Source organism: Amblyomma maculatum, chromosome 11 (genome assembly GCF_055883805.1).
Source record: "Amblyomma maculatum isolate TAMU_Amacu chromosome 11, ASM5588380v1, whole genome shotgun sequence".
Taxonomy (NCBI): domain Eukaryota; kingdom Metazoa; phylum Arthropoda; class Arachnida; order Ixodida; family Ixodidae; genus Amblyomma; species Amblyomma maculatum.
This window is the reverse complement of record NC_139354.1, coordinates 27604446-27724662: the sequence shown is the minus strand read 5'-3', so window position 1 is coordinate 27724662 and position 120217 is coordinate 27604446. Positions and strand designations below refer to the sequence as shown.

General features: G+C 44.7%; 4 protein-coding genes and 1 non-coding gene across 7 annotated transcripts; 1 reads left to right on the top strand and 4 right to left on the bottom strand.

Moving 5' to 3' along the window:
• Positions 1–1630: 1630 nt before the first annotated feature.
• On the bottom strand, positions 1631–44868 carry whd (carnitine O-palmitoyltransferase whd). 2 transcript variants are annotated; one of them, XM_084584069.1, is made up of 11 exons: positions 44588–44868; positions 41653–42112; positions 30286–30515; positions 21558–21845; positions 16075–16404; positions 14723–14932; positions 14105–14189; positions 9173–9336; positions 8081–8269; positions 5775–6081; positions 1631–2254 (listed from the first exon to the last, which is right to left on the bottom strand). In XM_084584069.1, exons 2-11 carry the CDS (start codon positions 42091–42093, stop codon positions 2189–2191), a joined length of 2310 nt encoding a protein of 769 aa, XP_084440195.1. In that variant the 5' UTR covers positions 42094–42112; positions 44588–44868; the 3' UTR covers positions 1631–2188. The 2 variants fall into 2 exon arrangements, with proteins under 2 accessions (XP_084440195.1, XP_084440196.1); XM_084584070.1 differs by lacking the exon at positions 44588–44868 and adding an exon at positions 43867–44535.
• A 989-nt stretch (positions 44869–45857) lies between these two features.
• On the bottom strand, positions 45858–66670 carry ArfGAP3 (ADP-ribosylation factor GTPase activating protein 3). Of its 2 annotated transcripts, XM_084584512.1 has the most exons (10): positions 66520–66670; positions 63802–63993; positions 60318–60449; positions 57680–57949; positions 55687–55872; positions 53188–53510; positions 51547–51667; positions 49352–49567; positions 46143–46163; positions 45858–46023 (listed from the first exon to the last, which is right to left on the bottom strand). In XM_084584512.1, the coding sequence occupies exons 1-9, from the start codon at positions 66592–66594 to the stop codon at positions 46155–46157; spliced, it is 1524 nt and encodes a 507-aa protein (XP_084440638.1). In that variant the 5' UTR covers positions 66595–66670; the 3' UTR covers positions 45858–46023; positions 46143–46154. The 2 variants fall into 2 exon arrangements, with proteins under 2 accessions (XP_084440638.1, XP_084440637.1); XM_084584511.1 differs by lacking the exon at positions 46143–46163.
• Positions 66671–67600: 930 nt separating this feature from the next.
• On the bottom strand, positions 67601–70797 carry LOC146173239 (uncharacterized). Its single transcript, XM_084583531.1, has 3 exons — positions 70569–70797; positions 70080–70243; positions 67601–68584 (listed from the first exon to the last, which is right to left on the bottom strand). Exons 1-3 carry the CDS (start codon positions 70667–70669, stop codon positions 68163–68165), a joined length of 687 nt encoding a protein of 228 aa, XP_084439657.1. The 5' UTR covers positions 70670–70797; the 3' UTR covers positions 67601–68162.
• An 8596-nt stretch (positions 70798–79393) lies between these two features.
• Positions 79394–114216, bottom strand: LOC146173237 (venom metalloproteinase BumaMPs1-like). The gene is made up of 13 exons (XM_084583309.1): positions 114099–114216; positions 112293–112468; positions 112122–112214; positions 107085–107208; positions 106907–106930; positions 106307–106443; positions 101444–101521; positions 101245–101369; positions 98457–98603; positions 94362–94541; positions 84799–84943; positions 84582–84695; positions 79394–79476 (listed from the first exon to the last, which is right to left on the bottom strand). Exons 1-13 carry the CDS (start codon positions 114211–114213, stop codon positions 79450–79452), a joined length of 1485 nt encoding a protein of 494 aa, XP_084439435.1. The 5' UTR covers positions 114214–114216; the 3' UTR covers positions 79394–79449.
• On the top strand, positions 86689–86761 carry TRNAS-CGA (transfer RNA serine (anticodon CGA)). The gene has a single exon. It is a non-coding gene; the product is annotated as a tRNA-Ser (tRNA).
• Positions 114217–120217: the final 6001 nt, after the last annotated feature.

The window sequence follows — 120217 nt, the reverse complement described above, 5'->3', positions numbered from 1 at the left end:
ATCTAAAGGTGTCAAAGTGGAAAGAGGATGGCTACGTCCACCTGGGGATCTTTAACGTGCACTGACATCGCACAGCACACGGATGCCTCTCAGTTTCGTCTCCATCAAAACGCAGCAGCCGTACAGAAAGGCGCTGCTAATGAATTCTTGCTGAAGCAAGTTCTCATCTAAACTACCACTGTTGCCACAGTGAGGCAAACATAGTAGTTAAAAGGCCTAGCAGCAAATTGACCCACTTTTGAGCCCAGCTATATCCATGACACACTAAAGCAAGGACTTTTTTGTTATGGGCATATTGCCCACTTCCAGTAAGCCTTTACATTAATTTACGCTCTATTATCAATTCAAATGGGCATTTTAATTGTTTGCAGTAACTTGCACACACTGGAACATATGGATGCTTAGAAAAATATTGCAACATCCAGTTACATTTTTTAACATGCAGCAGAAGTTGAGAGGAAACACTATTTACAGTAGGAAATGAGTGGGAACCCGTTCCATAAATCTCTGTTACTGATTTTATTAGTATGCATTCAGAATCACTACCATTTGCTTGGCACATGTGGTTTCCTACCTCCGCAATTTACAGAAATCTTGCCTTTCTTATCACATATTGCTTTACGCTATGCACAGGATGCATTTTGCACGCTTATTGATCCAGACCTTCCCAAGGCAAACAATATTTGCCAAAAATTCTCATGCAACAAAAAATCGCACTTAAAAAAACCTAGAATAAATTTTGAAAAATTAGGCTACAAAATGTCACAAACTTTACATCTTTCTTGCACAATCTGTGCGCTACTGATTGAGCAAATTTAGTAATGTCACCAAAATGTTCTGCTCATGCAGTAGAGTTCACATCACATTTTAGAGTACAGTGTGCATGCTTAAGTAAACTTCTCTGTACCAAAATGTACTGCTACGACAAATATCAAAAGCACACCTAGACGTGTACTTTTTTTTGTGCATTTCATGGAGGAAGTACGGTTTTCAGGGGTTATGTGCTTACCTATAAGTGGAATTTGCATGCACGCGAGCTGACAAAAATAGAGCAAGCTATTGCCCTGCGATTTTTTTCACAAGCTGTCTCATTGAAATAGCCAGATATGGTATGTGCATGCTAGTTGTAGGCATCTAGTATGCTTATTCTCACAAATATACAAAGTTCCGTCACTTCCGACAGAAAAGCATGTCGTTTACTTATGTGCTCGTACATCCTAATTTTCACTAGGTAATAGAAGACATTTATAAAATATGGTATAATTGTGCTAGCATGCCCAGCTTGGAACTAAAGGATCATGGGTTTGAATCCTGCATGAAATCTATAACTTTTGACATTTCTCTTTAAGAGAAATAAAATTAGTTTATACAGATAAATAATCTCAGACATGAGCAGATTTTCCATTTCCCTAACATGTTTTAATCACTTGTTCTACATAGACATTATGAGGTGTTCGAAATTCCTGCAAAAAGTTGTCACTGTGATGTCACGACCTTGTCGACTATAATCAGGACTTTCGCAACACTACACCGGACGCTGATGACACAATGAGTTTTCCTTAAAGCACTTTAAGAAAAACTGGAAGCCTATAGTGTGGTGCCGAGGTGACAAAGTGAGGCAGACACGTAGTGAAGCTCTTGTTGCATCTGTTTATTTTTTGTACCCCGTGGTCTTACAACAAAATGTATACTCCCACCTGTAAATAAAAACACTGCTTCGAAAGGACACGCATGCCACAACAAACCAACAACGTATTGCTCTGCATTCGCCCCTGATGTTGGAAAGGCTGGCACCCGGCTTTCTTGGGGTGCGGGGGACGAGAGAAAACCCGAACTTTGTTGGCAGTGAGATCCACACATGCCTATTCGCCGCACTCTCTTGTTGCACACTGTCCACACAACCATGCTGCACACAAAGCAAGCGCACGTTTCAGAACTCGGCTCCTGGTTTGTAGCAGCTTTTGTCAGTTGCTCTTCCTAAACACTTGCATGCGCTTCCTGTTTTTCTTTTTTTTTCTTTTAGTAAAACTCGCGAGTTAAAAAGGGTTGCTGCAGGCTAACAAGCGTCTGCCGCAGTTGCATTGATAGGGCTGGAGGGAAAACTGGGGGGTCATGGACACCATCCTAGGCAAAGGCAGAGTCCCCCCTCACTGGGCTTGGTTGGCTCCTGTGCTGTGCGTCTGCGCTGTCACTCGAAAAGGGCTCTCATGTCCTTCAGTGACTGCTCGATGTGCTTCGCAAATCGCAGTGAATCCTGCGCAACAAAAAAAATGAAACAAAAAAGGTGTCAAGTCTTTCGTGTTTGCCAAAAGACGTCAAAAAAAAGCTACGCTAGTACTATGGCACAGAAGAGATCCCAGATGGCTGCATATAATCATTCACAGTGTTCTACGAACACTTTAAGGAGCACAAAGACTGACATTTGAAACCTGTTTTATACGCTTTTGCCTCTAGCTATGCCAAATAAGAAAATGCAGGGTCCAAGAAGAATTGGCATTACTTAATTCCCAATATCTACGAAGCCTCTGCAGGTTATAGTTCCACACGGGCAAGTTTTTAAACAAAACAGGTCAGTTCACAAACAAACATGACGTCAAGTAACAGCCATCAGCAAACAGTATTACCTCAATGTAGCTTCAAGCACATACGAGTTTCTTTGATTTTATCCTTGAGTTCTTCAGCCCTTCTGTCAAGCCCACATGTCGAAACATTGGCTCGACTTGCGAACTGAGGCTCCCACTCTACCTTTGTTCAGTGCCTCTTTCATACTGGGTAGCCATCTTCTTTCTCTCATTCTACCCTTAATCCTTTGTGTTGCGATGGGTCAAATTTAATCCATTTTTCACGTTGGCTTTGCCTGCAGGCAAGCACTGGGTAAATCTTAATCCAGACATGGTGCTACCACCTCATGATTGAAAAGTAAGTTTTTCCTTATAGTTTCCAGAGACATAAGATTAATGCAACAAGGTCATGAGTACTTGAGTCGGGACTGCTCAGTATTGCATGTGCGAATTTTTGCCTGATTGCCATCATCTACGTTTTTTGAAATCAATATCTCTAGGTACCCCAAAAATTGCTAGGTATCTCTAGGTACCCCAAAAATTGCTCTTGGAGTGCCAGCGGTTATTCCAGCAGGGAGAATAAAATGTTTCAGGTCACAGCCTAGGCCCAAAGCAGCATCCTCCAAGCAGCTAGTCAATAAAAATGTGCCACTGATGCATCGCTATTTAGAAAGATGCACACGTCAACTCGGAGGCGAAATGCACCTTATTCCACTCCATGCCCAACAGTACTTAGCAACTATTATTAGGAGAAACTAATGGTTTCGATATGCAATGAAGGCACACAGATTTAGGGAGGACTAAGAGAACACTTTATTCGCAATATGCATTTTTTCACGTTTTCGTGTATAGTGGCTGGGCTCGTTTTTCTCCTGTATGTTTACAGCAACCATGGCACTCAGGGGACAGTAAAACCTTGATTATGTTTTCTTAAAAAATGTGGAAGCAAACATATTATCCGGGAAAATGTATGGAAACTTGTGTATGTGAGCTGACCGATTTTGAAAGATTTAACTGTAGAATGCGGTACAGAGGGATTTAGAATTCAGGCTTTCACTGCATAGAAGCGTAGATTAGCATATAGACATCAAATATGAACAGCTCCTTTTTTAGCTCTCGCGGAATTCAGTCCATATTTGCATTAAGCGTGGAAGAGATTTGGTAACAAATTCAGTTCACAGAAGGCAATGACGAGCTGAAATCGCTCCCTTGGTTGCTTCCAGATGCTTCGCCCCCTTACACCGACGACACGTGGAAAAGCCACAGCACTGGATTACAGTCGCCATGGTTTTTCTCATGCTGCATCCCTCAAGACCTGGCTCACTCATATGCAAGCGAATAGTTGTAGTTATCAAATGGTTTACCGTTACGCCCTACGTGGTATTCACATGGGGGATTCTGGCGAGGATGGATGTTGAAAGGAGGTGCACGGCGTCACGGGCTGGGCAAATTCGGTTCTTCTCCCGAACTCGCAAAATCACACGAGCGACAGAGAGTCGCTGAGAATGGAGACGTAGACTGGGCAGCCATTTCTGGCTGCCAGCATTTCTTTGACACTCAAGGAGACAATAAAAACCGCAATTTGAACAAAAAAAAACAACACGCAGAATAAAATAAACAAACTCGTCCGTAAGCGAAGGAACCGAAAGAAGAAGGGTCAAAAACGAGGTTCGTTTGTAAGGAAAGGAACCCGCAGAAGAAGCGTCGAGGGTGGGAAAGCTGTTGTCTGCTGACTGCCATGCATTTTTTTCTCTCTCGGGCATACTGGGATCATTCGTGCCAGCCGGCTGAGATGTACCCCTGCCGCCGAGACGTCTGTGGAGCAAGACCGGAAGCTGCGACTCCAGGAATTCTCTTGAAGGCGTGACGTCAGCACAGCCATCCTCGCTTAGAGAGGGATTTCAGCACCAGTGTGAATGCCACTTGAAATAACCGCATAGAAACAAACCCCGTTTCCCCTAATGAAGTCGTGTTTCCACAGGAACGGGTGCCTCGCATGTTGGCTCATTGGCTTTCTTTGATGGCGTTGGCTTTCGACCCTTTGCATCTCAGACTCGCAGGAAAGCAAAAGTGGTAGGTGAGCCCTGCTGATCAGTTTTTCATATCACGAGTGCTCGTTAGTACATGGCCGGCTGTTCGCGAATTGAGTTATGCAACCACAACTGGTCAAGGTTTCGAATGTAGTAACTGGGAAATCGTTTTATCTAGGAACATATTAACCGGCAGCACAATAGTGTAACTCTACGGGAGATGTTCTAGTGCCTCCGATTTTGAGCGCATGAAGCCATAAGTCGCATGAAGCAGACTCGCAGGAAAGCAAAAGTGGTAGGTGAGCCCTGCTGATCAGTTTTTCATATCACGAGTGCTCGTTAGTACATGGCCGGCTGTTCGTGAATTGAGTTATGCAACCACAACTGGTCAAGGTTTCGAATGTAGTAACTGGGAAATCGTTTTATCTAGGAACATATTAACCGGCAGCACAATAGTGTAACTCTACGGGAGATGTTCTAGTGCCTCCGATTTTGAGCGCATGAAGCCATAAGTCGCATGAAGCCATAAGTCGCGTGAACCGTATACAATCAACGAGGTTCTACTGTATTTGGGCCCCTTAAATGAGCCGCAAGGTTACAAACTGCGCTAAAGGCATTTTTTTTGCTCTTTGTAATTCACCGGGTCACAATTCCTACACAATTTCCATTCAAAACTATAGTACCTCACATGAGGTCACTGCCTTCATTTTTTTTCCTATGTATTCACCCTGGCTGGATTTTGTCATGCTGAAACTTGACGTTACTGTCACTAAGCATTTCTACGGCAGATGTTTATGCCTAACAGAGCGAATCTTGGTAGGCAACAATGGCATGCATATAGGAACGAAATCGTTGCACCGCAAAAACGACTGCAAAGCACTCTTGTTCAGTAACTGTGTTGTTGCGTTCACACTTTCTCAACTAACGACTAGCATATGCTATCATATGCCGATCGCGGCACTGCGCCATCCATGAGCACTGCGCCAACACCCATGCCGCTAGCATCAGTGTCAAATTCGATGCGAACAGAAGGGCAAAAGTAATACGGAATATACCACCCTTCTGCATTCCTTAAAAGGATGACCTCCATACTGCAGTCGGCGTGTTATTTGCTAGGAAACTAATCTAGTATCATATCAAGTACGATGCACCAACTGGCAGGTGCACGGCATCTGGTGCTTACAGTCTCTGGAGAAGAGCGCTTGCTGGAAACGTGGAAGAAGAGGTGGTCCTCTCCCGCGATGAGGTACGAAACGCCGTAGCCATCGTCAGCCACTGGACCAAAGCCACCACCCGCCGAGATGAAATCTGGGAACTTGCTCAGGTCCAACAGGCTGGTCTGGTTGTGTGGAGTCTGGCTCGTGGACAGGCGCCATGGCTCACTGAGGACCTCGCGGAGGAACGGAGAGTCCACCTCCAGGTACTTGGAGACCACGTAGAGGCAGAAGAGGTGCCGGTCAATGCCCTTGCCACACATGGCATCCTGGTACCTGCAAACACACCATATTTAAGTGACTGTAAGTTGATTCAAATGCAAGTCGACCCCACAAAATCAAATTACAAGAAAAAAAAAGCATACCGGTAGATCCTTTCCATAACTAAAATTTATCACTTCACTGGAAAACTCAGTCCCACTTCACATATTTTGGTGGTATACAATGCAAGCTTGGCTTCCAGCTCTGGCTAGCGTGCCGACTGCGGTCCGCGGAAGCCCCTTCGCTTGGGCATCACCGATAAAAATCATGCCTCGCTGCCGCTGCTACTCCCGCATAACCCGTTTAAAAGCTTCGAACTTGCGGCCCAAGCTGCGGCTGTTTCTTTCTTCGGCATAATCGATAGCCTCCCTTTTGAATGCTGCAGTGAACGAGCGCTAAATACTTTTCAGATGTGGAGAGCTTGTCAAGAAGCTCGTGGCCACAATTAAGTCAAATTTGCCAACTCCAAACGATCGGTGTCAGCTCTGCCATCAGACACTACCCGGAAGTGCCACAGTGTCACGTGGCCAGACGCGCCCGACGTGCGAAAAAGCGCGTCTCTCCATGATTGAAATTACAGCCGTTCCATCAACTATCAATGCTCTCGCAGGCACGCTGTGCGCAGTAAAAGTAAAGTATGAAAAATATTACCCGGAAAGTGCACATAACTGAATTCTGCTTAGAGCTGTAGAGTAAAAAATTTTGCAAATTCAAATGGCACCGTCTAGTCCACCTTTCCACAGAATGCATCCCGGTACTTCTTCCCACTCCAAGAGTGACCCACAAATCTGCCAGTGTTTCAGTCAAATTTTAGTGGGCATTTTGACCAGCAGGAACGTTTCGAATGCTTAGGACGACCTTTCACATACTTCAAGAACCCCTTTCACAAAAAGCTAAAAATTTCATGACTTAAACATTTGCATTCAGCAACTCTGTTTGCCTCTCGCTTTTGCTTGGTTTTACACACACGTGGTGATGTCCCTTATCTTGAGACACAGCTTTAATTAGGGCTTTTTGTACTTCCTGTGCTCACATTGGAATCTGCAATGTTACCAGTGTCATGAAAGAGACCCTACGGCAAGCTTGGGATAATTTACTGCACCACAGGCCATCTATTAGGCTCAACTTTGTAATGTTGGCTCATGCAATGATGTTAGAATTAGCGGTATGCAAATATTTGAAATTTCAAATGTCATTTCCTGTATTAACTTTACTTTATTCGACAGCAACCTGACAGCTCCACCTGGTTTCAAGAAGGTCCATCCTATATATAATAAGGTGTGGAAATTTGGGCGAGTTGGAAAGCATTCGAGTTGGAAAGCAACTTTTTCCTGACAAGCAAGCGAAAACTATGGAGACTAAACACGCTCTTGTCTTCCTATGCAACACAGTGTAGTCCCTGCTTCATTTATTAGGTTTATCTTAAAACGTAATGTATAGTCAACATTCATTATTAAACCCATGTTTTTTTAACACAACTGACAACAATCATTCAAAGTTGAGTCAAGGAAGGCAAGTCTAACTAACAGTTTCTTCAGGTGCACTGAGCTTCTCCTGAGGCAGAACAGAGTTACCATGGAGATAGCAAAGCACTAGGAGTTACCCGGTCGTGCAGTGAAACCATTTAGCCGAACGGCACAATTACGGATGTTCTACCCCGGTAGCCTTTTTTTCATTGTCAAGAGAAGCTGTCGCCAAACATAACAACACTGATTCCAATGCCTGTAGAAAACCTTTTGTACAGCGATCGTTGCGCAAAACTGTCATGGCTGCAGATGCTGTTCCACCGTCATGGCTGCAGATGCCATTCCACCATCATGGCTGCAGATGCCATTCCACCATCATGGCTGCAGATGCCATTCCACCATCATGGCTGCAGATGCAATCCCACAGTCATGGCCGCAGATGCCATTCCAATGTCATGGCTGAGAATGCCGCTCCACCATCATGGCTGCAGATGCAGCTCCACTAGAGGTGTGCCCAACATGATCTCCTCTGAAGAGGAGGACCTCACCCTTTCTGGTGCTGCCGGCAGGCAGTGCCGAGCTTCTCCTTCTTCTCTTGCACCGTCGCGGTCGGGTCCTGCATGGCCAGCACCCAGGCCCGAGACTCGCACGTCACTGGCCGCACAGTCTCTGTCCGGCCCTCCCGGAAGAGCCGCGTCATGGACGCCTCGTACGTCAGGCTGAAGCGCCCAGCATCTCTGCGTGCAGAGAGAGAAAAAAAAAATGTACTTCCGTTGCAGGTGCGGCCTACATGCAACAATTTCGTGCGAGACCAGTTTCAAATTTTAATTCTCATCATTTGTGAATGCCGTTTTTGAGGGGCCCCCGTCTTTACCTTTGAAAACTGCAAAAAGGAGCAAACCTTCATCACACGTCTGGTGTCAAAAATGGGATTAGACTTGGTCTTGCTACGATGCAATGAAGCTTTACATCTTGTGAAGTAACTACAATGGCTGTGAGAGAAGCTGTTAGTACATGAGCACATCAGGAAATGAAACGGTGCTAGTGCATCCCAGATGGTTCTTCCAAAGCTCATTCAGCTGTAGTCACAAGGTTACAAAGTACAAGGAAAGATTCGGTGTAAAAGTAACGCACACACAAGAAAAGTTCATTGTTTTATTTTACATAAACAATGAAACATTTACTCATTATGAAGAGGAAAGAACACATATGAAACCACGAACAGAATTGGCTGCCACCAAGGCTTATAAAGTAAGCTTTAAAATGCACAGATAAGTACATTTTATTTACGGCAGCGACCAGGTGAGAGAACAAGAAAAAAAAACAACACTCCAAAACGTGAACTATCTGGTGATGGCAACCAACAAGTGAACTGGGTAAAATGATTAAATCTAGAAAAAGGATTGTTACTGCTCATGCCCTGACAACTATAACTAAGCATTTGTTAAAACTCTCCAGTAACACATTCTCCACACTTGGAACTCCTGCACCTGCTTTCAGCGCCTCACGGTATGCACTAAAAAAATAAAAGGAGTTCTAATCCAGGCAAGAAAGGCAACCATTCTTACTAAACTACTTTGTCCTGCAATTTCATATGGACAATGCTTGCAAACAAACAAAAGTATAGAACAGTGTGCTACCTATAGTAGGCGAGTTGCAGGGCCATCTGGAGGTAGGCGTCGGGGCTACATCGACACTTCTTCATGAAGCCCTTGCCATAGGAGGTATGTGTCAGCAGGTGGAGGTCAACGTCCTCCAAGAGGGCTTGCGCAGCCAGCAGGCTTTCCTCAATCTTCTCAATCAGCTGTGTATCAGGTCAACAGTAGTGCCACCGTGATTTCATTAGCCAACATTTCTTTCAAAGCTAACGATCCAGCACTGAATGACACATTCCAGCAGAAATTTCAGTTAATTGGCCAACCTGCCCAGCAAGGCATAGTGAAAGGCAAACATCTGGTAACTAACTGTGGTAAGCATCATTTAAAAATCATTACCATATAGTACCTGAACACTACAACGCATTACAGGGGCACCACAGAGAAGGGCTCTGGTGTCGGGACTCTGCTAGTCCATAATGCATACTCAATGAGCACAAGCATATTGAAATTATATAATTAAGAGGAAAGAAAAAGCGCAGTAATCGTGTAATTCTTGATGGCCACTTCAACTGCGCCATAAGGGAAGGGTCAGAGCAAAAAGAAAGAGAGGAAGGCACCGCAATGGAGGGCTCTTTATTAATTCTGACCATCTGGGAATCATTAGCATGTAATGACACATAGAATTTTGTCTTTATTTTGTCTCATTTAAGTGCTCTCTTTCTGCTAAAATGCAACAGTCGTATCTTGATACAGAACTTGCACCCTTCAAAAATCAGTTTTGGAGCCACACCCACCACACAGGGGCACCATACACATGCGGTGTGGTGGCCAGAAACGATAGATTTATCAAAACGATCAAATCTATTGGATCAGCCAAATCTACTGAATCGAGACGACCGATCAAGTGAACGAAAACATTTGTGCCACTAAAGATGAAGTACTACTCCAGACTAGCACCCCGATAGAGTATGTTAGTGTGTTCATGAAAGCACTGTTGAAAATAAAAAATTGTAGAGATTAAAATATTCTTGAACCAAAGTTTCACAAGCGTTAGCCATCAGCCGCAGCCACAGTCGCTGCTGTCACTGATCTTGGCTGGCTTCCACGCCTCGCCTCGTAAGCTTCCCGGCCAGATTTTACATATTGAACAAAATTTTTATTATTCTAGAGCCCTGGCGCCACTAAGGCGGATCTTTCTATCTTCATTCAGCCCCTCCTGCCCCGCTTCCCTTGTGGAGCAATTCAGGTGTCCATCCAGAAGTGTGACAGATATTGCGCCTTTCCTTTGCACCACACTAAGAACAGCGTTCCTATGGAGACTTCCTGGATCATTGTTGGCATATGAAGATTCGTGGGAGGTATAAATTGGGATACCAAAGGCCCTTGGTGCAAAACCCTAGCGTATACTAAGCTCCGACAACTAATAATTTTGTGCTCTGTAACACGCTCAATCGATTGATACCACTCTGAACCTTCTGCGTTACACAGCTGGTTCGCAAATTTTTATACGAATGGTAGTGCTAAGTGGTCTGACCGGAATGGATCACAAACAAATATATATATATATACCGGGTGTCCCAACTAACTTGAACCAAGGGATACAAAATAATACATTTGAGGTAGGTCAGTAAAACCAATTGCATTCAACTGCCAGCTTCCTTGCGCACTACAGGCGATTTTTTGTTCTGCAATTATTTAATTAGCTAATTATGTTAATTTTTCTAATTGATTAAATATCGACTTTAGACCAATAGGGTGAATTGGAAACTTGTAGAGCACCTTCAGAAACCCCCATTCCATTAATTGCGATAAAGAAAGTCTCACTTGTATCTTTTTTTCTGGGCTCAAAAGAAAGCCCGCGAAATACAAATAATACCACGTGACTAGCGCATTTGTGCGCCGCGATTGTGGTGCTCTCAGTCGTGGTTTGAGCGAACAAAATTAGCTGCGGCCGTGTCTCCTTTGCCTCGTTAAAGCGGCAGGCTGATATGCCTGCGATGGCTTCTTCGCCCGCGTCAGACAGCCGGCCCACGTGACGGTGCAGTAGCAGCGAGAGCGGCGAGCCGACACCACCGGGATTCTAACAAACTCTCCTTCTCTCCCATCAGCGAACTTTACGGCAAACGGATGAGCGATAAGGTATCAGCCACTGAATGTGCGCATACAGGCTTGGGTAAAGGGGCGAGATGACATCTGACTCGACTAAAATTAGCGCTGCACCTTCATTTGCCGGTTCTTTATCGTCATCCGCCTGTCGTGATGCAGGCTGCTGCGGTGCACAGGCCTGGCCAAGATCGCGGTGACGACGGGCGATCTCGAGCTCGCTCCAACCATCGCCAACATTTCTGCCTGCCGCTGCAACGGGACCATCGGGTCACGGCCGCAGCTGATTTTGTTCGCTCAAACCACGACTGAGACCACCACGATCGCTGCGCTCAAATGCGCAAGTCACGTGGTATTATTTGTATTTCGCGGGCTTTCTTTTGAGCCCGGAAAAAAAGATACACGTGAGACTTTCTTTATCGCAATTAATGGAATGGGGGTTTCTGAAGGTGCTCTACAACTTTCCAATTCACATTTTTGGTCTAAGGTGAATATTTATTAAATTAGAAAAATTAACATAATTAGCCAATTAACTAATTGCAAAACAAAAAATTGCCTGTAGTGCGCAAGCAGGCTGGTAGTTGTATGCAGCTGGTTTCACTGACCTACCTCAAATATATTATTTTGTAACCCTTGGTTCAAGTTAGCTGGGACACCCGGTATATATATATCTCTCAGAATGAAAGTAGAGATTTGTATTGTGGCACCCAAGTGCCGCTGATGTATCAGAATAACTCCACCTTGAGTGTTGCGAGCAGTAGAGCTAAACCTCTAAATAATTACAAAAGCTTGGCATGAAAATCATGATTGCAGGGGTGGGAGCCGGCTCAAGCGTTTTGGAGCAGCTTTGGAGCAACAAAAACAAGTTCGGGAGCATTCAAATTATGTTTTAGAGCATGTTTCCAAGGTCAAAAATTTACAGTAATTATGATTTTCTCTTCCTAACATACAAAACATTTATTTCCTTTTTATTACAGCATTCAATGATTTGATGACGATGCACATTTCTCTGACAAGGCAAAACAAAGACAAAATATGTATGTAGGCTGAAAATAACACAAATGACCTGCGAAACAATTTGGAACAGACTAGCAATAAATAGAATGCTTGCTTCTGAACTTCGCAACTAAACATTCAGATTGACTGAAAGGTTTAGACTGCTTTAACTTGATAGATTCAAAAGGGGAAGTCAACTCTCCACAACCGATGCGCTCATACACCGCCATTAGTCTGGAGCTCACATCATTGAGCAGTACATATCTGCTATCTTGTGCATATCCTTTTTGATCCTATGCCTCTGCTGACAGATTACTGAGCACTGGTCAGTAGTGCCTTCAGCGAGGTTAGGAGACACTGAAGAGCAGTCTTTTCCTCCTTCAGGTTCTTTACTTCACTACCTTCTGCCTGTGGTGCCTCATGTCTTGCTTGAACAATGCTGGAGCTTCCTTTTTTTTCAATGCATCGGCAAAATAGGCCTTGTATGGCTTTCCAACACTCTTGAGAACATTTCTAGTGATTGGCACCTTCGTGGCATCATCTCTATGATGCTTAAAGTATGCATTTGCTTGACATGTGCTTGACAAGCTTGTTATTAGCAAAGAGGCTCAGTGATGAAGTACTTGCTTGTTTTCACAGCAGAAGCATTAGAACAACTTGTGCAGTACTTTGTAGCCGAACAAGGTTCTTAACAGCTCATGGTAGATTGAAGTCTCTACTTCCCTCACTTCTCTCACCACAGACAAATCGAAAGCATACAGATGGCGCTATATCAAGTGGACTGATACTTTTTTCGCCATTAATTCCCTCCAACTGCTCGTGGCTCACCTTAAATTTACTTGCAAAAAAACATTTACTATGCTCCATTCTTTTCTGAAGTATAAAATGTTTATTTGTATCAGGCCCAGTGCAAGAAGCGTTATGTCTATACCACTGGTGTGCTACCATTGCTCTGAGTATGGCGGCTCCTATACACAGTATGCACAACTCATGACACGCAACCGCCTTACTGTACTTCTCAAAATTGCCTAAATGAATTATACAAGATTGCATTTTTGTAGGCAATACAACTGCCCACTGTGTTGCAACAGCGCTTGTTCTGCTAAATTTGGTGTCAATACTCTTAGGCAGCTGATTTGGAGCAGTTTTGGAGCAATATTGTGCTTTGGAGCAGGAAAGGCAGTTTGGCGCACAATGGAGCAAATTGAGCAGCACTTCCACCCCTGTGATTGACTGAGTGTCAAGAAAGCCCAACCTAATGTGAGAGCAATGCCAAAATGAGAAATGGAAAGTCTAAGAGATAAAAAAAAATTTACAGCTTGGTTAGCCAAATGCAAAGTATGTTCACTAGTTTGTTACACTTTGTTTTTGAGGTCAGGCTCCAGGCAAAAGTCCGCAAAATCGATGATAGGCAACATTAATAGTAACTCGTCGTAAAACTTGAGGCACACCTTGACAGAGCAGTGCAATAGTGGCGTGTTCTACACCCACTGCGTGTGTATGGAAGTTGATGGATATCAACATGCAATGCACAGTGAGAGAGCGGCAATTAACCACATGGGGTGATTGGTTGTGGTGATGGCCTAGCACTCTCATGCAGAAGTCAGCTAAACTGGTCTGTTCGTGCCACTCCGGGCTTGAAACCGAGGCTAAGTGTAGTTTTGCCAACTTAATTTCCCTCTGTGGACCTAGCTGGCTTGAGACAAACACGCAAATAATTGCTTATCACAGAACTGACAGCCCTCGTGCAAAATGTTTTCTTTAACAACGGCTGGCTCACATTTTCTGCACGCTCCGTCTCCTGTCTGCCTCGGCTTAAGAGCCAACACTGAAGCATCACTACAGGCAGAACAGAGCGCCAAAACCAGCACTCACATCTTCGGTCAGGTCCCACCGTAGCCGTATGGGAGCAGGCAGCTCTAGACTGGAGTGGCCCCGGGTGTTCCCACTCTCGTCGTACCTGTAGGATTGCGGCCATGTATATGTACAGCGACCACAGGAAAGCTCGCGATACCCCTCCCATTAAAGTCCCTGCATGAACTTAGAGCCTTCAAACAGGGCTGAGTACATGCATGTGCTGTCAGGAAGAGATTTAAGCACTACAGAAGGTGCACTTAATACATTCATGACTCATTATTGCGGAAACGTCTCGAAATGTCTCTAAGTTCTGCACATTTGCGCAAATACTTTTGGAAATGTCCCATCGCTTTTGCTTTGCGTACGCAATCAGTGGTGGTAGCAAAAATGGCCTGGTTTAACCAGGCACTGATTGCTTGGTAACGCACATTTTCCGCAGTCCACGACCTAATATGACTTGGGTCTTCCCCTTCACTGGCCCTACAAAGCTTGCTTAAAGATACAGAACCACGATAAAATTAACATGAGGTCCTTGCAGCTAATAACACAAAACTAGCAAGGCCGTATGGCATGGCATCTTCCAACACTGTTTTACTCAAGCATTTTAATCGCAAGGTTTTTCAAGGAAGCACTTACTTGAGGATGAAGAAGTCCTGGGCCAAGACAAATTCCCAGAAGTGACCCATGATAGGAGCATCAGCCCAAGAGTGCTCTGCATTGAAGCCTACCCTTCCGTTGCTGCCCACAATGAGATTGAAGGACTTGTCAAACCATCGGTCATAACCCTTGCCGTGGAGCAGGGCACGGGCGTAGCGGTTCAGCTCACTCTGATCCTTTGGGTCATACCTGCAAAGCAGAGAGTCAAGCCCAGTTGGCCACGTGCCTTACCTGAAGGCGAATGTGCATGCGTGAACCACAAGTGACTGAACACAGTTAATGGACGCCTGCACATGCGCAAAGAGAGAACAATTTAAGATGCCCGAGTCGTAATTCACAACTCCTACACAGAGGACCAGGTAATGCAGATCACAGTCACTTTCCGTTATGGCTGCTTTAGACGCCAGAGTTACCCAGCTCCAGCAGCTATGCCCACAGCAGTGGATCACAAAACTAGGTCCCAGGAAGCCCTGGGGACTCCACGGTGTGTGTCTTAGGGAAGGTGGGTACTTGAACACCTTGAGGGCGCCTTTGTCCCCCCCTTGCCTCTCACCACTTTATTTTGGCACTAATCCCGCTGTGACTGTCCACTCCTTTCTATGTGAATGTCTGGCAGGAAGGCACGGGAAGCCAGGACACGCTCAATTCCTGAGCACCTTCCGAAAGCCATTGGTCTTCCCCAAAGCTTTTAGAAGGAGGATGGAAAACTGCTCTATAAGTATCTTCGACAGGATACAAGCATGTCGGTAATAACAAAAAATTCAGGGGAGCACTTGTCACCTCTCATGCAGCAAAGCAAAAGCCTTTTGGCCGCCATGCTGCGATCTTTGGAATGCCCCGATTCCTTGAGAGAGAGAGGAGGAGAGGTTCTCACTCTCTCAACCTCTAGAGAGAAAGGGGATAGAGTAGAGAGTCTCTCCCCCTATCTCTACTCTCTCTAGAGAGAGGGAATGAGGGGAGGATGACAGGGAGGAAAGGGGAGGAGAGGAGGCAGATGGGAAGGGAGGGGAGAGATAATCTCTCTTTCATCACTGACTATCATTGTCTATCATTAAATATAACTATCGGTTGCTATATACCAGAGCCCCACCATATCCCGCGGAATGTCGCGGACACACCTCACGCACACTTTCTGTGAACGCCACTCGAGCTGCTAAAGGCTTTTGCCTTAAAAAAAAATCTCATCCCTGGTTCCACTGGGAAAGCTCGTCTCAAATATGCCCCAGCTGTTTGTCAAGCAGCAGTATTCTGCTAACTTGCATGCTGTGACTTATAGCTAACACATTTTCACTGCTTCCTTTCAAATTCCCTGCTACTATTTTGTAACGCACCGGTACTCGTCTTCGTCGAGCACAAGCACAAAGGCGGCTTTCTCGATGGTGTCCAGCGAGATGCGGTTGAGGCCCTTGTGGAAATGAACGTCGCGCAGGTGCGCCCACTGGGTCCGTTCGCCGGCAGTCAGAGCCCCGAGGTGGGCCTCACCGGGCAGCGGCTCGCCCGTGTGGTCGAGGATGCGCTGGATTTGCCTCTGCAGGTCACAGGGCTGCAAAAGCCGGTGCTTGTGGTACACAGGCAGCTTGAAGAAACGGCCCCGGTGGTAGACCGCCACATGCTGAGAGTCTTGGTAGTGGACCAGCCGGTCTGTCTCCACACCTGGCACTCTGCATGCATGCGCAGGCGCCAACCAAGGTCAGGGCAAACAAGGCACCCCAGGGAGCCGCGACAACTGGCAGAAGCGTAAAAACACACAACACGAAACAGGAACACAAAGCTACCTGCCATCGTATCATATAACTAGTACTTATATGGAGCTATAAATGACACGCGACCATGCATGTCTTTTTCCATGCCCTGTAACCATGTGCAAAAATCAAATCGATGTGTAAACGAAGAAAAAAGTATACTATACTTATATTTAAGAAGTTACTACAGGTAGAACTGCATAATCTCTCCGTGGCCAGAGTGAATGTGGCAGCTGCATCTGGTAAGGTCAAGTTCCCAGCAGCTTTGATCACAACGCCAGTTTTGTTGGTGCCGATTACATTTGGCGTCTCATACGGTGCATGCATAATTATTGCTCACAATGTTGGCTCAGAGTTGACAAGGCTATGATGCAAACTTTAAGTTGCATGCCACTTGTATGCTCTAGAGAATCGAAATTGTACAGCTGGAGAGACAGTTCAATACGAGCAAAAAGATATCTAGGCCAGGTAATGACCTTCCAGAGTACTAAGGCACATGGAGCCGAGAGAAAAATGCAGCCTGCGGGAAGACGGCACACTCACTCGAGCTCGAGGATAATTTTCGCATGGCAGCTGCTGCATACATGTATGAAATCTCGTTACAAGAGACATGGTTACAAGAGACACTCTGTTATAAGAGACACTTTAAAATGGTTTGGTTGGTTTCCCTATGTTTGCCATGCTAACAACATTGCATACAAGAGGTATTTACTATTTTGTTACTAAGGAAAACTTCTGCACGTGCCCAAGGTAACTTCTTCACCGTTTACAAGAGACACAATTAACCCAGGTACGCTCATGCAATGCAGCTGACTTGTACCAACTCATATGTGTGGCAGTTTAGATTTCCTTATCTAAATTCTGTTTCATATCAGTGTCCTTTTTTGTTGCAATATGTCAGGAACTGAGAAGGAGTGCCTCCTCTTGACTGGGAAGTCAAGATGTCCCTGTTTCAGTCACGCAAGAATGTGATGACAGAGGCTGAAATAATACGGCCATTTTGACTTCCCAGTCGATAGGAGGCGCTCCTTCCTGACATATTGCAACAAAAAAGGACACTGATATGGAACAGAATTTAGTTCAGGGAATTGAAACTGCTGCACATACGAGTTAGTAAGAATTTTGGTTACAAGAGACCTTGGTTACAAGAGATCTTTTACGGGTCCCTTGAGTGTCTCTTGTAACAATGTTTTACTGTATTTTCTTTGCATTTTCTAATGAAGACATCCTCAGCTCCCTTTCATAGTGTTTACCCAAATGAACAGAGGTGTGCAGCTCATCCTATAAAATGCAGTAAGTGGAAAGCAACACTGCTTAAATCAACTGTGGCACTTTTTCGAGGGCACTGCATATCTGAACAAAGTTTTAGTGCAGGTTTGCCTCTCTGTTACAATCGGTCCCCTCTAATTATGAAGCCACGAGGCATTTTGTTGAGAAAATATGTCTTAATGTTGGCCTTTATTATTATTACTTTTCAATACAGCTGAGGCAATTTCTAGAGGAAACCCTGTATTTACATCGCAAACATTGCCACCATGCTGGTTCCCGAAGGTCCTGAAATGCGTTTTCTTTATTTTTCAACATATCCTGTTGAAAGATAGAATGCTAATTTCAAATATGCATTTGGATTTAAAATATCTCCTCAGGAAGGGAAGATATGGCAAAATAACATCAGTTTCTTACGAGCAATTGTGGTTTTTTTCTCATCAAAAAAAGACATCTTTTTTTGGAACATGCACCTATTTCAAAAGGCCCACCACACACGCTAAAGCTAAATAAATTCATATAATGTAATTTTCTTGATCATAAATAAATACATATCAAAGTCAGAAAGAAAACGTATGGGACAGCAATTAGCCGAAATTTAGTCCAATTGCTAATATATCAATTAAGAAAAAGAAAAGCTTTAGGATATGCGGTGGACCTTTTGAAATGTCTGCATGCTCGTAAATGTGGTCTTTCTCAACAAGAAATTACCATAATGGCCCGTAAGAAACGATCTGATTAGGTCAGTTATTTCGCCATATACAGTGGAATCCCGCCGTTGCCGAGAATTTACAGACAACTTGAGCAAAAAAAAAATAAATTATTTCTAGAAGTCCATAAGCTTTCTCTGCTTGTGTTTTAAAAAAGAAAAGCTTTAGGATATGCGGTGGACCTTTTGAAATGTCTGCATGCTCGTAAATGCGGTCTTTCTCAACAAGGAATTACCATAATGGCCCGTAAGAAACGATCTGATTAGGTCAGTTATTTCGCCATATACAGTGGAATCCCGCTGTCGTGGAATTTCGTTGCCGAGAATTTACAGACAACTTGAGCAAAAAAAAAAAAAATAAATTATTTCTAGAAGTCCATAAGCTTTCTCCGCTTATGTTTCCCTGCCAGCAGCGGCATTCCGCGACTCTCATACTCTGTTAAGAGAGCCATTGCACCGCCGTCATCGTGAGAGCCCAGAAACTTCCTAATAACATCAAAGGCATCCATCACCTGCGACGAGGTTACCAAGGCAGGTGAATCCTGAGCGGAGTCGTCTTCAGCATCGGACGGCAGCTCTTCCGGCTTGCCAACACTCTTTATGATGTCCTCATCACTTAGCTCTTCGTAGACAAGCACATCCGCGCCAGCGTTGAGAAAATCGTCTAGCTCGATATCGCCACAAATGTTTCCTGCATCCTAGAGGGATTTCCAGGCCGTACTGATTCCCGGAGTCGACGATGATGGAGCGTCATCTTCCGCGGCTGTAGCTGTGCTGGTCGCCTCCTCGTCAACAAACCCGGCGTGCTGGAAGCAGTTGTAGATCAAGGTGGATTGGGTCACATTCCACGCAGCAGCCATCATCTAAGAGCCATGAATAGGTCCACCTTTGTCTCCCTGCCAGTTCAGAGGTTCGAGAGAATCCACTGAATCAGCCTCTCCCGATAAGCGCACTTCACACTTCAGATGATGCCTTGATCTAGCGGCTAAATAAATGATCGAAGTGCAATTCAGTGGGAAAAATCGCACTTTGACGCTTGAGAGTGACATCATCAATGCAGTAGGCAGAACAATTGTTCAAGAGCAAATAAACTTTTTGGTTCTGCCAGCTCATGTCGCGGTCAAATGTCGTAAGCCAGTCCGCAAATATGGCACGGGTCATCCAAGACCGCCTGTTAGCGACATAATTGAAGCAGCACGGTTTGGCACTTTGGGGAACAAATGGGGAACGCTTGTCCGATCCAGCCATATGCACAGCAGTATAGTCACCTTTTTCTTGCTGTGCTTGCCACCCTGGCAACGCTGCCCTTTAAAACCTAGCGTCCTCGCTGGCAGCATTTCATAAAAGAGGCCCATCTCGTCCGTGTTGAATATGTCGGACTGCGTGTAGCCGCTCATAATGTCAGCCACGTTGTCTACCACCTATTCCAATGCACCGCCAGTGTCCGCGGAACTTGTTTCACCGCACAAAACTTTTCCCATGATGCCCACGATGTTGTGCCTCGCTTTGAAGCGATTGAGCCAACCTGCGCTTAAAGTCATCCAGGCCTAGCAAACAGGCATAATTGAGGGCCTTCTGCTCAACAATGCTTCCGCTAAGCGGGATGTTCTTGGCTTGCGTTTCCACAAACCAGGCATAGACAGCCTTATCAAGCTCCTCGTATGTTGGCTGCATCCCCTTCTTGTGTTGAGCTGAAGTGCCCGACGCAAGTGCCTTGCCGATGCTTTCTGTTACATGTACGTGAAAACTCGCGCGAACGCGACGGCAGCAGCACCGCGAACAGAAATGCATGTGTCGCTTGGCTCGTTGCTCGGATCTGCCGAAATAAAAAATTTCGCTCGTTCGCCCGGAAGTAAGCGTACGTCACTGCCGCTCATTTCGCATGCTTTCTTTATTTTGCTGAGTTGCATTGTGCATTGCATGGTTAGATGGCATCCTCGAGGCATTGCAGATGAAGCTATGTGATGTTAAGAAGATAGTGAGAGACCGGAAAGCGTGGCGTGACATGGTCCGTAGGGTCACGAAGAGTCGGACACGACTGAACGCCTGAACTGAACTGATTGTGCATTACTGCGTAAATTTTTCGCTTTGTACGAACAATGGTGAATGGCCAAGGATTCAAAGAACGTCCAATCGCAACCGAAACAAAAAAACAAGGGGTCACGTGACTACTCTTACAGTGCAAGTTAACACAGATTCGATACGGTTTGTTGTAAATACATTTTAATTAGCCAAGTTGTTGCAAAAGAACTTTAATTCTTACTCGCTAGAAGCAAGCCCCACAAATGAAAGTGTTGAAGTGATGGACTATGTTGAAACAACGCAACTGTGCGCTACTCCAGGCTAGCAAATGCAGCGTTGGCATTGTTGTGTCTAGCTAATGGCAGCTGTGACGTTGAGCAAACGTTTTCTCAGCTAAGATACCTTCAGAGACCAGACAGGTCTCGGATGAAACCAAAAACATTGCGCATGCAGGTGATTATGTATGTTAATAAGTGCGTATAAAACGTCGATGACAAGCTCACGTGAATAAAATGTTTCTTGTCCAAAAACTGACCATTGCACATCACTGAGAGTAATAATTACCACACAAACGCCAACTTGTGAAATACTTTCTTGACAGCAACCAAAAACATAACCCTAATGGTTAACTACCGATTAGGAGAAATCGAATAAATCATTAGCTTGTAAATTCAACCTGATAAAACTAATTTCGCAGTGTTTCAAAGAAAAACCAGATTTCTCCCCTATTATCAAGTCGAAAAATAACGCCCGACTTTTACAATATAAAACCCGAAAACGAATAACCCTACTTATATATTCGTGCACTGCAAACATTTCATGAATGGATTCACTAATAGCAGTCGCTATCTTATACATCGCAGACTGATGTTTTAAAAAAGCAGCAAAAAGACTGCTTAGTAGAACATTTATTTGGGCAAGTTGGTATAGGTTCATGATTAAAAAAAAAAAAATGTGCACGAAGGACTAGGGACCAGAAGAAAGGTAGACACAGGATGAGTGCCCTTCCTTTCTTTTGTGCGCTGTTTTTTACCAGCCATAAAAGCACCGCTTTGTGGCAAAAAAAGGCCCTCACCGGGTGGTGTTGAACTGGCGCTCGTACTGGCGGGAGCAGAGTGGCACCATGCCTTGCACCATGATGGGGCTCATCTGCTGGGTGTCAATGCCCCGGCGGAAGAGCAGCGAAGCATAAACCAGGTTGGCCGCACGCGCGGCCTGGTTCGAGCTTGTCTTCACCATGACGGCGTCGATGGCGTAGAAGTTGGAGTTGACCATGATGGGGCTGCGGCCCCGTAGGTACACGTACTCCTCCCACCAGTCGGACACATAGTTGGCCGACCACCAGGACTTCAGCCACAGATAGCTGCAATCGAAGAGGGATGACATAAGGACAGTGCGATGCTATTACACGGAGCCAATAGCTGCAGTTCTTAGAGAGTAAGCTATAACCGGCAAGACTCAACACTGGAAGAAAGTAGACAAATATAGTGGGTGCTTTATTCATCAGTTCGAATCCAGGGCTGTAGACAATAGCACACATCACCAGCGGGTGCTGTATCTGCACCGAGTTTGCTGCATGCCTCATGCATTTTGTTTGGCTTCTCTGCAGAAAAAAAAAAAGAACAATATATTTTTGTGTGTGTGTTGCATAGCTTTATAGGAGACTTTCTTTTTGAAAAACAGATATGGCATCATCTTGTATATGGCTATGGCTTCCCACCAGACTGTTAGTTCAAATCATAACTATTAGAAATTTTTATTAATTAAAACTGAGTATGCATCGAGAAAATATTTTCTTAGAATTTCAACTGGATTTATTTCAGCAATTTTTGAAAAAGCTTGATGAAGCCCTCCATTTTTGGCATGAGAACACACCATTGCACCACCTTGGCAGTGTGGATCCAAGGGGAATCACATGTGCAACTCTCGGGCTTTGCAATGCGTCTCAAGCAGTTTAGTTTCATGTCAGTGGCTTTGAGGCCTTAAATCAGAGTCAATTCTTGAGTTTGAGGCCCTAAATCACAGTCATTAAATTTACTTTTTCGACAACAAAAGATCTCACTGTGTCAATGAGATTTTGCAGGATGACACAGTGGGTTTAGAACAGGTGCAGCTATTCTGCAGCCACCCTTAAGCTCATATATTGCCACTTATTGACAACACGGAAGCCGTGATGTCAACAGTTAGAGGTTAGCTGTCACACCACCACTAAACCTCTGTGAAAAGAAAATTCCTACGTCAAGCTAATAGATTACTGCCGGCAGAGGCGGCTCCATTTGACTGCTCCCTTAACTATTTTAGACCAAGTGAGTAGGTAGTGATGACAGTATCAGTCGCTTAATCTGTGGGAGTTGCTTCAGCCAGCTCCTTTGACGTCGGCTACTGCTTATATGAGCAGTTTAGCGGCAACTCCATGAGCACAATCCTGCTCCCTGAACTGCTCGCTGGACGCATAACAGTGCATATCCTCTCTCAACTAACCATAATGCTTGCCACTTCTCATCTTTTGGATTCAAACTGGTGCACAGCATCAAGCCCAGTTGCATGTGTTTGGCCCTGAGGCACTAAAAATTCCTGTAGTAGCATAACATAGAGTTACTATGATAAAATACATTCACAATGTGCAAGGCAGGACTTGCTAACACGAAATATATACCCAAACCAATGCAACTTGTGCCTTTTAAAACAGAAGGAATCATGTGACCACGTTGAGATCAGCTCCAGTGCCATTAACTCCAGTGGTGAAGCTTGCGCCCATTACTCCGGACCACGAAACAGCAAATAAAGTAGAACATCTTGCGATTACAACTCTCATGGGCACTGAAAATTTATATGTGCTGTCGGAAAATTATATCCCAAACATAAACCAAATGGTCGCGAATAAAACATACTTGGCACTTTAGTTTTATCACAAGCACTTTGAAACAATATGTCACTTAGCCCTCAAGTTTTTGTTTGTCAGTGTCCAGAGTAAGCTTCCTGAAATTCGTAGAATCAAATGGTCGTTTCTCCACTTCTCTCTCCGCACCCAGAAGGGCATCTCAAACTTGGCGCCCTGCCAAATACGACGACAGCGAGGCATGCCATGGCCCATGCTGTGCAGAAACCCCGGGGGCAGCACTCGTGGCGAACAGGCAGCGCCACGAGTGAGCGCCGGAACATTTTCATAGTGACCCGCGCGACCACCTGGGCAGGGCTCGCGCGCTTGATAAAAGGCGGCCTGCGCAGCGAAATGGTGGCAGTTTCAGCCAGCTAGAGCGACGTAGTGAAGCGCAAATAATGTGAGAGCCACACAACACAAGACTAAGTGACAGGGACGAGCCCTGGCCGCCCGCAGGGTGTTTATTTCTAGGCTGGAAGCATGCGAAACGGAAGACGACAGGAGAAGCACGCGCAGTTGGAAAAGGCCGAACAAAAAACAAAAAGGGTGGGCAGGTGGGGGGTGTAAGAAACACTGTAAAAATGTAAAATAAAATAAAAAGACATTTTTGGCAAACACCTCTCCTCCCAAGCCTCCCAAGTGTGGCACAGCTTCACAAAGGCCAACCTAGAACGCCCCAAGCTGGGGTGGCTGAGAAAAAAAAAAAAGAAAGCTGCGGGGAATTGAGCGGCGGAGAAGGATGGGACAAGTATGAAAAAGGGATAAGAATGAATGAAGCTGGAGTCGAAAAAAAGACACCCCCCCCCCCCCCCCCCCAACAAAAAAACTAAAGCAACAAGCCTGAAAACTCGAGAGAATGCGATTACCGGGGCCTGAAAGTGCCGCAGGCACTTACATTAAGCAGACGGCTTTTGAAAAGCTTTAGCTGTTTTCTGGTGAGGCGGTTGCCACTTTTCTAGACGATAAAAGAAAGGATGGCAGATGGCACGCGGTTGCTGATACAGCGACACAGCTATGAGAATGGGAACTCCCTATGAGAATGGAAACAGCACAGCAAGCGATCTCCAGTTTCTAATACACATGCATGTCTTCCTCTCTGTCACTTGTCAGAATTGTAGCAAGTCTAATTTTCTCTTTCGTTGAAACAACGACCTGCCTCAAATCCCGACTTGAATGCTAGTTTTCTTTCTTTCTTTAACGATCCTTATTTGCCTCTTTAACAGTAGTTTTAGGTCCTCTGCCACAAAATTAAGTTTTGACAGGGGAGGGTAACACGTGGCAGCCAGCCGCTCAACCACTTGCTTGGAGCAGGATGGCGTGTAATGAATGCAAGATGTTTTTTGTTTTGTACTTATTTTTTACTATAGTCTCGATTGAGCGGTACGGCATGATAAACAGCTCATCATTCGAGGTTCAACAGCTCAGTACACATCGAAATGTCATTAACACAACTAAATGAATAAAGTGTATGGAATGGCAGACAGGGGCTTTATGAATCACATCTACAGAGGAGGGCGAAGCGGACAGCTGGTACTTCGACGTCAGATAGGGAAGTTTTTTTTTTATATTTTCGTATGGTTTGCATTACATTCCAGGAAGACAAGGCGCTCATCTACGTAGCTGAAAGTTTTAACGAATACTTGGGGAAATGATTAAAGTGGGTCAGACATCGGCCAATCATCCGATGTAGGTTGTCAAGGCTTTTGGCAGCTTCCCGTGTTTCCTATGTTGCGTAAAATGTATTTATGACATTAAGTTTCATTTCAGCTTATTTTAGCCTTTTTTCCTAACAGTTCGTTATTCTCACATTCTTTCTCCACCCTTTCCCCAGGCTGGGGGACGAACAAAGGAAACCGCCCAAGAAGAGAAGGAAAGTAGCGGCATAAGCATAGAAGGAACGGAACAGAGGAAACAGGAAAGGAACGAGCTGAGAGGGAGAAAAAAATAATGAAAGCAAGAAAGGAAAAAAAAAAAAGAAGTTGACAAGCCAAATTCGCGAAACTAAATGCGAGACATAGTAAATGCGCAATTAAAACGCTCCATTCCCATTGATTACTCTCTGCATTGTACTGGTGCTCATGCAAGCCATCGTAGACAGGGAAATATAAACCACAGGACAGCTTAAATAAAACTTATGCAATGAACAACTGCATCCACGAGCGCAGCCCACCGGGCGCGCACGGCGGTCCCAGTAGACGTGCATTCCATTTATTGGGAATATAGGCACCATGCAGATAGCGCTGATGCCTATGAGTTGCCCAATTTCTTTCATTTTTTTTTCTTTTGCAGGTTGAGAAAGGATGCTAATGCAGGTTCAGGTAGCGTGTCCTCTTTCAGGAAAAATGCTTTGTGGAAAATCTGGATGCGGCAAACTCAGGCATGATTGCCAGCTCACCGTTCGTTGGACGGCAGCGATCCAAACTTAGCGTCGCTTCGCTTCGCGAGGCTTATTCGGAGACGTGAAAAATATTTTATTAGGCCAGTGAAAATGTGTGCAACAGCAGCAACCCAGGGACTGCAACCTAGCAATACATTTCTGACCATAGAATGCCGCGAATACAAAGAACGAATGGCGAATGCGCCCCGTGCACAGCAGATCCGCCGCGTCTCCGCTGCATGGCCGGGCGCACGGGTCACTACGAAACTGTTCTTCCCACCGCGAGGGGCGCGCGCGTCGCGCCGCGAGTTACTCCTGCACGGTACCTGCTCCCTTTTCAGAGAGTTTTAGCTTACCATGATCCGCGATCCGCTACCGTGATCCGCCACCGCGCGTTTCACTGCGCATGCCCAGACCCCCTCGACGCCGATAGATGGCGCCACATACTCGATGTCGGCATACTGACCTGCCGCGTCGGGGCCAATCAGCTTGTGCACCCCGCCCACGCGCGGTAGAGGATCACGGTTGCGGATCGCGGATCACGGCAAGCTAAATCTCTCTATTCATCTACCTCCCGCGCAGGCGCCGCGGTGCTTTGCTTCTCGGCGGATGTTGACATCGCAAAATCGGATAAGGCCGTCACAAAGCAACGAAAGCGATGATCAATGCAATCGCAAGGGCAACTGTCGGGGGCTAACTGAGATCGAAGATGGTAGAAAAGCGCAACTTCGCACCACTCGCGTGCACGCGGTGAGCGGCAAAACGAAACGATCGATCCGCTGCTGTGGCTGCGGTTTCGGTTTCCGGCGCGAAAATCGCGAACTGCAGAGCTCAACTTTGGCGAGTCATGTAGACGGCTTCGGCGCGCAGTTCAAAATAGGTAGAACCGATTGCATCGCAGAGGAACTGCATGGTGCCGCGGCCCGTAGCGTCCACCGCATCCATGTCGCGCCGCGGCATGGTATTCTATCTTGCGAACGTTCACCAGCCGGAAGACAACGCAGTTCGTGGAAATGTGTACAGAGTTATATACCCATGAGTGGTCTGCCCTCGATAGGCCGAAACTGCCTTTGACCTCGCAAATGCGGCGTCGGATTAGTCAGTAATTCCCCGTCCCCAATTCGCGCGTTCATTTTCAAACCACCGATTAGCTGAGATCTCAAAATGGATGCTCAAAACGGTAAAACCGTAACTGGCAATTTGACTCAAGTTAATAAACATTCGTGCTACGCCCTTAGTCCCGCCAAAACGTTCATACAAGGCCGCCGAAAGCTCGCGGCCAATTCGAACTGGCTCCCGCTGTAACGCACTTTTGAGGTGTGCCCTGCTCCAGAAGCTATCTTTCACGTAAGCAGTCTTCTGGTCTCAACAACACGCACTGCATGCCAGGCATGTTGACGATTTTAAAGTATCGCCGTTAGCCCGCGGCAGATATGGGCCGCCGCCCGCGCACATCAGCCGCCGGCCCAGCCGCACGTATTTTAAAGCGACGATCGTCTTGCCGGAGAGATTTTTTTTTTTTCTTTTTTTTCCTTCTTTGAAGGCGTCTTGCCAAACCAACACGTACGCTTCCCAGCTTCCGTCCGCGTCCTTCAGAGCGCCGCAACTCGCGAATTATCACCCAGTGCGACGCCGCATGCAAAAAGTTGCAGCACTATTGCTCCCAAACGTGAAATAAGCCGTGGCGAGTCGGTGACTACTATTAGTTACGTTCCTGTCATTCTCGACGGCGTACATGAATAAGCAGTTGACGTCAGCTGCGAAAACTCGCAGCTATAGCGGAGTTTTGCCTTAACAGGACAGGCAGCTTTTTTTTTCTTTTTTTTTTTTCAGAGAGTGGGGCGGGGGGGGGGGGGGGGGGGGGCTACATTTTATAATTTTGTGACATTAATGAAAGGTACGTTTTTAAAGTCCGGCTCGACGTCATGGTCTTACCTCAAAATACAGCTATCTACATGCAAGGTTGCAGGCCACTTTAACACACACGCAAACAAAATAAATAATAAATAAAATCGATTCTGCATTTCGAATCTGTGAATTTCTTTTCCAACAGACCGAAACCTTGAGCACTACACAAAATCTTCTGTGACAAAATTTTAAACTACATAAATTACGCGGCCTTTGTGGTTCAATTCTGCCACATGCTCAACTGTACCAACACGTACAATGGAAAGCATATGAGGCCTTCCCACATTCAGTATACATTCACGCACGATGAAACTGCCCACCTGTATATGTCATAACTGTCATAAAAATTTCCCTTGTCATAACTGCTTGGATAAATTTTTGAGGCAAACCTTGATTTCTTGGAAACATACCAGCCTTGCGCACTTCTTATAGACCTTAAATTGCACAAATATGCAGGTTCCTCAATTGGGGCTTAGGTTTAATGTTTCGATCCTCAAAAGAGCTTCAAACAGCAAACAAGCAGTCTCTCTACATCAACTGTCTAAAACAAACTTTTTCCGACTTCTACATTTTTAAATTTTCTTCCCTTGAGTTATGTGCAAGGTATAACAATTAAATGAAAATCGGGGAAGTGCTGTCTCCAAAAAAAAAAAAAAAAAGAACATGGTAATTAAGAGATGCTCAAAGTACGTGCAACGTACACATCATTTGAACACGTCAACACGATATGACGGCATATAAAATTTACTTATAATGCGATCACCAGCATAAAATTGAAGTTAAAAAAAACTGCCTCTGTGTTCCTGCGACAAGGTCTAACTAAAACAGGAACCCGTCTTAAAAACTGGTCGGTGCATTTGAGCCACTGCGCTGCAGTGCATCAGGAAAAAAAAAAAAAAAAAAAGGAAGAAAGAAAGAAAAACTCAAAATTTAAAATCTATGTTTAGCAAAGCCAGAGCTCAAATGTTCAGATGACATGCAGTCGAAGTTATGCCAATTTGATTTAAAATTCTTTGTTTAATTGTAAATTTTTCATACCTCGGCACTTCAAATGACGGAAAACATAATTGTCGATTATCTTGCCATTAAGCATTTATGAAAGACGAGCGGCCTGCCGCCAAGTGCGGTCAAAGCCAATGCCACGGCATTGATGCAGGCTCATGGCCTCCGAGATCAAACGCGCGCGCAAGTGATCTCGGAGGCCATGGCCGGCTGCGCCAAATGCTACAAGCTGCCGTCAGATGGCGCCACGAGTACCATCGTGGCCACAGATTGTGGCTCGCCAACGCAAACACTGCCGTTTCATTTACGACGCTTTAGTGGTTCGTAAATCAAAAAGACCACCGTAACCTTGACTCGCTTCCTGTCGCGCTCGGCGCGCACGTGATAAAGCGCGTGGAGCGAGCGCACATCGCGAAAGCCGTGATCGCGGAGGGCCGCGTTTTACGAAACGCGACTTACGCAACGGCGTCCGCGTGCGCGTGCAACGTTGCGCGGTGTACTAGAAGAAGATAACAATGCACTTAAAAGATCCCCAGGTGATCGAAAATTTCCAGAACCTATCACTACGGCACCTCTTTCTCTCCATCTTTTTTCAGTCCCATCTTCCTCCCTTCCATTACGCCGTGGTTAAGGCGTCCACCGAAAAAAAAAAAAAAAAGCGTGACAAATACAGCGCCTTTTCGTCCCAATTTACAGGCACGCGCGCACTGGACACATTTCGCACCGGCGCGGCAGATGGAGCAGCAGCGCGGCGCGCTACGTCGTAGTAAAGTATACCGCGGTCTGCTCGGCCGCTGTGTGGTGCGCCTGCCAACCGCTTTGGTTAGCTTGATGTGCGTGATAAAAGAAAATCCTGGATGACCTCCGTCAAGGTCGATGTTTTCGTTTTCTTCTGTTTGTTGCAAAGAATTCCCAAGGAAGTACACAAATGCGCGGGATGCTAGCTAACTGAAATCAAATGAAAAGTTACGTCTCAACAAAACAATAAATAAATAAATAACAAACGAAAAAAAAAAATCGGGGAGGGGACATAAACGGGTATCAATGAAACTTTCGGAAAATAATTAACATTTTTCATGGGTGTATGGCACCATGAAAAAAGGCGCACTCCCATATAAAAATTACGCACGACAATCCCATTTATTCACATGGCCGCTCGCGGAACTGAACCAGGGCAACGTCTCCCACGCGCGTTTGCTTCCTACAGGTGCCAGACAAATTTCCACAGTTTCCCAGAAGCCGCCTTGTGAAACAATTCGTTTACAAACTGGACATGTGATGACCCTGTGTATGGCTAGTGCAATGGACTAGCATATCAAATAATGGGCAATCACTCCTTTTAAAGAAGTTCGCTACATCGCGAATTTCGTTAAATTAAAATTCATGATATCGAGCTTTAAATTACAAGCAGTTTTCACCCGCAGGCTAACCTATGGCTCAACAAAGCGAGCGACAACATGCTTCAACAGAATTAGGAGGCAGAAAATTTATGTAGTAGAGATCAGCATTTGATTAACGAAGTATATAGCCTGCACTACGTATTAGGCACAGGGAAGGAGGGGCAAAAGAGGACCGCAATTACTGACTTAAAAGACTCCATTACAACTAGAACAGGAAAGCAAGCAGCAAACTCACCGCTGCAACTTGACTGCGATGCCATGGCGGAACTCAGCTGCCAATGTCTCCATGCGCTGGTAGTTTGCATCGTCCAGCAGTGGCCTCACCGATTTGAGGTAGCGCTGCATGGTGTCATCGAGTGACGGCAGCGGCAACTTGGGCAGAGTCGACTGGTAACTAAACAGCAGCGGATCGCGGCCTTTGAGCAACTTGACAGCGCCAAACCACAGTTTTGTCCGTAGAGATATCTGGCAGAGAATGAGAGGTCGACGGGAGTTTACATGAACTGGCATACATGCGCGGAAGAGAAGAATATGCACTGAAGGCTAAGCTAGATAAGACCAAACACACTAACACACACATGATCTGACTAATAAAGGCAGCTGCATGCAACTAGAGTCATCACCTGACACAAGCACGTTTGTCATTGATCTGTGCACTCCCACTAATATGGCACATCATCGGTTGACCCTGTTTTTAACACCTAGCTGCTTCACGAGGTTGCCTACTTTTAGACGACGTCCAAACCATACATGAAAGCAATCACCTACAAACGGGTGTTTTGTCTCATCTATTAACACACATACGTGCCAAACTGGCAGGTCAACCTTCGAGACGCACACAGTGGAGGGTCAAAAGGAAGTAGACATTTGACTTTTTGTGTGGTCGAGTGCATAGGTGGTCAAAGATGTGGATTAGCAATGGGTGTTGAATAAATCGGTAAGAAAAATCAGTGTTCATCTTGGATATGCAGGGTTATCACGATCCTTGACAGTACAGGAGTGCCGGCCATCATGATGGGCAATGACAAGCATTTCGGGATTGAGAGGTTCCAAGCTTGACAAAACAAAAATATGGCCAGTTATCCCCAAAAGCATTCAAAACTGGAACACTGAGCTGCTCTGTTTGTTCACAGGATTATCACAAAGGCCTGCCCTCTGTCTGAGCTCATGTTGAGGCGAAATGGCTGGGCTGCAGCAACCAAGTACCACATAGGCTGACTCTAGGCAGGGAGAGACCCCTAGGCTTTATCAGACCAATCATACATAGCCTGAGATGCAGTGGATCTCATGGGCCTACAACACACTAGTACATGTACAGTTGAGGAGATGCAAAGAACAGCAACTTCCTGTGGTAGTGAATTCGACAGGGATGGCTGTCTCAAACAGTTCAAACGGATTTATTGAAATAACCTAAAAAAGATGTTCAAGGTATGCTTCACAAAAAAGAATACATTTTCCTGGTTTCCCTAAATGGTTTCAGTAGAAAAAATATAAATGCAAAGAACAGTGCATGAAATGGGCTGGAACCTTAGTTTCATGATTTTGAAAGAAAAGGCGTTCACTACAGTCAACAACAGTCCTTTCATTTCCTTCACCTCCCAATAAGGTACCTTCTTTTCTTCCTTCAAATGTTTCGTCATTGTTTCACACACCAGAAGTGATTTGAGCATAGTTCAGGAGTGCATGAACATCGATCTAACTGCATAAATATATATAAGGAGCTTGGCACATATGCAAAATACGCAGTAGAAGTGTAATTCAGATTCTGTACTAGTACACACCACTTTTTCTCTATGCAGCCCACTTTGGCATAGCTTGCAGCCTCTGGAACAGGGGCTGTACCATACAGATAAACTCAGAGAAGCTTGCTTCCAACCTCTAAGGTTCTAACTACTAAGAAGCAAACAAAAAACAAATGGTGGCCATTTAGGCATACAAATTCAGAGCTCTATTCAATGGCTAGGTAGATGCAATAGCAACTTTTGAAGTCATTAAAAAAACTAGAATAGGTGGTTGGTTGGTTTGTGGGGTTTAACGTCCCAAAGCAACTCAGGCTATGAGAGACGCCGTAGTGGAGGACTCCGGAAATTTCGACCACCTGGGGTTCTTTAACGTGCACTGACATCGCACAGCACACGGACGCCTTGCTTTTCGCCTCCACCGAAAAGCTGCCGCCGAGGCCGGGATTCGATCCCGCGTCCTTGGGAACAGTAGTCGAGCGTCGTAACCACTGCGCCACCCCGGCAATAGCTAAAGTGCAATATAAGAATTGCAAAATGTGCCAAGAGGCACAGAAAAATGCAGAATCTTGAGCAATCTAAAACATCTGTTGGTTTTTCAAATGCACACCTGCCCCAGATCCAGCCCCCTTAGTTGAATTTCAATCCAGTCTCAGTCACTACTGTATTACAACTGCATGTACAGGTGCCCAAAGAAGTTTACAGAATTCAAAAATTAGAACTAAAATTAATTTCTCAGAGATCAAAGCATACAGTCTGGACCTGAATAATCCATCCCTGAATGCCTTGCAAAGAATTTTGGATGTTTATTTTTTTCCATGTTCCGAAAACATTTGTAGGCACTTGTAAACCACATGGTGTTTATGTTTTTAATGCTAGAGTCCTGTTACATTGACAAAATCTGATTTCTTGTATGTGACATAAGCGATGTATAATGGTGCTCTCAAATTAAAACTTGCGTCTTTCATAGCCTGAGTTGCCTTGGGACGTTAAACCCCACAAACCAAACCAACCAAATTAAAATTTATTTTCCTTTAAAAAAATAAAAAGCCAAGTGGCCTGACAATGTCTTGCACCTATAGCAGTGGCAGCAATGCACAATATACAGAAAAAATAATGAACTGATTACAATATTCAGACAATGCAAGAGAACATGTGTGGTGAAAGAAAGCAACTGTACACAACACATAAAAAGAACGCAAGTAAGGAAAATACGTAGGAACAAGTGAATGAGGCCCCGCCGGGGTGGTGCAGTGGTAAGACGCCCGACTACTTTGCCGGAGTTCCCGGGATCGAGTCCCGGCCTCGGCGGCTGCGTTTCGATGGAGGCGAAACGATGCGGCGTCCGTGTGCTGTGCGATGTCAGCGCACGTTAAAGATCCCCAGGTGGTCGAAATTACTCCGTAGCCCTCCACTACGGCCCCCTTTCTCTCTATCCACTTTCACCCCCACCTTCATCCCTTCCCTTACGGCGCGGTTCAGGTGTCCACAGAGCAAGTGTGACAGATACTGCGCCTTTCCCTTCCTATAAACCAACCAACCAACAAGTGAATGAGCGTTTGATTTAGAGCACAATACAGACAAAATACTGGGCAGCAAATTAATGTCTAAACAGTGATACCCCCCCCCCCCCCCCTTATATATGATTACCAAGAAGGTAAACCGACAGTAAACAGTAATGACAAATATATAGTGAAGGGTGGCCAAACAAAGGAATTGTTATGAAGGTCAGTATGTATCAAACACCTCAATTTCTTTTTTTCTTAAAGCATTTAAAATGGATAAATTGTCTTAAAACAAAACACCTTCAGAATGACCAGCACCTGACACTGCAAACTTAACCATAGTTTGTAGAGATCCTTGGAACTATAGTTTACTTTGTGGAAGAGGTATCTCATATATAGATGGTACCTCTGGGTATGCCATTTAATTAATCTAGATTTTCACAATTATCTCTCATAGATAGTGCAAAGCTAAATAATGAAGAGGACCAAAGCAGAAAAAACAAAAAGAAAAATGTGGACCTATGCAAGTGATGAACCAGGCAAACTAGTCATGCAAAGGTGGCCAACGAGAAAAACGATCAAGCAACTACAGATAAAAGCAGCAAGGCAAATGAACCAAGCAAAAACTGGTACTATAGTGCAGAGTCTAACTGACAGGGCCAATTTTCCTCACACCTAAACCACAAATTTCTACGAATGAACGGTCATGGTACAGCTCAGCTGCAGACCCTGCGCAGTTTAAAAGCTTCCTCATGAGTTTCCTCGTGGGCAGAAACGAGAAGCGAGAGTGCGATAGCGCAGTTCAACAGTTTTCCATAACCTTGGCAAGTACTCGGAACAAGTTTTCGGCGTCTAACTTCAGCAACTGCTCCAAAAACACATACATTAGCGGATTATTGTACTTACACATAATTCATCATAAAAAATGCATGCATGGTGAAGCAATGCTTGTGTTATCAAGATATTTACAGAATTCCCAACGCCAGTCTTTGTACCCAAAAGAAATACCTGGAACTTCCCATAAACTGCTTCAGTCACATGAGGTGTAATTAAGCAGTTAAAGTTTTCTTTCCTTCCGAAGAAATCAAGACGCTTATTGAAGCAGCAATATACACAATTTGCAGCATTTGCTCCTGCAAGAATGTTGAATTACCTGTCCACCCTTAGCTGCGTGCTATTTCAAGCTACACCATACTTCTGATTCTCTAGCTGCTGCCTTGTGTCCCATCCCACACCACATGGGCAGGCCATTAGGGGTGAAAAATTCAAATATTTGCATTACACGCAACATTAGAACATTTACTTTATTTTTTCTCCTTTATATCCACAGAGTACGCTGAAAGTAAACTTTTTTTTCCGGTAATGGCGAAAGTGATTGCTGAAATAAAGTTCACTACAAAAAAGTAAACAAATAAGCAAACAAAAAAAAAACATTATGATCCATGATCCAAGAAACTGACGACCTCTAATGATCTCATTAGCGATGGACCCAAATGAGCACCACTCCCATCCAGGGCTCCATTCAGACTACGAACTTCATATAATAGCACCCCTTTCAGCTAGCGGACATTTGTCCCAGCGTATTCATAGCTTAAGCAATCCAGCTGCCTGCTTAAACAGTACAAAGCAGGGCTCAAAACAAGACTCTAAACAGCTGCCGCTCACAAAGCTGCTCGGAGAAGAGCGGGAAAGAGGGGAGAGAGAGAGAGAAACTGCTCGGGGGAGAGATCACTCATCCATAACAAATGACACTGCCCCAGACAATGAAGACACACACAGGACTACTAACAACCCAGTGGCTCCATTGTTTTTTCCTCACTGAGAGCTGTCTTCGCCTCTGCACAGAATACCTCACGTACCAGTGAAGGTGAAAAAAAAAAAAAAATATATATATATATATATATTTAAGAAGGAAAACATGTGCTCCTCTAGGACGCACGTGGAGGGCAGCAAGCTCCTTCCGGGAGCAATTACGAAAGGCAACAGGAAAAGGTATCGCACTTCCTCCTTTTGCTTGCCAGCCAGTAGGGCGTTCGATTCAATTCCTGCTTACCTCTACCTCAAGCCTCTACCTTCATCACATCCATCCAGCTGCCCCTACTGCGAGAAACGAGGAAACATTTGCAAGGGCCCTGGAGAAGAAGGGGGAGCCGTTTTTCATGCAACACAGACATGTGCCTCATTTGATTGCGACAGCAACAGCGGTGGAGCACGAGCACTGGGAAACAGCCAGCATCCCTCTGATACTACTAGGAAGAAGAGACGATAAATACCAAAAAAAGAAAAATAGAGGTGGAGAGAGAGAAAAGAAACGCTGTCTGGACCAGCGAAAGTGAACAAAAAGAAAGAGACTGCTGGGGATGTTTCTTGCAGTCGCACGAAGCAAGGTCTGTGCAAGATACAGTGACCTTGATAGACTCCAAGGCTGCTCTCGCTCGGTTGGCACGCAGTCTGAGTATGTCACAATGGCCCCAAGGTGTCGATACGCAATGCCCCACTAGCACGAGATAAGATCAAAGAAAGGACGACTCCTATGTTAGGGGTTTTTTTTTTATTTTTTTCTTTGTGCCCTCGATGAATACACTGGATGTCTCGGGTGTCCCTAGGCAAAGGCCTCACAAAAGTGATAGCTCACCAATAATACATAAGAAAACAGGGGCTATTGCTAATGCATTCAACAGAGTCTCCGTTATTTTCTGGTCTACACATCAGAACGCTACTGCCTCATGTACCGAATAATAAGTGACAAAGGCTTATACGAGCCAAAAATGATGAAGCAGATCCAGAAAGGGCAATCAACTCCAGCACTTTTTTTTTTTTGCGCGCAACGCAATAAAAATCTTTCAAGCTTTGCACAGGTATCGGGAAGAAAAATATGATATGATCTAATAATTACCTCAAAAGCTTTTCTTTTTCTCTGGTGACCATGCAGTGAGTATTGCCACTGCTTCCGGCTGTTTCGCTGAAGCAGTTTCATAGAGGCATTCGCACTTTACCAGAAGCATTGACTGGGTATGCTTCATAAAAATTTATAACAATGATGAGATGACAGGAATGATAAAGACTTGTTGTTGAATGGCTAAGGGGCATACAGTTCAGTGAACCTTATTTTCGACAGGTAATGCTGCAGTTGACAAAGTTATCGAAGTTATATGCCCTTTTAGTACTTTGAAAACATGGCGGCCGCATTTGCAGCTTGCTTATGGTTTTCAAAACACATCAAGGTGAGCAAGACTGAGAGCAATCATTGTTCAGCACAAAGCTCTGGTCTTTCTCAGTGGACTGAATTTGAGATTCTGTCCTAAGTATGGTAATGAAACATTAAACGTGTTCACACGTTTCGAAACATGCCTGTGATAAAAGTCGTTGAATGAGGTAACTGACAATTTGTATTCTGCACAATTCTGCAAAAAGAATGTGCAAGAACGAACAGTTTTTTTTAAGTTTCTGTTGTATGCAAGTTAACAGAAGGCTGCAAGCTAGGTAAAGCAAGTAGGTGTTGGTACCGGCAGAGTAAAAAAGTGGAATTTACTTTGAAAATTCTTCCAGCATCATGACTTTCAAATATGAGAAACTTTGAGAGACTCGATAAACTAACACATACTGACAAAAAGAACTCCACATGGGCTGAATCCTCAAGACGTGCAAAACCTAAATTTAAGTATATGCAAATCAAATACCAAGCAACAAATCAAAACACCATGCAGAAACAATGAGTGAGGTACTAATTAGTTCAACCTTGCTCTTGCAGCCCATTCAAATAACACTAACGCCAATTACGAAACTCGCAATGCACTTGTCCGGCTTTCAGTTTCACGCATGCTGTTACAGAACATCCACGAAATTGTAGCAGCCTGAAAGAAGCTTTTTTTCAAACCCGGATCACGTGGCATACAGACAAGAAGCTCTTATATTAGCTGTATTCGCGTGCGCACTCGTGTCTCTTGGCACATCCGGCTGCCTGCTGCGTTGTTGCTGGCAGAGCAAAGACTGTGCTCACAGCTGTACTACAGCTGCTCAGTTGGGATTGACGCTAAGCAGGTACAATGTGCATCATGAAACGGAGCACACGCACCAAAAACAGCAAAAGACAAGCAAGACACAACAGCCCGAGGACATTTCTCTGTCACCACAATTCTTTGTACAGCAGCCTTTGCGAACAGTAGAGCGATTCAGACATATAAGCTGGGTGACGTGCAAACTTACGACCTGTATGTGATTTTCGATAAGCTTAAGCATAAGCAGAGATTGCGATCCCTCCCTTCAGTCTCCCTTTCCTGGCAACAGTGAAACAGTGTTTAAGGTGAAAGTCTTTTTAGCTCACGAGTGGTGTAGACGGGGAGTGTCTGCCAAAAATATGAGCGCACAAACTTCATGATCTGATATGTGCAGAGTAAATGATTAAATATAGTTAGTTAATCGATAATACAAGATTATACAGTTATAGTTAATGATGAAGACAAACCTCTAACGGTAAAGGTAGTGATGGTATTTAATGATAGAGAAAGTCATAATGATACCAGTGATAGTGATAGTACACAGATAGTGATAATGATGATAGTGATAGAGATCCAGAGTGACAGTAATGGCAGTATGATAGGAATAGGGATAGAGATGAGAGTGATAGCGATGATAATAGTGCTGACAGTGATAGTGGAGAGAGTGACAGTGATGAATGCTATCACTCGCATCAAAGAGAAGAGCAGAAAAGGTGAAGAAAGGCCTTCGGATTTTCAGGGACAGAACACTGGCCAAAATTATGTCATGAGATTAGGGTGGAGATGAAAAGATCTTGCCTCATATAGTACAGATCAAGCACTACAATACCAAAGAAAAGAGGATTTACAATTTTAATTTGCCATTGAAAATTGCATAAAGACAACCAAGGCACTATCTAGCGGAGAAACCCTATACTTTCAGTGTAGTACTCCACGTGACTATGCCAACAAAATATCCGATTTTCGTAACTGCATATTGTTCTTTTTTCTTCTAGGAGTGCTAGTCATATTTCATTATATTTTGCGCTCTCTCCACTGCGCCCTTAAATAAAAACCATCCTCCTTTTGAACCACGAGAGGTATGCTTTCAGGTTTTGCCACTAGATGGCGCTACAGTGTTTGCGCTTCCGTGCCTTGATAGTGCCTACTAAAACTTTCGTCGACGAGTCCTACGTTATTGTGCCGTAACAGCATTGAGTGTGAAACTAAAAAGGGCGCCACTCTACACAAAAAAATGTCTGATTACTGTCTGGCAAGCGAAAGTTATATTTTTTTTTCAGTATGTCTTTTTTGTTGACCACCAGCCGTCATCGCGGTCGCTGCTCATGGTTTCCAGTATCGGACTACATAAAAATGAACACGTGCATTGATCGAAAAATTCTCGGTAAATTTTTCTACACCGTTCCTAACAAAACTGTTGAATCGAACATTTTAGACATCAATCTTCCCACTGCGGCAAAAAAAACATCGAGACCTAAATTCCAGTGTTCTGTCCAATTTTTTTTTTCTAGCATTCTAGAGCAGTCAAGGAACTTCAATGTGACTAAATATGAAAAACCGAGACAGAAAATTCATTACAGAAAGACTTTAGAGAACAGCTTATAAAAAAAAGATCACAGGTCAGTAAAAGAAACGTGTTTGTTCATAAATGATGTCACCCTTTTCTGTAACCAATATGCAATGACCTGAAAACATATGCACCAAAGATAACTCAATCATATGCTATAGCATCTGCCACTAAATATAGGCACATAAACTGACACTGACTGGTAATGAAATCTGGCATTGCAAACGAAGTTTCAGACATTTTAACAGCACGAAATTGTCATACAATTAATTTGAATCTAATGCACTAGCCCCACCATCCCTAAAGCATCCTGAAAACCATTCCAACAAATATGGTTCTTTCTGTTTTTTCTTTTTCACTCACTGCGTGAGCAGTATGATGCAGTTTGGTCATACAGCATCTTAAAACCATTTCTTGTGGGTCTCACATTTTATTTTATTAAATTATGTAATCTCAGAAGAGAGGCACTGTGATACCGGTGCTGAATAGGGAAGTTACAAGTGACAGCAAAAGCAAGCACAGGTAGAATTTGAGGAAATGCATCAGTTGTACAGGTCTGTTTCATCACTGTTTGAGCAAACACTTCGAAAGGTTCCTAAATATACTAGGAATTTCAAGATATGAAAAAGTAAAAGTAGTTCATCAAATAACTAATTAATCAGTGCTTATAGGAAATTTTAAACCAAGGACAAAACAATGCCATATCACCTATTTAAAGCTCTGCAACACTAGGAAATCCAGTGTTTCTCTTCGGCAAAAATTACAAGTAGATTGACCATGCCCTGGATAGCTTTTTTTGCTCTCTAGCAGCTTAGAGTGCTGTCATTTTGAAAAAGAAAAAAAAAAAAAAAACTGAAAGAGTCAATAAAACTTCCTTTTGCCAATACAAAATGCAGATCGCATGCATTGGTGGCTCACTTCTGCTTTCTGTTAGCTATGGAAGCATGGCAGGGTTGCCCTCTAGCAAGTCAAAAACTAGCAAAGAAAAAGAGAACCCCGCCATGCTGACGGAAAAATGAGTTAAGCACGCCACAGCGAACGCACCTAGCACTTCATGCACAACCAGCCAGCCATACAGCTGAATTCAAAGCAGGCAGAGTTGTGCGTCCTATTTCGACACAGGTGTTGTCCCTGTGGGAACAGCATTTAGTACAAGTGTGGAAAAAAAAAAATAAAAAGGCCAACAAGAATGACGCACGGAATAGGACAGCAGGAGAGAAAAAAGAAAAAGTAATGGCACGGTAAGGGACGTCATTTTGTAGCGGAGCGCAGAGGGGGACAATAAATATTGAAGGAAGTAAATGAGTCATCACAATACACTACTGCATGCCCAGATCACCCATCCTCTTATATTTCCTCTCTTGTGCTGCTTTGTTTTATTCAAAAAAAGAAAACAATAACATTTCACTAGAGCTTGATGGTTTGGATTGAACAATCCCGTGAGCCTTCACACACCTGAAACTAATGCCCTTCCTCTTCTTTTTTTCTAACATTTTCACACAAAATAGAAATTAACATCCCAGCAAGAAGACGCACAAACAATTCTGCTAGAGGAGTACCAAATAAGACTAGTAAGCCTGTCTTGGTGCTACAGACACTTGTTTTTTATTGAAAGTGATAACAAGAAAGCCAGAGGACGTGCTGTGATAAAGTACATTTACTGCCTAGCCACAAAAACAAATCTATAATGCAGTGTTCAGTGAAGTTTGGTAAGGTTAAGCCTTGTTGCCACGCAGGCATATTTAGCTGCCACCTCATTTGCTGAAGCACAGAACCCTCGTGTGCCCACTGCTCACTAGTGATGAAAAGATTATACATGGTACATGAGAGTTAAGTTCATTGGATATATAGACTCGGGCAGTGAGCAAGCTTAAACCCACACAGTACACTATGTAGCCTACTATAATTGCTATGCTTATTTTTGACCTAGCACAATTATTTGAAAATTTGTGTGAAGTTTAAAGCACAGAATATAACAAGAGAGTGATTTTACTACCAGCAAGTCACTCAGCTCAAAAAGAACACCAAGTTTCCTAAATGCCTAGGATGCCTATATTGCTCGTGACTTTTAAAAGTTTGTGTATGCCGTTGTAATGACCAGATATATTAAGAAAAAATTTCTGAAATCCTAAAAGTACACTGATTCTAGCCCATACCGCACAGAAATTCAAACAAACGATAAGACTCATTGGGGAAAGTCTATGCCACACAGTTAAAGCTATCTATAATTAAATTCATTTTTACCATCTAGAAATCATAGAATTGTGTCAAGTACACGGGCGTATAAGATAAATAGACAGCAAAAATTCAAAATCATTGTTATCGGTTGACACACACACACACAACCTTTGATTCTTATTCCAGGAAGGTCACTGTTTGCAGGTTTGCAGTGAGGAATCCAAAAAACAGAACTCCTGTGTCTCTAGCAGGTGATGCTGTGACTGCTTTGAGAAATACTTGGGAGGATTCAATTCGTACAATGCTACAAAGGATTCATATTTTTTTGGAAGAAGAAACTAGCCACTGGCATCTAAATGCTTAGCCTGCACTGAACATGACATGATACCGTTAATCAAACGTCCTGGTTATTCCTAATAAACCCTCAGTCTAGCCAGCATCAAGTGCCGTAAAAACCCTCCCCTAATTCGAGCTACATGTGGTCTTTAATAACCTATCACATGCGTTTCTTCTTTTCTTCCCTCACATGTGTATCAACTGAACCCGAACTTCGATAAGCATGCACATCCGCACAAACCACACAGCTCAAAAGGGTGACACAATAAAACAACGTACCTTGCTGCCACTTCCCCTGCTCTCATACATCCATCCCTTGTAGAGGAACAGCCCCTTGAGGGCATATCGCTGTGCCAAGCTCCACAGAACCCACAGCACCACGCTGGTCACGCCACTAGCCGCCAACCGCGGAAGCAGGGCAGTCGATGCGCCCGCTGCAGTCTTTTGGCTGGAGATCACAGACGCCAGCCGCAGTGTGAATCCACCATCGCGTTCGAGCAGTGAGAACCCCGTCACGATAGAGAGCAAGAGGTAGAGGCTCCGGTAAGAGGACGGGTACACGCCGTTGTACAGGTTGGTCAGAAAGCGAGCGACGCGCTTTTTCCACGACCGCAAGCCACTCTGCCACACAAGCAGCAACACTTCACGATCATAGTTGATGTTGACACCTTCGTGGGTCACGGTGAAGCTGAAGGCCACAGCCTGATGAGCTTCCGCCATGGTGGCTGTGGTCCTCCGGCTGCAAAGAAGCAAACAATCGACAAATATATCAGTTGATCGCCACAAAAGCCTAGCAACCCAGACAGCACATTTTGTTGGTCCAATATTGGCAACATGATGTCAATGTCCGGCCCACCATGTGGCCATTGCATTGCCAACATAGTGCCAATATTTGGCTGATGATTTGTGCCATTTTGGGAAGCATCAGTCTACTCATTTGGTCCGCTGCGACTCGCACCAACACAAGTCTAAGCTGATGCGAGTTCAGCAAGTGAATCCAAGTCCCTAAAAACCAGAGTAAAGTTGATGAGCAAGGCCAGTAGAGCCTGCGCCCACACAAGTATGAACGAACCCGAGTTCAAGAAAATCCATGTGTATACAGGCAGTCCACGTTTACCCCAGAATCATAGAGTAGTATCTTCCGTGAAAACACTGAGCTCCGGTGAGTCTGTGTGACTCCACAAACGATTGCAGCCAAGCCATACATCGAAATGAAAGCTGTAACGAGTGTTACAAAGTTGTGCTTGTGCGTCATTTTAGAGTGGTGCGAAGAATGGGACAGCTGACAAAAACAATACCTGTGTCGTCTGCTTTTCCTGTCCTTTGTGCCAATCATCAGTCAAAAGAGGGCTTCACTCTAATATTAAATTCCTACGTGGTAGCAAAAGAATAAACATGCTGTCGCACTCTGTCATGCAAAGAATGAAACGAATGGGCAGTAAATATTGGCCGTAAATATAACATTCGAGAATATGATAAATACATTAAGTTGGCATTTTTCATGGAAAGAAAAGGCTACTTGTGAGAAAATTCACCTCATTTCGATATGCTGAGAAAAACCTATAAGATAAACTATAAACCATATTGGTTTGTTTATCAGTGCCAAGGCATTAAAAATCTATACTTGTACGGTGGCAATCTACAAACGAAAAGATCACAGAACTACAAATAAAGGTCACATTGTGCAGTACTTTCACTGGTTTTCCTCATGCATGCAATGTTTTCCGCCTGAAAACAAAAAACAAGTGCCACATGTAGTCCATTCACATAAAGAAAAGCTATAGCATATATATGGCATCCATGCAGCAATATCACAACTGTGCAAACACTACCTGGGCAGAGGTATCATACTGAAACCTTGATGAGACAGCCAATGTTGTTGACACTACATGACCAAACTAAAGCCACACACAACGCCAAGCGCACACACTGCACACAAGGCCGAAAACCAACAGAACGGTTTCCAGAGGTCAATGCTGCAGAGAACGCATTCTACGGCTTCTGTTCGAATCAGGCAAGCAAAAACTAATTGTTCGCCATGTCCACAAACTTTCAGCTTCGCGCGCTTGGGAGAGGGAGGACAACACGTGGTACTCCTTTGACCAACGTCAAGTGCACGTCACTGTGCCCGTGAGCCGCGAACCGTCGGCACCACGGAACATCACGGCGGCCAGACGAAAACAAGACTTCGGGAAATTAAACGTCCCCCCTTCTCATCAATACTCGGCTCGCTGCCTAGTAATAACAGGTGCTTTATCTCCATCTCTTTCCTCCTATCGGACAACCGTCCGGCTCATTCCTCAAGTTCTTTCAAAGCGCAGAAAACTGCGCGGCTGCGCTTGAGTCGGCTCTGCTGGACGAGCATTGACCGTGAAATGGAACCGGCCATAGCGTGCGGAAGGTTGACACGTTTGGTCTCCGACGAACATCAACGAAGTGTGGGAAAAAAAAAATAAACCCGAACAAAAGGAGAGGATTGATGACCCAACGCACCTTTAGCTCCCCAGAGCAGCAGGAAGCGATCACTACACACAGGTAGACACGGCGGCGGCCTGCTGTAGTAGCGACGCACGCCAAGGAAACGCGACCAGAGAAGCAAAAAGGCAATGCGGCCTTGTAAGCGGCAGCGAGGAGGACAACTGACGGGTTTTCCTCGGCAGCGAGGGGAAAATAAACAAGAAGATAGACGAGAGGGCTGCCCGAGCTAGCGACCTACTCCCCTCGCCGAAACGACGGCGCGATTGCGCCCGCGATAGTGGCCGGCGCTTACGTCCATTGCTTACGTAGATGAACGCCCTCCGCCCTCGCCGTTCACGAGTCAAGGTAGAGAGACCCCTCGGAGGAGGCAGAGACAATGCAATGAGGGTGACGGGAACGGTCGTTCCAAAGAGCACGAGTACCACGCACACGTCATGCAGGTTGTTATTAAGCGCGCGTTCGGGGCCAACTCCACTTTTGCACCCCTACATGTAGACGAGGTCGCTAGCTTGCCCGGGAACGTAATTGATCTGCTCGGTTTACGACACCCGACGTTTTTCTCCAGATTCCAAGTCGATGATCCCGTGAGAAAATAGTAGAGCGCTTTCTGGGGAAAGTAGACGGGACGCGATGGAAGCAGGTGAGAGAATGACCATCCGTGAGAGCCGCGGAGCAGCACACGCAGCACATACCGACGTGATCCTCGGGAGAAGTGCGGCGGCAAAGCCCAACTTACGGGACGAACAGCTGGAGTAGCGCGCGCTGGCCGGAACGCCGACGTCGTCAAGAGACGGTGACGGTCGATCGTGTTCGGCACTGCACAGCGCTCGCCGAACTGAACGTAGCACCTGGGCGCGGGATGCGCTGTCCAAGCACGCTGCTGCGACACATGCACCGCTGCAGCCGCCGCCGTTAGCACACGCAAGAGCTGGCTCGTTGCGCGGCGCAAAGCAAACACAAGGCACCCGGAAATAAGCACACATGCGTCGTTGCCTCGCCAGCGCCAAAGCTGACAACGCTATGGGGCGCCACAACACAAGTGACCTCCACAACGAACCCTTTCCGTGCCGCTGCGCGCGGTATACGGTGACAGCTAAGATTTATGTTCCTCAATCACCATTCGTTCGCCGCGACTTTATGGCAACGCGCTGATGCATCGCGAAGTATTTGCGTCTGCCGTTTACTTTAGCGATCAACCATTAAATGATGCGAAGGCGGGAACATTTAAATTAGTGTTACAGCAATTGATAATACGGGACGCAGCAAATATGACAGAAAAGTTAAGATCGAAATTTAAATTGGTCTGCAAATGAATGTTTTTTTATTGCCAAATTGGAGTTGACCTTGACTAACCCAACTAAACTATGTCAACCAGACACGTTCGCAACCTGCGATATTTACAAGTGATGTAGTGAAATACACGTGCAGTTTCTGGCCAAAACCTTTGATCTCGCTGGCAACCACTTCGGGGCTGCCGACTGAGCTCGCAGACTCGTAATCGCGACCTGCTCATATCGCACCCGGAACCTGCCAGACAAATCACAAAAGACGGTGCTGCGTTGCGCTGAGTCCTGCCTCCCTTGCATACATCCCGGATGCGCGCAATCTTATCGAAGTGACGTCGTCTGCACGAGACAAGCAGGAGCGGACTTTGATGTTTCCTTCTCACTACCTCTACGCGCAGCATAAGCGCACTTGATTAGGTCCGGCTAGGCTGGTGAAAAATTATATATTACCAGGAAAACAAGGTCAGGACTAAGGTGCATGGCCCCCTGACATTTCACTAAATATGGCTTTATTAAGCTATATAGAACGATGGCCACCTGCGTGTTCCTTTAAATTATAACAATTTGCGCACATCATATAGCCTTACCTTCTTTGTGCAAGTGGTATCTGTCCTTGAGCCAAAAATGTTTAGAAAAGCCATTACAAGTTCCTTTCCTTTGAAATCTGTTTATGTCTTGTCATCACAGTCACGTTTGCATAAAAAGATCGCAGTCACGTGGTTAGAAACCTACAAACGGCATGTTTATTTTGCATTTTTCAAAACGGGTCTTCAAAAGACGAGCCACCAGGAGATGACATGACCGCCAGAGAACCATCTTGAAACTTCATCAAAAGAAAAAAAAAAAAAAAATGTCCCAAGGCCGCTTTTCAATAGCCATAACGATCCTGAAAAAGACAAGACAAGTCCATTAGCATTTTGCAAGGGAGAAAATGAGAAGCAGCATGTCACGTGCAAACACTTCTGTTCCAAGCAAGTGAAAGTTCAAGGAAGAGGCTCTCCTTACCATGAGCAAGCTTCACTTTCTCTGTTAGTGATGTGCAGAGGAAAAGTAAGAAACAAGGCAAGCTTGTTAGTAAGTGATTCACGGGTGTGCAAAACAAACAAGTGCAAAGAGTCAGAACAATTGATAGGTAGTTAGTTGCAAGTGGTTTTTCCAAAACTCCACATCCATAAGTTACCACCTTCCTCTGCAGACTTGCTTTTAAGTCATTTTGAACTCCCTTTTGAGCACATATTAAACCCATTTTTAAGTATCCTTTAAAATTGAGTTCCTAATATACACTATTTTAGGACACTAGAGACAAATGACTGTAGATAAAAAAGCTATGTGCCTGCCGAAAAATACCAAATTATGATTCCTTACAAGGATTGCTTTTACTTTCAAAATTCTCATTCGATACAGGATAGTTCAGAAACAGAAAGCCATGCACTCAGATGCAGTGTGCAAAGTTTGGAAAGACTTTCGACAGCTGAAAATTCCTCACGGAATGCACGTCACATTGACAGGGCCAAGAAAAATAAAGAAACAGGCATTACTATTTCAATGCTGTAGCTGTCATAAGGCAATAGAGATAAAGTGGATAATGTTGCAATTATCTGAGGACAGCCAGCCCTTCCAGCTTCCACAAACATGCACACACACATACTTAATAATAACCTTATGTATGCTGCTACATAAGTGGGGTGTAACATCCCCAAGCAACTTGGGCTAAGAGGAACGCAATGGAGGACGGCTCCAAATTTGTTTAGGTCACCTGGGGGATCTTTAACATGCACTGACATCATGCAGAACACAGGCACATAAAGCACACTGAAATGCGGCATCTGCAGCCGGGTTCGGAACAAAGTACTTCGACTCAGTAGCCAGGAGCCCTAACCAATGAGCCATTGTGATGCGCGACTACTGCCATCTCCAAGATGCAGCAAAACTAAACATTTGTGCACCTGATTATTGGCTGACCATGTTTTGACACATAGTCATTTACTTGTTCTTTCTAAGCTCAGCGACAACGTGCTACTACAGTATGTGCTTTTTGTTAGTGTAGCCGTCCAGCGTAAGGTGCCCATTCAGACTTGTCAAAGACTAAGAAGGGTCTTCGGAACACACCGGACTGAGGCTGCAAGGCCGAATGAGCACTGAGACTCAACATCATGTGTCCAAAATATTTTCCAAGGAAGTGAGCTTCTTATGACTCAGCTTCCTCAGCAGCTCAGCTCTTATCTTCACTCAAAACACTCAAAAGCAGATAGTTGTCACCAGACTTCGACAAAACGACCAGTCTTGTAACCACCAGAGCAGCCTTACGCCACCAAATGCCCTAACCCTGCGACAAAGTGCTACTACAGTATGTGCTTTTTGTTAGTGTAGCCATCCAGCGTAAGGTGCCCATTCAGACTTGTCAAAGACTAAGAAGGGTCTTCGGAACACACCGGACTGAGGCTGCAAGGCCGAATGAGCACTGAGACTCAACATCATGTGTCCAAAATATTTTCCAAGGAAGTGAGCTTCTTATGCCTCAGCTTCCTCAGCAGCTCAGCTCTTATCTTCACTCAAAAGCAGATAGTTGTCACCAGACTTTGACAAAACGACCAGTCTTGTAACCACCAGAGCAGCCTTACCCCACCAAATGCCCTAACCCCACCTCTCCAGTTCACAAGTTTTTTTCATAGGAGTGCACAATCAATTGTCATATAACAAAACCGGTGTTTTCCTTTAACATACTGTATTGTCTCACATAATTTGCGTGCATTTTTTTTTTTTTTCAAACTGGGGGTTTTAAAAGCGGGGTTAGCAAATTACGCGCAGCTTGCACGACTGTGTCACAAAAACTCTGCAAAGGTGATGAAATGAAGTACATATCGCCGATGAATACCCCCCCCCCCCCCCCCCTTTCCCCAAAAAAGTGCTGCCCCTATTCCCCACTCTTTGTGATGTACTTCCTGGCAGGACGGCATGCTGGCTTGTGCACAGCCCAAAGCAATAAACATGTGACAATACAATCATAACGCCAGCAATCGGGGGCAAATGGAGAGAAAAAGATGTAAAACCTGTGCCGTTGCTAGCGGCTTTGCTGTCAAGCCGAAATCGGTTCAGTGGTATCGGATTTCGGCGTTATTGGCTCTTGCAACCATCTGTCCAGGAAACTGAAAGATCCTTTGAGATGGCAGGGTGACATGGGATTTGAACCCTCCAGGACCCAAGGAGTCAGATTACTACCTCTAGGCCAAATGGGCACATCTGCATGGCTTGGTTAGAGTAGGACACGTGTGTGTATATATATATATATATATACACACATATATATATATACATGTGTGTGTGTGTGTGTGTGTGTGTGTGTGTGTGTGTGTGTGTGTGTGTGTGTGTGTGTGTGTGTGTGTGTGTGTGTGTGTGTGTGTGTGTGTGTGTGTGTGTGTGTGTGTGTGTGTGTGTGTGTGTGTGTGTGTGTGTGTGTGTGTGTGTGTGTGTGTGTGTGTGTGTGTGTGTGTGTGTGTGTGTGTGTGTGTGTGTGTGTTCTTTTACACACTAGTGCGGTTCCTCAGAATGTGAGATATACTACCTCTAGGCCAAACGGGCACATCTGTATGGTTTGGTTACAGTGGAACTCTCTATATATATAGAGGTTGTTTTTCACACACTAGTGCGCTTCCTCCGAATGTGTTTGGCACTTGATATGCATATGCATATGCCTACAGTATACAGTTAGCTGCAAAATGAGAAAACTTTACTCCAGTACCTCTCTAGGTAGCAGGTTATTGTTCCACGTTGGACAATGCAGAGTAGTAGTATTGCCACAATGTTTTTACTGGCACCGCTATGTGGCGAGCTTGGGAGACTGGCACGCGCTCGTCTTCTTCGCTCGCGGTGCTCGTTCGCCAGTCAGTTAGCCAACCATGCCTTCTTTTGCCGGTGCTTTTGCGTAGGTGTAAGTAAACCTGCCTGTCCAGTTCTACTGGCTTCTGTGACATTTTTGGTGGAGGTAGCCAAAGGTGGTAAATTTCAGAACCCACCAGAAAATGCCATCTATTCACAAAGCTTCCATGTAAGCTGTACAGGATATTTCTATAAACTTTTACACCAGCCTTCACTAGTGTTGCAAAAGTCAATACAGCTCCTAGCAGAGAGTACATATTTTACACCCATGCACAAAGCAGCAAGAGAGTGACATATGGGGTAACACAGAACTGCCCATGGTGGCATGCCAGACTCACCTGGAGGGAGCTCATGACGCCGTTTGCAAGAGAGGAAAGGCGTGAGGCCACCTTGGTCACACCGTCCCGAACTCCTTCACGAATCTCATACAGGTTGGGTCCTGACAAGTTGCTCGAGTGCGCCACATTGCTCGAACCAGGTCCACCGCCAAAGTAGTCGGCGCTCGAGATGGATGATGAGCCTTCAAAGCGAGCGAGCTGGGTCCTCTTTTCAAACTGTGCCGACAGAAATGGGAGCAACGGCATTTGGGGGGTAATATAGAGCGCCTCTCCTGGTTTTACATGCGCAACTTGAGATTTGCTCGTATTAAAGAAACAAAACGTCAACCAAAACATCCGATGGGATTATGGTTGAAATGAAAAGATCTTGCCTCATATATAATACAGATTGAGCATTACGATATCCAAGAAATGGATATTTATAATAAAAAATTGCACCAGAACGAGTGAAGTGGTCTCTTGCGGCGAAACACTGCAATTATCGCAGTAGTAACCCACGTGACCACATCTCGGGGAAAACGTCTCTGGTTTTCGTAATTGCAATGTTCCCTATTCTTTGGATAGTGCTCACCTTGTCTTATTATATTTCGCGCTCTCTTCGGTGTGCCCGTCAGCAAAAACCAGCCTCCTTTCATATCGCCAGTTCTTTTAACATTTGTCACTAGATTGCGCCACAGTGATTTGAATTTGTTAGATGTAGCTGCGACTATTACGCACCAAAACTTCCACCAATGAGGCGTATGTTCCTGCACCGCAGTAGCCTTGAGTGCAGAAACTAAAACGAACGCTACTCTGTACTGAAAAAATGTCTAATTACTGTCTGGCGGGTGAGATCTACAGTGCGTTGCACAATTAGAGGCGCGATGCAGAATGCTTCTCCCAGCTAAAACGTAGAATCCTCGAAGTTTGAATTTTGCACAGAAATGGCATTTTGTCACTAGTATTTTTTAATACCAAATTTGTTTGGGGTACTTGCCTGATTCAATCAAAAGAGGTCAGATGTTACCATCGTATGCGGCGGCGATGACGTCAGACGAGCCGCTGCCCCAGCGATGGTACTGGTGGCGCCACCTCATGTTGCTTACAACTACTCAAACCTTCTGCCAAAAACGTTTGTCCCCTCTTTTCCTGTTATAGGGTTGTTATAAGCAGCAGAGGACACTGAATCCTGGGTATGCGGAGGAGTGCGGGACATATACTGGGATCGATACCCCGCACCTCCACCAAAATATGTCACGGACAACAGGGCTAGACGTGACTAAGACGACGGGACGAAGCTGTACCAGCAGGCAAAGTTCGACGCACAGCACGCGAGTCAACTTCAGTGTCCTCTTCTTCCAGGCGCATGCAAGAACATGGGGACACCAGGTGGCAGTATTAAAAAATACTAGCGACAAAATGCCATTTCTGTGCAAAATTTAAACTTCGAGGATTCCACTGTTTAGCTGGAAGAAGCATTCTACATCGCCCCTCTAATTGTGCAATACGCTATATATTAGCTTTTGGTACATAACTTTTGTCGACACGTAATCGTCACCGCGATCACTACTCATGGCTTTCAGAATTGGACTACATAAAAAGTGGCACGTGCCCTGATCGAAAAATTCTCTGTAAAATGTTTCTACACAATTTCTGACCAAACCTCTACGGAATTGACAGCTCGAGATGGGGACTTTGCACTGTATCGAAAAAAATTGGACGGCTAAAGTGCACCGTTCTGTCCCTTTAAGATCCACACATGCGAGGACTTACTTGGGCTAATCCAAGCTCATGCAGACAACATCCACGTTTCGACTCACTGGGACACATATATACTGGCTTACTTGGATTTGTTGACTTGCATTAGTACTGCACTGACCCCCTGACTAACCCAGTGGGCTCAGCAAAGCACAAGACACAATAGGTGAGCCCAATGCAACATGATGTAAAAGCAATTTTCACTCTGCAGCTGGTATTCATTATACAAACTACATAACAGTGTTGAGTAGGCATGCTATGTTGGCAGCATGCGTTCTAACTTTAAACACGTAACAGCTATAATAGCGGTCTATGAAGACTATTTTTCATACTGTGTAAGGGCAGGAATGCCACTTCACTGTGAGAGCAAATGTGATCACGCAGAGCTACTAAAATGTAAAGGCAATAACTAAAAGGAGAAATTGAGTATCGAGATTGAAGAAACAGTGGGGCCTTACGTCAGAGTCCCTGGAGCCTTGAAAGAACTGATCGGATGAGATTGCCTTGGCATTGCCAAACTTCTTGCGAGCTTCGTCTGTGGTTGGTCCCTGCTGAACCACATGCCGGCTGCGACCAGAACTGCGAGAGAAAACAAAATGAAGCACAGCTTTACGCCCGAGTAGTGACAGAGAAAGCTTGTAGAATGTCACCTAACGACAACGAATTCACAAAAAAAGAATAGAATGAACCCAAAACACAAGCACATAAGCCGCGTTGTCTTTTCAACATGCGACTGCCAGCTATAATCTGAATGCTTTTTGTATTGCGCTTGCTGCCTGCAAAGAAGTGCCCAAAGTTGTTACATAGTTGCAGTAGTTTCAGAAAACCAAGGAGTGCCGAGCCAAGGGCCAATGTTGGCCAAAAAAGAAAAAAGAGAGCCTGTAACTTACCATCATGCAGAAAGGTCTATGCCCTAAACAGCAGAATGTTGCTAGTATGCTCCTGTAGTACAACTTCCTGGTTTATAAGCTGGTATGGTATGGTACTGCATGTGATTTTCAACATCCCATCATCATCATCATCATCATCAGCCTGACTATACCCACAGCAGGGCAAAGGCCTCTCCCATATTTCTCCACTTAAACCAGTTCTGTGCTAGCTGCATCCACTTGACCCCTGCGAACTTCTTAACCTCATCCGCCCACCTAACTTTCTGCCGCCCCCTGCTACGCTTTCGTTCCCTTGGAATTCAATTTGTTACCCTAAGCGACCATCAGCTATCCTCTCTTCGCACTACATGTCCTGCCCATGTCCATTTCTTCTTCTTAATTTCCACTAGAATGTCAGTAACTTGAGTTATTTCTCTGACCCACTCTGCACGCTTCCTATCTCTTAATGTTACCCCTACCATTTTTCGTTCCATAGCCCTCTGGGTTGTCCTCAACTTAAGTGGAACTCTCTTGGTTAGCCTCCACGTTTCAGCCCCATAGGTCAGTACAGGTAAGATGCAACTGTTATATACTTTCCTCTTTAGCGATACCGGTAAGCTGCTAGTCATAATCTGCGAGTGCTTGCCCTGACATCGCACAGCACACGGACGCCACTCCATTTCTGTTTCGCCTCCAACGAAACGCAGCCGCCGAGGCCGGGATTCGATCCCGCTTCCTGAAGTTTCATTCAATTTAGTGACAATTTGCAAATGCAATAGTTTACAAGCATTTGAAAAATTCTTCAGGCGTTGTGCTAATGAGCACTGACAAGCACTTTTACAAGCAGCAAAAAGGAAGTGCGTACAATTGTCTTTCCACTTCATTCCAGAGTCCCTCTTTCTTTGTTTTTTTCAACCTTAATGCATAGGATACGTTTTCCCAGGTAACATTTTTCTTTCCTCCCCACCGAAAAGGAACTGCAGGTGGACAGAACAAGAACAAAGCACTAAATGACCATGAAAGGAGGCCTTCCAACCAATAACATCAACCTATTGTGATAACTTTGCACTTCCAAATGCCATGAGCTTTAAAGCGCTGCTAGCAAATGCCCACCACTTGGTGCAAGGTAAGTGACCATGACACCATGATAAAAGGCCAATGCCGATGGAGGCATTAAACAATTAATTTGCGAGTTGTACCCAACCACAGGGGAGTGCAGGTAATGCTCACCTGTCATCTCTGTCCGAGTTAGAAGTCAAGACTGTGTCCCAGGTAGAGGACGACGGTGCTGGGGTTGGCCTTGAAGATGGTCCATCATCGTACAGACTGTCTCCCGCACTGCTGCCATAGCCTCCTCCCCGCGAACCACCCGAAGAAAAGAAGCCCGTGCCACTCAAGAAGTCGTGGCTTGGCCGGTCTCCGCCAGCCGCCTGCGGAGTCTCTTGTGTGATGGTACGCATGTCTGCCAGGGCAGAGTGGGAAACTGTGGCGCGGCCGCTACCGCCCAGGCCCATGCCTAGTCGCTCAAGCTGTTGTGCCTTGCGAGGATCAACCTGGGTTGGAAGAGAACAGCGAGCTTAGCAGCTGTGTCGCTAACGACACTGTGTCGCAAGCTGCACAGTAATCTCCACGTGGTGTAACGTTGCACTACACTAGGCCACCATTTTATACCGGTGCACCTACTCTCACAACGCGCCCAGACATGCTGTGCTGCCGGCTCTCCATGACATCACCAATGCTAGGGACACGCCATTGTGGTGCACGGTTGCTAGGAACGCCGTGGCAACGTCGCAGAGGTGTCACCACATACCTCTCTCTATTTATGTTTTTGCTTGCTCCTCCTCGCCCTCTTTTGCTCTACTCATATTTTCTTTCAATTAATTGAAACGCGTTAATCACTTTTGACCGATCTCTCACCATTTATTAGCACTGTTTCATTGCGATGACGAAACACACGTCGTCTTCCAGTTGCGTGGTGTCTGTTTGGACATCGACATTAGCTCGCTCAGCTATTTCGACGTCCAATTGGCTTTTTTGGCTATAATTAGCTAATGACTCCACTTAAAACATACGATTTTCCAAAGAGATTCTTTGATCCTCTTTCGCATACAATTCTTTTTCAACTCTTTTCATGAAAAGTTCACCACAATTGCGATGACAAATACTGAAAACAAGCACCTTTGAACATAGGCACTTAATACTTACACGTAATAAGTGAAAAGCGAACAAGTTATGATCTAGGCTGCTTGTAAAATATAAAGGCAACAGCGAAGACTTTCTGCCTCTTTCAAAGTCTGAAAAAAAAAAAAGCAAAAGGCAATTATAACCCCAGTGCTATCATATGTGCTAATGTAAGAGTCAACTACCCATTTTGGTAACTGGTAACCAATAGTTCGGGCCAAAAAGAAGTACCCAAAAGAATTGTTTTAGGTGTGCATAATTCTTCTCAATTGATAATGATGCAAACCCCAAAATTGGACCCTGGTAACAAATTATTCAGAAAAGAAATAATAAAAGCCAGCTGTGCATAATTCTTCTCGCATGGTACGGTCTGCTGACAGCGAGTGATAACTGCCCGAGACACTCTGCACAACCAACGAATGCATTGGCCTGTGCTGTTGGAACTGCGAATGCGCGGTGCTTGTGGACTCCTCACACGTCTTGCGCGCTCAGCGTCCAAGTCAGAAGAGACAAAACAACGCTGCAACAACCCCCTGTAGCGCAAAAGACCAACTGGCGTGCACCCCCAGCTACTGGCGAGTTTCCTTGCTGCGACACACGCCGTCCATCCAGTCTGGACACCAGCAGAATCACAGTAGCACGTCAGTCACAGTTATGAGGTGCTGGTCCTCCATATTAACCTAGATCACTCAGCGTTCCTCAACACGTGTCGACATTGCACAGCACACGGCCATTTTTGTAATTTTGCCTACGGCCTCCATGACCTCCGAATCCAGAGCTAAATGCAAGCACCAAATAAACTGCTGCAAAAGGGCGAGCGTCACAGTTTCATAAAAGGCTTAACCTTGTAAGCAGTTTGCCAGTGCAAAACGAAGTCACTTACGCTGATTTCCGCTTATCCCTCGACAGAGAAGAATGCGAAAAAAATAGGCCCATTGAAGGCCACCTCACACTGATGACCATGGGCTGCACGGTTGAAATGCCACTTCAAACTGCTCGCTGATTCGTCACTGATGTCAGCTGAGCGCTAGACCTATGACGCTAAAGGCACGCGAGTGTCATGTCACACATGAATTGTGTGTTTGAAGGGTTTTGCCAGGGTTTCACTAATTCGTCGTAAAAGCATGGATGTTGCTGAATAATAAGGGGGACATGTAAATGAGGCTCCTCTGCAGTTGAAAAAATGCTAAGGAAAAATGATGGCCTTGTGTAAGAGCCACACCCCGACAGAAACCACAAGAAAAAAAGTGCGACCCTTAAGTAAGTATTATATGATAAATCCTTGTCACACCCGAGTAAAGATTTGATGTTTCAGCACTAATAAAAGTATACTTATCACCTTTGAATGCTCTCATGAATATAGACTAGAAATTTTGTAGCTGTATGTCCCAAGTTCTTCCTCTGGGATCTATAACTCCGTGCACCACACAGCGGCTCCCCGTGCTTTTAAAAAAATTCAGCAAAATCTTACAACACATACTTTGTAATATACAGATACAGCGAAATGAAAGTTTAAATAAAAATTAGAAATCATTTGTTATGACTTACCTGCTTGTTGCGGATGTCCTTGTCCAGGTCTCTATACGCCAGTCGCATTGAGGCCAGCTGCCTCGCGGCCTCTTCAGAGTCCACAGATGAAGCTGCTTGCTTGGCACTGGCTTGACTTGCAATGGCCGCACGCATCTCATCGGCCTTCTGAGCCTCCCGCTCAATGTCTTGAAAGTTGGCGCTCACCTGCAAGAGCGCAACGCAGACCACACGCTTACTTCAAAATAAACAAAAGGAAAGAGGACAAAAAAGGACACAGGGAACATGACTCCCCTCTGAACAAAGACTTGCACCAACAATGGGGTAATTTGGGAGAGATGCAGATGCATAAAAAAAGAGCCAAGTGAAAGACCTAATACAATGCTTGTCTTTCACATTTAGTATATGAAAAATAAAAAAACATGACAGAAATTTTGATATTCATTAGCTACATTTCACCAAGGAAAGCAGCCTCTGTTCGCAAAAGAAAACTTTACTATGGTGGGGTACAAGCTCAGTTTTAAAATCAGTTGAAGCACAGCAATGAAAAACAAATTAATGCAGCTAGCTGCAAATGCACAAGAGTATGCGGCATGTTTGTGGAAGTTTGTGCGTGCTTTTTTGTGTGCGAGGGCACACTGACCTCCTATGTAATAATAGCACAGTGGTTGGCTCGTTTGGATGCATTACACATCATGTTGAGCAACACATGAACTTTCAGTTCCTGCAATCCTCCAGTATAAAGAAAGAAAATGACAACTTTGAGAGCACTGCAGAAATGCAAAAACATGTGTTTTGGTCGCTATTTAGTAGCTCCTAGAATGTCATGACAGCAATTTTGAGAGTCATGCCTAGATGCTAGTTATGGTCATGACTGACTTGCAAAAGTCATGGATGCCATAGTCATGCACATTCAATCTCCAATCCGATTGGCTCATGAGAAGTGACTGTAACTCATGAGTAAACTATAATGACTCACACAACATGACATTTGTACTAAACCACTTGTCATTACATACACATTCATGACTACCAGTCTTATCTCAATGTGATGTCATATCACATTTTACTTTTTTCTTCCATGTTTTAAGGCGAAAGCTTTTCCTGGCTGATGGTCAATGTCGCATGTGCAAGATATGTTTGCGAGATGTGTTCTCCTTGTCCAGCGTTCCTGCCATCCGCAGTCCCAGACTTGAATACATGCCAAGGAAGCAACAGGAACGACAGTGTACCATCCAAACTCACACTTGCCGGAGAAAGTGTGACAGATACTGCACCTTTTCTTTCCTGTAAACCAATTATAATTATATATAGCACTGCAACAAACATGTGGTAAGGAAAAGAAATTTCCACCGTGCGGCACAAGCCCCAGCCTTGCTAGCAAAAGTTCCACAAGGGACGCGCGAAATACCGTGTGCAGCAGCGTCGCTCAGGCTTTCGCATTTCTCCAGTGCAGATTCTGCAGTGCTCCCTGAATTTTTCTGCGGACATGTTTTCACAAAAATAGCCAAGTAAGGCGTTTGCCTTAACAAGGGAGCTAAAATTAATAAGGCCACACCCGAAATTTACACCCGCGCCGTAACAGGCAGCAGCCAGCGTCGGCCACAGTACACTAATGACCATGCTTAATGAGCAGCACTGAAGAATCGGATAATGCACACATCTGAACTACAACTTCTTTAGTTTAGACACTAGCAAAGTACCCCAGAGTTTCCTCGCTCAAGAAAAAAAAAAAAAAATGTGGGTTTAAACCTGTCGAGCCATGGGTTGGGATCAAAAGGAACTGTTCAGCAAAGCTCAGAAGCTGCAGGGCTCTAGTACTGTGACGTAGCAACTGACCTCGCAGAACAAGAACAGCCTGCTGCTTACCCCTGAAAGCCAATGACAAAAAAAAAAAAAAATGGCAACATTACAGCTGGCTAGCTTTGGCACACACAGGGAGCTTCAACTGCAACACCATGGCTATTTGCACATTGTTCATATCTCGTATGGGCAACGGCTCAAAATCACGCACCTTCTGTGCTCCCAGACCCTTGCCCGGCTTGCGCTGCGGCTTTTTGGCTGAAGAAGAAGACGAAGACGCGGTCAATGCACTGCCGGCAAGGGAGGGCGTCACTTGGATGGGCTCCGCAGGCGGTGGATGAAAGAGGGCGGCACTTGGCTCGCACAGCGGAGCGTCACTGGCTGTCTGCTGTGCTGCCAGGGCTTCTTCGTGGGCTCGGAAGAAGTCGTCCTCCTTGCTATCGGGGCTCCCCACAGGGCTCTCATGATGGTCCATCAAGGGCTGCACGATCGCACATACATTTTCGGTCTTTTATTTGAAAAACGCTACTACCCTCTTTTTGAGGCTGTCACTGGTTCAGGGGTAACGAAATGGTCGTTTTATAGCAACGAAAACGATCCAAAAGTACAAAGAATAAAAGAATAAGCACAGAGTGACAATTATCTGCAACATTTTAAAAGCTGAATTAGAAACCTTGCAAAATATAATATGTGTGCAGCATTGTGCAGAAAAAGCCAGGTTATGGTGGTTCATTTGAACAGCTGTGAGAGGTTAGAAAGAAAACTGCTCAGAGATTCAAAATTTACAAAATTATCGGGCAACATGTTCCATTCTCTGATAATATGCACAAAAAAAGAAAAAGCAAAAGTTCCTTGAATGTTTCAACCTGGTGCTTGCGGTAGTGTAAAAGTGCCATGTCACAGAAAAGCCAGTGTCATCGTGTACGCTAATGAAGAGCTGTGTCATTAGAAAGGAAATTCTCGGTCTGAACAGCTGGGGTTAAGGTGAAGCTTGGACGTCCCCCCAATTTTAGTTGAAGCTACTAAGTAAAGCATGAAATCTATATTTAGCACACCAATTACGATAAAAGAAAAACAAGTTTTAGGTGCGAGATTCGGATGTGGCAACTAATAATGGTGAGACTAGCTTTGTTTAAGAATTCAGTTGGCGAGTCATTACACCAATAATTATTCAAAAAAACCTAACTGCTCTTTACTGAAGACTCTTTAGCTATGCACTGCTGTATGTACGGAAACCAGCACAGGCTGCTGTACTCAAAAATAAAATGGGCATGAGAACAGTACACCAGTAAACAGTTTTGAACGGTCACGACTTGTGTTATTCTGGCATCACTGGAATGAAATATAATGCTAATACACCTAATCTCAAACAGATGATGATCACTTGGGTTTCAATGTTATAACCTTTAAGTAATACCACACGTGATGCGCACTTCGTGTAAGCCGCTAACAACAAATCAAGCCCGCTTGCGCTGATCATGTCCTAGCGGCAAAGAAGCTACTTTTACCGAAAAAGAAGCTTTGCTAAAAATTAAAAAAAAAAAAAAAAAGAGATGGGCTGACAGAGGCCACAGAGTCTAGGCTGCGATGCCATTTGCTTCAAAATAGTGATGACCGAGTCCTTTTCAGTATGGGCGTCACAAGCTCGATTCAAGCTGCGGGAAGATATTTATATGCGATTTTCCATAGGTCCATAAGTTGGGCTACATGCGCAAGCACAGGTCCGGCAGTCCCATTCTAAAAGCCTGCCATGCTGGTCACTTTTTCTGGTGCCTGCTGCGATTCCCGACACTATCTATATTGCTGCCAGAAAAATGCCAACATAACCAGAAAGTGCTACAAAAGTTTTACTTGCAACGAAAGTTGGATGGAACTGCATTCAGCGCACAGTTTGATCCTTCTTAAACCGACACGTACCGGACAGCAGTTTTTCTCTTTTACATGAGAGGTCTCCTATAAGTGGGGTCAACTGCCTTCATTATTTACAGATGTGCTCCTGCTCTGACACTGGCACCCAATACAAGAGAAGTCATGAAGCATGTTCCTCTTGTTTTTAACTGCAGATATAGCAGTCTGATTAATTTTGTTGGATTGATGCATGACGTTCCAGAGATCTGTTCATGACTTCCAGTTGCACACATGCTGCTAAGGCTATTTAAAAAAAAAAAAAAGAAAAGAAAGCAACCTTGGCATTTGGTGGCACACAGTCCCAAGTAAGTAGACAACATTCAGATGAAGTGCCAAAAGTGCTTCTGAGGCTTGATTTGTCACCAGGCAGCACTCCATATTGTTTTCCGTTTCTCGTATTGTTTTCATGCGCTGGTTGCCACGTACCACTTTACCAAGCCCTTCAGCAGGATGAAAATTTCGCAAGCACCCTTCCACAGTATTTTACAAACCCATTTTCAACAAACGGAGCAGATTTCGTTATATCGAGTGTATTGCCTTACCTGTTCTATTTTGGGTTTTATCCAATTTCGGCTTCTGTTCTATGGATTGTGCCTGTAGTTTTGTCTTTGCCTAGAGCCCTAGACTTTACTATTGGCTTGTCCGGTTACGCGAACAAAGCATGCATATAGACGGCCCTAAAACAAACTTCTTTTTTTCGACACGGATGCTTCAAGCATGACTCTCGGCTCCCCTTTTCCACGGCCGGCTCAGCCGACACAACAGATTTGTTACTTTAACTCACTTAACTGAAAGTCTCGATTTCTGGGATCCACTTTTTGGTCCTGTCAACTTCAAGTATACCCCTTAATTCAAACTCTGCACGAATCGAACAGATCCCCTTCAAGAGCCATTGTTGAGAGTCGAATGTAATGTTGAAAGCATTGCGGATAAGCACTCACATTGGTCCCATAGATGCGCATTGCTGTGGCTGCCTGCTGGTGGATCTTCTCCCGGTACAGCTGTGCTGCACGGCTGTTGTACTTTTGCTGCGCATCCGTGCTCGTGCAACTGTGCTGCTGGAAGAACGACACCTGCACGCACGCAATAAGAAGTGGTCAGGGTGGAACATGTGCACGTGCTATGAATTTTTTTTTCCCTTACCATTTTTTTTTTCTTTTTTTTTAAGCGCCATTCGGGGCACTGTGTGCCGCTTGCTTTTTATTGTGCTTAATCTGTGTGTGTACCATTGTGCTTTAATCTGTGTCGCGTATTTCTTTTTCTTAATGATTTCCGCGTCATACTATTTTGTTTGTTCATATATTAATTACCTCTGTATTTTTTGCCTGTTTCCTTACATTTTATGTATATATTGCACTGTATAGATTTTATGTCCCCCTTACACAATGCCTAATGGGCCTGTAAGGTATTTTCAAATAAATAAATAAATAAACAGCAGTGCACAAAAGCAAATAAAGACGCAGCAATGCATGAAGGCAAATGAAGACGTAGCAATGCACGATGGCGAATGAAGACGAAGCAATGCACAAAGGCGAATGAAGACGTAGCAATGCACACAAGCAAATGAAGATGCAGCAATGCACAAAGGTGACACAGCAATGAAGGCCAGAATCCAACGCAAGTGGCTTGGGAGTGCCGTGCCAAACTATGCTACTATCATCCGCAGCAAATTACCCTTCCAGCTGGTACAGCTGGTACCGGCGACTGGAGCAAGTAGACTATAAAGGACTGCACACTTTGCAAGGGACGGCTGATTATCTGGTGTTGTCAACGTACCAACAATTATGGTTCTCCTCTCTATGGCATGTCAGTTTGCCTTTTAACAAAACTCACAATTCGCTGAAAAAATAATTTTCTGCCTCGATGAGCCAAATCCGGGAATAAAGTCTGCGTTTCGATGGAGGCGAAACGAAGAGGCATCTGTGTGCTGTGCGATGCCAGCGCACGTTAAAGATCCCCAGGTGGTCGAAATTACTCCATAGCCCTCCTACTACGGCTCCTCTTTCTCTCTATCCACTTTTACTCCCACCTTCCTCCCTTCCCTTACGGCGTGGTTCAGGTGTCTGCAGAAACAACTGCGACAGATACTACCCCTTTCCCTTCCTGTGAACCAATTATTATTATTAGGGAACGGAATAAAAGCTGCTATTTACGATGACAGTAAATTTTTCACCTATGATAACTTATTTGACAAAGACAGCCGGTATAGCAGATGACAGCATAAAAATGTTCCCAACCACTGTAACACCTGCTGGTTCGTTAGCTGGTAAAGTAAAGAAACATATTGCAGCCACAGATGTGGAACCAAAGCCCTTTATGAACTACCTTTTAAACCTTCAAAAAGTGAAAAAAAAAAAATAAAAAGATCATAATAATAATCTAGTAGAAGCAAGGTAAAAGCCCACTACAGGTTTGGAGAAAGTGCAGTACAGTCGTGCCTCATTTGTATGACCCCCGTTAATATGAACGACTTGAATTATGGACTGTTCTTCTGGGAACCAAGCTTTTTCCATGCATTTACATCTCGTTAATATGGAAACACGATGTTCGGACAATGGACAAGGAGAAAATGCACAAATACCATTAGGATCTATGTATTTTTGTCGTGTCGATATGGACAGTCATGAAAACCAAATCTTTACACTGCTTCAATGATAATTTCTCTTCTAGATTTTGTTGACAGACACCACATGAATGTAGTGCCAATGACTGACTGATTGCCCTTTTCACTTATGGTTTCATATTTTACGCTGCGAAGTTGTGCAGTCGATGCACGTTACGATTTTTTTGTGTTGCATGAATTCACTTGAACAAAACTCTGACAGCAGCTTGCGCCTTGTAGAAAGTAGGATTCAGTAACTTTCAGCCGACTAAATGCTGATATGTAGCAGGGGTGTGTGGGAGATGAAAAGTAGAAGTGAAGTAAATTATTAATGAAACGTCATCGAGAACAATACGCAAGTGCATCACAATACTTTCAATTGCATTGAATTTGATGTATAACAATCACTCGGCTAATGTTCTTGTAGCTCCTAATGCCAACTTCGCTGGGCTACATTATGCTCTAAAGTAGACATTATCCTTAGTATTTTAGTTGTTTTTTTCAGAAAAAAAAACTCATTTGTTATTACAGACGTCTTGCTTTATGGGCGGTTTTGTGTGGAAACCGTATTAACGAGCCACAACTATATCATCAACTACGACCAAGGTGCAGTAAGCAAAGAGGTCATTCTCAGCAGCCTGCAGATCACACCTGTAGCATATACTAAATCTCAGAAAAAGAAAATAAATTTTCTTCCATGGAAAGCCAGCTCTGGTTTTCATCAGCGATTGAATGAAGACTCCTGGGCTGTTATACATGGACATGTGGAACCTGTCATACTTTTTTTTCCCAATTTGACAGCATTTCTAAGCTTTGTCAAAAGGTGTCCTAAAACCCTGATGCCGGCCCTTCTCTTGCATTTCTTGAAATTGTGCATGGATTCTGCTCAACCAAGACGGCACCCTTAATGTCGATGAAAATAACACGCCGCCAAAGGGCAATCTTGTGCAATATGTTCGTGAACCCTGTGACTGAAACGAGAACGGGAGATATGGCACCATGTTGTACAATTGATCGGCTAAGAGCCAAGAAAATTTGCAGGACACATTTGGCTTAAAAAAAGTGGAAGGCAAAACTACGCTACGGCACTTCTGAACAGATGCAGTTTGAGGGCCACCTCCCTCCGCCAAAAAATCAAAATATTTGCATAAAGATTACAGATAAAAGAAGTCAGTTATTTAGGCATGGATGACCTCTCCGTGTTTAAAAAGTTCGCCTTTGATGAGCTGCTACAGATACCATTTACATACAGCTTCAAAATTTGATGGTATATGATACTCAAAAAATGTTATTTCATGGCGTTCAGAATGCATTACTCGATACTTAACAGTGCATTTTGTAATCTGTGTGATCACTGTTTTTACACGGCTTTTCCAAGAAGTATGTGCAGGCAGCAATAAAATTGCCTTTTTTTTTTTTTTGCTAACAATGCACTTTAAAAACGTTTGGCTTTGGACGTACCATGGGCTTTATTTTTTTGCTATCTGCTAACATTCACGTGCCCACCCTCAGCTTCAAAGGGTTCCAATAAATGGTCGCCGAATGAAGTTAGCTGCAAGCATGACATACAGCACAAGACTGAAACAAATGCTTCATTTATTTTAGACTGCCTGATTTGGCTGCTAAGAACTCGTTTCTTCACAGCTTCTATTTTGCCTGCACTTGTAAGCCGAAAATTTACATTTGCGGCATCAATCCTTGTCACCTTGCTCGTGGTCCGGTCCAGATGACCCGAATTAACCACCCACTATTTTCCCGTCAAGTTCCATGCATGCACACTAAAGCCGTGGCGCTCTAATTAGAGAGGTTGGTTGGTGGTGTACCGCATTGGCGTTGCCGCCCACTTGCATGGAGCGGAGCTGCAGCCAGGTCCAGCTAGTGTCCAACTGGGTGGAGCGCACAAAGGAGAGGTGCACACCCAGAGACCGGTGAACGGCCGAGCAGTCCATGCAGATGAACACCCCATAGGTGACGCTGGACCAGGTCGGGTTCTTGGCGCCACAGTCAAAGCACACCTGCAAACAAAGCACAACACTAAGTGGTCTTCCCCAGTCACAGTTTCCCAGCAATAGCTGTGTCATGAAGGTTTCCCAATGCTTACAATATCAGAGCTACAGTAGTACATGTGAGGAGTGCCTAAGGTGATGATTTATTCATAGCAGGGAACACGAAGAAACTGCACACAAGACACTGCACCAGAATGCTATTCTACATCGCATGCTTCACTTTTTTTATTTTTTCAAAGGCATGGTACTCTCAGAACCAAACCTGCTGTTAACCAAAATGCAATGACATTATTACCCCGAGGACATATGTGCTGCCTGTGGAGTCAGAGTGGAAAGCATGGAAGAAACAGTGTTGAGGTGCCCAAAACTTTGGCCTGCCCTTGCAGAAGAAAAAGTGGCTGATATAGAGGGGGTGCTAGTATTTGCCCAGGAATACAGATAGATTAGAAATGTGCTGGTATAACAAAGGGGAGGCTGAGAGAATGGTGGAATTAGGCAAGGAAGCGGCAAAATTCTGGAAAAGACCAGCAGATTAAATATGGTAAGGGGAGGTGAGGTTAGTGTTAAAAAAAAAGGGAAAAGGGAGATTTTAGGGTAAACAGTGCAAGCTGCCACCAGATACAAAAGGTAGGGACAGTAACATCCACCCGTCCGTCATGTGGCCACCACCCGACGAACGGGGAACAAAGCACAGCTCGCTGCAAGTCACATCTGGTAGCCAACGAGAATGCGCTACATCTGGTTATAAGACAAAGAGGGAGGCTTGTGAGCATAGCCTTGTAAGAAGGAAAGAGTTCAAAGCTAGTGCTCTAACTTCTACACTCTGGTGAGGGGGGAGAGCTTAATAGATGAATACCTGCTATAAGCAGTCTATGGTTATCAACTTAATACAGTGCTCACAACCTGTACTTTGAAGGAGCTCGCTTCTGGTAATGCAAGTTTTCTCGAAAAACAATAAAAAATTAGAAGACAGAATTCAGGATATAGGTCTGTCACCACTGTTCCGAAACAATTAGTGTTTACCGTTCACATGTCACTGTTTATACTGCCCGCCCTCGACCTGCTTAGCAAACTATGCGCTGTACACTGGCAAAGCAAATAAATGTTTCAAGTCATGGCATAAGTATATACTCTTAAATATCACTCCATATAAGTTATAGCTGAAAGAGGCAGATGTCATGGTTATCAGTGACTAATGCTGCGAGCAATTTTTAGACAATATACAGTTAGCATGGAGTGAGCTGCTGCTGACCGCCACCTGTTGCTTCCATCGAAGAATTAAGGTCAGCCCTAAGAAGAACAACAAAGAAAAACCACCGAAAACTACTCAGACAAGCACCTGTGGATCATTTCTACTAATCCCTACTTACCAACTGTAAAAGGAAACTACTTACAGTTGCTGACTTAACTGCATGCTCTCAGTTTGCTGTCATGCTATGAATATGTGTGGGGCAACGTGAATGTGCACGTCTTCAGAGCTGTGACCTCATCGTCAACTTTATCAAGTTTCAAAATCTCTGTTGAAACAGCTAAGTAAAAAAAAAAAAAAGAAAAAGAAAATGCTGATACTGGTGGCTGTATTTACACCTCAATAAAAACAAGCTAACTGCAGCAATTCCAAGCAATCACACCATCTTCGAGCTGTAATCTTGTTGATCGCGTGTGCCCTATAGCAACCAAAAAGATCGCGCAGTGCTTCAAAGTAAACTCGGATAACCGTGCCACCAAAAGTCCCTTCGTCAAAAACACTTCATTTCACGCTCCTTCGTCAAAAACGCTTAGTTATTTCATTTATCAGCGCTAAACTCACGGTTAACTGTTAAATGCCTTTTTTTTTTTTTTCTATCTGTCTTCAAGATCACAGACAACGTTGCGCATTCAATACTGCTAACCTCCTACAGTACCAACTCAGAAATGCTTCCTCTATTCAAGCAACACACTGACGCAGTAGTTTCTTTTGAATAACAAGCGAGAAAGCCTGACACTCAAATAAAACGAGCCACCAATGAGAGCTAGGACCTTCAGCGAAAAGGAAGTAGCCGCACAAGGTGCGGGTAAGGTGCGGGTACACCCAAATTTTGACTCGAAATTCCTGCAAGCGATAGCTGCATGGCACTTCTATGTAATTTGAGGCGCCATACATTGCAGTTGAGAGAGAAGCAGGATGAACCGCCGCCGGCTCTGCGCCAGATGATGACACAGATACTAAACTCAACCTTTGCGGGATAAGCATATGGTGACCAAGCGACACTTCGCACGACTTTGCACCCTACGAAACCGCGTTGCGGATAACGCTTTTCAATCAAACACTGAAACGCAGTCTTAGAAGACAGGTAGACGGCGCGACGTGAAGGAACGCCACAGCGGTGACTGTGCGACGTGTTCTTCCGAAGTTCAGGCACAGATGACACTCGGGCGAGCCGAGACCGCAACCTGGGCGGCGCGAAGCCCCGACATCGATGGCGGCTCACGTAGCTGCTCTAATACAAACCTCGCCGGACACGCTAAAGCACCTGTTCAGTGTACTTTACTCACCTTGTTCGCTGGTATTGACCGGAGTCGTTTAAAAATCGTCGTAATATCAGATTTGCTCGGTACCTGATCTGCCATGTTGGCCTATTGCGCGTGGTGGCCAGACAAGTCGAACAGGAACCCGTCGAGTTCAGCAGGAGGGGTGACAGGTTATTTTGCTTGTTTGTTCGTTCGCCACGCAACTTGCTGGAGCACTGCGCACATGCAATCGTCTCATCTCAATTTCTTGCGAGAGACACGGCAGCAACGGTTATGTGAAGCGCAATCGGTCCATTAAAACCTGTGATTTTGCGTACGTCTTTCCTTTGCTCCCTTCCAACCATCGCACCGCTAAACAAACCGAAACCAAGTGAAAAATATAAAAGAAAGGAAATAAACCTATTCTAGCTACCTTCCTTGTAGAGCCTAACAGGCTGTTGCAATTAAATAAGTGCGAGAAAGAAACGGACGTATCTAGTATAGGAACAATAGCAGGAATGTTTCCACAGATGATGACATGGCCGATGACGATGCACGCGCGCGAAACAATTTTTGCGTCGCGTTCGATACGCGGAAGGTGGTAAATTTCCAGTGGAAAGCTGTTCTCAGTGGCTTAGAAAATACGCAACTCGATAATTTTCACAACGTTTCGGAAGCTCCATGATTTCCATAAAACAGCTCAGCCTTTTTTCATTCCCTTACCAAATTTTGAAAGCACACGACATCTTTCTGTGATAATTTCCATTTTCTGCAGAGGCCGGGTATTCTGACGAAACAACGCTTTATATTTAAATTATAGACTTTCACCTAATAGGCAATGTCTACTTGTGTTTAAGTCTAGGCATGTAATGATACCACTGCTACAAGAAGGCTCAATCTCTTCTCGGCGAGTTTACAAAATTATGCCAATAGAACAACAGCTTAGCTACAGTACGGTACACATACAATCAATCATTACCTATCATGTATCAGTGTGTGTAGTAAGTGCAACAACTAACTGTACTGTGCAATGCACCAACAAATGACCGCTTTTTTTCTACCCTATATTACACTCACCCACACACATGGGCTTCAGACCCACCTTAAAAAAAATCATTCAATTTATTCATTCATTCATCATATATGTGACCAATCAAACACACCATTTATTGTATCTACAAAAGGAAACAGTTTACACCATGAATTTGTAACACATTAATTAGCACAAATAACTTGTGTCTCATCTATTTTAAGAACAATCATTCTAACACACAAATATGTACATAGTGTAAAATCAAACAAAACATACTTTCAGTGAAACTGGTCACCATTTGCTAATATAATGATAATATAAAACCGCTCCATATATATGTAAACGGCATATAAGTGTAAAGCCTAAATGATAGCCTGAACCATAATTATTGAGTAAACAGTATCTGATGCTTAAACTTAGTTTAATTGCTTTTTGACGTACTTCTTTGGTTCGAACATGCAACATATTATCTCCGCTGTCTCAAAAAATGTGAGAACTTAATTTCAAATGGCAGGCTATCAAAATAATGTAACCTAAATAGACCTAAACTGACAAATTTACCATGTAAACAACACGGCAGTTATATGTGACAGTATCAGGTGCACCTTTACAATGTCCACCAGGATAATGAGTCCAACAAACAAAGGCTGCTCAGTTATGACAAAAGGCCATCGAGAAGCCTCCTGACCGTACAAGATGTATATCGCTCCTCACCCAGTTCCTTAAACACTTGCTTCACGATGTCCTCATAGACGACTGGTAGAGGTGCAAGACACTTTACACGGGGGTCATCACAGCTCCCCGAGACAAATTCCTCCAAGGGTATAGAGTCCTTATTTGTGTTACACTGTTCACAGCTCTCGGAGTGGTTGACAATCACATCAAGGCATTCATTCCAGTCGTCCACCACAAATTCAAACTTGTCACAGAGATCCACTAGCACTTCATTTGCAACCTTGGCATTCACGGCACTGCACTCATGCAAGACGTTCCTCCTTAGGCGCTGAACATCTTCAAACTCATTCAAGCTCAGTCCATAGTGAACTTGCATGAAACTCAGCATCTGTAGGCAGCGCTCTGCAAGAACAGTGATAAGTGGCAGGTTCTTTTATTCATTTATTATGTTTATTATCATGGAACGAACTTGCTAAGACGTTACACCAAGTGAGCGAGAAGCATGTGTGTTGTTACAAAACCATTACAAAGCACACAATCCCCAAACAAAAGCAATAGTATACAACAAATAGAAAATAGAAACAGGTATACATGCTGCAGATTACATGCAAAATAAGGCTTACAACACAAACATAGCTGTGTGTTCCACGTGTTCAGCGGAATCCTCCCTTTGTTCCCAAAACAGAAGACAACTGCAGTTAGCACCTCTTTCAGAACATTCCAATGCCAGAAAAAAATAACCTGTAGAGCTTTCCTAAGACTTCGCTGTTAAACAATACTTGATATAAGAAAACTGGGGCCTTGATGCACAAACAGAACTAACTAGGATGAAAAGCAATACAAACGCTAAGTGAGTTTGAATAAAAGCAAAATGTCTATGCTGTCTGTGCAGAGCACATTCACCACAGTTTAGTAATTGCCAACATCACATTAAAGGACCTGTCTATACCGCAGATTTATCGCAGAAACTGGTGCAGTGATGCCCACTGCAAATGCATAGCTATCTCATGATATGTTTGCAAGTGTCACTGTATCTGGCCTAAATTTTAAAATCCAGATGGGAAACCAGAACATTATACGAACTTAAGATGCGGCAATGAACAAAAGGGAGTGTAGTTTAAATCAAAACTTCTTTAACAACTGTCAAAGTAATAAAAAATTTGTTGTGGTTCAGCTCTGGTGAGCCCTAGTTGAATTGCGAAAGCAATGGCGGAAGCTTCTTTTACCTACAAGATTATTTCCTTATCACGGCTTATCAGTGTAAGGTGCTACATTATTGGGGACACTTAAGCTCATCCTCTAAGGGTATGACGCGAGAGCGTAAGCTACCAGCCCACATATAAAGTCCCGCTTCAAGCAAGCCGTATGGACGTGCCTGCGGGTCGTAGGAGTAACGAGAATGCAAACGGTTCTGCCAGGCTAATTCTGATATCACCCTCCTATATGAAAGGAGCGACCCGAGTTGGCAGCTTCTGCCTGTGGCATAGGGGTAACAAGAAATCAAATGTCATGGCAGGCTGATTTTTTATGAGGAGACCGTAGCTATGCCTCTACGCCTCTACAAGGCGTAGCTGCAGCCACCAGAGGTCTCACTTTGGCTGTCGTAGTATTGCTTTCACAATAAAATTTACTAGTCCCAGGCAAGCACTTTGTGAGCACCTAACAAATACACATTTATGCACCTAATATGACAATCGTTATGGCACAAAAAACAGTATCATATATTCCAATTATTGAAGAACCCTTCGGACAAATAAAAAAGAAATAATTGAACCTTTGTGCACAGGGAAATGAACAAAAATCCACAATACAAGAAACTATACGCATCGACCAGGCACAATAGTAGAGTTCAGGAAGAAAAGTTATCAGTATTGCCTTGCAACAGGGTGCAGCTTACCATCTCCCTTGTCATATCTCCGTGCTATGATGCCAGTGAACATGCACACCTGAAACCTTTGAATTTCCAGGCACTTCTCAGTCGGCAGCAACCGAACTGGCACCTTGTTCTGTCTGCCATCTTGAACAGTGGCAATGTATTGGTCTTCGTCAAATCCCACCACACTGCAAGATGTTCAGGTAATGAGTCATTCTAGTGAACTTCTCCCTGATGATTCACGCATATACGTTTTCTAATAGGAAATAAGTAGCGTACTATGCGACAATAATGGTATCATCTTTGAACAACGTTCACCCAGGCGGTCCTGCACGCAGCGGCGCGAAAGAAGGAAACATAACTCTGCTACATCCATGTACACCCTGCTCCTGACCCAGACGCGCGATGTCATGCACGACTATCCAACCATTAAATTAATACTGCATGCCAAGGATGAAAATATCAAAGAAAAAGCTCGGAGGGTATCGAGCCTGAAGCTAATCATTGTCTTACCATCCTACAAACTTGACGTATCTTCCTAATTCGCCGTGAAGCACGTCTTCAGCCTCGACAAGGTTCATCACTTCAACACAGACAAAAAGGCGCCAATGCATATCAAGAGCAGCGGACCGAAAATAACGCAGGAACCGAATCACGGGGAGCACACGCAGCACAAGCGGCACTAGTTTCACACATTTCGATGCACAGACCGCACACGTAGATCCACTGACTGTCACTGACTTCTCCGCTTTTCCCGCTCAACTTCCCAAAAGGAAGTGACGTGAATCCCTTTTACTTGAACGCTTTAGCTTTAGGGCCATTTTTCTAGTCTACAACAACTACACGAATGTAACAACCATTAAAATTACTGAATATTTTTACATTTTTGTTCCTGGTGTCGTTTAAAAAAAAATGGCACGCTTATCATTACTTTGGCAGAGGACGCCACCGACTAAAAGGCGCCTGATTCGAACTGATTAAAGTTGCTATTTTTTAGAACGTGTATGTGAATGTCCGTGCATCCTTGTGTGGACCCCACACTGGTCATCACCTGTTACGTTGCAACTAATATATCGACAAATCCTGCATTGCGATCATTATCATCATCATCAGGGATGCCCTCTCGCAAGACCGACTGAAATACAGACCTGCACAGATAGCACTGCTCCAGCGCGCACCTTCTAGTTCATAGCCTTCGCCGCTAGGGAACGAACACTACGGGTAACCTGGCGATACTGTAAACCTGTTAATAAGAAGGGTCTATTAGTTCTGTCATTTTTCTTCGTCGTTATAGTTTATTTATCTGTCCACGCTGTAATGCACAAGCACCTGTTCTGCGCATGTGCAGCGAGTAACTGCAGTGCCGTCGCACAAAGCGGAATCGCGGTATGTCTTCTGGCGACAGAAAAACATTATAAAAATAAACACTGTCCGCTAAAATACAAAAAGGCAAAATTTTAGAAGTATAACTTGGGCAAAGATCTTTTTTTTTTTTAATTTGGGTACAGTTTGTTTATATTAATTTGTGATTTGATGATGATGAAAATGACAGACGAACAGGTCAACCGAGCGCCCTCAACGACGAGAAAGGTAACGAAAGTTGGCGCACGAGGTCCCATAGGACCCTGTTTTTTGTGCAGGTCTGTATTTCAGTCGGTCTTGCCCTCTCGCCCCGCTGTTGTTCATGCTGCTGCTGAGCGATCTTGAGGGTGAATTGGAAAGGTGTGGCGAGGGTTTTGACCAGTTTTGACTTGTCATACATGGATAGTGGCCGGGTAGTGCAACAGGTCCTACCGGGCCTGCTGTACGCAGACGACATTGTGCTCATGGCGGGCTCAGAGGCAGGACTGCAAAAGTTGTTAGATATCTGCTCAGCGCATGCGGAGCAGTTGGGTCTACAGTTCAGCACGAGGAAGAGTGCAGTACTGTGCTGGTCTCATGTCAGGACGGCTGTGGAACCAAGACTACTGCTACAATGGCGCGAAGTCCCGTGGGCTTCAACCTACAGGTGCCTTAGGATAGACCTCATGACGCAGCGTGCCTACCTGGTAGACTACGAGAGCAGCCTCCGTGCGAAGGCGGTGCGCAGCCAGAATGTCTTCAGAGTCAAGGCGTTGTGGTCGTTCATTAGAATGGAGGTCCTGCGCACCATGTGGAAGGCGGTGATGTTGCCAGGTCTGACATATGCAAATGCAGTGTTGTGTACCACGTCCTCGACGAGGGCATTTATGGAGCGAAGACAGAGAGAGGTGGGAAGACAGGCACTGGGAGCCCATCGTTCATCCCCCAACGAGGCAGTGCAGGGTGATGTTGGGTGGTCTTCCTTCGAGGCCCAGTATGCAGTGGCCAAGATTAGTTTTGAAATGCATTCGTGGACTCTGGGGGCGGACCGCTTGGTTCATCGAGTACAACGTTGCCTTTTGTACCGTGGAGTATGCACACGCTGGAAGAGGAGGGTACGTGCACTGAGTGCAAAGTATGAGGTACCACTGCCAACCGCGACAAACACTAAAGACACCTGCTGGACTACTTCGAAGGTGCGTGAACACGTGGCAGCGGCGGAGACCAAGCGGGGGCGAACTGGTGCAGCGGCCAAGCCGGCTCTTGGTATGTACTCCACGCACAAGAGGGACATCACTCAGGAGCGGTTCTATGACAACTCCTTGCGGAGCTCCCTGCTTTTGAGGCCCGTGCGGGGGTGCTGCGCACGAAGAAATGGCACGTGCGGATCGAGGGCAAGGACAGCGCGGATGTCTTGTGTGCGGTGTGCGGGCGGGAGACAGAGACGATCGAACATATTGTGTTGACTTGCCAAGTGCTCGTGCCATGTCAGCCTAGCGGGTCAACTTTGCCGCAGGTGCTGGGGTTCACATCTGGACAGCCGCAAGGAGACGCTGCGGTGGACAGTGATGTGACACAGCGGGATGAGAGGGCTGTGGCTGTGGAGGCAACCAAACGACGCCTTGAGAACTGGATAAGGTGTGTCGGAGTTCCCGGGTTCGATCCCGACCGCGGCGGCTGCGTTTCGATGGAGGCGAAACAAAGTGGCGTCCGTGTGCTGTGCAATGTCAGCGCACGCTAAAAATCCCCAGGTGACGACCTCGGCGGCTGCGTTTCGATGGAGGCGAAACGAAGAGGCGTCCGTGTGCTGTGCGATGTCAGCGCATGTTAAAGATCCCCAGGTGGTCGAAATTACTCCGTAGCCCTCCACTACGGCTCCTCTTTCTCTCTTTCCACTTTCACTCCCACCTTCCTCCCTTCCTTTACGGCGCTGTTCAGGTGTCCACAGCACGTGTGACAGATACTGCGCCTTTCCTTTCCTCTGAACCAATTATTATTATTATTATTATTATTAAATTACTCCGTAGCACTTCACTACGACTCCCCTTTCTCTTCCCACTTTCACTCTCACCTCCATCCCTTCCCTTAAGGCGCGGTTCAGGTGTCCACAGAGCAAGTGTGACAGATACTGCGCCTTTCCCTTCCAGTGAAGCAATAATAACTGGATAAGGCATACTAGATAAATAGTGTTGGTGGCGGTGCGCCATGGTGGGACAGACTCTGTCACAGTAGGAAATTAACTTGGCTAGGACCTTTCTGGTCCACCTGGTAAAAAAGAGAAGCCTGAGTACCAATCCAATCCAATCCAATATATACCAACTGCAGGACGAAGGCCTCTCCCATATTCCTCATATTAATCCAGTCCTGTGCTTAGCTTCATCCACATGATCCCTGCGGTCCACTTGATCCCTGCATTTCGATGTGATACACTAAAGGCGCGTTACGTCCCAGGCAGTGATGGAATCTCAACGCAATGGCATAGATGGCGTAGACAAGTAGATGCGCCTTTCGAAGCTCCTGCATGAGTGATACCACTGTGAGCGGGTTACTTTGACCTGTAAAATCTGCATCAAGATTCCTGGCCTTGAAACAGAAAGTGCGGCGCTATAACACGACTTACCTACCTTGCTGCTATCTGCAGACTATAACAGCAGCTCCTCCAGTAATTCAGTGCACAACTGTACAGATATGGAGACCATGCATCTTTGCGATATGAGACCTGCTCAAGGCAGTATAAGTGTAAGTAGAGATTTTCGTCTCTGAGGGACCCCTTCGAGCGACCACTGAAAGCATACGTATTTTAAGCGGCTCCGTCTCAGGGAACCTACCGTGCACGCACTAGAGATAGACGTACGTACCTCCAACCTCATCGAGAGCATATATCTACTTCGACTCACCGCCAACGACCAGCTGGACCCCCCTAGACGCCAGCTGTTGCTGCCGACCGACGGCCTGTCGTACAATATGCATGCATTTGCAGCTGAGATGCGTATCATTGGCATTGCACTGATAGCTATGGAAGTGGAAGTTCGGGGCGAAGACCTCGACCCGAGAACGTTCAAACCTACAGAGAGGACCCCGTATGGTACTACTCGAGTACAACGGTGGAGAACCAAGCCCTGGAACGGCGGCTGTACCTTATCAAGCAGCCTCTGCTTTAGTTTAGCCTACCGCGTACGCCGTCGGTGCGATGACCAGTGCTGCCGCTGCAACTTTCAAGCCGTTATACCGCGCACAACCACAGATACGCACAATACGCGTGACACATGGAGTCGCACGTCGCACTGCGAAGCAAATAACTTCACTCCCTTCCCGCACTTACAGGTTGTCGATGGATGGATGAATTATGAGCGACCCCTTTGAAACGGTGTGGCGGTAGTTTCCACCATGCTCGGTTTTGTTTCTTGTGTGTCTTGAAATTTGCTATTAATCGTAAGCTATCCATCAAGTGGTAGACGAAGCGGACTAGAAAACATACTCGAGCCGCGCGGAACCCGAGCGCGTGAGCTCTGTGATCCACGTTGCAATAGAGCCTTATCTATTAGGGTGAACACGTCCGTCCGTCAGTAAAGATTTAGTTTGATGACGTCATCAGTGGTGTAGTATGTCGTGCCTTGAAATTAATAATGATGCCATGAATGGTGTAATATATAGTACCTTGATTTGATGACGCCATCAGCGGTGTAGTTTGTCACGTCATCAGCGGTGTAGTATATCGTGCCACGGCCGCTCGATGGAAGCGCCGTGATCGTGCTTTGAAATGAATGATGACGTCCTCAGTGGTTTAGTATGTCGTACCTTGAAATTGATATGATGAAGTCATCAGGGGGGTAGTATGTCGCACCTTGAAATAAATGACGTCATCTGTGGTGTAGTGTGTCGTGCCTTGAAATTAACGATGGCGTTATAAGTGGTGTAGTATGTCGTACGTTGAAATAAATGTCGTCATAACAAGAGCTGACGTCATGGTGGTGTCACATCGGGTCACGACTGGTCATGACGTCACATGGCGATTCATGCATTGAGCACACAGGACGTGATGCTCAGATTAGTCACCAGTGGTGTAGTATGCCGTACCCTGAAATAAATGACGTCATAACCGGAACTGACGTCACGATGGCTTTACATATGGTCACGACTGGTCATGACGTCACAACGCGATTCATGCACTGAGCACACAGGGCGTGATGCAGATTAAAACACGATATCTTGGAAGCATAGTCAAACGATTCTGAAGTGATCTTGGGGCTAGACTCGACAAAGGCGTTCGACAACGTCAAGCACGAGGCTATACTCCAGGGCTTAATTAACATAGGTGTAGGCAAGAAAACCTACAATTACATAAAATACTTTCTGTCGGACAGGAGCGTCCTCATAAAGTTCCAAGACATCGAATCCCCCGCAGTGGAGTTAGGGAGCAAGGGCACGCCGCAATGCTCTGTTCTATCGCCTTTCCTCTTCAATGCGGCCATGAGAGAAAATTAAAGGTCTAAAACCAGAGGAACGGCGAGAGCATAGAAGAGCGCTTGCAGCAGGCAGCGGACACGGCAGTTGGCTACGACGCTAATAGGGGCCTCTCGTACTCACCGCGAAAATCGGAACCATTCGTCTACAATCCTAAATCACTTAAGAGAAACATAGACTCAAAATTCGATGTTAAAGTGGAAGGTAAAACCGTTCCTAAAGTAGAGCAAATCAGGATCCTGGGATTTTTTTATCCAGGAAAACGGACACAATGATGGCGTCATAAAAAAGCTAGACGACTACGCGTCGAAAGTTCGAGCTATCTTTAGAAGATCTCCCTTGGGGGCAGGCCTTAAAAAGAGAAGCCTACTCAAATTAGTACAGGCTTACGTCTTTAACCGAGTGTGCTACGCCACACCCTTCCTAAATCTTAGAGCGAATGAAAAGAGGACATTACACTCTGTCATCCGAAGATCTGTCAAGAGAGCCCTAGGACTCCCGATGTGCACCTCTACGGAGAAACTCGTCCACATGGCATGCATAATACCTGGGAAAAATACGCGAGGCAATTCGCATGTCTCAGCTATAGAGACTTAGCAGCACCATACAGGCAGAGCCATCTTGCAGATGGCAGACTTGCAGACTGAGGCTGCACCGTAAAAATAAACTCCCCTAAATGCAAGGACAAAATAGTGCAGTCACCACTCCCGAGGAATATGCATCCGGGGCATAATACCGAGAGGAGAAATAAGAGAGCCGAAGTGTTTACGAAACGCTTTGGAAAAATGGATCCCGAAGAGGTCGCCTATACATGAACGCGGCTATAGTTGGATACAGGTCAAGAAAAAAGCGGCAAACAGCCTTCAAAGGAGCCCCTCCAACACAGTGGCATCGCTCCAAATGTGTGACGTCGCGGCACACATGGGAAAAGAAAAAAGAAATAGAAAAAAATATTCTTCCGCGCGTCTCGCGAGTTTTAGAATAAAGGGACCCAACTGGTTAGGGGAGTAGGGTAATAGCGGAGCGGCAATGCGCACACGCGGAGGGCTGTGATGAATAGGCATAGCGTAATAGTGGCCGGTGCTAGACCGCATGTCCAGATTAATTACCGCACCCCTCACCTGTTCATCGCAGCCCTTCGCGCGGGCGCATTGTCGCCTTGCTATTACCCTATTCCCCTAACCAGATGGGTCCCCTTATTCTAAAGCTCCCTTATGGCAGCCAGCGGTGTCACCTCGCAGGGCTCTGTGGCGGAAAAGAGATGCAGTGAAGCGCAGAACAACGAAGCAATTTCTTGAAAACTCGTTTTACCTGTTTTACTCAGCATAATGAGCAAATGACTATAGTATCGATCCAATTGAGTAAAGCTATGTATTTTTGCTGGAACTCGCGAAGCATTTAGGAACTATTTGCCAGCACGGACTCACTCGAAGAAACCGCGTTCCAAGCGCTACTCGTAGGTGCAAGGCGGTCGGCGGTGACGTCATGGTATAGCTCGGCAGCAATGCCTTGTCAGATGGAAGGGAGGATGCACCTGGTACAGTCTTCCTGTGACGGTACAGACCTCAACCTGCGACCATCATCATCCTACGACAACCCCAGGCAAGGCCTCCCGCACCACAGGGGGGGGGGGGGGGGGGTATTTCGGGGAGCGGGCTTTTCCCAGCCAAGGGGCTCATGCAAGCTCAGCAGCTATTGGTTAGAGGGGGTCCTTTGATAGCTGGATGCCGCTTCTTTCAGGCGCTGCGGTTGCCTCAGTATAGTCAACGGACTATAGGAGCCGCCAAGTCGGCAGCCACTATTTGCAGCCCCAACTTAGAGATGGCCGAAGAAGTTACTATAGCGCTCGCTTACGTTGGAACGGAAGCAAAATTTGTAGTCAGTGATAGTAAAACTGCTATCTGGAATTTCATGAAAGGCAGAATCTCACTGAAATCTCACCTTATTTTTTCGGAAAATGTCATTACCGGTCACGAACAAGGCTTTGAGTACGACCCCTACACGAAGCGCCATAGTGCCGTATAGCACACATTAGAGCTACTTTGCCCCCGAAAGAAAGAATGAGCCAGTCGAAAGTGAAAACAATGTAAATGGACTTCTTTTTTCTTTTTTTTTTTTTTACAGCAGTTAAGGGTGTGGTTCACAAACAATTCGTACCGCAAAGACACGCAATCAACGATCTCTACTACATGGATGTGCTCGAGAGATTGAGAAAAAGTGTCCACATATAGTACGCAAGGAGACTGCCGATACCTGCGAGTTGCACCACGACAACTTTCCCAGCCACAATTATCTGCGTGTACGGGAATGCCCGGCCGAGCACAACTTAGCGACGCTGCCCCAGCCTCCCTATAGTCCTGACCTGGCTCCGACAGACTTCCGCTGGTTCCCAACAATCAAGAGTACCTTGAAAGAAGTTCATTCTGCAACATCGAAGCGGTTCAAACCGCCGTCACAAAGGGTCTAATCGAAGTTCCGGTCGACGCCTTCCAGCATGCGTATAGAGTGCATGGCAAAGTCGCTGGCGAAAATGTGTAGATGTCAAAGGGGACTACTTAAAATAACTATAAACGTTTGTAACCATGCCTTGAACAATGTTTTTTTCATACCCATTAAATTGCATTATTTTCCGGGCACACTCTGCACATACAAAGCCTGACCTCAACCTAGCCGTATGAACGCGTGTCTGCGTGGGCAAGGTGTAACGCGCCTGTAACGGTATCAATGGTCCCAGAGGGTTTTATTCCAATATCTCAAAGAAGCTGACCGAGCTTGTAGTTCCTGTCAAATCGGCCATATCATGTGGTCTCATGACATTGGTCGATAGCCTGTCGAGTAATGAGTGCCCATGTTATATCGCCTCCCAGCACCACCTGCGAGGGTCATGCGCGGGATTTTCCTGTCATAAGGAAGGATTTTCTAGGAAACGTGTGATTTTCTACCCTGTGCCCAAGTCCGTTTCATGAATGTCCACGCTTTCACTGCGGCGAGCAGCGTTGTCCAGCTGAAGTTCAGTGCGCGTAGCATCCCTATTCCCTACACTCGCATCGGTGGCTGAACGGGAGTCGTTGCGCAAGCGCTGACCTCGAAAGGGTTTAAACTCCATGTTTACGGACTTTCGTGGGAATACGAAACTGTAGGTTGGGCGCTTTCCTAATCTTCCCAAAACAGCGTCGCTGTTTACCCGGAAGAGAATCATTTGTGAAATAAATCTTTGTTAAAAGTTGGCGCTTTTTGTCTTCTTCCTCAACAAGTTTTTTTTTTTTACTTTTTTTTTTCACCACCATCAAAGAAATTCAGACAGCCCTAGAAGTTCGAGTGGCTGGCTTTGACGAGTCATCTGGCGCACACCCGCCTGACTCGCGCCAAAGACAAACCTATACGGTGCGGAAAGCAAGAATGCATGTTCGAACGGTCTCAGCTTGAAACCGTTTTACCTCTTCGTATGCCATTTTTTCCATGCACATGTTCTCCCCTTGGTTGTTCTCTTGCTTGAGCGGAAATCGATAATTAACAAATCCACAAGAAAAGAGGGATTGGACAAAGAAAAGGGTTTTATTGCGAAACGTATAATATATATTGAACAGCTTCAACTGCATACTCCGTTTGTGCAGTTCTGTAAAAGAACAAAACAGCAAAGGAATCATCAATGCAAGAATCGATGAATAAACAGTTAAGATCGAATGGCGTTCAAGAAAAGATACGTAGTGTATTTGTTTCAACTTCTCCTCAAGAGTCTTAGCTTGTAGTTGGCAAATAAGTAGAGGACAAGCAATTCAAAAGCCATCTGCAGCAAGTAAGTGTTCAAGAACAGCCTACTTGAATGAATACATTCGACCCGAGAGGTGCCCAATGCCTGTGTATATATTACTCCTCAGCTCATCGCAAGTTTTGCGGTCAAACGCCGACCTTTACCAAGTGGTATGGGTTTAACAAGGTAGCTATGTAAAGCCCCGTAAAGAAAACCAATGTGGGCGGATTGGGAGGTGGTTTTGTACAGATACGACCTGGCGCCCCAAAGAACCTTGGTTGCTAGAGCTCAGGCAATGTGTTCAACCAACGGAATCCGGGACTGAAGACCCGGCCAACTCCGACCCTAATCCTTAGACTGTTTTCATTTAATAAATGTCTACTAGTACTATACTACTACAGACTGTCCCGATAAATGTATTGGACTAGTGGACTCCGTATCTGTTGCTGTTGAGATCATGACCACGAAATCAAACAGCCTCCTTCGCCAATGGAAGCACTGCGAAAGGATATACTACACAACAATATTAGTACACAGTAAATATATATCGAATAAGTATGAATTTGATGCATCGATGTAGCGGACGTGTAGGACGTGTTCTTCGAGGCTACCACAGTTGGCCTTTACCAAGAAAAGATCGTCGCAGCGTGGTTCCAGCACATATCATTATCAGACATTAAGACGATGTAGCTGAGTGAGATGTGAATAGTTTATGGTTAGGTAATGATTTACGGGCTTTGTCAGTGTCAAAGCACCCCAGGCTATCAGGAACGCCGGAGGGTTCTGAATTATATCTGTCCACATGGCGTTTTTAACGGTTTGCATACCGTGAGAAAGACGTGTCTTTTTTCACGTTGTTCTGTTGCTATTTTTGGCCGAAAACAATCTGTCATAGAGCACAGTACATCAAAATAAATTCGCTCTTATCTGAATATTCTGAACTAATTCATACAAAGAGTGTGCCGTCTTTTAATCGCGACACAATGCAGTACTGCTTCGTAACATTCAATATATCCCCAGATTCTGCCACGGCAGACATTAGGGTTATTGCTATTTATTGTAAAAAACGCACCCAATTGGTTTTTTATGGCAGTGTTAATTCTTCATTAGTCGTTGTGAGCGCAGAACAGGCTTCAGAAGCAAGGTTTTCTTACGTATCAGAAGCTTCGACCATTTCTATCATGTTCCTAAATGTATCTTACAATATTCCGCAGTTAACTGCCGCACATTTATATACAAACGCGGAGCCCGCTGTTTTGTTAGGGCCATCTTATATATCCCCCCCCCCCCCCCCCCCCCCCCCCCCCCCCAGTGCAAGCTAAAAAAAACTACACAAAATCAACTTTTTGCTACGAATCGGAAGCTTATGTCATTCCCATCTATATGTGCACAGCAGTGGTTTACAAAATCCCATAGTTGCCGTATAATCAACAGTGACGTCTGAGAAAGCTTGACTGGGATAATATGTACTTTAAGTAAAAATATTAAGCTCTAATGTCATAGTTTACCTACAAAATTCAGAATTTGAGTAAATTTGGCAAGTGTGCATGACCACATGTTTACAAGGCGAAAAAAATAAGGATATATATATATATATATATATATATATATATATATATATATATATAGGTGTACGCTTCATTTAAAGAAACATTTTATTGGACTCAACGTTTCGACGGGAACAGCGCTGACTATCAACTGCATGATTTATTGAAAGAACGCGAATATATACAAAAATGCTCTGACAACCAAGTGCGCATGTTCGCAGATAAAACATTTCACTTTAACCAGTTTCGTCAAGATATGAGAATTCTCGGGGATGAATGATAACAGATGGGGTGCTTACGCATGTGTCAGAATTCTTGTGAATGAGATAGGCCTCTTTTAATTCTCGTGTTAGTTTCTCTCTGTGTTTGTACAACACTGTAGTTTCTTTGAACAGAAGCTGGCCTGTGTGTGTGTGTGTGTGTGTGTGTGTGTGTGTGTGTGTGTGTGTGTGTGTGTGTGTGTGTGTGTGTGTGTGTGTGTGTGTGTGTGTGTGTGTGTGTGTGTGTGTGTGTGTGTGTGTGTGTGTGTGTGTGTGTGTGCCTGTGCGTGTGTGTGTACGTGTGTGTGTGTGTGTGTGTGTGTGTGTGTGTGCGCGTGCGTGCGTGCGTGCGTGCACTTTGCTTGTATTTCATAAACCTCTTAAGATGTTATATGTTATATGTGGTTTTATAGCACATAAGCAACAGTGGCTATCATGCGCCAAACACAAGGTTAGATGATCTGTCAGATGTTTAGGGTTATGATACTTATATTTGATTTAAAACATTGGCTTTCTTCAGAAATGTACAAACAATAGAAAAATTGACGAGTGCTTGTTTCTCCTAAAAGTAATGCAGGGTGAAATGGAATATGTTCCTTGTAAAATACAGTAAAATATTTTTTCCTGTATTCTTCAAGTTGTGAGCATGAGATTAAAATATGATTAACTGTAAGCTCCTGTGCACACATTTCACACACAGGTTCTTCGTTAGTCGGAAGTTATGGGTGATGTGTGGGTGACCTCTTAAAGGTATCGCTAATTTTACAGGAAATGCATCAAGTTGCAAAAAGCTTTGAGATTACTGCGGCACCCGCATATGGGGGAATGCGTAAATATTCTTTGTGGAAGAAAGAAGAGACACGGAAAAAGAAAAGAGGCTTCCGGTGTGTAGCGTCACACTATGACGTAACACTCCTTGAAGGTTTGGTACCACGTGACTTCTCTTGGACGTCGGCACTACCCCCTTGGATATTTCGACATCTGATTGAGTTAATTGGCTCTAGTTATTGCACTGATTACTCCACATGCACCAAATTTTTCCCAGGCGAGATTTTTTCATCCTCTATCTAGAGCGACCATTCGTTTTCTTATCACTCGTTTCGTTCGAACCACGTTCGAATGTAATCCTGCCGACAATCTTCTGGTGACACGACCTTGAAAACATGCTCCCTTAATGCTTACGCATTAAAAAATTATCTGCTACCTCATAGAGCAGGTTTCTTGGAGGTGTTTCAAAATATTTTTAAAATATATTAATTAAAGAACGCTGGAATGTGCAAACACGTCTATTACCGTCAATTTTGACATTTGAATTCACGTTACCCTTATGCAGGCACGCTCACAACAGGCATGAAAGCGCAGGTTCTGCACAAAACGCCGGTGAACTCTGATGCGCTCAACGGGAGGCTGACTGTGTTCGATACAACGCTCGGTCGCCCGCAATCAAAGCTTTCGCTCCACGTTCTGTTTAGCAGCGTTGAAGCCCTCTGATTGTTTTGTAATGGCGTGAGGTGTAGTCCAGAGGGAGGGAAAAGTTGTCTGGAGTGGTTTGGCGAGAAGACGAAATAAAACTTGGGTCGCGTCTAGATCGAGGTTGTCGTTTTGTTCGCAGTTCTACTTAATTTTGTATGGACGAAAACTAGAAGGTAATTTAAAAGTAATTGCATTACTCAGAAGAAGAAATTGTAAGGCAGTGTCACTAAAGCTCAGGGGCTTTTAGTGTCACGACTTTTTTATGAGAAGTAATTATTAACGTAATTTAATTACATTTTCGAAATTTTCACCAAAGTAATTAGAGATGTAATTTAATTCCTCTTTAAAAAAGTAAGTTTGCCATGCATGATCTGTAGGGACAGCGGGACCAATCTTGGCCACTTATTGTATGCAAATTGCGAAAATCAGTGCTGCGAACATCGCTATTAGACCAGGTGACTAAAAACTTAGTACAGCATTAGCGGGCAGAAAGCAATGCTGCCTGGTGGATACCATTTGATGTTTTAAGCCACTTTGGTATGCATTTTGAAAAGATTTAGCGCAGTATTGACACCACCGCGAGGCTCACTGCTACTTCTTGCTTTCAAAAAAATTATTCGGACGGGCAAGAAAACGCAAAACCTACACGTATCTTGCAAGAGGGTTCCCATAATAAGAGTTTTGCATGCCAAGAAAAGGTGTGCATTGTGTTCTTGTCGCTGAATAAAATTCAGCGCTTTATATCACAATTGCAAATTATTTCAAAAATGAATGATGAATTTAAGTGAAATAGAGTTTGACTTCTTGGTCATGTATATAACTGACAGCGTAACAAGTCGGAAAGTTAATTGGCAGCATTGAAAAGTGCGCAACATGTGTGGAACACCTGGGACACATGCTTAATGGACACGGTACTGAAAGAGTAAAGGTGCATTGATGTTTTTTGCAGTGCCTCCTTCATTTGAATTGCTGTATTTGAGCATTTTGACTTTTTGTACCTATGTTTAGACCATGAACGATTGTTATCTTTATGTGTTACCTCCCCCCCCCCCCCTTATGTAATACCCCACCCGGGGCCTTTAAGGGTATAATAAATGATGATGATGATGATGATGATGATGATGTAACACAGTTCACACACGCGTTGCGTTTAGCCTCCGACAAAATGGGGGCTCCGTGGCCGAGGTCGTTATCTGCGTAGTCGAGCGCCAGTGATGTCAGATAGTGTACTTCTAATCAAGCGTGAAGCTGTCTTCGAAAAGTGAATATTATTTGCCCTGAAAGGAATTCAACTTAGAACTGTCCAATTCAGAAGAAAACTTACCTGTTCCATACTTTTTAGCTTGCAAATACAGGTTTCTCTATAAGCATAAGATTTTAAGCACGTCACTTAAGCGTGGTTACTAGTTTAAACAGAAGCTATCCCATGCAAGAAAGAAGGTATGTAAAATATAAAGCAAAATACAAACGAGGGTTCCGGGAAAGCTTCAAAGCGCCACCCATATATAGTTTCGGCAAGATGACTTATGTTGCTCAGACGAAGGCGAGTCCACACGTCGAAAGGTTGGCATTGCACACTGAAACTTCTTCGCAACTCTTGTTCATTTTGATTTGCTCTCTACAAAACAACTTCAGTTAGACTGCCACTGGCCTTAGTTGTTCAGAACGCTGCTTGCCCTCAATGCCTTACCTTGCCGTGGCCGCAAGACATGCCGTCTAAAGCATCGTATTTTTTGAAGTGAGTAAATCCTTTGTTTTTGGTTTCGTATCGACATACTATCTTGCAGCTCGTGTCGGCTGTCGTCTGCAAGAAGAAAATGAATGTATATGCGCACGTATTAAAATGTGGCTAAATTTCATTTGCAGCTGCCATAGCTGAAATGTTTGAAAGTGAAATTAAATCCCACCGCTGTACTAGAAGCCACTTCCAGGTTTGGCTGCTGCTTCGCGCAATAATCGCGTATCGTCAACCGATGTCCCGGTAAGGTGTTAAGGTTTGGGATAACTTGTGTAACGTTGAACGTCTCTTCCAGACAGCTGGCAGACACCGCACTGCAACAGATTAGAAAGATTATTGCAAAAAGCCGCGAAAAGCTCGCCATTTAATGCCATTCGTTGTATTGAACATTCGATTAGCTCTCGTCAGTACATGGCAGTGGTGGCGAAAAATCGCTGCCTTGCGCACCGGTGGCGAAACTGAAAAGCCTGTGAAGACACTCCAACCACTCATTTTTTTTTTGTCTTTTTTTTTTTTTTTTTGACTGGGTGGTAGACTAACGCGTAATATCTGGCAGATGGTTTTCTGAAGTTGGCTCTTTAATTTTTTTCCTAATCTGGGATTCGGCGATCCGCCGGTACGAAGGGGAAGGGCGTATTGACATCAACATTAGTCCACGGTAGAAAATTTATTTTCGTAAGGACCACACCTCTTTATTATGACCCCAAAGCTCTGGTAAGAAGCGCCAGTTACAAGCGGAAGTCACATATCAAAATACAAAGTAAAGATGCCTCTCACATCACTGTCTTCTCACCTAGTATCGCTAACGTACCCCTGCCATCTTTGTATATTTTGTTTGTATTGCGGCATCATGTCTTTGATATAAAGAAGTATTCTTTGGAAAGGAACGCAGGACTGCCGAAGAAGCCCAACGATCGAGGTCGAATAGTGGAGTACATAGATCTAGTCTATATCCGACGACGCGGACATTAGGGTGCAAGACACGTCACTGATGTTATTGCCGGATAAAATTCAGAGTACAGTCCGCGATTAGTGTTCCGCGTGCACACACACACACACACACACACACACACACACACACACACACACACACACACACACACACACACACACACACACACACACACACACACACACACACACACACACACACACACACACACACACACACACACACACACACACACACATATATATATATATATATATATTCAGTCAACAGTATCTCTTGCTGGGCTAGTTGGTCTGACATTGTGTTTAACCAAAAGAAAAAACAGCGCTAAATAATAAACAGAACACACAGAAAGACGAACGGGACAGGCGCCTGTCCCGGCCGTTCGCCTTTCTGTGTGTTCTGTCTATTTAGCGCTGTTTTTTCCTTTGGTTAAACACAATAATATATATATATATATATATATATATATATATATATATATATATATATATATATATATATATATATATATATATATATATATATATATATATATATATATATAGATCAATTAAGGGGAAATGAGGGTGCTCGTTATAATACATGAAGGAAAGAAGCCAACAGTCGGCGAGGCCAAGGAAAGCGTTGGGGATGGTACTTTTATGTCTTTTTTTTTATGTTTGCTCAGATAATCACAGAAATGAGTAATGTAATCTGTGTAGGGGAAAGATAATTAAACACAAAGTAGAAGAAAAAACAACGTGCCGATGGTGGGAACCGAACCCACGACCTCCGAATATCGCGTCCGGTGCTCTACCAACTGAGCTGCATCGGCCGCTGTCCCCCCTGCTACTTGCTTGGGTATTTATGTTGTCTGTATACGAACCTTGAGAGTGTTCACCAGCGCCACCCTCAGCTATAGCGGCAGACGTAGAACGTCCTTTGTTACCGCCAGCGTCACGTAGAACGTAATCAAGAGCGAGGGCGAAAGCTGTGCTAGAACCCTCTTACGCTACCTATGGCTTCAAGACTGCCAGGACCGGGATCCCCGTAAGCTACAAGCAGATCAATTAAGGGGAAATGAGGGTGCTCGTTATAATACATGAAGGAAAGAAGCCAACAGCGGCCGATGTAGCTCAGTTGGTAGAGCACCGGACGCGATATTCGGAGGTCGTGGGTTCGGTTCCCACCATCGGCACGTTGTTTTTTCTTCTACTTTGTGTTTAATTATCTTTCCCCTACACAGATTACATTACTCATTTCTGTGATTATCTGAGCAAATATAAAAAAAAGACATAAAAGTACCACCCCCAACGCTTTCCTTGGCCTCGCCGACTGTTGGCTTCTTTCCTTCATATATATATATATATATATATATATATATATATATATATATATATATATATATATATATATATATATATATATATATGACAGACAGTGATTTTTCATTTGACATTTCTGCACGGCATCATTCCCTCATTGCCGCAGCTGATACTGTATTGCCTCCACAGTGCGAAACACTTATTACCGTTGTTTCTGAACACATCAGCAGTGACGGGGATGTACTCATCGCACCATCTCATCGTCACCTTGCACGTGGAATCGCCTTCCCATCAAGTCTTGTACGATTCCGCAGCAGCTCAGCGATAGTAGCTGCCACGAACACTTCCCGTGAATCCCTCGTGCTGACTAAAGGAACTTCCCTGCCATGCATAGTGGATGCTCACCCTATATCCATGATGGTGCTCACTGCCCCGCTACTTCCACAACGTGATTCATCGCAAGTCTCTCTTTCCATGCTCTCGAAGACAATCAATCCGAACCTCATGCCGCACCAACGTCAAGAATTGCTGCAATTGCTTCAAGCCCACCAAGCCATTTTTGATGCCACTTCCCCACCACTGGGACGGACTAATGTTGCACATCACCGCATCCTTACCGAAGGTAATTCAATTGTACGCCGACGACCTTATCGGGTTTCTCTCTCGGTACGAAAAGTAATTGAAGAAAATGTCAGTGACATGCTCCGTCGCGATATTATTCGTCCATCAACAAGCCCATGGTCCTCCCCAAGAGTATATTAGTTAAAAAAAAAAAAAAGGACGGATCGGTACAATTTTGTGTTGATTATCGTGCACTCAACAAAATTACCCACAAAGACGTCTGCCCGATGCCGCGTATTGATGACGCCCTTGACTCTCTCCAAGGTGCCAAATATTTCTCGACCTTGGACCTCCGCTCAGGTTACTGGCAAATACCTATGCACAAGGACGACAAAAAAAAAAAAAAAAACCGCTTTCGCAACTCCCGACGGACTTTATGAGTTTAATGTTATGCCCTTTGGCCTTTGTAACGCACCCGCAACATTTGAAAGAATGATCGATACTGTACTTCGTGGCCTCAAATGGAGAACCTGTTTATGTTACTTGGATGACATTGTCATCTTTTCGTCAACTTTTACCGACCATCTAACGCACCTGAATGAAGTCCTTACGTGTCTTGCTTCAGCGGGCCTTCAGCTCAATACCAAGAAGTGCCACTTTGCAGAGAAGGAAATTAAAATATTGGGACATCTGGTTAGCCATGACGGCATTCGCCCAGACCCTGAAAAAATAATCGCGGTCTTGAACTTTCCTCGTCCGCAACGGACTAAAGATTTGCGCAGTTTCCTCGGCCTGGCGTCCTATTTCCGGCGATTTATAAGACATTTTGAAACTATTGCTGCGCCACTTCATGAACTACTTAAAGCGCGCAGCCCTTTCGTGTGGACTGAACAGTGCAACACTGCTTTTAACGACCTAAAGCACGCCCTCACATCAGATCCAGTTCTTGGCCACTTCAGCGACAGCGCTACTACCATCCTGCACACTGATGCCAGTGGTCACGGTCTTGGCGCTGTACTTCTGCAGCGCGATGCAACTTCACGTGAGAAAGTGATTGCCTTCGCCAGTCGGACCATTACTCCAGCTGAGAAAAACTACACCATTACCGGGCAGGAATGTCTCGCCGTTGTCTGGGCTGTTCAAAAGCTTCGCCCTTACCTATATGGTCGGCATTTCACAGTTGCGACTGATCAACATGCTCTTTGCTGGTTATCTTCACTGAAAAATTTGACAGGCAGCCTTGGCCGTTAGATTCTACGCCTGCAAGAATACCATTTCGACGTCGTTTATAAATCGGGTCGGCAACACCAAGACGCCGACGCTCTTTCTGGCTGCCCGGTTTCGGAATCAGCCTGCTGTTTTTCTTCACAATGCATTTCCACCTCTGACCATAGCCGATCATCGCTTCCACCGACGCATATCACTGCAGTTTCTTTTGACGACTCTGAGAACAAGCACGCTCTCCGCTCACAGCAATTAGCTGATGCCTACTGTCGGCCCATCATCGACCGCCTCATCGGGGCTTCGAGCCCACCCAATGCTAGGCTTCGCCGACAGCTTCGCAATTTCAAGCTTGAAGATGGCATACTACGCCGCTACGTGTATTATTCTGATGGAACTCGCTGGCTCACAGTCGTACCGCGTGTGCTTCGCCCGCGTATACTAGCGGCTTTCCACGATGACGCTACTGCAGGTCACCTTGGTTTTAACAAAACATACGACCGCGTGAAAAGACGATTCTTTTGGCCTGGCCTGTCTACCACCGTAGTTAAGTACGTTGCTTCCTGCCACCTGTGCCAACGTCGCAAGCGGCCGACTTCTTCCCCCGCTGGTCTCCTACAGCCCCTTCCCTGTCCCGCCACACCATTCGACGTAGTCGGCATCGACTTATATGGTCCCCTACCTCTCTCCAATGGGGGTAACCATTGGATTATAACAGCTGTCGACCACCTTACACACTATGCTGAGACGGCCCCTGTACCGACTGGTTCCGCTGAAGAGGTAGCTATTTTCTTTTTGCGGTCAATTGTATTGCGTCATGGCGCTCCTCGCGTGCTTCTAAGTGACCGCGGGACGGCCTTCTTATCGACAGTCGTATCCGAAGTTCTTCGTGCGTCATCCGCCCTCCATAAGACAACCTCAAGCTACCATCCCCAGACTAACGGTCTGACTGAACGATTTCACCGCACCCTATCGGATATAATATCCATGTACATCACACGGGATAATCGAAATTGGGATACTGTTCTACCATTCGTCACATTCGCCTATAATACTGCAGTACAGCGGACTACCGGTTACTCCCCATTTTTCCTCGTTTTCGGCCGTCCTCCCACTACAATCCTCGACACTTCCTTCTTCTCTAAGCCCGACTACTCCTCATTATTACCAGCCCAGTTCTTATCCCGTGTGGCCAGATGCCGTCATCTTGCCCGGCTCAACACAGAAGCGTGCCAGCAAGACCGCAAGAGTCGCTACGATTCGAAGCATCGCGTGGTCTCTTTTCGTCCTGGTGACGAAGTACTGCTCTATACACCACTGCGCACCCCTGGCTTTAGTGATAAATTTCAGCGCCGCTATCTTGGTCCCTACAAGGTAATCAACCAAACTTCCCCAGTAAACTACCAAGTCACACCTGTTGATCCCCCAGCTGACCGACGCCACCGTGGAACTGAAATTGTTCATGTATCTCGCTTGATGCCGTTCGTGCGCCGCGGAACATGGTTGGTTAGGAGCGGCCAGGCTGGCCGCTTCCGACCCCCCGGGCAGATTGTGTGAGCCCTCCACGGATCTTCTTTCATTTGTACATACCATGATCTTCTTTTTCCTCTTGTACATACCATCATCATCGTCCCGCGGCGCCGGCTCCGGCGCGCGCTTGGGTTTTCTCCATCAGATTAAACGCTGACACGTACCTTGCCTTGCCTTCACGACCTTGCCGTCTGGACCTGGCCTTCTTTCACAATATATATATATATATATATATATATATATATATATATATATATATATATATATATATATATATATATATATATATATATATATATATATATATATATATATATAGAGAGAGAGAGAGAGAGAGAGAGAGAGAGAGAGAGAGAGAGAGAGAGAGAAGTGCATGCTGCCTATTGAAGTGTGGCGAATGTTTCCATTCACAAAGGCTATAGTGCGCCTTGGGCTTTTTTGACGGGCTTGTCCGTCTGCGCATGGAGTATGTAAAATAAAATCCTGAGCCTCCTGTGTCCAAATGTTGGAGTTCAGGACACACCGGAGACAACTGATGGCACCGGAGAAATACGTCGCAATGTCAATATAGGTTCTATAGAGGGCTGGACTGGATAGCGGTTACATACTGTGTGTCTCAACGGCCAGCAATTGCTCCTGTGTCGATGGCCAAGTGAGGGAGCAAATGCACACGCATTTTGCTTTTTCTTCAGCAAGCCAGGATAAACGGTAGCCGTTGTCACATGGTCTTCGCTGACACTACAGCGTCTACATACGCCAATTAGATTAGGGAAATGGAGCTCTCGCTGTGAGGTGCCATCTACCACTACCAAATACCCCTACGTACGCGAGAGTAAAACAGATACTTCTTTTTTGAACAGTAAATAACCTCCTTTCTGAAAGTGCGCCAGACCGCGGGCCATTTACTCCTGTTTGGGCGGCTTTGAGTTTACAGTGCTCGAGACAGTGCGTATGCGGAGGTATACTGCCTCAGGTCATAAGGCGACTGTCCTTATAGCTTGCTAACAAAGCCGAGCGGTGGTCGAGAAGAGTGTGTATTGAGATACACATAAGGAATGCCAGCTGCCTCGGTTGCATTCTTGCAAGAGTGCGGGTTCAGAGATTGTGTGCCGTTGAACGCCGCGAGTTTGCAAACACAGGTAAATCATGCCTTGATATGCGCCTTAAGGCGCATAAGAAGGATAGTTCGTCGGAGTAACTAAACACGACCGGGAGTGCAATAACTGACGACCGTTATTTCAAAAAACAGGAGTCTTGTTTCCTCACCCGCGCCAATTCTCACCAGAGAGGTCATGGAAGCTTTATACATCGCCTCGTATGGTATACCTTTCTAAGCACGCCATGGGTACCAACAAAAAAAGAGATAGGGTATCTCCGGAGTTAATAATGATGGCTTGGATAGTGCGTAGTACAACTGATTACCTTAGCGTTTTTTTCTTCTTTCTTTGGTTGTTGTCTCGCGCTGTTTTTAGCAAACTCGCTTCTTTCCAATAAACCAGTTGTGAGAAGGCCCGTGTCCTGTGCCTTCTTTATGCCTCTTTCAATTTGCGCCCACGTGTTTAAATCATGATCGGGTAAATAATTTTGTCAATAATATTACTACGATGATGACGAAGCGGGCAGTGGCGCGGGGCGGAGCGCTCGCGCCAGGCCCGCTGGCCAAAAAAACATATTTCATCATCATGTCAGCACGTCGTTCTGCTTCTGTTGTGTCGCCGTGTTCCATCGCTTGTCATGCCACCATGTAACATATTTGGTTGGAGGTGCGGTTCATCCTCATCCTCGCCTTGCACCGTCGAAGCCAACAGTACGCCGGGTCCGTCTGCCGAAAGCCCGTGGAGATCGCCGCCCAGCTCTGCCCCAGCCCTTTTTGCTCAGACCCGACCAGCCGCTGTCCCCAGCCTCATCCGCAGCCCTGACCACAACACACGACGACCAGGAAGAGCCCAAAGCCGACCCTACCGACCCCACGACGAAGCGACCTCACGACCACTCGAGCGAAGACAGCACCCCCGCCCAAGCCGTTCGGAGTGTCCATGAGCTTCGGCAAACGGTGAAGATTGGACTTGATGCTCCGGTGCAAGCAGTCTGCCCATCTTCGCATTCATTGTGGTGTCCAGCGTTTCATGTCCCAATCCTGTGTCTCTGTGTTCATCATCACGTCATGCATTGGATTTCTAGAAATCGATCGGGACGATCGCTCGGTGCCCCGGGTAATGATACGAACGATGATGACGAAGCGGGCAGTGGCGCGGAGCGCTCGCGCCAGGCCCGCTGGCCAAAAAAGCAAATTTCATCATCATGTCAGCACGTCGTTCTGTTTCTGTTGTGCCGCCGTGTTCCATCGCTTGTCATGCCACCATGTAACAATATTATTTGCGTCTCGGCCTGAAGGTCGTGCATGAGTGCGTGCAAGGCCACTCGGTGCGTGCTATGTGATGAAATTAACCTTACTAAAGTCGATCACAGCTGCAACACACAGTGGATGAGAAGAGAGGCGACAGACGGCTTGGTACCGTATGTCTTGAGATATCCGGTGTATGAAATGGAACGCATGGTATGTTTTCCCGCAAGCTGTGCGAAGCCAGAGGTTGACTGAACCAGCATCATATAAGTCGAGGAGTACGAGGGTTCGAAGTGATCTGATGGCTGGAATTCTGGTTCTGCGCAAAGAAAAGGGCTGTCGTGCTGGTGTTAAACGTACGGCGGCCATGAACATTCGCGACAAAATAGTTCAGAAATTTTTGGGGCCGGCAATGTGCGACTGTCAAAATAATATCATCGATGTGTGATTGTCCGTGCAAGCTTAATGGACTGATTGCTTGGATTTGTAGAGATGGGTAGACGAACGAGGCTGTGATGTCATCCGCGAGTGCTTATACAGATCAGCAGCGCCACCTCTGTTTTCATCTGCACCTGCGCTTCCGGCGGAATAGCCGTGCATTTACCTAGGCCGTTTTAGATGCTGTTGCCCATCGCAACGCAACCTTCGCTCTTGTACAGAGCGTGCCACTGCGAACGTCGATAGGCCCCTTGTCGGCAGATTTGTAACGTCAAGAAGCCGGTCATAAAAATGCCACTAGAAAGGTCACTGCAGTAATATAGCCCTGTGATTAGCAGCGTGAAACCTCGGGATTTAGCAGTGATTCTGAAAAGGGGCACGCAAGGATTTGTTTCTGCACATACGGGTACGTATAAGGATAGTACATTTACTGGGAAGCTGGGAACAAATAAAATAGACGCAGCACCATATGAATATCGGCTGCAGTGCAATTAACTACCGGCTGCACTTGGATTTAAAAGACTCGAGACGGAAGCGCGCGCGGCGCTCAAAGCGAAGAAGCGCCCGCCATCTTGAACAATGGTGGCGTGAGACTTCGTTATGGACATTTCATCCCGCCGACCTTATTTAGTTACCCGTTGAGTGTCAGAAGCTTTGCAAGGAACCTTCGTGTGTTTTTTTTTTTTTCTTTGGGTCGATTGACGTTGCGGTTTTTCCAGTTAAAAATGGTATATCCAATATCACCGCCACTACCACAGGGCAAAGACACCTCTCGTATCCCTGCAATTAACCAAGTCCTGTTCCAGCTGTATCTACTTCACCCTCGCCACGCTAACTTACTGCCGCCCCATGCTACGCTTTCCTTCCTTTGGAATCCAGCCTGTCATCCTTAGCGACCATCGGTTCTCTTCCCTTCTGATTATATGACCTGCCCATGCCCATTTTTTTTCTTCTTTATTTCAACTAGATTAACATTATCTTAGGTATGTTCCTGGACAGGCTGTTTCTCAATTTGACATTTTCCTCAATGCACAATGCTATATTACCGCATTTTAATGATACTGACATTTAAAGAAAAGGGAGGAAATACAAAACTTGAATGCCTCCATCATCGGCAGATATCGAAAGTACGATCGTGTGTCGACGCGCCTAACCTAAAGGCTGTTTCAAAACAAAAATCTTTATTGCATAGCCCTTTTGGATTTAAAAGACGCGAGTTTGGATAATAAAGGTAATGCTCTAAGTGTGTTTCGATTCCAGGCAAATCTTAACACATACACATAACATTGAGCGGATAACAAAAACTCATGCAACACCTGAACAAATCTGTCCCCGAACTCAACAGCGTCCAAAAACAAAGCGTAAAAGAGCGGACTTACCTCAGTACAAGCTTCATCTGCTCTTGGCAACAAGGCGAAAACTCAAATCTGTTTAGATTAGTGATAGTTCTTCTGGGGCTCATGATGTACCCCAGGCTTGGAAGACATTCGGCCCTCTTTGATCCCTTGTGCCCCACAGGTTTGTGGTAAGGAGGATCTCCGTCGTGGACACAGCCCAGCCTGAATCAAGTGCGGTATTTTACTATGCGTTCTTCCACCACTTGGTTCTACCACGCTACAATTTCTTATTCGCAGCGACACTCAGAAATGGGCTTTTTGTAGCCTAAACTCTGATTACATTTGGTCCATTGTTCTCTTTATTTATTTTCAAGCTTCGCTTTAACGGTGCACGTGATGCGAATGACAGTTATCTGGCTCCGTGGTTTCTACTAATCAGCGTGGCTCGGTGACGCATGATGTTACCGTGGAGAGAAACTTTCTAATTAATGAGCGGCTAAAATGAGAAACGCACCTTTACTAACCCAAATTGTTTAAATTCTGTCCATCATTCATTTTGTATCTGTCATCGGGTATAAGGGACACGTGATGGCGATTAAAAGTCGGCTCGATTCCACCAAACTCTCCGAGAAACTAGGCGGCCAGGCGCCGTAGATATGACAGATAGAGAAACTCCCTATAAGAAATTGCGTATACGGAATCTCGGGCGAGCTCATAGCGGCATCAGAGGCATATTCTATGGTCGCGTTTTCGAAGTATACTTCTGAGTGCCATCTGCCTTTTTTTGTCGGTTGAACAGCGGCATTTTTTTTTTATGGAGAAACGCATCTGATTGCATCTTCCGCTTTGTAACTTAAGAGGTTTGAGAATACTGAAGGAGGGCAAAAAGTTGGGCTTGTTAGTAATGATTCATAATAGATTCTAAAGCCCAAAACGACGCTCACACTGAAGAAAGACCCCACACGACAATCGATTTCAAAAGTGGCAGTGTAGAGGTGCTTTTGCTTTTGTCAATTGAATTCGTTTCAGTCACAATGCAGCGAAGGGAATCGCTGGTTTGTGTCTTGGCGGCAAATAACACTTACAGACTTTCCTTTTTATTATTATTATTATTATTTTTAGGGGCACCCGTCACAGCGTTGGCAAGATGTGAAAGGTTGAGGTCGTTCAGCAGGGGTATGTCCTGGTTCTTCACCTTTTTCAGTTATAGCGCTTGTCTTGTGCTGTCTTTTTTCAGTGTGCTCGTCGTTTTGCTCTTTGCATCCATTGTAAGAAATGCTGTTTCTCATCTTGTTAAACCACATCCCCGGCTTCATTTCCGAGCGTAAAATTTCTCAGTTACTATAAAATCGGAGAAGGAACGCAGTAAGTAACAGGAGGAACAATCGGGAAGAGCAAACTTGCGCTCGGCTTCCAATCAAAGGAAAAAAAAAAAGTAGATTCAAATGCTATAATTGACGTACACGCAACCGCCACCATCACTTTACTGGTAATACATTTATCAATTCAACCACTGACAAAAATCGACGATTAAGATTCTTTTCAATGTGAGGGGACAGCGCAGCTGAGTGATTGTCACAAGCTGCCTCACCTATTATACAGCGGAGGTTGCGGGAGCTTCCGGCTCAAACATAGAGCGAATTTCACGAGACCCCGTCGCTCCTCTGGACAAGATTCGACAAGCCGATGGGGCAGCGACCGCCTGTCCTTGACGCGGGCGCTTCGAACATTATTTTCGCTTTTGTTAACCTTTACCTGAAGTAGTAATATTTTACGCTGTGTTTTTTATGTGACTTTTGCCCATACTCATTATATCTAGAATACTTTTTTTGTTATCTTTGTAGTCATCTTTTGTCGCAGCGTTTTGTTCGTTGTCTGGTTTTTTCCTCTTGTCATTTAATTTGTCGTCTTTTATCAAATCTTGTCGTGGCGTTTTATTTTTTTATTGTACTCTATTATTATGCAGTGAATTATAGCCTACTATTTATAATCATTCAATTCTTTGTAAAAGAAAGTGACCTAATTGAACTTATTTCTCTATCACACACCGACACACGTACTTCACGGGTTGACCGGCCTAACTTTTAAATGTGTTCGCAAACCTCATAGAGGGAAGACGGGTAACCGTAAAGGGGATCCCGCGCCTCTTTTGACCGTAAAGGCGGGGGTTTGTGACAGTGGTGATATCGCTCCTGAAATAGGGCTTTTGTTTTCTTAGGTTCCCTTCACTTTGGTTTCTTACGAAGACTGCTGAACATTATTAAGGCGATCCTTTCTAAGCTCACAGTGAAAGTCTCGTGTTCGCAAGATGTGTCCGCGAGACGTCGAAATAAGTTTCACGGTCAGGACATCGCAATAGGATTCCGACGTCATCATAATTTCACCATTTGGCTAGTTAGACTTAATCCTTATAAAAGCCCTCGTATGGCTACGTGTAAGATAGTTTAACTGATGTCGTCGTCGACGACAAAACCAAATGAAAGAAAAATGAAATTATGGCAAGTACGCAAATACGCAAAACTGAGGAAGAAGAGAAGGAGGAAAGGCTTTCGCCACTAAGCTCTTAAGCGAAGCTAAGCACAATCCTGTAATTTCTTTAGTCTATGCTCATATCAATTTTGAGGCCCAATATTCTGCTTCCTTTGTCTGTTTATGTAGGTCATTAACCATCCCTTGCACCACTCAACTTCCACCACTCCCACTCTTTCCCCACTTCTACCTCGCCTCCCTTGGTCAAGTTGCAACATCGCCATCACTGCGACAAAACCAACAAGCACTCCTTTTTTAGAAACTCTTCTGACGTCAATTGTCTTGCCCCCAATCACAGCTCTGACACACTCACTCCCAATCTCACCCCTCTTCCTTTTTGTCCGCTTTCCTCTGAAAAACTTGCAGGTTATATATACTCTGCCATCGTCTATACTCTGAGGCCGCCGACCAACACAGTAAGCGACGTTTTTAACAGTTTTTCTGTGAAATGAACCACTACTGAAAACCATTTATTTTTCGTACTGTGCGGGAGTGTTGCAAACAGCTTCTTTTCTAAGCCGAATTCGCGCTATCGGACAATACTATCCAAGTCAGATAAGTAATGTTTTCTAGCCTGTCATCGAAGATAAATCGCTCGCACAGACAATGGTGTTTCTTTACACGTCTATAAATTTAAAAGAGAAGGAAAGGTCCAGTAGCTGTCTCACTCTTGATGGACACCTCAATCGCACCATAAAACAAGGCATGAATGAGGAACCGACAGAAGGGTGGAAATGCGAAGCAAAAGGCTATGAGTTAATTTTCACCTCATGGAGTTCTTTAACGTGCACTACCACGGCCGCTCAATGGAAGGACACTATAGGTACTACATACGTCTTATTGAGCAGCTGTGGCAATACATCCTGTGCACGGTACACGCACGCACTGAAGGAAAGCGCTATGCCAAGTGTATAGGCCCGTAGACAGGGCCGGATTATCCAGGTTTCAAAGGGTTCAAATGAACCGGGCCCTCCGTTCTCAGGGGCGCCCCGAGAGCTAGAAAGAAAATGGCAGACTTCGATGTTTGGTCCGAAAAATAGTCAAATGATCTTCCTAATTTCCCATGATTAAAATTATATATATTGCAAATTCGAACGCCTTAAAGGCTATTCATTGTGTGCTTAATCGAAAAGTCAGCCTCATGGTTTGCCAGTCAAAGTAAAACTTTGTACTAGCTTGCCCAAATAGATGAAAACACCCAAATATTTTGGCTGGTTCTAACTGGTTTGAGTTCAGCTGGTCCCAGCTTGTGTTCAACTGGTAGCAGACATGTACCAGCTGGAACTCAACGGGTCCCAGCCGCGCGCGAATGCGCGTTCTGATTTTCGAGGGAGGTGTGTGTCCCGCCATTTCCAAGAATAGCTCAGTCTAGATGTGCTCTGCTCATGCGATGCCCATAAACAACCCGGACATTCTTTGAGTAAATATGACGTATGTTCTCTGGTATAGAAAATTATGTCAAACATGACAACAGTAGGCGGAGGGGGTGAAGGGAGGGCGGGGGGGGGGTATGGGGGAATCTTTTTTGAACCGGGCCCTCATAACTGTTTATCCGACCCTGCCAGTAGAGGTTTGTTTACACCGTACGAAGTGGAAGAAGGAACTTACGAGTGAGCCAGTTCGTGGGTCATGATGTCAACGCCCAAGTATACGCCGCCCCTATCTTCCCCGATGACGACGCCATCGTACGAACACAGCGTCGCTACGTAAGCGATCCCTGCCATTTGGCTGTTCATCCCCTCGATCATGTCCATGCTTTAAAAAAAAAAGTGCACATTCGCTGTTAGCAAATCTGTTAACAGCCCATAAAGAGAAACGTTGTGATGATATATAGACTTAAGGAACCTTTAAGAGGGAATGCGAAAGCATTCAAGTTCTCACCTGCGCTTCCTTTGGTTGCTTACGCCAGTTTCGTTGCTGTATTCGTCAGTACACCGCCCGAAACTAATTGATCGCGTAAGTATAGGACCCCAAATGTTTCAGATGGACCAAATAGATTTTTTTTATATTATCTCCTGCTGTTGGTGTTCTGCAATCGGTACTTCGTGCTCATGCATGACCTTTATGATGTCATCAGTGTTTTTGCTAATCAGGAAATTTCGCCTCTGATGAAGGCGGGTTTCGACTCAACCGCAAGGCAGGATTCCTTCCTTTTCGCTTGGTCCAATGGGGACATTTTTAATTTTACTTTGGTAGCTGGTGCTGCCATTGGTCTTCCGGGGTTACGTGGCCACATGACGTAATTACTGTCTTGTTTCTGGGAGCGGGAGGTTGCTGCGACAGGGACTTCATGGTATCGCACCAATAATACATGCGAAAACAGCTGAAAGTTTTAAAAGGCGACCATTACTTTCACCAAAATATAAATGGAATTAAATTTCGTCGGCAGTGGATGTAAGGGGGACCCATGACAAGCTGAAGTTGGCCCGTGTCGACAAGTTAGCGCGTCTTAATGAAAAAGACCATACTTTAACGAAAGGTTTTCATGTGCACTACAAAACAGTGTAAAGAAAGAAATGCGTGTTGCCACAGCCGAGTGTTTTAGAAAGTGAACTGTGATAAGTCCGAGTTTTCATTCCACAGAGTCTCGAGGCCTGATTACACTGCTATTCACTTCCGAATGCTTTCAACGAGTCCTTCTTTCAGTCTTAGGTCTTTTGACATCAGGATTATGAACAGATCGGTCAGAAAGTAAGTAACTCCATTTGTTTTTCAGCCATTTTGTAGCAGACAAACGTCCACCAAGTACGAAAGAGCCAAAGAATCAATTTTTACTAAAAACGAGAGTTTGATGGACGTCCTCAGCCTGCTGCTAAAGACATATTCTTTCTTTTTTTTCTAAAGCAGCAAGAATATAAATAAATAAACCATCATGCAGCGGCCATTCTGTGCGGCGCGTTGCTCAAGCTGTGCGCAGTGTGAGACTCTAATGGGCCCTTTTCACCGAATTCACTTCTGCTGATGATGATTGACAGCTGCCTCCATCTGCCGCATGTACCTGTCGCTAAAATGAGGTGCGCTGCATGCATGCGCATTTGGGGCTGGAAATTCGTTTCCGACCACTTAATCTTGAGGAGGAGAGCCGGACATGCGCATAGCGACCATGTGAAAAATGCGGATGGCTCATAGCGCATACGATGTAATCATAGCCCTCTGAAACGATGTCGCTAAACCTTTCGGCGAAGTCAGTATCGCTCGCCTGCTTTAAAACTTTGTACAGAACAATAAGACATTGTGAAACAGGCATAAAACAACCCTTATATAACATTTCTGCGCTGAAGATCGTCCATGGATACAACGAAACATTCCCAACGTGATAATCGGGAAACTCTGTGAACCTTAATAAAACGAGGCTCAACATTTCGCTAAAAAAAAAAAAAAATAAGGCGCATATAAGCACCCATCGGCTTTAAGCACGTCGGTGGCTATTACGACCGATCAGATAGAAGAAATCAAGATAGGCACACACACCGCGTGTGGACCTGCAGCCCAGTCACTTCAATGCTGTTGCCTTTGAAGGCTGTCGTCAAACGTTTCAAAGCGTGAAAGCGTTCCACTCTTCAAGCTCTAAAGCTTGATGGGAGATATGCGTTTGAGCGTGTTTCACTGCAGTCTAAAAGCGGCAAAATTGGCAAACGAAATGCAAAGATGAGCGTCCTCGTTAACATTTCTTACGCGAGAGTAGACACAGTAACTAAAACAGAATATTTTCTTTGCCGTCTGCTGTCAACATGGGTGGTACGGGCACTATTCGAAAATTCTGTGAAAACATGTATCGCCAGGAGAACCGACGACCGTGTTCGAGTATGCAAAGAAAAAATTGGGGGACACTCAAGCTCCTCGTACGTAAACATGCATTTGTTTCTCGCTCAATCACTAATCCATTAATTTGTACCTCTAACGTCTCACAAATGCTCATTAGCATAAATCGTAAGCCGGTAAAAAAAAACATGCGAAAAAGAGCCCCGTTGTAACCATCAGCCGGACGAACGAGACTGCGTTGCCTGGGAGCAAATAGCGTGTTTCACTCGAGATCCAATGGTTCTGGCGGTTGCGATCTCCATTTCACCCTCACGTCTCAAAGGGGAAGCCTCTGTCGGCAGCTCCTTCCTACGCGGCCTTACCACGTGGTCTCGTGACGTCACACCAGCCGCTGACCAATCAGTGAGCTGAACTTCTCCTGCCAACCAACAAATCACCAGATGAAGGCTCGTGATTTATCCTTCACAGCGGCAATGCCGGATTGTCTGGAGAGCGGGGCCCTTAACGCTCCCGCGTTTAAAGCCAGATAAAATTGTGATAAGGTTCAGATATAATTGCGCTGTTTGCTAATTTGATTGCGCTATGGTTAAGAACAAGCTGCCGATCAATGCTCGCGGGAGGACTTCCAACCTACCCTGTGACGAGGTACTTAACGTCGGCCTCACGGAGATCTTTATTGTAAGTGAAACCCATAAAGCCCCGAAGCGTAGGCTGTGCGTCCATGTAGCTGCCGTTCATCTTCACAAAGATTTTTTCAACCTGAAAGAAACGTAATTACGATCAACCAAACAGTGTACATTCTGCGCAGACTGTATTTAATACAGTGACCTTACCGCTTTATTGAGCTTCACAATTCCGACAATCTTAAATTTAATTGCTGGACTTCGAAGTGGTTTGTACCTGAGGTTAACCTGCGGAGATAGAAATAGGGAAGTACTAATATTGTCAGCGCGGCGCGGAGAACGTGGCTCTGCGCACGTCGGTTAACATTTAGGCGAAAGAAAACCGTTACGAGGAACAATACAAGCATAAGATATGTTAATTATATGGTCTGCAAAAATTAAAGTGGTGGTTGAGCTTGGTAAGCACGGATATACGCGGAAGCGAAATTACTACACGTTTACCTTTGCTTTGTCACGTCTCCCCATGTTTAGCGAAATATATAATGGGAACAATATAAGCATTCAGATGGGTTAATTATATGGTCTGCAAAAATTAAAGTGGTGGTGGAGCTTGGTAAGCACGGATATACGCGGAAGCGAAATTACTACACGTTTACCTTTGCTTTGTCACTTCTCCCCATGTTTAGCGAAATATATAATGGGAACAATATAAGCATTCAGATGGGTTAATTATATGGTCTGCAAAAATTCAAGTGGTGGTTGAGCTTGGTAAGCACGGATATACGCGGAAGCGAAATTACTACACGTTTACCTTTGCTTTGTCACGTCTCCCCATGTTTAGCGAAATATATAATGGGAACAATATAAGCATTCAGATGGGTTAATTATATGGTCTGCAAAAATTAAAGTGGTGGTTGAGCTTGGTAAGCACGGATATACGCGGAAGCGAAATTACTACACGTTTACCTTTGCTTTGTCACGTCTCCCCATGTTTAGCGAAATATATAATGGGAACAATATAAGCATTCAGATGGGTTAATTATATGGTCTGCAAAAATTAAAGTGGTGGTTGAGCTTGGTAAGCACGGATATACGCGGAAGCGAAATTACTACACGTTTACCTTTGCTTTGTCACGTCTCCCCATGTTTAGCGAAATATATAATGGGAACAATATAAGCATTCAGATGGGTTAATTATATGGTCTGCAAAATTCAAGTGGTGGTTGAGCTTGGTAAGCACGGATATACGCGGAAGCGAAATTACTACACGTTTACCTTTGCTTTGTCACGTCTCCCCATGTTTAGCGAAATATATAATGGGAACAATATAAGCATTCAGATGGGTTAATTATATGGTCTGCAAAAATTCAAGTGGTGGTTGAGCTTGGTAAGCACGGATATACGCGGAAGCGAAATTACTACACGTTTACCTTTGCTTTGTCACGTCTCCCCATGTTTAGCGAAATATATAATGGGAACAATATAAGCATTCAGATGGGTTAATTATATGGTCTGCAAAAATTAAAGTGGTGGTTGAGCTTGGTAAGCACGGATATACGCGGAAGCGAAATTACTACACGTTTACCTTTGCTTTGTCACGTCTCCCCATGTTTAGCGAAATATATAATGGGAACAATATAAGCATTCAGATGGGTTAATTATATGGTCTGCAAAAATTAAAGTGGTGGTTGAGCTTGGTAAGCACGGATATACGCGGAAGCGAAATTACTACACGTTTACCTTTGCTTTGTCACGTCTCCCCATGTTTAGCGAAATATATAATGGGAACAATATAAGCATTCAGATGGGTTAATTATATGGTCTGCAAAAATTAAAGTGGTGGTTGAGCTTGGTAAGCACGGATATACGCGGAAGCGAAATTACTACACGTTTACCTTTGCTTTGTCACGTCTCCCCATGTTTAGCGAAATATATAATGGGAACAATATAAGCATTCAGATGGGTTAATTATATGGTCTGCAAAATTCAAGTGGTGGTTGAGCTTGGTAAGCACGGATATACGCGGAAGCGAAATTACTACACGTTTACCTTTGCTTTGTCACGTCTCCCCATGTTTAGCGAAATATATAATGGGAACAATATAAGCATTCAGATGGGTTAATTATATGGTCTGCAAAAATTAAAGTGGTGGTTGAGCTTGGTAAGCACGGATATACGCGGAAGCGAAATTACTACACGTTTACCTTTGCTTTGTCACGTCTCCCCATGTTTAGCGAAACATATAATGGGAACAATATAAGCATTCAGATGGGTTAATTATATGGTCTGCAAAAATTCAAGTGGTGGTTGAGCTTGGTAAGCACGGATATACGCGGAAGCGAAATTACTACATGTTTACCTTTGCTTTGTCACGTCTCCCCATGTTTAGCGAAATATATAATGGGAACAATATAAGCATTCAGATGGGTTAATTATATGGTCTGCAAAATTCAAGTGGTGGTTGAGCTTGGTAAGCACGGATATACGCGGAAGCGAAATTACTACACGTTTACCTTTGCTTTGTCACGTCTCCCCATGTTTAGCGAAATATATAATGGGAACAATATAAGCATTCAGATGGGTTAATTATATGGTCTGCAAAAATTCAAGTGGTGGTTGAGCTTGGTAAGCACGGATATACGCGGAAGCGAAATTACTACACGTTTACCTTTGCTTTGTCACGTCTCCCCATGTTTAGCGAAATATATAATGGGAACAATATAAGCATTCAGATGGGTTAATTATATGGTCTGCAAAAATTAAAGTGGTGGTTGAGCTTGGTAAGCACGGATATACGCGGAAGCGAAATTACTACACGTTTACCTTTGCTTTGTCACGTCTCCCCATGTTTAGCGAAATATATAATGGGAACAATATAAGCATTCAGATGGGTTAATTATATGGTCTGCAAAAATTCAAGTGGTGGTTGAGCTTGGTAAGCACGGATATACGCGGAAGCGAAATTACTACACGTTTACCTTTGCTTTGTCACGTCTCCCCATGTTTAGCGAAATATATAATGGGAACAATATAAGCATTCAGATGGGTTAATTATATGGTCTGCAAAAATTCAAGTGGTGGTTGAGCTTGGTAAGCACGGATATACGCGGAAGCGAAATTACTACACGTTTACCTTTGCTTTGTCACGTCTCCCCATGTTTAGCGAAATATATAATGGGAACAATATAAGCATTCAGATGGGTTAATTATATGGTCTGCAAAAATTCAAGTGGTGGTTGAGCTTGGTAAGCACGGATATACGCGGAAGCGAAATTACTACACGTTTACCTTTGCTTTGTCACGTCTCCCCATGTTCAGCGAAATATATAATGGGAACAATATAAGCATTCAGATGGGTTAATTATATGGTCTGCAAAAATTAAAGTGGTGGTTGAGCTTGGTAAGCACGGATATACGCGGAAGCGAAATTACTACACGTTTACCTTTGCTTTGTCACGTCTCCCCATGTTTAGCGAAATATATAATGGGAACAATATAAGCATTCAGATGGGTTAATTATATGGTCTGCAAAAATTCAAGTGGTGGTTGAGCTTGGTAAGCACGGATATACGCGGAAGCGAAATTACTACACGTTTACCTTTGCTTTGTCACGTCTCCCCATGTTTAGCGAAATATATAATGGGAACAATATAAGCATTCAGATGGGTTAATTATATGGTCTGCAAAAATTCAAGTGGTGGTTGAGCTTGGTAAGCACGGATATACGCGGAAGCGAAATTACTACACGTTTACCTTTGCTTTGTCACGTCTCCCCATGTTTAGCGAAATATATAATGGGAACAATATAAGCATTCAGATGGGTTAATTATATGGTCTGCAAAAATTCAAGTGGTGGTTGAGCTTGGTAAGCACGGATATACGCGGAAGCAAAATTACTACACGTTTACCTTTGCTTTGTCACGTCTTCCCATGTTTAGCAAAATATATGGGAGCTTTAGGCTTCGATTAGGAAGTGGGGATTCCTAATTAGGGTATTTAGGGAAACTTTGACAGATGAGGTAAGGATGACGACATTCGAAGCGCCGCGTGAAATACTGGCAGCTCAGCACCGGAAAAGCTGCTACCGAGATTTGTTCTTAGATTTGTGTTGGTGTAATTTGTGCCAAAAACAGGTATTATAAAATCATTTCGCGCAGCGGTCTAAAGCAGCGTCCAGAGAGGCTGTCGCTTTGCCTCGGCTAAGGTCCGAAACCCACTAGTAGAGAGTAAATTTTGCGACAGTTGCTCGAAGAAGGCTCCACAGCCACTTTGGCGAAATCTAAGAATGCGATTATTAATGCCGCTTAATTAATGGTGATCGTGAAGCTATAATTATGACGTTGTTTGGTTAGCATATCTCTTCATTCCTAAAGGAGCGGCTACCCTTTGATATGAGCGTGTACAATTGTGCTGCTTTTGTTAGTATACGATGAACTGGCTCTGTTTAGTATACCGGACGGCGCGGTGGGCCCGTATTCCGAGTTTGCGTCGTTATCGAAAGCGTCGCTATCTCCCCGACCTCGAGTCATCTGATTGGTGGAAACGCCGGAACATTATGTTGCCACCTCTTCCGGTTCCGTGCTGACAACACCCGGTTCCGGCGTTTCGACCAATCAGATGACTAGAGGTCACGTGAGATAGCGACACATCGATAACGACGCAAACTCAGAATACCGGCCCTGGTGTCCACAGAACAAGCGTGACAGATACATGTGCCTTTCTTTTTCTATCAACATATTATTATTATTATTATTATTATTATTATTATTATTATTATTATTATTATTATTATTATTATTATTATTATTATTATTATTATTATTATTATTATTATTATTATTATTATGAAGAGGAAGAAGTACACGGGGAACGTTCCCCGTGCACTTCTTCCTCTTCACATTATTATTAGTATACGGCAATTATATGTCCTTTTCTCTACGTTAGCTACTGAAGTCTGCTGTTTTTACGTGCTTAGGCGTTTACTAGCAGTTGCGAATTTAGAACATAGCTCAGATAGTTATATACAGATGCTTCCGAAGTGCCGGATTAAGCAAGGATATATCGTGAACATACCGCGGCTACTGTGACGGCCAAGTAATCGATCATATCTGCGTCCGTCACAAATAAGTCCACAAATGCTGTGTCGCACAGAATTAACACTTCTACGATGACCTCGTTTAAATGTGTGACGGATTGTCGTGCTGCATTCGCTGCAAATAAAGTGAGAAACGTCAGTGCAGAACTTTTTTTTTTCTCTCAAACCAGCATGCGATACTTGTTGCGGCAATTATGGCTAAAATAACACCGCGGTATTCTAAACATTTTCCATCCCGTTTCGAGATATGCCAATTATCTCAACATGCTTTCTGCCTCTAACAATTGTAAGTTGTAAAAAAAGTGCTTCTAAACTTCCCCGCTCCTCCTCCTCACCGGTAACTTGACGTTTTAGTGACGTTTTAGGCTTGAAAGGAAGGTTAAAAAAAAAAAAAACACCGCTGTGCACGGTCTTATTATTTAAAGAGAAGAAAACGAGCTGGCTAAAAGAAAGATTATATGGCTCATTAAAGAGGAAAGGGCGCATGCAGTATTACTACCTCAGTGTAAGTGAAAAAAAAAACTAAAAACTAGCCGGCATTGTTGCTACTAGACAGCAGCGTAAAAATGATTGCTCACCCATGTTGTATGTTCTAGCAGATACTGAAAAAAAAAAACAAAAAAAAACATCCAAAGTAAATGTGCGTTCTGACATGTAGTTGTTAAGTGGTAGAGGCTTATTATTCTACTTTCCTTTATGGTTGCCTCACCATAATTGATGTAGTTAACTGTAGGAAGACAATGTACACGTTCTCACCTGTAACTTTATCATTAAGGCTGACGTCTTTAGCGTGAAATAAGCGATGAGGCCTCTGGCCATTTGCCTGCCGTTCTAAAAATGGCAGTGGTTCTATGCGAAGAGTTTCTCCTATTACACCTTTCTGAAAAAAAAAATGAAAATAAAAGATAACGAAAAGAAAAATTAGAGGTCTCTTAGATGCCTCTAAAGAGGAGAATGGCGAAAGCCTATTCTTCCTCTCCTATCATTTTGTCTCGTATCGGCGTTCATTGCAGTGCTACATATAATTATAATTGCATTACAGGAAAGGCAAGGCGCAGTATCGGTCACACTTTATCCGGCAAGCGTGAGTTAGGGCGGCGTTCCATCGCTCCTGTAGCGTGGCGTTCATTGGCGAACGCGAGACAAAAACACATCTCGCGGAATCTCACGGAATATGACAGATCTAGCTCACAGACCTCGCGCACAGATCCCGTACACAACTTGCACGCACGGGATTTCGTTCCATGAGCCTATAATAAAAAGGAATTTTTTTTTAATCAAGCGACGCCATTGGTCACAGCACTATTTTGGCCTTGAACAAGCAACTAAACAAAATGACGACACAAGGCTGTCAAATTGTGAGAAGATAGTGGGTTGATTGGGAGTTTCTTCAGTCGGATGATGCGCGCACATTAGGGACTATAAGGTGATAAGGGTGTGGGGGGGGGGGGGGGATGGTGTTGTGTGTGCGCTAACACATTCCGACAATTTCGATGCAAAAAAATTTGCTGACGACTTCCTAATGCGAAATTTGAGCGAAGCTAATCAGGTGTTCGAGCTTTTGGATAGATTGAGGCAATGCTTTCGAGCAAAACATGTACAATTACAGACTTTTTTTTTTTACTTTTCACACATATTCCTTCAAGAAACGCGCCACTAGAAATTAAGTTATCGGGAGGTTGCAGGAGGCAGCGAGTGGGCCCAGGAACGTTGCGCGGCGAAGAGATAGCAGTAATAGCTGACTGATGCCGCTGACGCCGCTAGCGAGTGCGAGTCCAGACTCAAGGCAACGTGGCAGTGCGTTTCGACTTCAGATTAACGCACAGTGATCCCCTGATAGCGAGCCGGCGCTTCGGCAACCAGAGAACACCATCGCCGCCACGCAGGAAGAGGAGGGGGGGGGGGGGGCGCAGCGGCGAACGGTGGTGGCAGAAGCGCGCCCAGAAATCAGCAATTGAAGGGCATGCACGGTCGCCGCCACGGAGGAAGGTGAGGGATGGTGTTAGTGCGGGCAGGAAAAAAATTTGATGTTTTTTACGACATAAGCAACATAGCGTAAGCGTATAGTAATTGTTTTGTTGTCTTCTTGTGTTGCAGTGTCTGTACATGCGACGAACTAATCCTTCTAAGGCACAACGGCTCAATGAAATCTAGTCGCGAAATTTTTCCTACTATATCTAACTGGCCGTATAAAAAATATGTTCGAAAAGGCAACACAAGAAACCGCAGGAACTGTTTCTGCATTGTTTGTAGCAGAAAAACTTCCTCCTCAACAACAACAACAAAAAATCAAGATCATTCATTATAGAATCACGTTTGAAACACCCGTTGTAATTATAAATTTAACCTTTTTTTAAAGAGGCGCTTTGGTCGGGTGGCCCTATACGCAATAAAAATTCGGCCACGCAAACAAGGCGAAGCCATTTACTTGTATACATAGAAATCCATACAAACGCCTTAGTATTCGAATGTGAGGCAGGGTTGCTATCGGTTCGCACACAAATGACTGTAAAGTGTTTGTGCGATGTTACATATTTTTATCTACAGTGCCTTCTGTCGTTTTCCAGGATGGATATAGAAAACCAAAATCAAACTTTACTGATGTGCTTGTTATTAGTCTTTCGTTGAACCAATTCTGCCACATTTCTATGTGTTTTGTTAGTTAAGAAGGGTTATATACTGATCGCCCTCTTCTTTCCGAGTAGTTTCTAGTCTATATGTGTTAAATGGTCGTGGTTAATGCACTGTCTGTTCTTTGTATTTGGCGCATGATAGCCACAGTCGCGCGCGGCGCCATAAAACCTCATATAACTAACTAACTAACTAACTAACTAACTAACTAACTAACTAACTAACTAACTAACTAACTAACTAACTAACTAACTAACTAACTAACTAACTAACTAACTAACTAACTAACTAACTAACTAACTAACTAACTAACTAACTAACTAACTAACTGACTAACTAACTAACTAACTGACTGACTAACTAACTAACTGACTAACTAACTAACTAACTAACTAACTAACTAACTAACTAACTAACTAACTAACTAACTAACTAACTAACTAACTAACTAACTAACTAACTAACTAACTAACTAACTGTCTTGTTCGCTCTTGGATTGGAGCGACGTCCAATGCTATAGGGGACACGAAGGCTGCCTAATATTAAAAATGATATGCTTGCAAATGTTTGCACAGTAGCAAGGGCCATTGAAAACCTTCTCCGCGACTTGCTAGAGGTCGCCACTCACAGCGCAACCCCTCAAAGGGCTTTACGCAACCCCACCCGCCGACCATTACGACAGCATCACTCATAGGTATTCTCCAAGTCTGTCAAACACAGTATTTGCAATGTTGATGCACACTGAATAGGATATATACACTGCATATTGAATAACTGTTACTTTATTCCTGATTTGCAAGTCGCCACCTGCAAGACCTGGCACTAATAATTGAATCTTGCACAAACTGTGGCTCTATACGTGATATGGAATGTCGCAACGATCTTGAAGAAGCATGAAATGCGCCGCCATAAATGCCATTGTTGCTCAACTTGTCATTGCAGCGATACCGTCATCATTTTAACCTGCACGTACGATAGCATGCTCAAGGATGAGTTTTTATTTGTAGTTTCAGGCGAATAACTCATTCACTGCCTTTCTTCTTGATTGGTCAGGTAAAAATGAAGAATGAAGAGGTTAATTAATAATGTCTGTCAAAAGAGGCCCTAAAGATTTTATGACGCATTCGTCTTGCATGGCAGCATGCACTGGGACAGCTAGTTTTTAATCTCTATCACTATGCTTCTGATGACTAGGTCGAGAATTTTGCGCAGATTTGTCGCGGCCGTCTACCGCTACCGCGCACCGGCAGCACATCACGCGCTGATTGGACCCGGCGAGCGGCGTCCACCAAAATTCGACAGGAACGTGGCGCCCTCTGTCGCCATCGGGGTGATCTGCGCATTTGTACTGATGCTCGGAGTAAACATTTGTTTTTTGCAAATATGACATACCGCCAAAAATAAAATTTTAAAATGTTAAGTAACGTATTCAGTAGATTAGGGAATTAATTGATGCTGTCTGCCTTTTACCTGGTGTCTGCCGTAGCCCCAAATCAGCCTAAGAGCTAATATATATGAAGCGAGCTGCCTTTCTGTTCATATTTTGAACATAAAAAAGAACGCTCTGTATATAACGCTGACAAGGCTGATATAAGACACTGACAATGTACCTAGTTTATTAAACCCTACCGCAGTTCGTGGACCCATTGTATGCTGTATGTAACTGGAGGATACTAAAGCAACGTATCAATAGGGCTCGTAAAGACGCCTTCACGACAACTTAGCATCTGTTTTTACCGAGGGCACCTGTACAGTGCTCGCACAAAGAAGGCAGTGGACACTATTATGGGTTCATAAATAAATTTAGATATTATAGTAACATGAACATGTTAACTGATTTGTACCTCTCATTTTCCATTACAAGTTTATACATTATTAGAATAACTTCTGTTGACTTGCGAGTGTCACTGGTTATAAAACGAGGGCCCTCAACTCAAATCAGCACTAGCAAATATGATTTCGAATGGCTTTCATGGCCCAAACTTCCGCCTTAAAGTAACGGTGACCTTGAAAATAGTGCATCACGTATTGCAGAACAAGAGATGTCATTATAGCAGCTGGCAGTCGCATCGCACGCTGATGCATGCTAAAGCAACAACGCACGAAAGTTCGCAGTGCGCTATTCTTTTCTTTTTTGTAATCCGTAGCGCAAACCCACAGAAGACGAACAGACAACAGAGCTCAACAGTGCACGCAGGCGAACATTTCGTCCACTTAAAAAAAAAATAATAATAAAACAACGATGATAACGAACAGCAATTGAATGGGTGTCTAAATTCGTGCATATTAAAATAGAAAATGAAGACGCAGAGCTCGACCTAAAGATGACCTTTCTAGTGCTGATTCCTGCCACATACAGCGCTAAACTTCAAGAGAAGCAGAGCACGCGGTATGAGCAAGCTGGTTCCGGCTAAAAGTCGATAAATGGCGTATATTTGGTAAAAGGTGTCCAACACAAGAAGCGCAGCTGTTGAATTAAGGCGTTTAATATTCTACTCGCTACATTTATCATATATCTTCTCCGATATTAAGAAATCACGTGTAGCAAACGACGACGGGAATGGTGGATATACAAGGTTTCTTATAATTATATAGAAATAAAGATGGCTACGCCGCACTACATTCTCAATGGCGAGCATTAACAGTTTGTTAATGATGGAAATATGCAGGAATTCCGGGAAGGTGACGTGATGAGGTTTCTTATTCAGCTGGGCTATTATCGGGCATAAAACATGAATTCAGCTGTAACAATAGGCCTCCTTTCGAGGCGAATAACCTCAACGCACTGCCGTCAATGTTTTTCTGTCGGCCTAGCGCCTGCGTTAATTTATTGAAGAAGTATGAAACTGAAACACTTTATTGAAGTAATTTATTCTGCACAAAGCCGAGCGCACCCCGGCGCAACCAGGGTAGACCTTGGCGCGCAACTGCCGAGTCAACGTATTCAGGGCAACACTAGCCAAGCCAAGTGCGAAACATCGTCTTCCCGTCGCTCCGGTAGCTCCGGCGCTGGATTAAGAAGCTCGCATGGATGGTGGCGCCATCTTTAGGTAATATTGAGAAACTCTGTTGCCGCGATGATGTCTAAAAAGTGTTTTTGCACGAGCATTTACGTTACTTGGGTGCAGCTCATATAATTTTAACCGTCTCAACTACACTTACCAGTTCGAATACACCGTCTTCATCACGCATAGACACGGCGGCCATACGAACTTCATCGTGGTAAAGAGTTCGTCGGATTTCTGATGTATCAAACTGCAACGGGAGAGGCAGACGGAAGAGAAAATACCGCAGTTGCACTTAAATAAAGGAAGTTCCTAGAGCTTATCTTACCTCCCTTTGTAGCAGGTCTTCGTTCACTGCTGTTGAAAGCACAAATGAGTCGGAAAATACATCTGTTTGTACGAGGTTCAAAGTGATGTCCTCATTGATTGCAACCACTTTTGCTCTGTCATCTGATCTCGTTTCCAACAGAGTTGGGTGGACGATAGAGTAAGAGTTCGTGTGGTCTATAAATAAATGTACGGCCACTCGTTAGGACATTTGTAAATGCGCATTCATGTAGCAGAAGTATTAACTGATATTTTTTGTTCATTTCTTTACCCGAGGCAACGGACGCTTCTAATTGTTTCAAAGAGAAATTCAGGTTCTAATACATGCAGCCTGCCACACGCCGCTGAATTTCGATTGTCGAAACGCGATGGAGAGCGAAATTTGAAACATTTAGTGATTACATAAATTTCGTCATTTTGCATGACGACGTTAGAAATTAGTCGCATATACTTCACTTAAATACACCCCTCGTGGTGAGCCATCACACTGTAGCATATATATATCTAAGAGGTTAACGTTTCAGTTGAAGTGAAAAATAAATCGCGGTAAAAATCAACCGAATGACTTTTTTTTAAAAATCAATTCTAGCACAAGAAGAAAAGCAATTTCAGCGGCTACTGTGATTGAGAACGAGAAGCTGTGTGGCTACATAAAATTAACAAATTGACAGTACGGAAGCTAGTGGCACATTTAAACAGCGGAAGTGTCTGATTGACTTCCGCGGTTGTGCGTTTTGAGGCATTGCTCCGGTAGCTCCGATTGACGCTATAGTGTAAACGGCTGTAGGCTTTACCTTCTCGCCAAGGCGTATCGCGTATTGAGAACGCCGTGCTCTCACAGACTGCCATTCATGCGAGTGCTACTTCGTTAAGAACGCTTTCTTGGTTCTAGCAATGATAGTTTTAGTCGTAGCAAGCCTTCAAGAACGCAAAAACCCGCAGAAGCACTGTCAAAAGCACTATGCCATTAGTTGAATTTACTGTACACAAAACTGCACCCTTAACGGCGCGACTTCTTGTCTTTAAAACCCCCTCCAGAAAGGGTGTTGAGGTACTTTAATGGGTGCCTGTGTTGCCTGCTATACCCATTAAAGGATTGTCTCAGTACCTCAATGCGCTCTTTCTGGACACGGAAAGGCTGCAATTTTATTTTAAGTATTGGAGAGGGAATCACGGCTATCTAGGTTCATAATGGAAGGGAATAAAATGAACCGAATCGTAAGCACGCCGAGATATTGCTTTGGTCTGCAGGAAGGGCGGAAGGACGAAGGCTGGAAAAGCGGGTGGTGCGAACAGTCACCAATGTCGCACTGTTTTTGTGGGTGCTGGCAAGAACAGTGGCAATGAGGGGCTCTGTTTTGCCTTGTGTGGTTGTTTAGGTTTGCAAAAAGTGGGGAGGTCGGTAATTTTCTGAGACAGAAATTACCCCGAATGTAAACAAGCGTGAACATAGCAGAGGGTGACTTCTGAGCGCATAACGTTATTAAACATAAAGCCGAAAAAAAACATGGCCAAATAAAAATCTCGATTTGGAATGACTTTCTAAATTCTAAATAAAGATAGCTGAAAAACGTTCTTTTAAATAAACGCTGTAAAGTTCGCAGTTTATGAACAATGATATCCTAATCTATTACCTTACTCGTCTAGCGAACAAATAGAATATTTTCTCTCGAGTATGCGAATAAAGACAATTTCTCTCGAATATGCGTGAACGTTTTGGTTAATGGAAAGATGCTAACGACGAATGAAAAGATGCACGGGTAATAATAGGGAAAACTGATAACTAACTATCAAGATTGGGACTCACGTTCTGCCGGTATGACGGAAAAAAGCGCCAAGGTAAAGAAGGCAAACTGCAGCAGCCTTTTCATTTCAATAACTGTTATTTGAATAAGCCAGGATAATGGCGGTTTATTCCACATGAAAGCACAGCGAACGCAAGATGTGTATAGTTTTTATAGCTTAAGATTCAGAATGAAGCTTGTCATTCCAGTGCAGCAATAAAGATTGCAGTAAAAATATCATGCAGCTCTTTAATCTTTCGGAGAAGTCAAACAATTGTCTGTAAATCATAAGAAATTTGTTTGTTTGTTACTTTAACTTCTTGACGCACGTAAAGAAATCAAACGCATGAAATGTCAACGCAAAGGCCGAGGAGTGCTTTGCGCAAGATTTTCCTTTTTCTTTTTCGCAAACAAGCGATATATTACGGCGTTTGAAGATGTATTAATTAAAATAAGTTTCCACGGAACCGAAGACGTGGCGCGTATTTACGGAAAACCCTCATTTAGGGAAAACGAACATGAACATCAGTTAAATGTCTGCGTTGGATTTGTTTGGTTTGGTTTGTGGGGCTTAACGTCCCAAAGCGACTCAGGCTATGAGAGACGCCGTAGTGGAGGACTCCGGAAATTTCGACCACCTGGGGTTCTTTAACGTGCACTGACGTCGCACAGCACACGGGCGCCTTGCTTTCCGCCTCCATCGAAAAGCTGCCGCCGAGGCCGGGATTCGATCCCGCGCCCTTGGGAACAGTAGTCGAGCGTCGTAACCACTGCGCCACCCCGTTGTAGCAAGGCTTCAAAGAGCGCAGTGATGTCATTGTCTGTATTCCTTTTGCATTTACAGAAAGGCTCTTCAATCAACCAAATCAAATCAAAGTATGGTTGAAAAAAAAAAAAGACTGAACGCAGTGCCTAAGCTGCTGTATAGCGAACCTATATTAATACGATAACCAGCAGTAAAGGAAAGTTTTTCTTGTCCTTGTCATTATGCGGCAGAATGACTTCATTAACATCTGATACGGCAGGCATATGGCATCCATGGGTTAATTGGAGAGATATGGGAGAGGCCTTCGCCCTGCAGCGGGTATAGTCAGGCTGATGATGATGATTATGATTATGATGGCATGCATGCGCTTGAGTATCTACAGAGATGCTGTTTATAATGGGATTGATAGAAAAAGACACTTACCCATAATCAGGGTCAAAGGTAACCGAAAAATGGTTGATGGGGAGCCTTCCTCCATTGGCTAACGTCTCGACAGGCGACTTTGTTTTCGTCTGGGAAAGATAAGTCGTCGAAATTGGTTAACGAACTGAGCCCCCCTCCCTCCTCCTCAGCTCTTAATTGTTCGGCTTCTCTTTATTTTTTGTGCCCCTTTTCTACATCTCGTTCTACCGTTATTCAGAATTGGCGAAAAAAAAGGAAGCAGGTCCTTTGGAGACGCTTTCAGACTCGCTCTCTCCGATCTCTCAGCTGCTATCCCACTATCGTGCATGGGACCTCCCCTGCACGCTCCCCCTCATGCCACATTCTCCCACATCCTTTTCGGTTGCCTTGCTGAGCCTTCCCCGCAGGGACAGCCCGCCATCTCAAGCTGGGTGTACTGGGGTACTGGGAGCACCGTGACTGGGAGGTCCTGTTCTCGTCACCGGACGTGACATCACAGCTTTCTGCGGTGACTCGGGCTGCCGACGTCATAAAGAAAAGGAATATATATAGGAAGGTTTGGCTGTGGCCCACGGACACGGGAGGGTTTTAAAACTCACTTGCTTCAATGAACTTTCTATCTCCTTCTGTCTAAATGACTTAAATATAGCACAAGCTGTTGGATCTGTCTTAAAGGGGCGATGACAGGGTCGTTCGATATATTGCCGTTTTATACTTCTGTGAATAATATACAGGTCTTCATTCTACTCGCGAATTTTTAGTGCCTATAGCGCATGGCGCATATAAAAAAAAAAACGCGATATAAATCGGAATCGGGAAGCTCCTCCCACAGAGAGTGACCGGGATTTTGAAACGCTCGTGTGACGTCACAGAGGATCGCAGAGCGTCGTCTGCAATGCAGGCTGCAATATCAAAGGACACGTTTTTTTTTTTCTTGGAACGATTGGCACAGTGGTCCTCCCTCATGCAGAAGTGCTTGATGAAGATATTAACGCACGAAAGCGATATAGAGTAAGGCATGTTTTCTTCAACATAAGGCACGCTCACAGTCAGTGGGCTGCACGGTTCCTTAACTTATCGATGCACTGATCTTTCGCATTACACCGGCGACGACACAAGCCCGAACAACGGCCGCCTATCACCGTATTGTGAGGTTTTCAGCCCCGCGACGCCGACGGAACTGATCTGCGGAAAGTCGTTCGATCTGTTTTGGTCGGATCGGAGGCCGAGCGAGAACTTGACACTCGATACTCGAGTGAACGGCCTGAACAGCTGCGCTTGTCTGTAGCTTAACCGAGTCAGAAAAGGGAAAACAAGAAGTTACACTTTATATGTTCCCCCTTATCATCAGCAATGTCTTTGGACAGAAATGTTAATCGGAGCCGAACTGCCGGCTCGTTCAGCAACGAATAGGCCTAGCGCGAGTACGCACGTTCGGGTCTAGAGTCCCGGCGATGACGGAGCGCGCATTCACAAGTTTTAGCGGTCGCATGTGGTCATCGAGTGTAGTTCTGGCAGTAGCGACCCCAAATCGACGACTGCTTACATCACAAAGCGAGTGCACATTGAGCGGGAAGCGTCGATGATATGTGACCTAGCGAGCGCAGCCGGCAGCTGTCGGCGCCGCTGTGTATACCCAGCTCAGGCAGGGGACGTGGCATCCACGGCGCTTCTTGCAGCACAGTTGTAGTTTGTGAACAATAAAGGTGCAACTGGATGCAAAAAGAAATGGATAGTTTGGTATTGCTAGCTCAGCTCGCATTTTATGCCGTGCGAACTAGCAGCATACATCCAGTCATTGCAAAACCTATATAGACACGCTGGGGGAGCAGTCGTAATCCACGAATCGGCGCATTCCTGCGCGAGTTTAGGGTTCCCACACTGAATTATAAATGGTGTATGCTTACGTTGAAGCACTCACTAGTCTTTTGCTGAAGAAGCACTAGAAAAACGGAAGGCGAGGCTCGGCAGCACTCGGGAGTCCGTTGCAACCGCGAGTGCGGCTGCAGGGGAGGCGAGACGGAGACGGCGGCGACTGTAAGAAGAGCAATCGAATCGCGTTGGGTTTTGCGATGACGGGACTGAAGCGGCGGCGGCGGCACATGCTTTCGTTTTTAAAAAAATGCTTTACCAGCTGAAAATAATGAAGTCTGACTAACACGCGCATATAATAGCAAGTTACGAGGTAGCGATTCGTTCAAAAGCTTTGACTCTCCTCTAATGTATCCTGGTATGCTCTCGCGCTAAGGTATGCTTGTTTGAGATTTACTCTTAGTGTTTGGACCCAAACAGCGACGGCAATAGCTCAACAATCAGGAACATAACGCTATCTCCTCCCTACTTTCGCGGCACATGTACACGGCCGAAAGAAACATTGGAAAAGTGCTTTTTTACATACCGTAAGGATAATACGCTTCTGATTGCATGCCTAAATTACACAGCACGAGCCCGTCGATTTCGGCCTCCTCGGCAATCTCTAGACGAAGCCCAGAACAACTCCGGGGATCTCTAAGGTCGCATATTATAGTGAAGGCTTCTCAAAGAAATGAGAATATATGAATAAAATATTTTTGCAGAAAAAAACAGCGACCACCATCCACGACGTGCATGCAAGAGGGCAGCCGGCACCGCAAATAGCAGACGACAAGAGGACGTCAGCGGCCAATGATTGCCAGACCAGAAAATCTATAGGTGCTCGAAGTGGCGTCCGTGTGCTGTGCGCTGTCAGCGCACGTTAAAGATCCCCAGGTGGTCGAAATTACTCCGTAGCCCTCCACTACGGCTCCCCTTTCTCTCTATCCACTTTCACTCCCACCTTCATCCCTTCCCTTACGGCGCGGTTCAGGTGTCCACAGAGCAAGTGTGACAGATACTGCGCCTTTCCCTTCCTATGAACCAACCAACCAACCATCTATAGGTGCTGTCCAAGTTTTGGCGGACATTGCGTCACGGCAATGCTTTGCCACGTGAATTTTGACTTCCGGGTCGTGTTTGTGGTTTGGTTTCTGCTGGCATTGCATGGATGCTTGTGGTTTCGACCTTTAGTCTTTCTATATTTGCGCTCAATTTACTGGAAATGTGGTGTTGTGCTCGGCTTCCAACTACGGCAACTAAACTAGAACGCGATACAAGCTGTTCCGAAGGCCATCAAGTTGTGAACGGCGAAGACAGTTGGTCGTTGCGATCCGCTGGCTGATTATTGACAGCCAGTTGCACGTGAAACACGAGGCATTATTTTCAGTGTTTTGTCAATTGCTAGTGTTGGATAGTGCTGTGAAAGCGAGGAAATTTTGTGAAGTAGCTTGTTTGCTCTCGTTCAGGAGCACTAAGTTCTCGCTCGGGCGACTTTGGCTATGCCTTACAGCTGTTTTCGGATGGCGGTAGCAGCGAGCGGCTCGCGAATTGGGCTGTTTGGCCTCCGTCAGTACAGCGTGATATGATATTATAAGTACTGAACAATTTTCTCCCCGGCCATTTCTGCTAAATGCAAGTTTCAAGAACCATAGCCATTTCTTACCAATCAGCTGTCCTGTCTAGGCAAGCGCGTCACCGTTAGCGGTTGTAAGATTTATACATTGTTGTGTAAGCAGTTATTTGCTGATTTAACTCCAGATAACGAAACATGCTTTCACCAGCGAAACAATCAGCGTGAGAATGCTGAAATTGCGGAAAAATACAAGCAAGGTGGATAAAGTTTCCTGCTTGTCCAGACCTACTATACATGGCCGCGCGTTGATGTCTATTCTTGTCCTGTGTAGAGAGAGAGAGAGGGATAAAGAACGTTCCAGGGATAAAAATTAACAGCATTTCTCTATACTCTGGGTCAGAGTCATGAAAATCTTCACTTCAGGACATCACTAACATATTGTCCAGCTATTTTTCATCTTATATTGTGTGGCATGTAGAAAAGCTGACGGCTCAGACAAAATTTTGGTGTTCAGCAAAGCAGTTTTATAATGGCTTATAGGTGCTGCTTAATATGCATGCGAAAATGAAATGAATGTCTATAGAATACTTGTGATCCAATGCAAGGTGCTGCATACATGAAGTTTGTGTTATTGTCATTCGCTGCGGGGCCTTCAGATAGAAAACAAGGCACTAGTGGCCATTGGCTATCTCAAGAAGTGCAAAATACTGCAAGGTAGGCAGAGGCTGGCCTAGCTAGCAGCTTTTATGTCTGTAAGGGTAACAAGTGTGAATATTAACGAGTCAACATTTCTGTGTTCTGTGCATTTTCTTACAGCTTGCTATTACTCGCCCACAGATCTATTGAAGCTCATTTCTACAGCCTGTACTAGGCATTTTGCCACATTATACTATTCCTCACTTGCAGCCTTGATTGGAGGTCATTAATCACATGCTGCAAGAAATGTGCCGCAAAACTTCTGCCGGTGAAAGTAGTATGAGGTGTAATTAGTAGGAGAACGATTTCTCATTTCCAAGAATCTTTGCTATTTCCTAGCTCTATAATAAAGACTACAGTCCCTTTCATCTTTGGCTACTTTTTTGTGCCTGACTGTTTCTCTGGTGCGCAGAGCAACGCTCTGCTAAGCGTTGATACCTTGCTTATAATAATAATAATAATAATAATAATTAGTTCATAGGAAAGGAAATGCGCAGTATCTGTCACACTCGCTCTGTGGACACCTGAACCGTGCCGTAAAGGAAGGGAGGAAGGTGGGAGTGAAAATGGAAAGAGAGAAATGGAAGCTGTGGTGGAGATCTAGAGAGTGATTTCGACCACCTGGGGATCTTTAACGTGCGCTGCCATCGCACAGCACACGGACGCCACTTCGTTTCGCCTCCATCGAAACGCAGCCGCCGAGGTCGGGTTCGAACCCAGGAACGCTTGCACAGTAGTCGGGCGTCTTACCACTGCACCACCACGGCGGGGCGATACCTTGCTTTAACTTGATGTTTTCATATGAAAAAACACAAGACAAGTGGACTTTATGCCTGGCTTTTCGTACTTCC

What these genes read in the sequence shown, in the direction of transcription:
- whd (XM_084584069.1), bottom strand. Translation starts at nt 42,093, where the DNA reads ATGGCGGAAGCTCATCAGGCTGTGGCCTTCAGCTTCACCGTGACCCAC. An exon ending in CGCCAGTTCAACACCACCCG is followed by an intron (nt 16,405 to 21,557) that starts GTGAGGGCCTTT and finishes GCATGCATGCAG; the next exon opens with AGTGCCAGGTGTGGAGACAG. An exon ending in CTGCAACTCGCCTACTATAG is followed by an intron (nt 8,270 to 9,172) that starts GTAGCACACTGT and finishes CTCTGCACGCAG; the next exon opens with AGATGCTGGGCGCTTCAGCC.
- ArfGAP3 (XM_084584511.1), bottom strand. Translation starts at nt 66,594, where the DNA reads ATGGCAGATCAGGTACCGAGCAAATCTGATATTACGACGATTTTTAAA. An exon ending in GGTCAATACCAGCGAACAAG is followed by an intron (nt 63,994 to 66,519) that starts GTGAGTAAAGTA and finishes CTTTGTTTGCAG; the next exon opens with GTGTGCTTTGACTGTGGCGC. An exon ending in AGGGTCTGGGAGCACAGAAG is followed by an intron (nt 55,873 to 57,679) that starts GTGCGTGATTTT and finishes GCGCTCTTGCAG; the next exon opens with GTGAGCGCCAACTTTCAAGA.
- LOC146173239 (XM_084583531.1), bottom strand. Translation starts at nt 70,669, where the DNA reads ATGCATTGGCGCCTTTTTGTCTGTGTTGAAGTGATGAACCTTGTCGAG. An exon ending in TACGTCAAGTTTGTAGGATG is followed by an intron (nt 70,244 to 70,568) that starts GTAAGACAATGA and finishes AACATCTTGCAG; the next exon opens with TGTGGTGGGATTTGACGAAG. An exon ending in GAGATATGACAAGGGAGATG is followed by an intron (nt 68,585 to 70,079) that starts GTAAGCTGCACC and finishes CTGTTCTTGCAG; the next exon opens with AGCGCTGCCTACAGATGCTG.
- LOC146173237 (XM_084583309.1), bottom strand. Translation starts at nt 114,213, where the DNA reads ATGTGGAATAAACCGCCATTATCCTGGCTTATTCAAATAACAGTTATT. An exon ending in TTCCGTCATACCGGCAGAAC is followed by an intron (nt 112,469 to 114,098) that starts GTGAGTCCCAAT and finishes ATTTATTTATAG; the next exon opens with ACCACACGAACTCTTACTCT. An exon ending in CCTTAATGATAAAGTTACAG is followed by an intron (nt 106,931 to 107,084) that starts GTGAGAACGTGT and finishes TTTTTTTTTCAG; the next exon opens with TATCTGCTAGAACATACAAC.